Source organism: Urocitellus parryii, chromosome X (assembly GCF_045843805.1).
Source record: "Urocitellus parryii isolate mUroPar1 chromosome X, mUroPar1.hap1, whole genome shotgun sequence".
In the NCBI taxonomy this organism is placed as follows: Eukaryota; Metazoa; Chordata; class Mammalia; order Rodentia; family Sciuridae; genus Urocitellus; species Urocitellus parryii.
This window is the reverse complement of record NC_135547.1, coordinates 58,850,299-58,994,477: the sequence shown is the minus strand read 5'-3', so window position 1 is coordinate 58,994,477 and position 144,179 is coordinate 58,850,299. Positions and strand designations below refer to the sequence as shown.

The following is a 144,179-nucleotide window of genomic DNA, read 5'->3' as shown; positions in this document are numbered from 1 at the left end:
GGGTAGTTTATCTATCTTTTGTGCCTTTCCTATGCCAGTGAAGGTGTGGTCCTCACTGTTGTTGGTCTGTTAGGGTATTTGGAGGATTATTTTGTTTTGGGTTTTCTAGGGGGTATTAGGATGAATAGAGCCTCTAGTTGTGTTTCAGGAGAGACGATTTCTTTGTTTACCATCACAACTCTCACATTTAAACATCAGGAAGATTCATTTTTGCCCAGTAGACATCTATACAAAACAGAGAAGATGAATAGGTTAGCCTCAACTTTTTCTGCAAGGAAGAAAAACAAGGATAAAATAGATTGGGTCACAAGCTTTGACTTTCACCCACCTTGGTAACTGGAAAGAGGGTGTTGAGACCTGCTCTGATATTACTGAGCCAAACTTTGCTAGGTAGACAAGAATAGTTAGGACATTTCAGGTAAAGAGAAAATATATATGAAAGCACAAAGCTCAAAGAACATGGCTTGCCAAAGGACTGTAAAAACTAGTTAAGTATGACTAAATTAAGATAGGGCTTGGGCTGGGGAAGGGGAGAAGATGGCAAGATACAAAGCATTGAAAAGTATAAGTATCAGAGACCCTGGAGGCATTGGAATCTCGTGCTAAGGATCATTTTAAAAATTTCAATAGGAAACTGGCATGATCAGATTTATGTTCTAGAAATATCAACCTAATGAGTGGCTTTCAATTTAAAAAAAAAACAGTACTAAATACCTACTACACACTAGGTTCTGTGTTAGACCCAAGGGCATAGAGAAGGCTCTGAAATTCCTTTCAAGTTGCTCACAGACTAACAGGTGAGATAGCTAATTCAACATAAATGCAACAGGGTGATGAGTACAATGAAGGATGATTTGGAAGGGAGAAAGGCTGGAAGCTTGAGTTTAGTAGGGGGGCAGTTGCCACATTCATCTGTTGAGGACCTGAAGTAGGGCAATTTGTAGTGAGGGTAGAAAAATGGGTAATTAGTCCTGTCTTGGAAGAATGGGCCTTCTCCCCCTAGTGGATCTCCTTCACATTGCCATTTCCTTTTATCTTTGCTTCCTAGCTTGATTACTTGCTTAGTCACTAAAGTCAATAAACTGGGAGGTGGTCTAGTTAATTCCCATTGCTGTTTTTACCAGTCCACAACCTTACTGTTGACTCTCTGACCAAGTTTACCAAAAGTACTACTTCAAATATTTCTACTGTTCCTAAACTCAAAAAAAGTACTACTTCAAATATTTCTACTGTTCCTAAACTTCTACTGTTCCTAAACCTACCTCAGCAAATAACCTTCCTTCTTGCTTTACTGAAAAGGTAGATGCTATCCCTGAAATCTTCTCTACTTCAGAATTTCTTAAGTCTTCCCTTTACATCATCTCCAGACAAAATAAAATCTTTTTTTTTTCCTTCCTGAGATAAACGTCTCTACCTAATAACTTTGCAACATTCTCTCCTTATCTCCTCTGGGAACTTCTTTATACAATCCTCTCCCCCCTCTGCCCCCCTCACTTTTTAAAAAATTTTCGATCTTTTCATTATCTCTGAGTCTTTTCCTGTTGCCTACAATCACATTAGGAACAGGAAGTTTGCTAACTCCTATGAATTTGGGAAGTGGGAAGAATGTTTCCCCACTAGACAAAGTCCCCCCCAGCACCACGCTACACATGTCATACATGCATCCAGGTCAAAACCATGTTACTGACAAGCTGGAGAAAGTATGGAGGGAAGCAACATCATCACAGCAAAGAATTCTCAAGTTTCCGCTGAGATTAAGAAGTAAAATATATGACTAAAATACAGAGGATAATAATAATACAGCTTTATCAGTTATTATTTGCAACGTGTCTTCTGTCATATTCTTTTATTTATGTAGCAGAGATTGCTTCCAATGAATGGAAATTCCATGTAGTAAATTTTAAAGGGTTGGTAGAGTAACAGAAAAGTTAAATGCCTCAGGACAAGCAAGATTAGTACTAATTGGGATGGGAGAATGAGTCACAGGGACAGGTTTCCACCAAGCATGTATGACATAAATGAAGGAAGTAGGTAGTTGAGAGATAAGGTGAAGGAACATGTTAGAGATGTAGGGCACAATGTCAAAAGGCCAAAAAGCCATAATATACGAGGGTTGAAGAATTAGTGTCATCCCGGTCAATGCTCTGAACACTCTCTGCTGCTTTTGTTAAACATCCCAAAATTCAGAACTCATTTTACACTCTTGGTTACCTCCCACCCTCTTCTTCAAGCTTCTGCTAAACCAGATCCAGCAGCTGGGGTGTTATATAACAAAATATTATGCTCTATTTATGTTTTCAGATATATTTCATTTAGACCAAAATCATCCAAGCACAAAGTGGTACAGTGGAAAGAGCAATGAATTAGGAGTCAAAGGACAAAGGTTCTACTCCCAATTTCGCTACAAAATTGCTGTTAACCTTTTTTGAGTCTTGGTTATTTTCCTTCACCAAAAAGGGGATATTTGCTCTGTTTACTTCATTTGATTAGGTTGAGAATCAAATGGGATAATGGGTGTGAATATATATTGAATACATTAAAATCATAAAGTGCTCTTCAAACATAAGAGATTATTATTTCCATTGCTTCAAGGTCCTGGCGGTTTCCCTCTCTACAGAGGACATAAAGACCTAGAATAGATTGTAGTAGCTAAGGAAGCCGTGTCAGGAATATAATTAGCTCCCTGTTTCCATGCTGGATCAGATACCATAGTTCTTTAACTAGACATACCAACAACACAGTTCAGACTATTATTTACCATCCTTCACATTATTCTTATTCCAACCCAGACGGCTAGACATATGCATACTCCCATGAGCTTCCAGGATAAGATATACAACTCAATAAGAACGACTGGTTTTCTAGACTAAACAGAACTACTATTGTTTCATTAGGTTTAGGTTGCTGAAGCAAGGTAAGCAATTCTTACTTGTTACTTGCATTGAGAGGGGAAGGGGAATTAACATTCTTGGGGATCATACCCTGTGCCAAACACAGTATTAAGATACTTGACATCTATGACCTCCATAGTGCTCAACGTGAGGTAGGGGTTATTATTTCCAACTTTACAGACAAGAAAACTGCAGCTCAGAGAAGTTAAACAATATGCACAGGTTTAGAAAGCCAATAAGAAATGCAAGCTGGGATTCAATCCCAAATCCCTCTGATTTCCAAACTGACACTCTTCCCACTTCTCTCCTACTTCTAAGCAGGCCCACAATATTAAAAATAGGACACATCCTAGAACTTACAACTTCATAATTCTTGGCACACTCAAAAGCATTTATTGGGGGCTGGGGATGTGACTCAAGCGGTAGCACGCTCGCCTGGCATGCGTGCAGCCTGGGTACGATCCTCAGCACCACATGCAAACAAAGATGTCGTGTCCGCCGAAAACTAAAAAATAAATATAAAAAAATCCCCCCCCTCTCTACACACACACACACACACACACACACACACACACACACACACACATATATATATATAATTTTTTAAAAAAGCATTTATTGGTATAACATCTGACAAATACCTTGACCATCAACTGGTAGAGGCCCCTTTTATGTATGCCTTAAAAAATCCTGAATTTGCTTTGGAATCTAAAGCAAGCCTGGCCCTAAAAGATAAGATCTGTCCATATTTTACATTTCATAGTGAACTCTATATATCTCACAAAAGAAAGGCAAGATATTTGCCTGGAAGAGGCAAAAATGACAACTTCAAGGTGAGGACCTGTCAGTGATAAAAGATGCCTCATATAGTTGCCTGGCCAATAACTAATCAAATTCAGATTGGCCCCTTCTTAGACTCAATGTTAAATTCAATCTTATAGGAGTAGATAGAGACAATAGGTACATACTTTGGTATGATTTGAGGAAGACTGAAATGCTATCACTAATCAAAATTACTTCTCCCACTGGCCCTGTCACATTGCCTGCAATTCCCTATTAATCACTTCCTTCATGTTAAAACATCTGTCAAAATGTAAGTGCTATCTTCAGTTGTTACACATTATACTCATTAGTTTGTCACTTTCATTCTAATCACCAGAGAGGTATGAGACACAGGGAAAATGATTTTGAAGGGGAAGGTAAAAAGAAAGATCCAGGGGCTGGGGTTGTGGTTCAGTGGTAGAGCACTTTTCTAGCACATGTGAGGCACCAAGTTCAATCCTCAGCACCACATTAAAAACTAACTAAATAAAATAAAGGTATTGTGTCCATCTACAACTAAAAAAGTTTTTTTAATTTTAATTTTAAAAGAAAGATCCAATGTGATATACGATGTGCAGCTAGAGTTTAACAGGGCTAGGTTAAGACATTTAAAAACCCCAAGCACAAAGAGATAATGGTACAAACTTTCAACACCCATATATAATTTGAAATCAAAATAATACTAACCTGTAAATTAAGCATGAGAGTTAAAAACTAAACTTTTCCATAGTTACTACTGCAATCCTTTTTTTTATTGACAAACAATTAATTCTTTAAAAATACATCATTCTACATGCTCTATGTGTGTAATATGAATTGTAATGCATTCTGCTGTCATATATGACGGATTAGAATTTTAAAAAGTACACAATTCAATGGCTTTTAGTATATTCAGGGTTATGCCACCATCACTATAACCAATTTTTGAAAATTTTCATCACACCCTCCCAAAACTCCATACTTATTAGTCACTCCCTATTTCCTTTCACTCTGTTCCCAGCTCTAGGCAACTGCTAATCTACATCTGTCTCTATAGAATTTCCTATTCCAGACATATGCAAATGTAATCATCAATATGCAATCATTTGCATCTATATTCTTTCACTTAGCATGTTAATAAAGTTCTTCCATGTTGTACCACGTATCAGAATTTCACTTCTTTTTATGACTGAATAATATTCCATTGCATGTATATGCTACATTTTATTTATCCATTCATCAGTTGATGGGCTTTTGGGTTGTTTCTACCTTCTGGTTATCATGAATATTGCTGCTATGAGCATTTACATACAAGTTTTTGCATGGACATATTTCACTTCTTCTCCTTCTCCTTTTTTTTTTCCCAATACTGAGGACTGGGGATTGAACCCAGGCCCTGGCACATACTAGACACACACTCTACCACTGAGCTACATCCCCAGCAATTTTTCTTTTTTTAAAAAAAGTTTAGTTTTTGCTTTTGTTTCTATTATTATTTTTCTCAACCATTTTTTATATTCTTTTTAAATATTTATTTATTTTTTAGTTGTAGTTGGACACAATACCTCCATTTTATTAACTTATTTCTATGTGGTGCTAAGGATCGAACCCAGGGCCTCCCGTGTGTTAGGCAAGTGCTGTACCACTGAGCCACAACCCCAGCCCCATTTTTTATATTCTGTTTTGAGACAGAGTCACACTAAATTGCCCAGGCTGGCTTTGAACCTCCAACCTCCCAACTCAGCTTCCCAAGGAGCTGGGATTATAGGTGTGTGCCACTATGCTGGGTTATGTTTTTACTTCTTTTATGTGTATACCTAGGAATACAATTTTGAGTTTTATTGTTACTCTATGTTTAACTTTTTGAGGAAGTGATAGACTGTTTATCAAAGTGGCTACCCATTTTTACATTCCCACTAGCAATGTACAAGGGTTTCAATTTCTCTACATCCTTTGCAATAATTATTATTGTGTGGGTTTTTTAAAGTATAGGCATCCTAGAGAGTGTAAAGTGGTATTGAGCCAATCCTTGTTTTGAGATATCAAATACCTAATTATTTTAAAAAGAAAAAAAAACTTTAATGCTTCTGTTTAGCTGGTTTCCTGAGCATGTGCTTGATCGGCCATTATTAGGCCATATAGCACTAGGACCAGTTGAATTGCTTAGGTTCCTGCAGTTGAACAGCACCTAAGGAGGGGTAGTCTGTAAGTCATAGTTGGCCACAATAAGATGTTAAATTTTTTTAATGAAATGATGGGCATGTAGACTATAGTTGGTCATGTCTTTGCCTGACAATATAAAAAGTTCTAAGCTACAACTTAATTCACCACTGGTTTATAAATTATAAAAATCTAGACAGACTTTTGCTTCATTCTTGTGCTGCTTCTGGCTCAGTACTTGCTTCCAATGAAAATTAGGGGAAAATGAGAATACAAGAAGTATTATAAATAAGGCAATGGAAATACAGAGTGATCTTAGGGCAAAGCAGACAATTCTTCCAAAGTACAGTGCTAAGTAACTCAAAATGTTACAAAGTAGCCCAGCTCTTCATCCCTCCTACCCAGCTAGAGCATTAAACCAGAGTTTTCTAAGAAATAGTTGTAAGAGCATGGAACAAGTCTAAGAGGTATATTTATCCTTTTCTCATTACATTGATGATTCATAGTTCCCATCCACTGGCTGACTCTTTCAGGCCTTGCCTCACTACTTTTGGTCTTATATCAGTTTATAGGACTATACTAAAAAATGGCTATAAAGCGCTTTGTAATTTGAAACTACACTATCAGTAATAATCTCTCATTGCAACTTTCTTACCAAAAACAAACATATATTACTTCAGCAGTTCTCATTGCCCCCTCTTCAAACTACCGTTTTACCTTTATCATTCCCATTATACCTCTTTGTATCAATACACTCCAACTTCTGGAGTTAATACTTATAATCAACTAAGTCTTCAGAGAGACTTTGTAGTCTTAGAACCACTTTGATTCAGTATTTTGTTTTGGAAATAAGAAGCAAATCCAGGGAGATTACTCCTCTGTTAGTGAGCTTCACATTACTATAATAAAATACCTAAGATAACTTATAAAGATAAAAGGATTTTTGGCTCATAACTCTGGAGTTTCCAGTATAAGTTTGAGTGGCCCCATTGCTTTGTACCTCTAACAAGGCAGCAGATGATGGCAGGTCTGTGGCAGAACAAACAGTTTAAATCATGATTTAGGAAGCAGACAAAAATCGCCCAGGCTGGCTTTGAACTTCCAAACTCCCAACTCAGAAACAGGAAGAAACCAGGGTCCTATGGTCTTCTTCAAAGGCACACCTCCAATGAACTAAGGACCTGTCACTATGTCACACCTCCCAAAGTTTCCACCACCTTCATTAGTACCACCCTAGAAACCAAGCCTTTAACACATGGGCCTTTGGGAGACATTCAGCATTCAAACTATAGAAGCTTCCATTTCTTAAATGGAGATACTGAGGCACATAGAGATTAATTGAACCAATAAATTTAAAAGGAAATCACATTATCACACTAAACTTCTATGAGTCTTCCCCATCTTACCCTCGTCCCTAACCATGAGGAAGCTACAGTTACTAATGATGTAAGTTTGGGGTCTTAAATCTTTCTCCTAAGAGTAGCTAAGATTAAGAAGGATGCCAGAGCACAGCTAACTCATATTCAACAGACCAGAGAAGTTAATTTCACTTTTGAACTGCTCTCTACTTTCCTGAAGTAGGACTCGATTGTGCTTGAAAATGTCAAGCACAATCTAATTGCCCTCAATCATCTGTCTAAACTCTCCTCAAAGCAGTGGACCCAAAACACGTGATTCCACCTGAGGGAGGCCTTAGAAAAGTACTTTGGAAGTTAGAGACCTCTAATAATTTACTTATTCAAATATTTATTGAATGCTTAATTTCAATACTTCAGAGTGGTACTGGCATAGTTGTTACCAGAACAAGATCTAAAGACCTACTCTCTGCTTATTGATTTTAGTTCTTCTCTCAGTAAACAAAAAATATAATTATTCATGCCAGAGGGTAGGTAGGAAGATAAAATGAGATCTACATGTGAAGGGCCTAGCACACTGCCTGACACATGGTAATAATTTAATAAGTGTTAGCTATTATTATTGTTCATGCTGAATCAGAGCAAACCTGTCAGGGATCAATGGACAATAGACAATGGATAATGGAGTAAAATTTTAGAACTTCAGTTAGTTTCATGAGCCCATTGCTAGAAGTGTTCTGAGGAAGAAGTACATGCTGAGAAGAGTGGTGGAGGAGGTGTCATGATTGGAGGCACTCAAGCAGAAATGACACCTAAATTCCATAAAATGACTTGCTGCAGCACTGAAGTTTCAGAAGAATATTAACACAAAAGAAGACATTGTTGCACATCAATATATTCTTCTATAGGATAAATGATTCCTGCTCACACATCCCAGCCCCTAGCATCCCTGTTTTCCATCACAGGATATAAAGTACAATGCAGACCTAGGGCAATGATTCTTGGATGCAAAGCCTCGAACCAAATTATCCCAAATTTCCTCCAGTAATATTTTACTTGGAAGTAGTTCTAAGCATTGAGGGTCCCCCAACTGACCCCAAGAGAAGGCAAAATTTTGGCAGAGAGAAAAGCTGATTGATGAGCATAATGAGGAAAGAATTAATTTAGAACTAACTTGAGGGGGTTGGGAGACTTCCAGGACAAGGTTCAAAAGAAATATAGGTAGAGATGACATAATTCTTTTCTTTCTTTCCTTTCTTCCTCCTCCCTCCCTTTCTTCCTCCTCCACTTCTCCTCCTCCTCCTCCTCCTCCTCCTCCTCCTCCTCTTCCTTCTCCTTCTTCTTTTTTTTAAACCGGAGATTGAACCCAGGGGCACTTAACTACTGAGCAACATCCCCAGCCCTTTTTTAATATATCTTTTTTTTTAATTTAGAGGCAGGATCTCACTAAGTTGCTTAGGGCCTCACTAAGTTTCTAAGACTGGCTTTGAATTCGAAATCCTCCTGCCTCAGCCTCCCAAGCCACAGAATAATGGAATTCTATTTTTATTATACTAATAGCTGTCAAGTAGAAATCTTTTACCCCATTCCTGGCTTTCATGTTTATTGAAAGTCTACCCTGTGTACAGTAGTGACAAGCATTGCAAGGGAGACAAAAGAAACAAGAAATGAGCTTCCTACTTCCAAACTGTAATTAAACTGAAGTGGGAAAAATATTCTGTATTTTCTGCCTGTAACTTAATTTCAGATTGGAGAATACAATGGTAACAGCTGCACTAATTGCTTTTATTTTATATACAGCCCTTAGAGTTAGGGCCTTTTGAACTCAATTCACAAACTGACATAAAACCATGTGTGGGCACTTCTGTTTGTTATAGGATTGCAGCCAGAACTGCATAAAATTCTATGTTTATGTTCTCTGCTACACTAGTCCCTCATTGGGCTGGCATTCCATAGTCTTTAAACAATAACCATGCTGGGGAGATAGCTCAGTGGTAGAACATTTGCTTAGCATATGTGAGGCCTTGGGTATAATACCACACACACACACACACACACACACACACACGTGCGCACATACATTAAACAACAAAAAAAGTAACCCAGTGAAATATCTCTGAGCCTTCCAAGGAAGGGCTGGAGGACCGCTAGGGCATACATCTTGTGGGTTAACATCATGAGGCATTCCTGTGCCAGCTCTGCTATTTTCTCTCAAGTCCCTTTGCCATTTGGAGGCCCTGTTTTTGTTTTCCACTCCCCATGGACTGATTCTCAGAAACAGTGGGCTGGTAAACAACCATTTGTGAGCAATCTAATTGTTAGGGAAGCAGGGCAATGGCAGACTGAGCAAAATGAACCTTATGCAGCAAAGGAACTACCAACCTACGCATTGGTACACTCTCCAGATTCCTCCGTCAGAGTTCCTTGTACCTCCCACTTAGGGTAAGAAGGCTCACAGTGAGGGGGAAGTACCAGGCAGAGGAAAGAAATTTTCTATGATTACTTTTCTCTTCTGCAAGACAAGTTCAAAAAGTTCTACTTTGCAACTCTTGGGAGGGTCAGGCACAGTTCTGCCTGAAAGTAAAGAGATGGCCTCTTCCAGCCCTGTGAATCTTGGTTACACTCCCTGACTCTCACAGAGAGAAGCAGGTTTAGACCAACTCAGAAAATCTTTTCTGTTCAAACCTACCAGGGCCCAAGCTAGCCAAAAGGTCTATTTATTGAAAGCTTGAGACTACTGCTATCACTAATTTTTTAACCACTATTTCCTTTTTGGAGGGAAATTCAGCCTGATAGCACATGGACTGAGAAATTTATTCTGACCTCAAGGAAAGAGTATCTGTGAAACTTCCAAGAGGGGCTGATATTTAAGTTGTCACCAGGTACAGAAAAAACATTTCAGGCTGAGCGAGTGATAAGCAAGAACAGAGGTATTCAAGTGCATTGTTCTCATATTCAAGTTCAAGAAAGTAAACAGCGGGGGGGGGGGGGCTACAATGGAGGCAGTAGGAGCAAGGAATAAGGTAGGATGGGGAAGATTGTGAAGGGCATTGAATGCCAATGTTGAGGGAGTTGGGTTACTTCTTTAGGCCATGGGGCATTCTAAGAAGATGAAACAATTCAATCCACATTTACAACATGAGCTCAGGTAAGGAAGTTTGGTTGGTATAGGTAAGAAGGCTATTTAGGAGGCTCTAGCAAATGTCTAGATAAAAAATATGAGAACTACATCTGGAGTAGTGGTTACAGGGATCAAAAGATAGCAGATTTGAACATTAAGAAACAGTGGTAATTTGGCAAGCAACTGGCTCCCCCCAAAAGAAAAATAAGATCCTCATTCATAGTGTTTGCTGATTTCTATGGTATAAATAGTCTCCTGTGGCTGATTTCAAGCTACCAACAGGACATTGCTGAGTGTAGAGTTGGGAGTCATGTGCTCAATCAGCTCTCTTGAGCCAGTATGAGCCAGATGCAGCATAGCACTATAAAATGGCCAATTAGACATGGAGGGAAAAGAGAAAAATCAAAGATGATGGACATGTCTAATATGGATAACTCTTTAGATGTTAAGGGGATGGAGAGAGGGAATCAAGGAGGAAGAACAGATTTATTTGTTTGCCTGGGTGAGGGAATACTAAGAGGTAAAAGGCACACCATGAGGAAGTTATGACCTTGATTTTTGGACATATCAAGTTGGTAGCATTAACCCTAGAATTCAATTTTCAGTGAACCCCTGCTTTGTAATGATAACTCACATTAATGGAATACTTACATTGTGCTAAGTACATTATGTATTTTTAGTCCTTTCAGCTTCACAATCTAATGTGTTGAACAAATAGTAGACATATATTAGGTGCTCAACAAATGTCTATTAAATGAATTAATGGATTAGGTATTGTTGGTTACTTTGTTTTGCAAATAAGTCAAAAAGGGCATACATTACACAAGATCACATAGCTGTGACTCTAATTCAAATCTTTGTAGTTTCAAAATCACTCTGCTGTACTATAAATATGTACCATGGAGATAAATTATGATAGGGATTTTTCTTCCTTTATCTTTCTAACCCTATTCTATTCATAGTACCTACACAGTGTTATGGATTGAATATCTGTAACATCCCTGAATTCATATGTTGAATCCCTACCCTCCAATGTGCCATATTTGAAAACAGAACCTTTGTTGAGGTGGTTAGAGCTAGATGAGGTCATAAGGGCAGGGTATTAATCCAATGGGATTAGTGTCCTTGTAAGAAGAGGAAGAGAGATCAGACTTCTCCTTCTCTACTTACACATGGAGGGAAGGCCATATGAAAACACAGTGAGAAAGCAACTGTCTACAAGCCAGGAAAAGAGCCCTCACCAGGAACTAAATTAGTCAGTATCTTCATCTTGGACTTCTCAACCTCCATAACTGTGAGAAAATAATTTTTGTTGTTTAGGTTACTTTGTCTGTGGCACTTTGTTATGGCAGACTGAGCACACTGATACAACTAATACAGGACCATTCAGTATTTGTTGAATGAATGAGGACCATTCCTAATTGGAATTACTGTTTTTTAGGAATAAGACCTAGTAGAACATAAGGTAGAAGTAAGAACAAAAAGAACCTCTGCATAAAGGATCTTTGGGGGTAGATTTTTCTCTAGTGGAAGCTTTTATCTATGGGACTAGTGAGAAGTTTCTGCTAGGGTTTACAACAATATCACTAGTCAAGCACCTGAAATAACTTGTCCTAAGGATCATCATGTTCTTCTTCTTTCATCCGCGATTTACTTGTGGCATTAGGAATACAATAGGAGAGTTTTAAAAGTCTCACTTATTCAACAAATATGTATAGAGTACCAACTGTGTTATACAATATAGCCATTATCTCATTTATTTTTTACCACAGCCCAGGTAGTAGTTCGTGTTACTTCCATTTTTCAAATGGAGAAATTGAGGCTGGTTATCTTATAAGTGATATCACATCTTGAAGTGCTCTTTTTATACATTTATTTATTTATTTGTTTTTATGTGGTGCTGAGGATCAAACACAGTGCCTTGCACGTGCAAGGCAAGTGCTCTACCACTGAGCTACAACCCCAGCCCATTGAAGTGCCTATCTTTTAACAATGTGTTAATAAAAACAGAATAAATTATTTTCTCCCTTTCTTTACCCCTACCAACCACCAGAGTGCATCCTCTGCTCAGTAGATCTTTCCTCTACTTGGCTTCTGCTTATTTCCACATGCAGATACTCAGCAGAGAGCTTTATATGCATTCTTTTTTCATTCCCATGGCAACTCTAAGCATCTAGCACAGTGTCTAGCACATATTATTCAGAAAATACTTTTTGAAAGGATGGCCATGGGATAATATAGTAAGTGACACTTATTTAGTATTCAGCAGTTCAAAATCCATTCTACATTCTTTACATGTTTTACTTCATGTAATTTTTACAACACTATGGGGTAGTAACTATTATTATCCACATTTTAAAGACTTTACTGATTAGGTCTTTCTGGATGTTTTACAGGCACCCCAAACTGAACATTCTTAAAAACTGAGTTCCTTTTTGAAAAGAAAGGTCGGTAGGCTATCTCATGAAAATCAAAGAGAGATCAATACAGTAGAGGAAAGGGGTTAGGGGAGGGAGGAGTAGAGGAAGAGAGGAAACACTGAAAAATGATATTGGACAAATTGCTTTCTTATATCATGTGCATATACAAATATGTAACAATGAATTCCATCATTATGCATAATTATAATGCATCAATAAAAGTATGACAAAATGAGTTCACCATAGCTTACTTCTATACAACCATTCTTCTTTCATAATCTGCTCCTCTGAGTATGATTAGTATATGATAAGTATGTCTACTTATAATTGACCCTAATTCTGGAAAAAAAAAAAGTCATCGTTGTTTGAGGGAACTGGACCACCCCTATTTCATTAGTTCTTGTGGAAATCAATCACAGTACCTCCACCTCCCTGCCATAGTAGTGGGTATGTGACCTAAGCAAGGTCAGATTGTCTTAAAGAAGGTGAATCTCAAGTGTATATGAAAATGGAAGTTGGCTAGGGCTTGGTTGTCCAATAACATCACACTAAGAGACATTCCCCAATATCTGGCTGCAGAAAAATAAACTTCCAATAAATTTCATTGTTTGTTTAAGCCAGCTGGAATATTTTTGCTGCTTGCAACCAATGTACTCTGATTAAACTAAACTCAGTGAATGTTACTGTTTTATTTACCCACTAGCTTAGGTTAGAAACCTAACCTAACATGCTCCTATATAATCAGTCAGAAAGTCCAACATTCAATTTTATGTCTTAAATCTTTCTAATCTGTCACTCTATTATTTTTGTTACAGCCTTAATTCAGGCCCTCATCTTGCCTTAATTGTAGAAAAAAGCCTTTTAGTTGGTCCCCTTGCCTCCAGTGTAGTCCCTTCCAATACACTCCCTACTCACACTATAGTTCATGCTTTCTGAAAACCCAAATCTGATCATGTTACTCACTGTTTAATACCCTTCAAGTTTCCCCATATCATTTAAGATGGATTTGAATTCCTTAACTTAGCACAAAAGGAAATTTATGACTAAGCCTTTGCCCACAGTTCTCCTTCTTTTATTAAAGATAAAATAAAAGCACTATTTTTGTGTTAACATTCAATAAGTCTCTCTCCATACTCACATGCAGTACTAACAAAAAGACAGAAAATATTTTCAAAATATTCCCCCAAGTGATCTTAACCCTAAAGGGGAAACAGACTATATTTTATTCATCTTTGTAATCAGTGCCTACTCATGGTAGACACTTGATACTCAGTTCCCTTCCCTCTCTATTTCATGGTTGATAATCCCCAGTAATTCCTCAGTGGCATTATTTCATTTCATATTATTTCTTTGTTGCTCTGACACTTCTGTATAAGCTAAAATACACATTACTACCTTTTTTCCTTGGTGGTTCCCTAGTAAACCATGTTTTCCTATAATTATACCCTATGTGACCTATCCCATATCCTTCTTCCATGAATCGTGGCTGGTTCTGGGACTTTTTTCCTGTTGGAATCTGGCCATTATGCTGTGATAAGCCCAGGTCATATGGAGACAGCACATGTGAGTGCTCCAGTTGACAGCCCCATCTGGGTTCATAGCCAATAGCCAGTATCAGCCACCAATGATGTGCATGAACCATTCTGAACATCAGACTAATTGAAGCTTTAGATGACTCCAACCTCAGCCAAGAATTGCCCAGGTGAGCTTATTCAACCCACAACACTGAAATAAAAATCATTTTAGACTTGAAGTAGTTTGCTACATAACAGTAGCTAACCAGAACACTTTCCTTATTCTACCCTGAATTTTAAAAAGGAAAAAAAAAAAGATCTAACGGGAAAACTAATTCATGTTATAGAACTGAACTTCCTATCCTAAACATACCACATGATTGCCTAGTCTCACAAATTTTCCTTCCTGGGACAAGCATTCAGAGAAATTAACCAGAATGATTTAGCCCTCATCTACATCTTCTACAGTTCTAAGTTTCTCTCAATATTTATATTGTTATTTCAATATTCTCAAATGTCTGCCCTTCTATTAGTAGCTGCAGGACCCACAGGCTCCTTTCTCCCTACACTTGGTCTCCAGGAGAAAAGACCTCTTCTATTTGCAATAGAAAAACACTTAGGAGACGATCACAAGAGGTCATTTCTATTTCCTTCCCAGCCCTTCATCTTCCTTTATTTCTTAGTGGCTAATGTCTGAATTGTCAGTTTTATTTTTACTCATTATTTTTTAATGATAATATATATCAGTGGCAGAACCATTAACAAGAACCAAGTTAACTATTTTCCCCATAACACAATTCCTCCCAGTAAATACTCAGAATCCTCTTGAATAAAGATTATCACTTCAGAGAACTCTTAACTCTCAGGCAAAAAAAAAAAAAAAAAATCTTAAATCCATCAATTTCAGTCATTATTGCTTTCTATATATTATTATTTAATGGCAATAAGTTTGATAAAGAAGTAATATTAATAATGGTTAACATTCATCAAGTATCATTATATACTAAGAATTGTTCTAAATGCTTCAGATGCATTAATTCACAAAATATTCATAAAAACCCTAAGAAGAAGGTGGTATTATTACTCCTGTGTTACAGATAGGGGAACTGAGACACAGAGAGATTAAACAAAGTCATATACCTAAGTCATATACCTAGAGTGTGGAAGAGTGTGGATACTAACCTAAGCAATCTAGCTTCAGAGTGTAGAATCTTTTTTTTTTTTTTTTTTTTCAGGGGGAGGATACCGAGGATTGAACTCAGGGGCACTTGACCACTAAGCCACATCCCAAGCCCTATTTTATATTTTTATTGAGAGACAGGGTCTCACTGAGTTGCCTAGTGCCTCGCTGTTGCTGAGGCTGGCTTTGAACTTGTGATCCTCCTGCCTCAGCCTCCCCAGCTGCTGGGATTACAGGCATGTGCCATGGTGCCCAGCTCAGAGTGTAGAATCTTAACCACTACTCTATTAAGTCAAGTTTTTGTTGGACACTTCCAAACATTCAAATTTTAAAGAACAAAAGAGAGAAGGAAGAATTACACCATATCTCTTTGTGTTCTGTCTTTTCTGTGTTAGAAAATTATCATTTGTTGGTCTGGAAGGGGTAAAGCAATTATTGATTATTTTATCTGAAAATGAGTAAACCACCTATCAAGACAACATCTATACACTCTGAAATTAAATTGTAAGGACCCAAACCAATTGCCCCATTGACTCTTTGCTCTATTAATTTCCCAGGCTGTCTTCTTGCTGACATAGCTGCAGGTAAGGTCTGCCAATAGGAGACACTGGTAGGAGATGAGAAGGCAGGAAAAAGGCACGTTTCTTGCTTTTGGCTCAGTGTATGGGTTGATGGCAGGAGCCCTAGTAGTTTTCAGCCATGTCTCTAGTGGTACAAGTAGTGTATCAGTATTAGTTTCTGATCTCTGAGCATCATTTCTTCTTCTTTTGCCCCTGTCCTTCTCCTTTTAACTCTACCATTCCTTTTTTTTCCTACAATTTCTTCTAATTCCTCTTTGTATCTAGTTCTTTTTATGAAACTCCCTATTTGAAACATCAAGAATAATTTCTCTTTACCTGGATGGATCCCAAAGAACTTATGGATAATACTGAATCCCAATCAATTGCTCAGAAACAGAGACAAAGGAATAGCTTCAGAAATCTGAAAGCATTAAAGCATCATGCTGCTGTACACTTTTTATATTGTAAATAATAACATATACAGCTGGGTGTCATGGCTCATGTCTATAATCCTAGTGGCTTGGGAGGCTGAGGCTGAGGAGGCCAGCCTCAGGAACTTAGTGAAACCCCAAACATCTTAGTGAGACCCTGTCTCAAAATAAAAAAAAAAATCAAAAAGGATTAGGGATGAAGCTCAGTAGTTAAACAACCCTGTGTTCAATCCCTGGTACAAAACAACAACAAAATAACATACAGAAAAGGAAGCACACAGAAATACATAGTTCAGTGGTTTACCAAGAATTAAACAGCCATGTAACCAGCACCCAGATCATGAAACACACATTTTTATACTAGCTCCCCAAAATTCCAATCATCATTGAGTCCTTCTCATCCACAAAAGTGATCGTTAGACTTACATTTGTGAGAATTATGTCCTTATCTTTCTTTATGGCTTTACCACTTAAGCATATACCCCTGAACATTAATGGTTTGGCTTCTTAGTTTTTGAATTTTTATACACATGTAATCAAATAAGACATATTCTTGTGTGCATGGCCTTTTCATTCAACATTATGTTTGTGAGATTCATTCATTCTGATGCAATAAACTGCAATACATACGTTTTTATTGCTGCATAATATTTCATTGTGTGAACAAACATGATTTGAGGTTATTAAAAAGTAGATAACATTAAGTAAAACATCAATAAACTAGACAGCATGTTGAGGATAACCAAAAGAGCAAAAGTGTAGTTATTTACATTCAAAAAGGAGAATGCTTAGGGCAAAGATGAAAAGGAGCCACAGCCATCTTCTCCAAGATAGAGAAGAGGAACTGAACTTATTCTTTGACCTTCCAGAGGGCAGAATTAGGACCATAGGTACAGTGTATAAATAGGTATACTTCAGCCCTCTTGTCATTATATTCTTTTTCATATAATACCATAAATTTCTTTGAGAGAGAATCTGTTCAAATAGGCAGGCTATAGCAGAACTAAGTATAGACAAACTAAAATTATCAGCATGACTAATTGCTTTAGCCCAGTTTCAAACACAATAAAATACTTCTAGAAATAATCCTTAGTATTCCCCAAAACCTTGCAATTGAGAGAGACTTTTCAGCTGGTGCAAGAAGAGGCAAATCAATAAAAAGATAGACTGGGAACTGTAGTAGATACTATCTGTGTATGAATAATGACAACTAAATAATGTGGATATCATTAAGTTAGAAAATTTGGATGCCCTTTGAGTTTTACAGTAATGTTAAAAATTATTTTCTATACTAGATCATGCTGGATACTTTCTAAGAAAAAGGTGATTCTGAATCTATAAAATTAGATATGTCCCTCAGTGGACAAATGGATACAGAAAGTGCAGTATATATACACAATAGAATATTATTCAGTCAAAAAAAGGAATGAAATTCTGTCATTTGTGGCAACATAGATGCATCTGGGAGACATTATGTTAAGTGAACAAACTCAGGCACAAAACGATGAATACCAGATGTTCTCACTTATATGTGAAGACTACAAAAGTTGATTTAAAAAATGTACAGAGTAGAATAGAGGCCATTAGAGGCTAGGAAGGATGGAGGTAAGAGGAATAGAGAAAGGTTATAAAAAGGGTACCAAAATATAGCTATACAAAAGGAATAAGCTTTAGGGCTGGGGTTGTAGCTCGGCAGTAGAGCGCTCGCCTAGCACATGCGGGGCAGTGGGTTTGATCCTCAGCACCACATAAAAATAAAATAAAGGTATTGTGTCCAACTACAACAACAAACAAACAAAAAGAAATAAACTTTAGTGTTCTACAGCACATAAAGGTGACAATCATTTAAAACAATTTATTATATATTTTATAAAGAATGAGAAGAAAGAAGTTTGAAGGTTCCCAACACAAAAAGATAAATTTTTAAGATGGAAAAAATCATCACCCTGATTTGATCATTAATAATTGTATACACAATTTTCCCTGTATCCCATAAATATGCACAATTATTATATGTCAATTTAAAAATTATTTAAAGAATCTCTTGTACATTTATTTGGATCAGTTACAAACTAAAATCTCAATGAATTGAAATCCTGTAGTGTGAACCAGATGTGGATTTATCCATTTGTGGTCTTATTTGTTTTTTGTTTTTCATATTTTTATTAATGCATTTTACCACTCCTAAACTCTTAATTTTTTAAAAATTTATTTTAATAAATATATAAAAACATAAAGTTATACATATTAATGGGATATCGTGTAATGTTTTGAGTATACATTATGTAATATTCAAATCAGGTTAAACATATCAATTTCTTCAGACATTATCACCTCTCTATGGTGAAAACTTTCAAAATCCTTTCTAGCTTTTTGAAATGTTTAGTACATTATTCTTTTTTTTTTATTTATTTTTTTATTGTTGGTCATTCAAAACATTACATAGTTCTTAATACATCATATTTCACAGTTTGATTCAAGTGGGTTATGAACTCCCAATTTTACCCCGTATACAGATTGCTGTATCACATCAGTTACCCTTCCATTGATTGACATATTGCCTTTCTCTTGTCTGATGTATTCTGCTGTCTGTCCTATTCTCTACTATCCCCCCTCCCCTCCCCTCCCCTCCCCTCCCCTCCCTTCCCCTTTTCTCTCTCTACCCCTTCTACTGTAAATCATTTCTTCCATTTGTATTATCTTGTCTTACCCCTCCTTTCCTCTTATATGTCATTTTTGTATAACCCTGAGGATAGGGAAAGGGAGTGAGAAGGGAAATCGCATGGTAATGGAAGGCGATCCTCAGGGTAGTACATTATTCTTATCACTAGTTACCCTACTGTGCAAAAGCAAACCATAAATTCTTGCTCCTAGTATATTGATCAACCTTTCCCCATTCCTCCCATCCTACTCTTCCTAGTCTCTGGTAACCATCATTCTACTCTCAACTTCCATGAGATCCACTTTTTAAGATTCCACATATGAGTGAGATTATGTGGTACTTTCTGTGCCTGGCATAATGACCTCCAGTTCCATCCATGTTCTTGCAAATGACAGGATTTAATTTTTGTGATGACCAAGGAGTATTCCATTGTGTATATTACCGCATTTTTTAATCCCTTCATTAGCTGACAGACCTTTAAGTTGTTTTCATTTCTTGGCTATTATGAATAGTTCCATAATGAACATGTGGATACAGAAGTCTCTCCAACATGTTGATTTCATTTCCGTAGGATACATACCCAGTAGTGAGACTGCTGTATCATATGTGGAATAAAGTAATTTCACAGAATTTTTTTTTTTTTAGAAATTAAGTATGTTCATTACTGGGATGACCACGTTGGAAAGGCTAATGGAGTTTGGGAACTTTATATGTCTTGTTCATTATTGTGCTCTTTTTCATTTCTCTGGGAGGTTTTATGTAACATAATTTAACCAAAGATAGTATCATTAAAAAGCTATTTAGAATACAGATGGTATTACTGGCTGTAAACATTCTGCTCTCTTGAGTTGAGAGTCTTAGAACTAGTCAATATAGCAGTTAATTATGAGTATCATTTTTCATTTTATGTAATATTATAGGATTTGGATGAATTATTTCTTTATTGTCAAAGACTTTAATTTAAATGGTCTACTTACTAGCTATACCATTGCTGTTAAAATTTTAGCACATGATAATGTATTATTCATTAATAAAAAATAATCCTTGAGGTAATGTCAATGAAAATAGCACAGTAAAGACCCCCCCCCAAATTCACTCCTCCATAAAAGTAAAAAATCCTGGCAAAATTAGTCAGGATCAACATTTTCAGAACTGTAGAAATTAACCAAAAGCTTAATTAAATGGGGAACATGTATTCAAGCACAACACCTAGGGGGTTTGGGCACTTGTCTAGCATGCACAAAGCTCTGGGATCAGTCTCCAGCACTACACACATATAAAAAGACCTGAATCTCCTTAATAACAATGAGCTTTAATGTCATTTTATCTTATCTCCCACTCTCCAACTCTTTGGTAGCCTTAAAAAATTATAGCCCAGCTGGGCATGCTGGCACATGCCTGTAATCCCAACAACTTGAGAGGCAGAGGCAGGAGAATCACAAGTTCAAAGCCAGCCTCAGCAACCCTAAAACAACTTAGAGAGATCCTGTCTCAAAATTTAAAAAAGGGCTGGGGGGGAGGCTGGGGTTGGGCTCAGCAGTAGAACACTTACCTAGCACATGCGAGGCCCTGTGTTCAATCCTTAGCACCACATAAAAATAAATAAATAAAGGTATAGTGTCCAACTACAAACAAAAAATAAATATTAAAAAAGAGGGAGCTGGGGATATGGCTCAGTAGTTAAGTGACCCTGAGTTCAATCTCCAGTATAATAAGCCCATATTTCTAATAAAACAAGCACCCCAGGAGACACACAGACACACAAGAAAGCAGGAAAAGGCTGAATATCTTTGAAAGTCTCATCCCTAGACAATTGCCACTACTGTACATGTCTGGTGGTTGGTTCCCTGGAAGACACTACTTAAAAGAAAGGAAAAAAAAAAAAAAAACAACAACTGTATTTTACCTAATCCAGAATTAATGTAGTGCAAAAAGTCTCCACCAGGTGAGTATTTGTCAAAAACAAATACAGTTTTCCAAGGACTCTCCATACTGCTTTCCAGATTGGCTGCACCAATTTTAAGTCCCACCAGCAATGTATGAGGGTGTCTTTTTCCCCACATCCTCGTCAAGACTTATTGTTGTTTGTCTTCATAATGGCTGCCATTATGACAGGAGTGAGATGAAATCTCAGAATAGTTTTGATTTGCATTTCTCTAATTGCTAGAGATGATGAACATTTTTTCATATATATCTTGATTGATTGTATATCTTCTTCTGAGAAGTGTCTTTCAGCTAAACTGTGGAACCAACCTAGATGCCCTCCAGTAGATGAACGGATTTAAAAAATTGGCATATATACACAATGGAATATTACTCAGCACTAAAAGAGAATAAAATCATGGCATTTGCAAGTAAGTGGATGGAGTTGGAGAAGATAATGCTAAGTGAAGTTAGCCAATCCCCCCAAAACAAATGTCGAATGTTTTCTCTGATATAAGGTGACTGACTCATAGTGGGGTAGGGAGGGGGAGCATGGGAGGAATAGATAAACTCTAGATAGGGCAGAGGGGTGGGAGGGGAATAGAGGGGGCAGGGGATTAGCAATGATGGTGGAGTGTGATGGACATCATTATCCAAAGTACATGTCTGAAGACATGAATTGGTGTGAACATACTATACATACAGAGATATGAAAAACTGTGCTCTATATATGTAATAAGAATTGTAATGCATTCCACTGTCATGTATTTAAAAAAACAAATGTAGGCAAATGTTTTAGTTTTTCAGCTGTCTGAGGCCATGGATAACAGCTAAGGTGCATAATAGACTAATAAAAAATTTAAAGGGAACAATTTGAGAAGATATCTATAAACACTTGTAAAAGCTCCTACATATTCTGGGAATCTAGAAGGGCATATGCATGTATAGGACTATGTGTATACTCAGAGAAGACCCGAAAAAGCTAGAATCATGTCTGGATGATCTGGAGAACTTGCACAATTAGGAAGTGAAGAGTAAAGTAGTATTGTCAATGGCTTGGTTAAGTGTTGAAACTGCACTACAACATGCACACAGAAGTCACTTGGAAGAGTAGATTTATTGGTTCTAGATATTTAAGAAATTCTATCTAATCATGAGCTGACCTCTAATCTAATTGAGTAGAGACTTCAGGGGCCATACATGACAAATAATGCAGACTTTACAGAGTAATGAGGAAAAGTCACTAAAATAAACAACTAAAACAACTACAGCTATAAAAAAAAGCATAAACAACAATAAACCTTGGTGATGGGGGAGGATCTGATTTCCAGAGTTGCTACATCAGATTATTCAAAATGTCTAGTTTTATTTTTTTAATTTTTTTTTAGTTGTAGACGGACACAATACCTTTATTTTATTTTATTTTTTAATGTTTTTCTGGGAATTGAACCCAGTGTCTCACACATGCTAGGAATGTGCTCTACCACTGAGCCACAACCTCAGCCCCCAAAATGTCTAGTTTTCATCCAAAAAATGTTAATGTTTGAAATATATAGGGTCTCTTTGAGTTTATACTACTTGGAGTTCATTGAGATTTTTAGATATATAGATTTTCTTTCATCAACTCTGTGATAAAATGGGCCATTCTTTCTTCAAATGTTCTTTCAGCTCTTTTTCTCTTCTTTTTTCTAGAATTCCAGTTTTGCATATATCAGTAAGCTTGATGGTGTTCACAGGTATCTTTGGCTCTGTTTCTTTTTTTTTTCTTTCTTTATTCTCATATTAGATAATCTCAGCTGACCTTTAAATTTGTGATTTTTCTTGTACCTGCTCGAATTTGCTATTAAATCCTCTGGTGAATTTTTCATTTTGATTATTATGTTTCAACTCAAGACTTTCTGTTTGGTTCTTTTAAAATAATTTCTCTTCATTAATATTCTCTATTTAGTGAGTCATCATTTTTATACTTTAGTTTTTTAGATAAGTTTTTTTTTTAGTTCTTTGAACATATTTATGATAGCTGATTCTAAGCCTTTGTCTAATAAGCCCAATTATTTTCCTGAGACACAATTTCCTGAGAAATCCACAGATTTCTTTTTCTTGTGTATAGGCCATGCTCCCTTATTTGTTTGTAAGCTTATCATTATTCATTTGAAAGATGAAATAAAAACCTTCCAAGATAAACAAAAGTTACAAAAATTTATAGCTAGAAAACCGGCACTACAAAACATCCTTGGCAAAATATTTCATGAAAAGGAAATGAAAAACAACAATTAAAACCAGTAGAGGGATGTAGGACACTAAAGGAAAAACTAACCAAAGAGGAAAACCAAGTCAAGTTAAATAATAAAAATAAACAAATATGGCTGGAAAAAAACAATCCATGTCTCAATAGTGACCCTAAATGTTAATGGCTTAAACTCACCAATCAAAAGATGTAGGCTAGCAGATTGAATTTTTAAAAAAGATTCAACAATATGCTGCCTACAGGAGAATCATTTGATAAGAAAAGAGTACACAGAATGAAGGTGAAAGGTTGGGAAAAATCATACCACTCACATGGACTGTGGAAGCAAGCAGGAGTTTCCATACTTATATCAAATAAAGTACACTTCAAGCCAAAGTTAATCAAAAGGGATAAAGATGAAGATTACATGCTGCTCAAGGGACCTGTACACCAACAAGACATAATAATCATAAATATATATGCCCCAAACAATGGTACAGCTATGTTCATCAAACAAACTCTTCTCAAGTTCAAGAGTCAAATTGACCACAAAACAATAATCTTGAAGGACTTTAACATACTTCTTTCACCACTGGATAGATCTTCCAAACAAAAGTTGAATAAAGAAACTATAGAGCTCAATAACACAATTAATAACTTAGACTTAACTGACATATACAGAATATATCAACTGGCATCAAGTACATACACTTTCTTCTCAGCAGCACTTGGATCCTTCTCAAAAATAGATCATATACTATGCCACAGGGCAACTCTTACCAAATACAAAGGAATAGAGATACTACCATGCATTTTATCAGATCATAATGGAATGAAATTGGAAATCAATGACAAAATAAAGAATAAAAATTTCTGCATTACATGGAGACTGAACAATATGCTACTGAATGAACAATGGGTTACAAAAGGCATCAAGGAGGAGATTAAAAAATTCTAAGAGGTAAATGAGAACACAGACACAATATATCGAAATCTCTGGGACACTATGAAAGCAGTACTATAAGGAAAATTCATTGCATGGAGTTCATTCCTCAAAAGAAGAAAAAGTCAACAAATAAATGACCTACATTTATTTACACTACATCTAAAAGCCCTAGAAAAAAGAAGAACAAATCAGCAGAAAAAGCAGTAGAAGGCAAGAAATAATTAAAATTAGAGCTGAAATCAATTAAATCGAAACAAAAAAATTGAAAAAATTGACAAAACTAAAAGTTGGTTCTTTGAAAAAATAAATAAAATTGACAGACCCTTAGCCACACTAACAAAGAGAAGGAGAGAGAAAACTCAAATTACCAGCATATGTGATGAAAAAGGCAATATCACAACAGACACTACAGAAATACGGAAGATAAGTATTTTGAAACCTTATACTCTAATAAAATGGAAGACATTGAAGGCATCAATAAATTTCTTAAGTCATATGATCTGCCCAGATTGAGTCAGGAAGATATACACAACTTAAACAGACCAATATCAAGTGAGGAAATAGAAGAAGCCATCAAAAGACTACAAACCAAGAAAAGCCCAGGACTGAATGGATACACAGCCAAGTTCCACAAGACCTTTAAAGAAGAACTAATACCAATACACTTCAATTTATATCAGGAAATAGAAAAAGAGGGAGCGCTTCCAAACTCATTCTATGAGGCCAATATCACCCTGATTCCAAAACCAGACAAAGACCCTTCAAAGAAAGAAAACTTCAGACCAATATCTCTAATGAACATAGATGCAAAAATTCTCAAAAAAATCTGGCAAATCAAATACAAAAACATATCAAAAAGATTGTGCACCATGATCAAGGGGATTCATCCCAGGGATGCAAGGTTGGTTCAACATATGGAAATCAATAAATGTAATTCATCACATCAATACACTTAAAGATAAGAATCATATGATCATCTTGAAATACACAGAAAAAACATTTGAAAACATACAGCACCCCATTATGTTCAAAACACTAGAAAAACTAGGGATAACAGGAACATATCTCAACATTGTAAAGGCTATCTACACTAATCCCCAGGCCACCATCATTCCAAATGGAGAAAAATTGAAGGCATTCCCTCTAAATCTGGAACAAGACAGGGATGCCCTCTTTCACCACTTCTATTCAACATAGTTCCTGAAACACTGGCCAGAGCAATTAGATAGATGAAAGAAATTAAAGGGATAAGTTAGGAAAAATAAGATCTTAAACTAGCACTATTTGCTGATGATATGATTCTATACCTAGAAGACCCAAAAACTCCACCAGAAAACTTCTAGAACTAGAAAATGAATTCAGCAAAGTAGCAGGATATAAAATCAACACCCATAAATCAAAGGCATTTCTGTATATCAGTGACAAATCCTCTGAGAAGAAAATGAGGAAAACTACCCCATTCACAATATCCTCAAAAAAAAAAAAATAAGAGGTGAAAGATCTATACAATGAAAACTACGGAATCCTAACAAGAGAAATCAAAGAAGACCTTTGAAGATGGAAAGATCTACCTTGCTCACGGATAGGCAGAATTAATATTATCAAAAATGACCATACTACCAAAACCACTATACAGGTTTAATGCAATTCCAATTAAAATCCCAATGGCATTTTTAGAAATAGAAAAAGCAATCATGAAATTCATCTGGAAAAATAAGACACCCAGAATAGATAAAGCAATTCTAGGCAGGAAGAGTGAAGCAGGTGGTATTGCTATACCAGACTTTAAACTATACTACAGAGCAATATTAACAAAAACAGCATGGTATTGGCACCAAAAGAGGCCAGTAGACCAATGGTATAGAACAGAAGACACAGAGACTAACCCACAAAATTGCAATTATCTTGTATTAGACAAAGGTGTGAAAAACATGCACTGGAGAAAAGATAGCATCTTCAACAAATGGTGCTGGAAAAACTGGAAATCCATATGCAACAAAATGAAATTAAACCCCTATCTCTCACCATGCACAAAACTTAATTCAAAATGGATCAAGGACCTAGGAATTAAACCACACACTCTGCATCTAATATAAGAAAAAGTAGGCCCTAATCTTCATCATGTGGGATTAGGCCCCAACTTCCTTAATAAGACTCCTATAGAACAAGAATTAAAACCAAGAATCAATAAATGGGATGGAGTCAAACTAAAAAGTTTTCTCTCAGCAAAAGAAACAATCTGTAAGGTGAACAGAAAGCCTACATCCTGGAAGCAAATTTTTACCCCTCACACATCAGACAGAGCACTAATCTCTAGGGTATATAAAGAACTCCAAAAGCTAAACACCGAAAAAACAAATAACCCAATCAACAAATGGGCCAAGGACCTGAACAGACACATCTCAGAAGAGGTTATACAATCAATCAACAAATATATGAAAAATGCTCATCATCTCTAGCAATTAGAGAAATGCAAGTCAAAACTACTCTAAGATATCATCTCACTCCAGTCAGAATGGCAGCTACTACGAATACAAACAACAATAAGTGTTGGCAAGGATCTGGCGGGGGTGGGGGAAGGTACACTCATACACTGCTAGTGGGACTGCAAATTTGGCACAGACAATAGGGAAGCAGTATGGAGATTCCTTGGAAATCTGGGAATGGAACCACCATTTGACCCAGCTATTCCTTTCCTTGGACTATACCCAAAGGACTTAAAAACAGCATACTACAGGGATACAGCCACATCAATGTTTATAGCATCAGAATTCACAATAGCTAAACTATGGAGCCAACCTTGATGCCCTTCAGTGGATGAATGGATAAAAAAATGTGGCATATAAACACAATGGAATTTTATCAGCATTAAAAAAGAACAAAATCATGGCATTTGCAGGTAAATGAATGGCATTGGGAAAGATAATGCTAAGTGAAGTCAGCCAATCCCAAAAAACAAATGCAGAATGTTTTCTCTGATATAAGGAAGTTGACTCCTTGTTGGGTAGAGAGGGAGAGCAGGGGAGGATTAGATTAATTCTAGATAGGGAAGAGGGGTGGGAGTGAAAGGGAAGGGGCAGGGGATTAACAAGGATGGTGGAATGTGATGGACATCATTATACAAAGTACATGTATGAAAACTTGAATTGGGTGTCAACATACTTTATATACAGAGATATGAAAAACTGTGTTATATATGTGTATTAAGAATTGTAATGCTAAAAAAACCCAAAGTACATGTATAAAGGCATAAACTGGCGTGAACATACTTTACATACAGACACGAAAAATTGTGCTCTATATGTGTAATAAGAATTGTAATGCATTCCACTGTTGTCATATATTTTAAAAAAATAAAATCAATAAAAAGATAGTTCAGAATTACAAACTAAAAGGAGACTTCAGAGCAAATAAAGACATGAATAAACCCTACTCTTGTACTCTTTTAAAAAATATTGGTGCATTATAATTATACATAATAATGTGCTTCTGTATTCCATATCTGTACATGCACATAACTTGACCCAGCTCACTTCCAGTAACTTCCCTTTCTCACCCCTCCTCTGCTTTCTTTACCTATTATTATTATTACTACTATTGTTTTGATTAGTGTGCTATATGCATATGTGGGATTCACTGTAGTATATTCATACACTGACGTAGCATAATTTAGCAGTTTGTTCCCCAGTACTACCTCATGTCCCTTCCTCTCTCTATTGGTCTCCCTTCTACTTTTGTGAGATTCTCTTTTCCATTCCTTCTTTTCTGTCTCTAGCTTCCACATATGGGAGAAAACATTTGATCCTTTTCCAGTCATCTTTTTAAAAATTTCCTCTATGTGAGAGAAAAGATGTGATGCTTGTCTTTCTGTGTATACATACCATATTTTCTTTATCTAGTTATCTGTTGACAGGCACCTAAACTGATTCCATATTTTGTTTATTGTGAATAGTATGATGATAAACATGGGTACGCAAGTGTCCCTTTTGTATGCTCATTTGTATGCTGACTTCATTTCCTTTGGATATATACCCAGGAGTGGTATAGCTGACTTATATAGTAGCTTTTAGTTTTTTTAAGGACCCTCCAAACTATTTTCCATTGTGGTTGTACTTATATTCCCAAACAACAGTGTATGAAGATTGCTTTTTCTCCACATCTTTGCTAGCATTTTTTTGCAGTACTATTCTAACCAAAAGAGATGGAATCCCAATGTAGCTTTGATTTGCATTTTTCTGTTGGCTGAAGACATTGAACATTTTTTTCATATATTTACTGGCTATTTGTCCTTCTTTTGGGAAGTTTCTATTCAGGTTATTTTACTAGTATTTTTATTAGATTGCTTTATTAAAAGTTTTTTTCTTACTTCTTCATGTATTCTGGACATGAATTCTCTGTCAGATAAATAGGTGGTACATGTTTTCTCCAATTCTGTAGGTTGTCTCTTCCCTCTGTTGATTATTTCCTTAGCCATGAATAAGCTTTTTAATGATGCAACCCCATATGTCAATTCATTTGTTTCCTGAACTATTGTCACCTACCAGGAAATTGTTGTTCATGCCAATATCTTCAAGTGTTTCCTCTATGACTTCTTTTAGTGGTTTCAAAGTTTTACGTCTTACATTAAGTTCTTTGATTTAGTTGATTTTTGTACAGGGTTAGAGACAGGGATCTGGTTTCAATCTTTTTCATGTGGATATCCAGGTTTCCCAGCAACATCTATTGAAGGGGCTATCCTTTCTCCAATGTAAGTTTTTGGTACTTTTGTTAAGAATTAGTTGGCTAAAGATATGTGAATTTATTTCTGAGTTCTGTATTCTGTTCCATTGGTCTACATGATAATTTTCATGCCATACCATGCTGTTGTGTTATTCTGGCTCTGTATTATGTTTTAAAGTCAGTTATTTTGAAACCTTAGCACCTCTCTTTTTGTTCAGGATGGCTTTGGCTATTCAGTGCTTCCATACAAATTTTAGGATTTTTTTCTAGTTCTGTGAAGAATGCCATCAGTATTTTGATGACAAGGGCATTGAATCTATAGATTACTTTGAGAGGTATGGCCATTTTAATAATATTGTTTCTCCCAATGTAAGAAAATGGGTAGTCTTTCCACCTTCTCGTGTCTTCTTCAATTTCTTTCTTCAGTATTTTGTAATTTTCACTGTAGAGGTTTTTCACATCCTTAGTTAGGTTTATTCCTAGGTATTTTCTAAATGCTACAGTGAGTAGGATTAAATTCCTGATTTCTTTCTCAGCAGATTCATTATTGGGGTGCTGAAAAGCTACTGATTTTGGATGTTGATTTTGTATCCTGATACTGTACTGAATTTATGTATAGGTTCTAAATGTCATTTAGTGGAGTCTTTTGGATTTTCTAGTATAAAATTTAATCATCAGCAAAGAGAGATAGTTTGACTTCCTCCTTTCTTATTTATACACCTTTTCTTTCTCTTGCCAAATTGCTCTGGCTGATATTTCTAGTACTACATCAAATAAGTGGTAAGAGTGGACACCCTTTTCTTATTCCTAATCTTAGAGGAAATGCTTTCATTTTTTTCCCTATTTAGTATGGTTTTGGCTAGGTTTGTCATATATAGCCTTTATTTTGGAGGTATGATACTTTTATATCTGATTTATTCAGGGCTTTTATCATGAAAGCATGTTCAATTTTATCAAAATCTTTTTCTGCATCTGTTGAGATGATCATGTAATTTTTACCCTTGATTCTATTCATGTGCTGTATTATGCTTATTTATTTGTTATATTGAACCATCATGACATCCCAGGAATGAAATCAATTTTTAAGTATTTTGGAGGGGAGAGTGGTATCTTTATTCTTTATTTATTTTTTATGTGGTGCTGAGGATTGAACCCAGTGCCTCACATGTGCAAGACAAGTACTCTACCACTGAGCTCAGCCCCAGCCCTGAATGAAACCAACTTGATCATGGTGTGTGACCTCTGCAATGTGATGTTAAATCTAATTTATTAGTATTATTTTGCATATGTTTGCATCTATAATCACCCAAAATCTTGGTCTATTTCTCTGTGTTATGTCCTTATCAGGTTTTGGCAAGAGTAATGTTAGCTTTGTAGAAAGAGTCTGGAAGGGTTCCTTCTCTTACTATTTTATGGAATGGTTTGAAGAGTATTGGTGTTAGTTTTTTCTTGAAAATCTAATGAAATTCAGCAATAACTCCATCTAATCCTTGGCAGTTGTTGGATGGAATATTCTGTAGATGTATACTGTGTATATTTGATCTATAGTGTAAGTTAACTCTGATGCTTCTTTATTGAATTTTTGGCTGGATAATCTACTGGTAAGAGTGGGGTATTGAAGTCACCCACTAATATTGTGGGTGGCCTCTCTATGTCTAGTAATGTTTGTTTTATAAACTTTGGTGTTTTGATGTTTGGTACATATATAATTGCTATATTCTTGGTGAATTGTTCCCTTGATCAATATATAGTGACCTTTGTGTCTTTACATTGTTTTAAACACTGTTTTGTTGGATAAGTATAAATACTCCTGCTTGCTTTTTTCATTCATCCTTTCACTTGCAGTCTGTATGTCTTTGCAGGTGAGGTGAGGTTTCTTGTAGAAGCCATATTGTTGGGTCTTGTTTTTCAATACATTTCTCCAATCTGTGTTTTAATTGGAAAATTAAGACCATTTACATTCAGGGTTATTGCTGAAAGATAGTCACTTGTTTCTGTCATTTTATTGTTTGTTTTAAATAATCTATATAAACTTATTCCTCTCATATTCATCTTAGAAGTTTGATAGTACACTATATAGAGTATTTGATTCTTTCCTATGCTCTCATAATTATGCTTACATTTTTTCCTTTTCTGGTTATGGGATTCCCTTAAGCATCCTTTGTAATACTGGCCTAGTAGTCATGAATTCCCTTAGTTTATGTTTATCTTGGAAGTTTTTTTTTTTTTTTCTACATTGGTTTTAAAAGATAACTATGCTGGACATAGCAATCTTGATTGGTAGTTGTTGTTTCTTCAGGAACATATTATTCCATGCCCTTTTGGCCTTTAGAGTTTCTTCTATGAAATCTGCTAAGTCTAATGTGTTTGATCTGAAATATGTGGCATTTGTCTCTTGCAGATTTTAATATTATTTCTTTGTCCTGTACTCTCAGCAACTTAACTATAATATGTCACCGAGAGGCTCTTTACTGGTCATGTCTATTTGGGGTTCCAAATGCCTCTTGTACCTGACTGCCCTTGTCTTTCCCAAGATTTTGAATTTTTTTCTATTATTTCATTAAATAAGTTTTCTATGCCTGCAGTCTATAGCTCTTCTTCCTCATTTATTGTAATTATCCATAAATTTTGTATTTTAATGGTGTCCCAAAGATCTTGTATACTATGTTCATTCTTATTTTTTTATTATAGTCTGAATGTGATTATTTCATCAGGCTTTTCTTCAAGATCTAATATTTTTTCTTCCAATTGATTTAGTCTGTTGGTGAGGCCTTCAACTGAGTTTTGATATGAAATTTTCATTTCCAAGATTTCTCTTTGGTTCTTTTCCAAAATCTCTCTTTTTCGAGTTCATCATTCATATCCTGCATTACTGTGCTTAATTCAATTGTTTTTCTGTATTTATGTTGGACTTGAGGTTTTAAGAAAATCATGAGTTTTTAAAAATATTTTTTAATTATAGGTGGACACAATATATTTTATGTGGTGCTTAGGATCAAACCCAATGCCTCACACATGCTAGGCAAGCCACAACTTCTGAGCCACAACCCCAGCCCTCTTTTGAGTTCTTTACCCAGCATTTTATATAACTCAATACCTTTGAGTTATATAAATCTGTAATCTGTTACTACAGAATTAGTATATATTTATTTATATAAATTGTAATCTGTTACTACAGAATTATGAACTTCAGGAAGTGTCATATTGCCTTGTTTCTTCATATTGTTAATGCTCCTATGCTGACATTTTAGCATCTGTTGAGATGGATATCTCCTGCACTTTTTGTGAAGGCCTTATTATAAAAGTGCCTTTCTTTCAATAGTGTGATTTGACTGTTTTTTGTAGTGTTCAGTTTAATTCCAATTTTATTTTGCAGTTTAACCTTGCTGTGGCTTCTTTGGCTGCAATTCGTGGGTTTTGACATGAGTATTGTGTCAGAGCCTGAGGGATCCACTTTATTTCTGGGTTTTGCAATAGTGGATCTCTCTGGTAATTAAGGCTGGCATGGTGTATACAGTAAAGCATGTGGGGGACATACTTGGTGGTTATGCCTATAGTGGGAGTGGAAGTCCTTATTAGATGGTGGGGATTACCATGGGCACTATTGATATTTGGCTCTGTTACTTGAAAATGATACTGATATTGGCTGTTCCAGTTGTGGTGAAGGGCCTGAAGTTTTTAATCCCCTGCTTAGACACTAGTGCAGTTCCTGGTATTTCTTGTAGAGAGATGAGGGCCAGGATCAGAGCTCTCCCTCTGTGGCACTCACATCCAATGTTGTCAACGAGGAGCTGTCTGACAGGGTGTGGAAGTGACCAATACTAAGGACCTTTGTATGTGTGGTGTTCTCAACAGTTGTGTTATTTCTCTTTGCTATTACTGAGGGGAGTGATAGTCTAGAAGCAGGGTTGTCAGACCCCCTAGCTGTGCCCCACCCCAATTCTTTAAAATGAACTATCTGCCAAGGTTCAGGCAGGACTAGGTTGTGGCTGGAGCTACATCAATTCCTCTCAGCTGAGCCTGGAGTGTAGCTCAGTAGCAGACTACCCACCCAATGGGTACAAACCCTGGGCTTGATCCCTAGAACTACAAAAAAAAAATAATAAAACAAAAACAGTAAAGCAATAACAACAGAATAAATAAAAAGAATAAAATAAAAAGTGATAGAAAGTAAAAAAATAAAACAAAAACAAAAGGGTAAGAAAATATAGAATTAAGATTAGCAAAGGGGGCTGGGGTTGTGGCTCAGTGGTAGAGCGCTCGCCTAGCATGCGCAAGGCCCTGGGTTCGATTCTCAGCACCACATAAAAATAAATAAATAAAATAAAGGTATTGTGTCTAACCAAAAATCTTAAAAAGAAGATTAGCAAAGGAAAATTAAAATTAAAAAAAGCAAAGAGGTTGAAGTAAAGTAAAATGAAAAAAAATAGAAAAAATAAAACAAGGAGAAACAAAAATAAATAGAGTGAAGGCTAAGGGTTATTCTCCCCCCATGTCTTAACCTTAAACTCTGCCAGGTGACTGGCAGGAGTGATTTGTGGCTGAAGTTATTTTGGAGTTCCTCTCGGATGCTTTGCACATTGGAAGGAGCTAGTATGGGATGCAAAACTCACTAGGCAACAGTTCTGAGTAGTCCTTTGTGCTGCTCCAGTAGGATCAACACCTTGGCTGCTGCATGTTAATAAGCCAGTTCAGAATGTAGATTTAGTTACCTAAGATTTCCTCTGCAGCTTTCTGGGCTGCATACTCTGAGGGTGAGGCAGACACTGGCACTGTGGCAATTCGGAATCAGCACAGAATGCTGAGCTCAATAAGTGAATTTTCTTTCCCAAAGCTTCCTGAGCTGTGTACTCTGAGGGCAGGACTAATGCTGAGGTGCGCCTTTCTACCACAAGAGTCCATGGGGGAGGTGGCGGGGCTGGGGTTGTACTCAGTGGTAGAGGGCTTGCCTGGCACATGTGAGGTCCTGGGTTCGATCCTCAACACCACATAAAAATAAATAAAACAAAGGTATTATATCCATCTAGAACTAAAAATTTAAAGAGTTCATGGGGCTGCAAAGTTTTGTGTGGATCCTGACTGTCTTTGACATTGCTGTTTATTCACATATTTGTTTGGTAATTTGGCTGGACTAATTCTGTGAAGTCTGCTCTCCCACTGTGTGCAGCCTTTAATGTCCTTGCTTCCCCCGCCCCTTGTTTTTACCTTTAAATCTGGCTTTCAAAAGGTTATTCTCAGGTTAGTACAGTTTAGCAGTAGGTCACTGATTGATCAGAAGTTATGTTAAGCCCTCTGAGCCACTAAGGTTTTCATTCTTTACTATTTGTTCTGTGTAGCTTGGAGACTGCTTTCATACTTCAGGGAGTTAACAAGGTTTTCACATTTAGTCAGGAACTAATCACAAAACAGTTTCCTCTTCACTTGCTCCTGAGAGAATGCAACTGAGGTATACACACATTCTTCCATATCACCAGATATGGCCATGAGTTTAGCAGGGTTTCCTTTGCTTTTTCTCTGATGTTCCTATTAACTTCTGGTCTTCTTCTTGGTACCATGGCTTACTGTTAGTCTTTACCTGTTTATTCTATGGCTTTAAGTAATTCCCTGGAGGCATAAGTTCCTCCACAATCAAAACAGACAGGCCCCTCAGGCAGGGGCAGGTTCTTTCCAGTCATTGAGGGTTTCTTTCAATCTTGCATTGGCAGAACCTCTATATTTATGAAGCAGTATCTGGGGGAGATGGGAACTATCACTTTGCTGCTATGCACACTAGAATACATATTCTACAATAGCTCATCTGCAACATGGAATTGAGTGGGGAAATGGGCATAGCCTCTAGCTCAGATGTTATGGTTTCCTACTATTGTTAATGAGTTCTGCAAATTTTGAATACAGTTCTTTGGTCACTCCCCAGAGAACCTGAATAATCGCCTTTGCTAATTCTGATCAATTAAAACAAATATTTCTCTGGGGAGAAGTTCCAGTGAGCTCTTTGCATGTCATCCAGAGATCCTCCACATTACAATTTTCAACTGATTATGCAGAAACTGTTGATCAAGTTTTGGAATTTAACCTAGTCTACAAAGCTGATTATAAAAAGAAAAAATGATTCATTTCTAATTTTACAATGCTGGAATTAATGGCTAATAAAAAATTGCATACTACATTCTTCCTCATTGTTCCAGGTAACAAAAAAGTTGCCTACATATAAGGGTCAAGGTACAGAACACAAAAAATTAAATCTTGTTCAATTTCATAGGTAAAATTGAGTCATTGTATCCAGGACTGGAATACTCATGAATATCTAGGATGTTAATCTATTAAATAAGTGCTCATTCAACCACACCTTTTGCCCTTCATCCAGAAAGGCTCAGGTAACCTATTCACACATAAAGATAAATGATAGAAAATGAAAAATGATAGAAAATGAGCTACTACCTTCTGGGATAGTCTTCAAATACATTTACATGAATCACACTTCAAAGGCAGGAAAAAGTTCTAGATCTTTTTTCCCCTATTTTAATAATATTTTAGTTTTTAAAATCATTTTCTATATCAAAGCTTGGAAAGATAAGACATTCAAATATAAATCTCACCAAAGGGGAAATCAGGAGGCAAAATAGTTAACCAACTTTTCCAAGGTCATACATTCATTAATGACATAAACCAGAAGCAACAAAGGACTTTGGCATCTACAATCCAGTTCTGTGTACCAAATCTAGATAGATACGCTAATGTTCTTTCTGATGAGCTAAATAAATTTGTGTTCCTGTTACATACTTAAAAGTAGACTTTAATTTACATGTATTACTATGTCTCTTAGAAAGACATCTTTTTCTGAGTATTATAAAAATAAAACATTTGTCATTTGGGCCAATGATACACTCCATTAAATGCTATTGCCCATCTTTAGTAGAATTTTTACTTAACTAAAATACAGGCTCTCTATATTAGAAATTCCAGTAATTTAAAAAAAGGAGGGCTGGGGATATGGCTCAAGCGGTGGCGCGCTCGCCTGACATGCGTGCGGCCCGGGTTTGATCCTCAGCACCACATACAAACAAAGATCATGTGTCCGCCGAAAACTAAACAATAAATATTAAAAAATTCTCTCTCTCTTTAAAAAAAAAGGAATGGTAGTACCAACTGAAAAGACGTCTTAAAAATATAATACTAATTTTAGAGAATAATGTTTTTTAATAAACTATTCTCCTATGTTAATAAAAGTTATAACAGGCACCATAAACTTAGCTACTTCTTTTTCCCAGATCAAAAGAAAGGAAAAGCTATAATACATAGGAAAATAAGATGTTAGAAATCATTGCTGTGTACACATATGAATATACCACAGTGAATTTCATACTTATGTATATCTATAAAGCTCCTATTTAAAAAAAAATATAAATGAATAGAAGGAAGACCAGTACAGGAAGGAGAAAAGGGTGAGAGAGGAATGAAGGGAAGGTGGAAATACTGGGGACTAAAGTAGACCCAAATATATTTCATACATGTATGATTATGTCAAAATGATTCCCAATATTATATGTAACTATAACACACTAAGGAAAATATAAAAAACTGTAGATGTTGGATTTTAAAACAAGAATTGGAAATAAAATGGAACATGCTCTGGATTCAATCTCCAATACTGAAAAAAAAAAACCTCTAATATTAACTTTAGTGTTGAAAATTTATAAAGCCAACAATTTTACACAAACATTGGGTAAAGAAAGTATTCTTTATGTACAATTGCAATAAAACCAAAATTTCCATTTTCTTCAGATATCTTTTGTACTGACGCAAAATAACAAGTCTTATTTAAATCCATTTTTTGCCATGAAGAGTTTTCAAAACAGACTTTTGAAATAGCTAGACTTAGCTTATTTACACAGCTATATATCTAATCTTGAATGGATCTAAAATTGACCAAGAGAAATATGAGCAAAAAAAGAACCCACTGAGCCTGGAGGGGTGGTGTATGCCTGTGAGCCCAGCAGCTCCAGAGGCTGAGACAGGAGGATCATGAGTTCAAAGATAGCCTCAGCAAAAGCAAGGCACTAAGCAACTCAGAGAAACCTTGTCTCTAAATTAAAAACAAAATAGGGCTGGGGATGTAGCTCAGTGGTCAAGTGCCCCTGAGTTCAATCCCCAGTACCAAAAAAAAAAAAAAAAAAACAAAAAACAAAAAAACACACCCTTGGATCATTAGTGAACAAAAGAACAAACCCAAGAAAAAATTTTTTCCTCCTGGAACATAAATTTAATTTTAGAAATTTTCTTCAATGACTTGAAGATTGTTAGAAGTTAAATTTAATGGAATAAAAAGAAACCAAATCCCTTCTCATAATTGAAAGTTCTACATAATTTTAAGGACCAAAACAACATATTCTGCAAATAAGATGGAAAGTTATTTGGAGTACTAACTTTGAAATGAAGAGAAATCTCTAAATGAGAAAGGCTGCCCTTTGGGGAAGCCATCACATTTATGGCAGCTAAAGCTTCTTTTTCTAAGGTATACAGGTAATATTCCACACTGGCAAAAATTCTTCTATTTGGAAATTGAATTTTTATTATTTGATTTAAAATATTTAATTGACACATAATCATACATATTTATGGGGTACAGTGTGATATTTCAATAAATACATACAAACAAGTATAATGATCAGGATAACTGGCATATATATTACATCTCAAATATATATCATTTCTTCGTATTAGGGAACATTCAGAATTCTCTTTAGGAGCCATTTTGAAATATGCAATTCATTGTTGTCAAACACAGTTACCCTACAGTGCTATATAAAACATTAGTTCCCCCTCCCTTCTGCACCCCTACACCTGTAAACCATCCTCTCTCCAAACTTCACTCCCCAACTCTTCCCAGCCTCTGCTAATCACTATTCTACTCTCTCTTATGAGATCAACTTTTTGAGCTTCTACATGTACATGAGAACATATAGAAACATTCCCACCTTTTTGAAACCCTTTTGTTACCTGGCTTCCAGCATACCAATCTCCTGATTTTTCCTCTAGTTCATTGCAGTCTTTTATTTGTTATTATTCCTATTTTTTACTTCTTAATGTTAGAATACTCCAGGGTTAGGTCCTTTGCCATTTTCTCTTTTTCAGCTGAATTAAGTGATTTCATCTAATGCCATGGTTATTCCCTAATGACTGCCAGATTAATTTTCAAGCCCTAAATTATACTCTGAAATCCAATTGTCTATTCGTCATCTACAAACCAACATGGACAAAATAGAGCTCAATTCCATGCTTCTCCAAACCTGTTCTTCCTCCAGTATGCCTGATCTCTATCTTAGAATTCACCCAGTCGTTTAGGTTGAAAAAAGATCTAGGAGTCATCCTTTACTCTTCTCTTTCTTCTTCCTAATATCCAAGCCATCAGTAAATCCTAACTTCCTTTACCTTCAAAATAGAGACTGAATCCAACATCTAACCACTTCTCCATCATCTCTAAGGCTACCCCAAGACTCTTGCTTGGAATACTGTAATAACCTAACTGGTCTCTCTGCTTTCCACCTCAATCCTCTTCAGTCTAACTTTCACAATGTAGCTTCATATTTCATACACATAAGCCAAATTATGCCACTCCTCTTCTCCATCTCACTAATGGCCTCCATTTACATATCCATACCAGGCTAAATGGACCTTTCATAAAGGTCTTATCACTCTTTTCTCTTAATCATTACATTATAACATCACCAGCCTCTGCTTGTCCTTAAATATGTAAGTTAACATATTAGGGCCTTTTCACTTGCGTTTACCTCTGTGAAGAATGGTCTTTCTCAGTCACATGGCTCATATGCTTATGAGGCTCTCTACCTATATCACCTCTTCAGATAGATCTTTCCTAACTACCTTATATATAGAAGCAACCACCTCCACATTTTGTCCCTATTCCCTGCCTTTTCTTCTTAGCACCTGATATTATACATTGCTTATATTGCTATTGTTTGTCTTCTTCATTAGAATGTAAACCCCATAAAGCAGGTACTTTGTATGGGATACAGCTGTATAACCTGCATACCAAAGAATACCTGGCACATAGTAAGGAACTCAATACCTATTTTTTCAGGGATACTGGGGATTGAACTCAGGGACACTAGACCACTGAGCCACATCCCCAGCCCTTTTGGTATTTTATTTAGAGACAGGGTCTCACTGAGTTGCTTACTGCCTCGCTTTTGCTGAGGCTGTCTTTGAACTCGCAATTCTCCTGCCTCAGCCTCTCAAGCTGCTAAGATTACAGGCATGCACTACTGCGCCCTGCTCAATACATAATTCAATTTATGAATGAATGAATGGGATTTCTACAATCCAACAGTATAATTTTCATTTTAATGAATACAAAAAAAAAATGAATGATAAAAATGTGCCCTTAAAAACAAAGGTAAATTCAGCTTCATTCCTCTCAAATGATAAGAATTTTATTAAGAGTAGGAGAGTTATTTAGTAGCACTGAAGCAAATGTTTACATTTTCAACAAGACAATTAAGCTGATATGAAATCATAAAAAGCTTCAGAATTACTTCTGAAAGTAAAGCTACAGTTAATTTATTACGGCCTGAATATTTAAAAAGTAGATATATACATACACATATACACACAAATAAAATAGTTTCATGAAACCATATCAGCATAAACAGAAATGTCTTGATTATCCCCCCTCCCCATCCTTTCCCCTTCCTTCCCTCAACAGATTCCTACCAGTGAAGGCCCAGGAGGCCTTCAGCTACTCAGGGCTCTTAAGAGTCATAGGTGTTGTATCCTATTAATTTGGTGCTGCTGCTTTTGTTCAAGTAAGAAAAAATGGCAATATCCATAGAGGTTTCACAGAGGCAGCAGGGTATTCTGCATGAGTATGTCTATGGATTATCTACCACTATGTATGATCTGCTCTCTTCTATCAATGCAGCTCATAGTATACAAAAATGTGAAAAATCCCACCACAAAGCAAATGTGTCTCTTCACGTATAATTTGATGGAAGACAGAGCATGATGAAGAAGTCATTTTTACCAGTAAGCTAAAAATCTAAATCACAAAATGTTAGCTGCACCAAGGCCCTCCTGAGCCATGGACAGAAGGCCACTCTGAGTACTCCTTGAAAATGGCAGTCCATTAATGAAATGGTTAGGGAAACACAAGTTGAGCTACTTGTCCTCTCTAGCATTGAGGAAGGAATTTAGTCCAGCAAGTTCGGTGTGTATGTAAACATTCATTTAATATTTACCATGGTGGTTTATCAGGGGACAGCTCTGATCATGGGACAGAAGAATGATGAATATTACTTCCTATGAAAAGTTTCAAGCCTTGTAACCCCTCTGAAAATAAATATTCCAAATACCAGTTCCATTTCTTCCCCTGCAGGCAGAAAAAAAGAAAAAGTACTTATGAAATACATATGCTTATTTTCTACTTCCTCTTCTTTCCCTAGGAAAAGTTCACAGCATCCTAGATACACATAAGAGTTAGCTCAGAAGAAGGGCCAAGTTCATAACAGGAGCTGAGTCACTAAGTAACATTCAAACCAGAAAGTTCCCAAAGTCTAAGGGCTAAACATCCCTTTCATTATATTGGCAAAAACAATCTGTTCAACTAAACAAAATACTATGAAAATTGCCACCATTTCCATACTCTAAAAATTTAACAACTAAAATAGATAACACAGGAGCAGACATTATTACACTATTGCCTATAATACATAAATAAACAGAAGGAGTTTCTATAATAATCAAACAATTGTACAGAGTTTTGTTAAATTAATCTCATTACAGGTACAGTTTGTATACATACAACTATACTACTAAATGAGACAATGCATGATCACAACAGCAAGTATTAAACAATGAAGAGTTATATCCTAGAGAAGAATAAAGAAGGTATGTGTCAATAAATCCATATAAATCACAGGAATGAATTCAGAATGCAAACATTTCACTTTGACTTTGTAGAGGCACCAGACTTAAGATTTGGAAAACAGTAAAGGTATACAATCTCTTGACGACATTAAGCTACATGAAATCTCTGACCATAATAAAAGTAAATTTATTTACCTGAATAGAGCCCATGTTTATTGTCCTTTCTTCCAGGTTTTCCTTTAAAAAAAGTGGGGAGACATGGGGATGAAAATATTTAGTTAGGAAAAACACTAGAAAATCAAGATGGTTCTTCACTCTCTGATTCATTTTACTAAGTCCTATTCCAACCATCATTCTTGGATTCCTTTTGAATATATACCCACCTCAACCCTCCATATTTCCCTTTTCCTAGAAGCAAATAGAAAGGAAACAAAATCACAGTAGAAAAAGTGAACACCATTTTGCCAATCTATGGCCTCATTTTTTCATTCTGTACTTAGCCATTAGACTAAAGATGCAGGGTGTTAGAAAAAAGTTTTCTCAGGAATTTGCTGAATGCTAAGCATTATGCTGAATCCACATGAATGAAGTAATGTATAGGTATACCCTACTGAAACCTCCCTCCATTTCATAGACCCTAAGTCTCTCCCCATCAATCATTATTTGAGCAATGTTCACCTTGCACCAATGATTATATGTACAGACTTTTTTCTTGTCTTTATTCCCTAACCAATATGTAAGTATCATAAGTATTCTAGAGATGATCAATTTAACCATGGTTCAACTTAAGATCTTTTGAGTTTATAATGGGTTTATTGGCACAGCATATGTATATAGGAGGATGTGTCCAGGTTATATACAAATTCCCACATCATTTTATATTAAGGACTTCAGCACCTATGACTTTTTTTTTTTTTATCTGAAAAGAGCCTTCCTGGAACCAATCCCCCAAGGATACCAAGAGTAAATTTTAAAAGTTAATAACATGTGTGGTTCATTTCTTCCCTTCTCCCTCCTCCCAAATTATTTAGGTTTTGAGGGTTAAAACGTGCTCCAACACTGACTCCAGACTCCCCCTACCAAACTGCTAACATTCATTCTACACAGTCTGATTCTAGAATTCTGCCTGTGCATGCTTGAATAGCAAATGACAACTATATCATGATTATTAGCTAACTGACAATGATCACAAGATGTATCCTGATCTCTGAAAAGTCAGAAAGTTAAAAAAAGTGTTTTTGAAATTGATGAAATATAGTACAGGCTGATGAACTCCATATTATATTTTTCTAGTTTCAATCTTTCTCCTGAGATCCAAGCCTCTATTTCAAACTGTCCACTTAACATTTTTTTGATGTCTTAACAGGCATTTCAAACTCTAAAGAGAACTCAATTCTAAACTTATCCTCCCTGTCCAAATGAAATAACCTCTCCATTAATGCATCAGTATTCCTCTCTTTAACAAATGGAACCACCATTGACTCAATGGTTCAAGTCAAAAACCCCAAAAGTCCTTTTCTAATTCCCACCTCCAATCAAGCCACCATCAAAAGTCCTGCCTGTTCTACTGCTACAATATACTGCCATATCAGTCAATTTATATCCATCTCCACCACCACCACTTGCATAAAAATTACGATTAATATCTTTTCTCTCAACTCTAGCATTAGCCTCCTCCTGGGTATCCCTGCACCCACTCAGGCCTCCTCTTTTAATTCATCCACCACAAAGAAGCCAGGGATCTTATTAAACATCAACTCAAACCATATGGCAGCCCTGCTTAAATTTCTTTCCATTGTCTCCCACTGCATTCTTAAGACCTGGAAGGCAGATGGCTCTCAAGTCTCTTCAAGCTTGCTTCATTCCATTCTCCTTCTTGTTCCTTAAGTGCTAAGCCACACTGGTCTCAGTTTCTTTGAAATCTTTGAGCTGTTCTAAGTTCCAATGCCTGGAATGCTCATTCTGTACCTATTTCCAAATGCTCATTCTCATCTCTCAGAAGAAATGTCAGCTCTAATGTCACTTTACCCAAAAAGGCCTTCGTTGATCACCCATCTCTTGACATCTCCCTAGCCCTTCTCACTTCATCCTGTTTATTTCCTTTGCAATATTTATCAAACTTTAAAATTATCATGTTTACTAATTTTATTACTGTTAATCATTTGCCTTCTTTAGGAGTAAAATCCACATGGGAAGGGGTGTATTTGTCTTTTTCAGTATTATATTCCAGTGCTGGAAGCACAAGGGGCACCAAATAAATATTAGTTGAATGAATAAACAAACAAGGAAACAACTAGTTACTAATTCAAAGGAAATTTATGATTTAAAAACAGCTTTGCCAGGTACAGTGATGCATGCCTCTAATTGCAGGTAATTGGGAGATTGAGGCAAGAAGATCACGAGTTTAGGACCAGCCTAGACAACTTAGCAAAACCTTGTCTTAAAAATAAATACATAAATACATACATATATACATAACATAACATAAAGTTAGTTGGGGATGTAGCTCAGCAGGAGAATGCCCCTGGGTTTAATCCCTAGTACCCCCCAACACCACACACGCAAAGCTTCAGAATTCCCTGAAATGTAGGCTGTATACATTTTCTGAGAACTAATTAGCCAAAGTACATTTTATTAAATTATCTCTAAAGAACATGGCTAATAAGAAACACTTATTGGGGCTGGAGATGTGGCTCAGCGGTAGCGCGCTCGCCTGGCATGCGTGCGGCCCGGGTTCGATCCTCAGCACCACATACCAACAAAGATGTTGTGTCCGCCGAGAACTAAAAAATAAATATTAAAAATTCTCTCTCTCTCTCTCTCTCTCTCTCTCTCTCTCTCTCTCTCTCTCTCTCTCACTCTCTCTTAAAAAAAAAAAAACAAAGAAACACTTATAATGGAATAATTCAGTAAAAATGGTTGTCAGACTTAAATCATACTGCCATGGTATCAGAGGTTGTATATACCACCTCAAAGGTAAGTAATAAGTAATCACATAGTAATCAGTTACTTGGTGATTGGAAATCAAAAGGCATTCTTTTAAAGAAAAGTTAATGTATTAATTTTAAAGCCTAGTATTTCTGAACCATATGGAAACAACATTAACTACAGAAATGACAGTTTCACATTTTGCCAAATATATTACTCTATGCTGCCAAAATTTAAACTTCCAAAACTAATCTTCCTTAAACATTTAGAAAATGGTTTTGATTTAGCTGGGTGTGGTGTTGCACACCTGTAATCCCAGTAGTTCGGGAGGCTGAGGCAAGAGGATCACTAGTTCAAAGCCAGTCTCGACAATGGCAAGGCACTAAGAAACTCAGTGAGACCCTGTCTCTAAATAAAATACAAAAATGGGCTGGGGATGTGGCTCAGTGGTTGAGTGGCCCTGAGTTCAATCTCTGGTACTCCCCCCCCCCCCAAAAAAAAAGAAAATGGTTTTGATTTAAAACAGTGTATCAATTACTGATCCCCCAAAACAAGTTTGCTACCTATGTTTAAGTTGATAAATTAACTAGAGATTAAATCTTGTAACTAAGTGTCTTTCTCTTTCTGTTCCACCTCCCCCTTAGAGGAAAAAAACACACTGATTTATGAAGATCAGTTATGCTTTATCTATGATTCATTATACGCTTTTCCAATTAAGAATTATAGGAAATGCATATGTTGACTGAGTATGGAGAAATGAAAACCCATTCATTGCTTGTGTGAATAGAAATTGGTCTAACTTCTACTAAAAGCAATTTGATGAAAACCAAAAAATTTAAAAACTGTTCCCTTTGAAAGCAATTCTTCTTTAAGTAATTTTATCTAGCAAACACACTAGCACATGTGTAAAACAATATATATAATTCAAGAGTACTGGTTAGAATAAATAAGATTGTAAACAACTTAGATATTCAATAAGGGATCACTTTAACATACACTAGATTCATACAAGGGAATACTATGCATACACCGCAAAGGAATATGGCAGTCTTTTATGTACTAATAAGAAACAAAAGCCAAACTATTAAAAAATCAAGAGACAAGGCTGGGGATATAGCTCAGTTGGTAGAGTGCTTGCCTCACATCATGCACAAGGCCTTGGATTCAATCCCAGCACAATATAAATATAAATATAAATATATATATCTATCTCAAGAGACAAAACAGTTAAGTATAGTAAATAGTGTTGAAAAAGATAATTTACACAGAAATGTACACCATGTATCTGATAAAGAATATTTAAGAGTGGTAGTTTCTGGGGAGGGAAAACTAAGTAACCAGAGGATAAAATAGGGAAGATTATTTAAGAACCAATTTGTGTTCTGTGTCTATGGATTTACCTATTCTGGATGATTTTTTTTTTTAAAAAATGTCAATAGTTATTGATGGAACTTTATGAATGTATTTGTTTTTATATGTGGTGCTGAGAATCGAACCCAGTGCCTCACACATGCTAGGGAAGCACTCTACCACGGAGCCACAACCCCAGCCCCATTTTTTTTTTTTTTTTTTGGTACCGACCAGGAACTGAACTCAGGAGCACTTAACCACTGAGGCACAGCTCTTTTTTCTATTTTATTTAGAGATAGGGTCTCACTGAGTTTCTTAGGGCCTTGCTAAGTTGCTGAGGCTGTCTTTGAACTCACAATTCTCCTGCCTCAGCCTCAGGAACCGTTGGGATTATAGGCATGCACCAACATGCCTGACTATTCTGGATTTTTCATAAATAATGAAACAGCATGTGATCATTTGTGTCTAGCTTTTCACTTGGCATAATGTTTTCAAAATTCATTCACATTGTGGCGTGTATCAGTATTTCATTCCTTTTTTACATGAATAATTTCCATTGAATGACTAATCCATAATTTATCCATTCATGAGCTGATGAACTGTTGGGTATTTTCTTGTTTTGGCTATTGTATTAATAATATTATGAACCTAAGTGTACATACATTTGTTTCAGCACCATTTTCAACTTGAGTATATACCTGGGAATGGTATTATGGGGTCAGATGACAAATTCTGTTTACTTTTTGAGGAATTTCAAAATATTCCCTAGTTATTTTGAAGCAAATCCAAAATGTATCATTTTATGGACACTTCCCTTAAAATTATATACCTTTATTAACTAAATTTGACTTTTCTGTATGTGCAGTTACAACCTCCTCAAAAAACAATTTTAAACATTTACCAAGTCAAAATCACTTAATAGAAATAGGATTTTAAGTTCATTAAACAATATCTATTAAAGTAAGAGAGTATGCAGCATGAAACTGATTACAAGCATACACTCAAGAACTACCAAATCATCTAATAAAATAGCCTTATCAGACGATGATTACAGATAAGATGCTGGAGACAGACTATGGAGAGAAAACCTTCAAAGTAGGGTGCGGTGGTTGACTTTGGCACTACTAACATTTTACACTGAAAAATTCTTTGTTGTAGGGGAATGTCCTGTAATTATCCCTAGTCTCACCCACTTGATGCCAGTATGTTCCCTTTCTCATTTAAGACAACCAAAAATGTTCCCAGACATTGCCAAATGCAGGTTCCCTCATCTGTGAACTACTGCTTTAAAGAATTGGGAAACAATAACTAATAATCAAAATTTTCATAAAATATTCTTGAATTATAACATAAATCAATCAATAGATAATAACAACCATTATCCAAGCAATACTATATGCCAAAGATGATTAGATTCACATGCACCATGAAATTTACTTTTTTATAACAACTCAATCAAGGTAGCTATTATCATTCCCATTTAACAGACAAGGTAAATTAAGCCCAAAGAATTTAAAGAACTTGTCCAAGGTCACACAATTTCTAAACAATAACACCAGGGAATGAGTAAAGCAATAATTTCTAATTTCTTAATGAGAACATTTACTTTCATTTTCAGTAATCATAGACTAGGTTGTTCCCAGGATACCGAGGACAATTAAAAGAGGGACAATTTTTTTAAATCCTAAAAGTATCAAAATGAAGATAAATTTTTCTTTAGAGAAAGTATTTCAGATAATATATAAAGAAGGAATGATAAAATATTACCACTTCAACACTGATGAACTAAATCTGGGCAATGATCATCAATGCCCACTATATAATAAGAGAGAGACAATCAGGGGGCTGGGGTTGTAGCTCCGCGGAACAGTGCTTGCCTAGCACATGTGAGGCACTGGGTTCGATTGTCAGCACCACATTAAAAAAAAATAATAAAATAAACAAAATAAAGGTGTTGTGTCCATCTACAATAAAAAATATTTTTTAAAAAGATAATCAGCTATATTAAGTTCCTTCTAATGGAATAAATAATACTATCTATTAAATAATACTACCTATAAAATGTCCTTGTCAAGTTAAAAAATTATTAAAATTTTAAAAGATCCCAAATCTGATCAAAACCGTAGATCTAACTACCAATTTATAGAAAATAGCAGGAACACAAGAACATGTGAAGGGTTACACAAGGATACAAACAGCAAAATCCAGACTATAGAAAGCTCTATATAGAAACCTGTAAATCTATTCCCTAAAAAAATTGGCAGTTGGCAAAAATTGTCTTTAAAAACTCAGCACTCCTTAGAGCTGGGGTTGTAGCTCAGTGGTAGAGCATTTGCCTAGCACATTTGAGGCACTAGGTTCGATCCTTAGCACCACATAAAAATAATATTTTTTTAAGAGAGAGGAGAAAGAGAGGGAGAGAGAGAGAGAGGGATGGAGAGAGGGAGGGAGAGGGAAGGAGAGAGGGAGGGAGGGAGGGAGGGAGGGAGGAAGGGTGGGTGGGAGGGAGGGAGAGAGAGAGAGGGAGGGAGGGAGAGGGAGGGAGGGAGGGAGGGAGAGAGAGGGAGGGAGGGAGAGAGAGGAGAGAGAATTTTTTAATATTTACTTATTAGTTTTCGGTGGACACAACATCTTTGTTTGTATGTAGTGCTGAGGATCGAACCCGGGCTGCACGCATGCCAGGCGAGCTCGCTACCGCTTAAACCACATCCCCAGCCCTAAAAATAATCTTTTAAAATAAAATAATAAAATAAAGGCATCGTGTCCATCTACAACTAAAATAAAACAAAAATAAAAACAAAACAAAACCTTAGCACTCCTGTACTAGTGACTCAGGAAGCTGAGGCAGGAAGACTGCAAATTAGAGGCCAGCCTTAGCAGTTTAGCAAGACCGTGTCTCAAAAAATAAAAAGGACTGGAGATACAACTCAGTGGCAAAGATCTCCAAGGGTTCAAATCCCCCCGCCCAAAAAAAGAGTAAAATGAGAAAACATTTTGAGATCAATTTGCACCTATAAAAACATATATTTAAAAAGGTAGAATATAAAAAAGAAATAGGATATAAGAATAAACCTATAATAAGAGATTGGATTAGTTAGTAACTTTTAAACCTTCTACTGAAAAAAGGCCCATGATCAGATGGCTTCACTACCTAATATTTAAATAATTAATGCCAACCCTTTACCAAGTTTTCCAAAATGTGAAAGAGAAAAATACATTTCTTAACTCATACTATGAGGCCAATATTAACCTGCAACCAAAATCAGTCAGAAATCATAAGGAAAAACCAATATAGATACAAAACCCTTCACAAAGTACTAAAAAAATCTAGTAACATATAAAATTAATTGTTATCTATGACAAAGTGGAATTTATTCCAGGAGTGCAGAGTTAAACATCTGAACATCAATTAATGTAATATACTATTTCAAAAAATAAAGGACAGAACCATAGGATCAAGTTTGTAGCATTACACAAAATCCAACACTCGGGCTGGGGCTGTAGTTCAGTGGCAGAGTGCTTGCCTAGCATGTATGAGGCACTGGGTTTGATCCTTAGCACCACATAAAAATAAACAAATAAAATAAAGGCATTCTGTCCATTTATAACTACAAAATTTTTAAAAAAAAATCCAACACTCATGCATGATGAAAACATTCAACAAACTAGTAGAAGAAGGAAAATCCTCAACCTCATAATCCAGAGAAAGCTTTATCATGCTGTAACAAAGTGATCAAGTAGCCATTTTTGCCACTTTTCTTCAAAATATACCTAAAGTTCTAGGTTTGACAATTAGGCAAGACAAAGAAGAAGCACTGATATTTGAAAGGAAGAAATAAAACTATCCCTTTTTGCAGATGACATAATTCTAGATACAGAAAATTCTAGGGAATCACCTGAAAAATTATAGTTAATAAAGAAGTTCAATAAAGTTGCAGTATATGCAGTCAATATACAAAATTAAATTGCATTTCTTTATCCTTTTTTTTGTGGTGCTGGGGATTGAAGCCAGCGCCCTGTGCATGCGAGGCAAGCACTCTACCAACTGAGCTATATCCCCAGCCCCCTTAAATCACATTTTTATAGTACAATGAGTAATCAAAATGAAATTAAAAAAACAATTCCATTTGCAATAACATCAGAAAATACTTAGAAATAAATTTAACAAAAGTACAAAACCTACACTCATTGCATAAAACATTGTTGAAAAAATTAAAGAGGAGCTATTTAATTTTTATTAAATAGAAAGATATCTGGAGGGGCTGGGGATGTGGCTCAAGAGGTAGCACGCTTGCCTGGCATGCGTGTGGCCCGAGTTCGATCCTCAGCACCACATACAAACACAGATGTTGTGCCCGCCAAAAACTAAAAACAAATAAATATTTTAAAATTCTCTCTCTCTCTCTCTCTCTCTCTCTCTCTCTCTCTCTCTCTCTCTCACACACACACACACACACACACACACACACACACACACTCTCTCTCTCTAAAAAAAAAGAAAGATATCTGGTGGTCATGTGTTAGATGGCTTAATATTGTTAAGATGGCAGTACTACATAAATTATGTACAGATCTGAGGCATTACCTATTAGAATAATACTTGGATTCTTTGTAGAAAATGGCAAACTGATAATAAAATTGAAATGGAATTTCATGACCTTGAGTTAGGCAGTTATTTCTTAACTTTGAAACAAAAGCACAAGCAATAAAAGTTAAAAAAAATTAAAAACTAGACTTCAAAATGAAAAACTTTGGTGTTCAAAAGACACAAACAAAAAAGTGAAAAGACAATTCACAGAATAGATAAAAACTTATTGCCAGTGTATATTTAGATAGGGATTTACTTCTAGAATATAGAAAGAACTCTCACAAACCAGTAACAAAATACAAATAACCCAATTTAAAATGAGCAAAAGAGTCTGAATATTCATCCAAAGAAAATATACAAATGGCCAATAAGCACAAGAAAGGATGCTGAATATCAACAGATATCATGGTAATGCAAATCAATACCATAATGCATATTACTTCACATCCTTTAAGATACCTAGAATAAAAAATACAGATAACAAGTGTTGGGAAAGATGCAGAAAAATTGAAACTTCACACATTGCTCATTACTGTTTACACTAAGATATCTACTGATTGATTGCCTCCCTGACAAAATTGCACCCAGATATGTCTTATTAATTACAGTGCCTGGTTCATTGTATGCATATATTAAACATTTGTTCAATGAATTATCTTCCCTACTCAGTACATTTTTTTTTGTCATTTTGTTAGATTTCTTCATGTTCCAGCCTGTTGAGGAAATTTGGAAACTAGATTCTTTCAGAGTATTTGCAATCCCACCCTGTTGTGTCATCCATGAATTTGAAATGTACACTATATGAATCCTCTTTGAGTCACTGATAATGTTGAAAATGACAAAGCTGAGGATAAAGTAATGAGAAGGCACCCTTCCCTCTGCCCACATTATTATCAATCCAATAAATCAGCATGTTTCTGCAAAGACTCTATATTATCTGGCCTACATTTTCCATAGGATTATATGAGAACTTTCACTTCTATGAAACCTCTTACTTAGCACCACCTTTACCCAAGGAGAACTAATCATTTCCTTATCTTTCTCACAACTACCTTTTCTCACTTCACCTCACTATGCTATATTAATTTGTTTACTAGTCTGTCTTCACTATAAGCCTAAGCTCTCTTGCAAGACAGAGACTTATTTAAGTTAAGTGAATCCCTAAAGCCTACCACAATGCCCAAAATTTAATCGATACTAGAAAAAATACTGAACATGTATTACAATTCAGACACACTAAATTTGTGGCATTTCCTATTTTTGACATTATAGTATCACTATGTAAAATCTAAGTCTTTTAAACGCCCTTACCTGCAGCAAAAAGGAGGCAGCATAGCTTAATAGAGAAGGGTGACAGACTAAATTTAAACTGTTTTTATATTCCATTATTCCAGCACTTTGTAGGATTTGGAGGTCAATATATGTTCCTTTCTCAAAGGGTTTGGATGTCCACAGACAACCAACCATGGTTGTCAAATACTGATTAAATTGTTGATAGGTCTTGCTGCTGAAATTGAACTCTGATTTTGCCTAAAGAGTCAAAGAAAGAAATAAAATTGTCATTATTATCTATTCTTCCTTTCCGTCTTATTCTGAACAGGTCAGTTTTTAAACAACAGTGATTTAACACAGAGATTTATCACTCATACCTTTTGTACCAACTCATTTTTCTTTGCTGCACTCAAATTTTTATGATACCTAATGGTAAAAACAAATAGAATGAAATGTTTAACATGCCTTTAGATACAATGCTTTTGAAATACAAATAAATAAAACCTTACATTTTAAATGCAAATGTATGTAAGTCTATACAAATATTCAGTTGTCTGGCTGATGATTTAATCATTTTATGACACATTCTACTCAAAGAATTTTAAAAAATAGAGATTCAAAACTGAGTTGTACATTTAAGATGTGCATTTGACTATATGTAAAATGTATCTTATTTAAAAAAAAGACAAAACAATGACAGACATGCTTTTTTAAAAATATATATTTTTTAGTTTTAGGTGGAAATAATACCTTTATATTATTTTATTTACTTATTTATTTTTATATGGTGCTGAAGATTGAACCCAGTGTCTCACACATGCTAGACAAGTGCTCTACCACTGAGCCACAATCCCAGCCCAACAGACATGATTTTAATGTTTCACTATTAAAAATTAATAAAGGTGGGCTGGGGTTGTGGCTCAGAGGTGGGGCACTCTCCTGGCATTCATGAGGCACTGGGTTAAATTCTCAGCACCACACAAATATAAAATATAAAATATTGTATCCACCTAAACCTAAAAAATGTTTTTTTAAAAAGAAAAAATTAATAAAGGCTCAGTGCTATAGCTCAGTGGTAAAGCACTTGTGTGAGGCATGTTTGAGGCACTGGGTTCAATTCTCAGCACCACATAAAAATAAAGATATCGTGTGTCCATCTACAACTAAAAAAAAAATTTTAAAGTTAATAAAGGCTCAAAAGCACTCAGCCACTGACACAAAATGTATTTTCATCATATAAAAAAAAGTCACAACAGAAAAGAGAAAATTAAGAAATATTTTCTTTGCCTGAGAACAATGATCTAATTAGTTTTAAAATATTTTAACCTTGACACAGTTCTACAAGGTAAGCCAAAAAGGGTCTACACTTATGATTGAAAAAAGTAACTTCAGTCCATAAGTGAAAGAAAAGAGGAGATCAAAAATTATAATTAGAAGCCAGGAGCAGTGGCACACACCTGCAATCCCAGCTGGTTGGGAGGCTGAGACAGGAGGATTGTGAGTTCAAATCCACCCTCAGCAACATCAAGGTGCTAAGCAACTCAGTGAGACCCTGTCTCTAAATAAAATACAAAACAGGGCTAGGAATGTGGCTCAGTGGTTGAATGCCTCTGAGTTCAATCCCTGGTAATCCCCACAGAAAAGAAATAATACTTAAGAGTTTCACATAATAGCAATAGCTCCTCTTGGCTCCCAGAAAATCTACATATACTTAAATCAGTTACCAACACAAAAATTGGAATTAACAAAGCTGAGTGCAACTATACCTTGTACAACACATCCTTAACTATGATTTTTTTAAAAAAAATTCCATATCCCTTGTAATGGGGGATTTACAGAAAACACAGCTATCTTATCCCCATATTGGAATTTTGTATCCAAAAGAAAGTCATGTTTCCTATTTTGCACGCCTTGGCAGAAAATGAATAGGAATACTTATTGTGTTATACTTGAAAGATAAGACAAAATTATGATGTAGTAAGCATTAAATGGTAAAAAGGCTTGTACCTGTGCATAATATAACAGAGCTGGTTCAATATACTGGTATCCAGGCTGAGGAGTGCAGAGTGGAAGATCCCAGGAGGAAATAATACCACTAATGGAAGGTTATAATTTACATATATGTCACATACCTTTTGGGGAAAATGATAACATCAGCACATAGATTATTTGCCAGAAATCAGCCAAGTTGTTCCAAAGAATTATCAAAATAAATAATAAAAACATCAGGTTTAGACATGCCTGATTCCTAAACAGAATAGGTAGCCATAAGTCTGCTGAAAATAAACTTCATCAAATATCAACCTTGCAATGGAAAATTATTTCTAGAACATCATTATTAAAGGATTTAATTTTTTTCTGGGGGGAAGTCTTTGAGTTTGGGAACAGGGTAGACAAAGGAGCATTTCTTTCTCCTTAAGTCCCATGAATACTTATTTATCATATTAGTCAGCGGTTGACCTGGAAAATGAAGGAAAGCATGCTTCTAAGCAAACACATAATACAAGACAATGAGGTATTAATGAAGGAAGAAAGCCAGAAATGTGAGATTATAATGGGTGCTTCATGGTAATAGTTCTATAGTATTTAGTTCTATCTAAATACTATAAAACCATTAAGAGTACTAGTATCATAAAGGCACTAAGTACCAGAATAATATAGGTGGTTGAAAGGTAGGAGATCTGAAAAAACAAAATGATATCTTGGTTTTTGCAAGAGGTTGGTGATATACAGTGGATAAACAAAAAGTGATGCTAGAAACAGACTTCTGTCTAAGGCCAGTATTATTATAGGTCAGTGTATATTAAAGTGGTAGGTAACTAGATCAAAAATAAAACACATTTGTTTTTATACTTTATTTTATGAAAGTCATTTACTCAGATGAAAATACAATAATCAACGTTAAGATGTTCAGTTATCTTAACCATGCTAATAAGTTCATAGCACACCTTGATGGTTGTCCATGAAATTTAAATAATGGGCTAGAACACTTAACAGCTATCACAAAATCTAAACTGGAAAAATGGAATGTGTGCTACCTTCTCATAGAAATCCAAAATGAAGTGCAACAAGAAAGTACTGTTACTCTCCAATCGCATTGCAGTAGTGGACAGCCATCCTACATATTCAATCAGTTTAGATACAGAGTCCATGGATCCACCCAAAGTTGTCTCTCTGCAATAAAGAAATGCATAACATTCAGATACAGAACAGAGAAAGTGTTCACAATTTCCAAGCTAAAAGAAGATAACATATAGCAAGAAGCTGATAGGATACAAAATGAGGACTATCAGTACTCCAATGTATAATTCCCTTTAGAAAATCACAGGGATGAGAGCTGGGGTTCTTGCTCAGGCCCTGGGATAGTTCCTCAGCACCACATAAAAATAAATAAATAAAGGTATTGTGTCAAACTAAAAAATAAATATTTTTTTAAAAATCACAGAGATGAATCATAAAACTACACTTAGCCCTCTAAGGAACCATTAAGATCAATTCATAGAACACCCTCAATAACCAGACTCTACTAGTAATTATGAGAGGTGGGGAGGATTAAGTTCTAGATAGATTTTAAATAATATTACCAATGTGTAGGGATCCTAATAGGATATTTCTAGAAATTGGGGGAACGAGTTCATGACAAAGCAACATGAAAAATTCAGAATAAAATCAGAAAATAAACAAAATGATAAAGCAAGCCAGGAAAAAAAAATAATGAGGACTAATTAATCTCAACCAAATCATAAGTGGTTTAAAAGGATAAACATTAAAATGACTTTGGGAATCATTTCTTATGCCAGTACCATTGCAAAACAATGAGTAAAACTTAATACATAAATCAAAACCCAGTTTTGCCTGAATTCTTCAGCTGAAGATGTTAAAATATTTTCACTTGACCCAGACATGGTAGCATACACCTGTAATCCCAGAGACTCAGAAGGCTGAGGCAGAAAGATCACCAGTTCAAAGCCAATCTCAGCAACTTAGCAAGGCTCTAAGCTAGTTAGCTAGACTCTCTCTTAAAAAACAAAACAAAACTGGAAATGTGACTCAATGGTTAAGCACCCTGGGTTTAACCCCCAGTACCTATATGTATATATATTTCCCACTGAAATTCAATCTAATCCTAATATTAAAATAACAAAATTTTTGGCATCTTTCCTTCTTTTAGTAAAAAGCAGATCTGGGTAGTTTATATTCTTCCCAAATCAATCTCTTTAAATCACACTGGGCATAATTAGTTCAACCTATCCATTTCTCAGACTTTGTTTCAATCTGCTGTTAAGTAGATTAGGAAAAGACTTGCAATGTGAATGCATAGCTTTACCCTCCTATCCATGTAGTCAACAATGTTTAAGAACAGAAAAAAAAAAAAAACTTTGTGTGTGTGTGTGTGTGTGTACGCGAGTGTGTATGTGTGTGTGTATATACATACATACATATATATAGTCTCAAGCTTGAGAGATGATGATTCTACCACTTCCACTGTGATGGTTCAGTGTCAGAACAAGGAAGGAAGGATTAGGAGACTATTCAAATAGTTGGCATCCATACAATCAGCTGGCTACCTGCAAAGCTGAGTAACTATGGTTTTTGAGAGCACTTGGCAAGTGTGTCTGAAATAATTTGAAATGATATTGATTGCTCAGAATATCTTTAAAAAAATTTTTTTAGAAGTTCTGGGGATTGAACCCAGGTCCTCACACAAGTTGGGCCAGTACTCTACCACTGAACAGCCTCTTCTGAAATGTCTTACTACAGGGCACTATTGGCATTTTGGATGAAACAATTCACTATTCAGGACTGCCTCCTACTCCCTCACAATTTCAGCATTTTTTTAATATTTAATTTTTAGTTGTAGTTGGACACAATACCTTTATTTTTATGTGGTGCTGAGGATCAAACCCAGGGCCTCACATGTGCTAGGTGAGTGCTCTACCGCTGAGCCACAACCCCAGCCCAGCAATTTCAGCATATTTAGCATCCCTAGCTGCTGCCTACTAAAAGACAATAGCACCCTCTTCCCAGTCACTGTGACAATTAGAAATGTCCTTGGAGAACCACTACTGAAAAATGTTTCCTATCATTCTCTAGTTGTGGTCTAGAACTACAATTTACTTCCTTTTCGACAGTTACATGACATATGATAATATGATAGAACTACAGCATTGCATTCATATCTCTAAAAGGAATTATTGAGAACTAAAGAGCTAAACCATACAATACCAAATATTATAATGAGAAAAGTTATACACACACACACACACACATATATATATATATATATATATATATATATTCATTTATTTGTTTGAAATTTTAGAAAGCACTCCTCCTTTGTAGATGTTCTCCCTGAATTTATAACACTAATAAAGAAAGATCCTAGGATTCTTGAAAAGAAAATATAGAAATTGTAAGGTACCTATTTCAGGGGTGTCTCAGGGGTGTCTGAGACTTACATTGCAAGTTGGCCAAAGGTTATAGACACAAACTACTCTTAATAGAATTTCTTCATAATAGTGAATCTCAAACCTTAGTTTACACAAGAATTATGTAAGTATTAAAAAAAAAAGATTACTGGGCCAGCCACCTCCAGAGTTTTACCCAGTATATCTAGGGCAGAGACTGAAAATTTTAATCTCTAACAAGTTCCCAGATGATGCTGACACTACTGGTCCAGAGACCACATTATTGAGAAACACAGCATTACAAAACATTTTCACTATCCACTAATAATCCATTTTAATCTAAAAACAATCAGGTATATATGTAAACATTACAATAATGGATATGATTAATTAAAAACAAATTTTCATGCTACCCTCAAGAAGGTTCTATCCTCTATTCCTCTAAAAAAAATGAGAACACTATAGGGATAAGGATATAAGGAAAATGGGCCTGAGCTTATATTTTAATCAGTTATATGCAACTGAATCAAAGGGGAATTTGAACACCAGTTACATATTTGAACATATTAAGAACTATTAGCCAGGCACAGTGGGGCATACTTGTAATCCCGGCAACTCGGGGGGTATGAGGCAGGGGGATCACAAATTCGAAGTCTGCCTCAGTAACTTAGTGAGGCCTTAAGCAACTTAGCAAGACCCTGTCTCCAAGAAAAAAAAGGGGGAGCTGGGGATGTGGTTAAGCACACCTGGGTTCAACCCCTGGTACCTCCCCCCCAAAAATATTAAGAACTATTAATTTTTTTAGATATCATAATGGTACCATTATTCTACAGTTGAGATGGTATCTGAGTTTTACTTTAAAAGTAAAAGGGAGGATGTGGAGAAAAAAGAACACTTTATAGTCATACATGATAGTATAATCTATTTTGACATAATAATAAAAAGGAACACTTTTACATTGTTGGTGGGATTGTAAATTAGTATGAGCACTATGGGAATCAGTATGAAGGTTCCTCAAAAGACTAGGCATGGAATTACCATATAATCAACGTATATCACTCCTCAGTATTTATCCTGAGGGATTACAGTCATCAAACTACAATGATACATGCATACCCATGTTTAGAGCAGCACAATTCACAACAACCAAATTAGGGAACCAGCCTAGGTGTCTATCAATGGCTGAATGGATAAAGAAAATGTGGTATATATACACAATGGAATTTTATTCACCCATAAAGAAACATGAAATTATGTCATTTGTGGGAAAATGGATGGAACTAGAGACCATCATGTTAAGTGAAATATGTCAAACTTAGAAGGTCAAGGTAGTGTATTTTCTCTCCTATGTGGAACCTAGAGAGGGAAAAGGAAAGGAAAGGTGGGAGTGGATTTCCTAAAAATCAAAGGGAAACCAATAGAGGGAAAGGAACAAGAGAAGGTAGGTGGAGAAGAAAGAGTGCTGGGGAGTGATAGTCGACAAATTTTATCATTATATTGTGTGCATGTACAAATATGAAACAACAAATCTCATCATCATGTACAACTATAATGCACCAATAAAAAAATGTGGGGAGTCAGGCACAGTGGCATACACCTGTAATCCCAGTGGCTTGAGAGGCTGAGGCAGGAGAATCATGAGTTCAAAGCCAGCCTCAATAACTTAGGGAGGCTCTCAGCAACTTAGAGAGACCCTGTCTCTAAATTAAAAATACAAAAAAGGGCTGGGGATGTGGCTTAGTGGTTAAACACCCCTGGGTTCAATCCCTAGTACTATCCCCCCTCACCCCTGCCAAATGTAGGTGGAAAGTAAACAGGAAGTAAAAGAAGCCAGATGCAAAAGGCCACATTTTGCATGGTTCCATTCATATGAAATTGTCAGGAGCCACTCTGGGAACACACGTGCTTAAGTCCTGAGCAAGAGATACTGAACAATTATTGCATCCCACAATAACGTAGGCTTTACCTCTGCTCAGGCTTGGCTCCAGAAGCAGGCATTTCCTGGTGGGGTTAAGTTACACTCACCTGTTCCTTTGTAATCCTGCCCCTTGCCCTCAATAAAAGTCAACTCCAGAACATGCACTCCCTCTCTCTTGTCAGCATCTCATGTCAGCCTCTTGTTCTCCTTGTGGGAGCCTGAGGGCGGGAGCCAGGGAAGCTATCCTGAAGCTTACAAAAAGGTATTCCATGTCTGGATGATATTTTGTGTCACCCCAAAATTCACATGAGTGACTTTGGTTCAGTTGCCTGCGCTGGACGGGGGCAGCAGATTGGCACCAAACGAGAGGCACTCATTGTGAGTTTGGCAGGTTGACTTTGGTTAAGCGCACTTAGAAAATAGAAAACATATTGCAGATGGAGAGTAAAGAATGCTAATCTTGACAGGGGACACTAATCATAACATGGGGAATTCAAAGTCTTCAGAGAGAGAAATCTACTTCATGATCCTAGAGACGTTAATTAATCGTAGGGGAAAAACAGATCAAGAGAGCCCAGCTCACTAAATTCCTACAAATAGTCAATGATGTCTGTCCATCGTTTTTCTGAGGAAAAATTGCCTAATTTACATACTTGGGAGAGGCTAGGTAGAAAGCTGTTTAAAGGTTGCCTCTCCGCTAAACTACCCAGAGGTAAAATAGAGAATATTCAGAAAGTCTGGACTGCCTTACGAATGTGTCTTTTCGTGGACCGAGAAGAGGACCACTGGTCCTCCAAGGAATTGTTGGAAGGGCTGCAGAATGCAATTAGGACCTTTGAACATGACAGCCTTGTGCCGTTCCAAGACGAATTTCTCTGTCTGTGCCTGGGCTTAAGGGTGGAGTCAAGACACGCCCAGTCTGTAGCTTGTAAACCTCAGACAGAAAGGCTTGGGGCAAGGCCTAAGACTATTCAAATTACAGCAGATGGGGCAAAGAGTGATTCACAAGCATGTCAGTGAAACTGGTTGGTAGGGGTAGGTGCTATAGAGGAATCCAGCCTGGATTGAGCATCAGGAAGGCAAATCCAAGATGGAAGGGAGGAAACCACAAGGGAAAATTCCGGAGAGGCCAAGCTGCAAAGTTCAGAGGATTCCCAGCCTGATGAAGAAAGTGAGCTGGGAATGGGTTTTAGTAATCTGTGGTTGGGTGGTCCTGCTTCCACCATCTGAACACAGCCACTCCCCTTCAGGAGAAAGAGGTTCAGCCACTCCGACATGGCTGTGGCCAAACTCTCACTGCTCCAACGTGGCTTTAAGGGTGCATTGGGGGAAGGAGAAGACATTACAGGTTTATAGCTTTTTCCAGTTTTTCAGCAGGTAGACAAGCAAAACCAGTGTGTTTGAATGCACACTGTGGTTCCTTTTAAAACTATGAAGGAGCTGAAAAATGCTTGTTGCACTTATGCTCCAAGTTCACCTTTTGTTCAGAGCTTGATTGAATCAATCTGTAGTAAGCCATCACCACCTCATGACTGGATTACGTTAGTCAAAGCATATCTATCCAGAGGTGATTTATTATTATGGAGATCAAACTGGACGGATTTCTGCACTGAACAAGCTGATAGGAATCACAGACATGGTACTGACAATCCTATAGAGATGTTAACTGGAATGGGACCATTTGCAGATTTAGAATAGTTAAATTATGATTTACCAATTTATGATCAGATTAGTACGTGTGCTAGGAGAGCCTGGAGAGAACTACCAAACAAAGATGAAAAAATTTTAGATTTCAGTCAGATCCAGCAAGGACCAGAGGAGAAATTCTTGGATTTTGTAGTTTGCCTTTACCAGGTAGCTAATAGGACCATTGGTGACTTAAATGCATCTGAGGTTTTGGTCAAACAATTAGCTTTTGAAAATGCCAAAAGTCTGCCAGGAAATTATCCAACCCCATCGGAAAAAAGAAACTCTTTCTGAATTTATTTGCCTTTTCTCTGATGTGGGTCCGGTGCAATCACAAGGTTTGACTATCACTGCGGCTTTAAAGCAAGTTTTACATCCTCAGTCTAGGAAATGACACTCTCAGAGGCAATGTTTTAACTGTGGTAAGACTGGGCACATGGCTAGGGACTGTGGGTCGTCATGCAGCCAGGGAGATCCACCTGGTTCCCGCTGGCGCCATTGAAGAGGTGACCATGTGGTGTGGAGAGGCTCTGGCAGGCATTGCAGAGGTGGCCAGCTGCCATTTGTGGCTCCACTTCCATCTTTACTGCCAGGGAAACTGGACATGGGGCCTGCCCCAGCCCCACCAAACAGTAGGGGCACTGCAGTTTACACTAAAAGAGGAGCCTTGGGCTCACAGTCAGACATCATCAAGCCTAGCCTAGCTGGCCCAGCATTACTATGCTTCCGGGAAGCTTCCACCCCAGGGGCCGAGAGCTTGGGACTCTGAGTAGCCATGGGACTAATTTTAACTCCTGAAATGGGCCCACAACAAATTCCTACAGGGATTAATGGGCCTCTGCCACAAAATACCATAGGCCTAGTGTTAGGATGAAGCAATTTAAGTCAAAGAGGAATTCAAATATTGCTGGGTGTTATTGATCCAAATTTTGAAGGAGATTGTTGAGAGCCACAGTTTAGTGGGAATGAGGCCTGGCATTTTGCTGGAGGGAATGGTTGAAAGGTGACCCTGCTCTGGGATAGGGCAGATCCTGCTGGGATTAGGGTGGATCCTGCTGCCTCAGGCGCCAGCTACTTTTTGAGTTCTCGTGGGGGTTCTGAGAGAATCGGCACACGGAGCCTGGTGGAGGGAGTGTGTTCCCAGAAAGTGTGTGTAGAGTGCCGGTGAGAGTTCGGGAATAAAGGGTGGCTGTTTGAACCTACAAGGCTTTGTGGCGGCTCGGTTATTTGTGCCCAGACAGACTGCAGCAAGAAATCAGGGTTACTGTTCAATCAATTGATTATTCAGCTTTCTCCAAGGGATGTGATAGCACAATTAATATTCTTGCCTTGTCACTCCTCCAATGGCCCAGGTGAAAACCCAAGTTTCAGGTCCCTGGACCAGGTGTATTAGGCTCAATTGGTTAGACAGGAGCGCCCTCTATTGAATCTTAAAATCAACCATAAAAATTTCAGAGGTGTGTTTGATGCAGGAGCAGACAAGTCAGTTATTTCTAGCAGGTACTGGCCAAAGAATGGCCTTTACATATTGCACCTGCCAGCTTAGATGGGATTGGTCAAATTTCTCAACCTGAACAAAGTGCTCAATATCTTTGGTGAAAGGATAAAGATGGTAATTGTGGAGTCTTTAAACCTTATGTCCTAGACACCTTGCCAGTAAATTTATGGGGTCAAGACATTCTAAGCAGCTTGAGCTTGTTATTAATAACTCCAAACTCCATTGTGTCATTTCAGGGACTTAATCAAAAATTTATTTCTCCTAGGAAATTTGAAGGGAATTCACATGAAGGGTATGTACCTATAAACTAGTCTCCCCAGAGAAGACTAGTTAATTCATCCAGCCAAAACTTTTGGCAGGGGCACTGACTTTCTTCCCAGTCCCCCCCCCCAAAAAAAAACATCAGAAAAGATTAACTGACTTACAGAAGAGCAATCTGGGTTTGTCAGTGGCCCTTAACAAGGGAGAAACTTAAAAGAGCCAATATGTTGGTCCTGGAACAGCTTCAGACTGACCATATAGAACCTATTTTTAGTCCAATTTTTGTAATTAAGAAAAAGTGTGGTAAATGGAGGTTGTTGCAAGATCTCAGGACAATTAATCGTGTTACCAATCCCACAGGAGCTTTACAACCACAGCTTCCTTCTCTTACAGGCATTCCTTTAGATTATCATCTAATGATAGATCTAAAAGATTGTTTTTTCACTATCCAGATGATTGTAAAAACATTTGCTTTTAATGTTCCAGCAATAAATTTTAAAGAACTAGTTAAGAGATATTGCTGGAAAGTATTATCTCAGGGTATATGTAATAGTTCAACTCTTTGTCAAAATTTTGTGGCACAAGCTATCACGCCAATAAGGGAAAAATTCCCTGATGCATACATTATTCATTTAATGGATGATATACTTTTAGCTCATGCTAGTCCAGATATACTTTTAAAAGTTTTTGCTCAATTAGAAAATTCACTTACTGCAATGCGTTTGTGCATAGCACCTGAAAAGGTGCAAAAACATCTCCTTTTCGGTATCTAGGTAATATAAAAGAAGGATGCACAATTCGTCCTCAAAACTTACAAGAGTCAAAGGATTACACACCCTTAATGATTTTCAAAAATTATTAGGTGATATTAATTGGCTGAGACCATATTTAAAACTAACAGATTTGAGTCTTTTGTTTCAGATTTTACAGGGGGACTGTTCTCCGACTTCTCCTTGTTAGCTCTCAACAGAAGCAAGAACGGCCTTAAAGAAGGTTGAATTTGCTATTAAAAGTGCTCATCTTACAGAATTAACCCACAGGAGCCTACATATTTATTAATATTTCCCACTGCTTATGCTCCTACAGGAGTGATATGGCAATCATTGGGAGATATTGAATGGATCCACTTAGTTCATTCTCTTCAAAAGTCATTAACTCCTTTTCATGATTTTGTTGCTAAGTTGGTTATTAAAGGCAGAACTCAAGTTTTACAGCTGGTTGGATCATAACCTAATATTATTTTTATCCCTTATTCTACTCAACAAAATGATTGGCTTTTCCAAACTTCTAATACTTGGCAAGTAGCTTTTGCTAATTTTCCTGGTCAGATAGGAAGTCACTATCCTCATGATAAAATTATTCAATTTGCCTTAGTAACTACATTTATTTTTCCAAAATTGTGCATGCTCAACCAATAGATGGAGCACTATCCATGTTCACTGATGGGTCAAGTTCAGGTAAAGCAGGTTTATATAGCCATGCTCAGACAGAGGTAATCCTGCACAACGTGCAGAACTTCAGGCTTTCACGTGTGCTTTAAATCATTTTGCAAATGAGTCAATTAATATTTAATTCTGATAGTTTACATGCAGTTAGAGTTACAAAAAATATTGAAACTTCACCTATTGGGTACACACCATCACAAGAGTTATTCAATTTGTTTCATACCTTGCAGAAGACAGTTCAAACACATCAACATGCATGTTTTATAGGCCATACACAGACCCACACTAATCCCCCAGGGCCGTTAACATCAGGTAATGATAAGATTGATAAACTGGTTGCTGTTTGTCAGCAACTGTCTTTGTATGACTGTGCACAGGCTTCACGTTCATTACATTGTCAAAATGCTTCTAGTTTGCATAAAAAAATTTATTATTACTAGAGAGCAAGTGCGTCAAATTGTACATCAATGCCCACAATGTGTTGTACACATTCCATCTTTACCATCTGGGGTAGATCCCCACAGGTTATGACCAAATCAGTTATGGCAAATGGATGTAACTCACATTCCCCAATTTGGCAAATAATGTTATGTACATTTAATTGTAGATACTTATTACAGATTTATCTTTGCCACAGACATGCAAAAGGAAATACACAACATTTTATTTCTCACTGCCTAGCTGCCTTTGCAGTATTAGGATGTCCTTTACAGATTAAAACTGACAATGCACCAGCTTATACTAGCTCTTCTTTTCAGCAGTTCCACCAACAGTTTCGTATTGACCATAAAACAGGTATTCCTTACAACCCTCAGAGTCAAGCCATTGTAGAACGAGCTCATTTATCTATTAAACTGTAATTACAAAAATGGAAAGGGAGAAATAGGACCCCTCCCAAAATAACCTTAACCATGCCTTGTTTGTTTTAAATTTTCTAAATTGTGACTCAGAAGGTCACATTGCAGCTGAGAGACACACATCTTCCACAGTAACAGATTCTTTAAGCCAAGTTTGGTGGAAAGATTTACAAACAGGTCAATGGAAAGGACCAAATCCAGTGATGATATGGGGTAGAGGTCATGCTTGTATTTTCCCAGAAGGTGCATTTTATCCTACTTGGGTACCTGAATGTGCCATCAGACATGGAGGACCTAGAGCGAAGGTTCAAATGACTGAGGATCGATCCAGAGATGACTCCTTACAAGAAGAGGAAGGATGAGGGGGAAAAAAAAAAAGATGACCCAGAGAGACCCAACGGTGAAGCTACCCTCATGGAAGTTGTTGAAAAATCTGACGTTACAGGCTGAGCAGATGATCCAGTAGCAAGGAAGGACTAAGTCTCCAGCTATGAGCTTAAAGCAATGCTAGCTGTATTGAGCTGCCAGGTAACTGGGACACAGGGAGAAACGTATCTACATACTTTCCAGATCCACCTTTAGTACATCCAATGGTATGGACTAGAGAATCCATCCCACTATTTACTAATGACTCACATATGATGGGAGGTTTTACAGACACCCATAGTATTCCCATCCAGATGACTGGATTTAATTATTCTGGCTGCAGTGGTCAGTTACCTACATGTTGGTCCCCCAATAAATATGCTGGCTGTCTAAAAGTGTCCTTTGAGGAAAACAGCAGTTGGGGGGCCTAGACCAGCTAATCATACTGGCCTCAAGTACTCAAAGCCATATTAGAACAGTTATTAAAAGGGATTCTCTCATAACAAGCCAGTCATTTCAGCAGAATGTTCATTAATACCTCACTGTCCTAACTGTTCTGCAGTAGAAATTGGCACATTCCCTAAATGGATGGATTGTATAAATACCTTCCTAATACAGCATAAATTGTCTAGAAATAGTGGGTATATTTTAGACTGGTCTCCGAGGACTGACAAAAAACAATTATATAAGGGTGCTGCCATGACCCCTGGAGGATTTGTTAGTAACATCTTGACCTTCAGCAAAGGTGGCATTCAGAAAGATGGCTGGAATCTGACTGCAGCCTCAGAATATTTACATTTTACTGACAAACCTTTACCTGACTTTGTAGGCAGAAATTGTAGTAAGGAAGGTTCGTATTATGGCCTGTGAGCCTGTGTTCAATCTCCTTATGTTTTAATTACTAGAGATGTGAAAGTCAAAAGAAAAGACGACATATATCTTGTAGCCTGTAAAAAATGTAATTTAACTAATTGTATCACCAGATACAATACAGAGAAGGGAACACTGATACTTCACCAGCCCTCTTTTGTTGTATTGCCAGCTAATATCTCAGAGTCATGGTATGCTGATCCTGGTTTTCAAGTGTTACAACAAATACATGCCCAGCTGACTAGACCTAAGTGAGCTCTTGGACTTATAATACTTGGAGTGGCTGCCTTAATTTCATTTATTGCTTCCACGGTCATAGCTTCAGTGGCCAAAATATTCAGCATGCAGATTTTCTTAATAATTTGGCTTAGAACACTTCCAAAGCTCTTTATAATAAGATAAATATTGAGGAAAGGATTGAAACTAAGCTAAATGCCTTAGAAGCTACTGTCATAAATATTGATAATGAGCTTTCAGCTTTAAGGTTCAAGGAAAGACTCAAATGTCATACTGATTATAAATATGCGTGTGTTACCGCTGCCAAATACAGTGCTTCCCAATGGAATTGGGAAATGGTTAAAAACCATTTATTAGGTATTTGGCAGAACAATAATAACAACTTGGATCTTTTGGACTTACATCATCATAACCAAGATATACAAAAAAAGTAAGATTAATTTTTCAGATCCTACCTCTTTACCTGATCAAATACTTCAAGAGTTGAATGGTTTTAACCGCAGAAACATACTAAAACATTCTACATGGTATATTATTGGACTGTTCTCTTTGCTATTAATCCTCTCTTGCAGTCATAGGATGTTGTGCCTTCAGAACAAGAATTCTAGATAGCGACTCATCACATACTTTTTCAAAGAAAGAAGGGGGAATATGTCAGGAGCTGCTCTGGAAATATGCCCTTAAGTCCTGAGCAAGAGATACTGAACAATTATTGCACCCCACAATAACTTGGGCTTTACCTCTGCTTGGATAATTAGGCATGGCTCCAGGAGTAGACGTTACCTGGTGGGACTGAGTTACACTCACCTGTTCCTTTGTAATCCTACCCTTTGTCCCTTTTTTCAGATAGGATGTTCTAAGAAACAGCATCCCCCAATAAAAGCCAACTCCAGAACGTGCACTCCCTATCTCTCATCAGCCTCTCATGACTTTCTCTTGTCCCCTTGTGGGAGCCTGAGGCTGGGAGCCAGGGAAGCCATCCTGAAACTTATAAAAAGTTATTCCGTGTCTGCATGGTAGGCTGGATGGGAGCAGCATGAAATGCTCAAAAAAGGTAAATTAATTGATAAAAAAGTAGATTAGTTGTTGCCAGGGCACAACAGGGGAATGTCTGCTAATAGGTATAGCATTTCTTTGGGGGAATAATGAACACATTCTGAAATTAGATGTACAACTTTGTGAATATACTAAACCCCAAGAAATTGTGTACTCATAAGGATAAACTTTATGCTATGTGTATTAATTATATCTCAAAAAACCCTGATATTTTACAAAAATGATCCAGGAAGTAGAAGGATTTATAGATTAAAAAAAGGTTAATCATAAGTTAACTTTTGAAGGTGGATGATGAGTACCTAGAGATAACAATGCACTATTTTCTCTTCTTTTAATTATGTTTGCAACTTCCTATAATATAAAGTTTTTAAATGCTATAAAATAATGTGGCTGATAATAGAATAATATGATTATGTATTTCCTTGAAATCCAGTCTTTTACTTCCACTTTTAGGGTAAAGCACACATTTAATGGAAATTTGGGCTCTTTAACCCAAAAGTCAAGATAAATTAATACACCTAACCAAATTACACCAGAGAAATGTAAAAATCAAAATTGTACGGCAAAAATTACCTCAAAATATTTCTACTCATCATCAAAATTGGCTTTACATATATAAGAATACATTTTATAAAGTGAGTTAGGCTGAATGGAAGTCAAAGTTGCAATGCTAATCTCAGCTCTCCAGTGTTTTGCTAAGTAACTCATACCAAGTGCTTTGAGGCTAAAGGGCTGCTTTCTGACATATAATAGGAACCTGGAGAATTAACTTCTCTTTTTGTGGGGAAGAAAAGTGAAAAGTAACAAAAAAAGTATTTCAGAAAAGTACTACCAAGCATTTATAAGAAACCATAAGGTTTCATGACACACTATTAAACTTCATATGCAAACATTTTTATATAGATTATCTTTTCTGGAGGACTGTAAGATAACTCACAGAAGACTACTCGTCAGAGGTTTCATGCGAATGTCCACAGAAAGCCACAACAGCCAGTTCTGCAGTAGCTCTTTCAGACTCTGAAGAACACTACACTGCGGAGGCAAAACAAAACAAAACAAAATTCATTCAAGATATCATTCAGACATAACAATGTTCAGAACAGAGGGTAGAGGCAGAAGGGACCATAGAGATGACTGTCTTAGAACTCAATAGGTGCTGCTCCAACATGGTAATTCTCCAGGTGACAGATGACCTCAAACACAAGTTTATTTTGCCATTTTCTCTACAAGAAACTCACCTCAACAGGACTGGCCTAAAACAAGACTTTTTTCTCTAAATTATATTCATTTATAACAAACATTATATCATCAAATAAAAACATCCTTTCCAGGAGTGGTAGAGCATGCCTGTAATTCCAGCTACATGGGAGACTGAGGCAGAAGGAGCTCAAGTTCAAGGCCTGCCTAGGCAACTTAATGAGACCCTATCTCAAAATAAAAAGGGGCTAGCGAGAGGATGTGAAAAAAAAGGGACAATTTTACACTGTTGGTGGGACTGAAAAATAGTACAACCACTATGGAAATAAATATGAAGGTTCCTCAAAAGATTAGACATGGAGGGCTGGGGATATAGCTCAGTTGGTAGAGTGCTTGCCTCACATGCACAAGGTACTGGGTTCAATCCTCAGCACCACATACACACACACACACACAAAAAAAAAAAAAAAAAAAAAAAAAAAGACTAGACATGGAACTACCATATGACCCAGCTATACCACTCCTTGGAATTTATCCTGAAGAAGTAAAGTCATCTTACTTCAGCAATACATGCATATCCATGTTTATAGCAGCACAGTTCACAACAATCAAATAACCAAATTAGGAAACCAGCCTAGGTGTCTATCAATGGATAAAGAAAATATAGTATATATACACAATGAAATTTTATTCATCCATAAAGAAACATGAAAATTATGTCATTTGTGGGAAAATGGATGGAACTAGAGACCATCATGTTAAGTGAAATATGTCTAACTCAGAAGGTCAAGGGTTATATTTTCTCTCCTATGTGGAACCTAGAGGGGAAAAAGGAAAAGAAAGGTGGGAGTGGATCTCCTAAAAATCAGAGAGAGATCAGAAGAGGCAAATGAACAGGGGTGGTGGGTAGAGAGGGAAGAGTAAGTATTGGGGAGTGATAGTGGACAAATTATATTGTTATAATGTGTGCATGTACAAAGATGTAACAACAAATGTCATTATTGTGTACAACTATAATGCACCAATTAAAAATGTGGGGGAGGGGCTGAGGTTGTGGCTCAGCGGTGAAGCGCTTGCCTAGCATGTACGAGGCCCTGAGTTCATTCCTCAGCACCACATAAAAATAAAAAAATAAAGGTATTGTGTCCAAGAATAACTAAAAAGTATTTTAAAACATGTGGGGGAAAGGGGCTGGGATAAGCCAGGCACATTGGTGCATGCCTTTAATCCCAGAGGCCCAGGAGGATAAGACAGCAGGATTCCGAGTTCAAAGACAACCTCAACAACTTAGCAAGGCCCTAAGCAACTCAGTGAGACCCTGTCTCTAAATAAATAAAATTTTAAAAAGGGTGGGGATGTGGTTCAGTAGTTAAGTGCCACTGAGTTCACTCCCCAGTACCAAAAAAAAAAAAAAAAAAGGGGGTGAGGGCTAGGATATAAAGTAGAATGATATTATGTAATTTGCTGATAAATGGATGGAACTGGAAAACATTATGCTGAGTGAAATACGCCAGATTCAGAAAGTCAAAGTTCAAATGTGTCTCTTACATGTGGAAGCTAGAGAAAAATAAGAAATTTTAAAAGAGGGGATGGGTGATCTTTTGAAAACAGAAGGGAGAACAAGGGAAGAGAGGAAAGGAATGAAAGGGAGGGAGGAGGGATAAGAAAGGGGAATGAGAGCAGAATGAAATTAACCAAACTATGCCACATACAAGAACGAACATATTACAATGAATTCCACTTTTTTGTATAAATATAATACACCAACTTAAAAATTAATTTAGAGTTCTGGGGAGTGATAATGGCCAAATTATACTGTTACACTATGTGTATGTATGAATATGTAAAACAACTCCCAACATTATGTACAGCTATAATGTACCAATAAATAATGTAGAAAAATTATTTTAAAAACCTAAATAAAATTAAAAGGGGTGGGGATATAGTTCAGTGGTAGAGAGCCCCTGAGTTTAATCCCCAGTGGACACATGGGAACCAAACAAACAAAAACAAAAACAAAAAATTATCATTATTGTCCCCTCTTAGAGATCCTCTGAAGTTGCTACAGATGAGTTTCCCACCCCTTGTATCTTGTGATCCACAACTACAAGTTACTTTCTTAATATTTATTTTTTATTTATAGGCAAACACAATATCTTTTTTTTTATTTTTATGTGGTGCTGAGGATTGAACCCATTGCCTCACACATGGTAGGTTAGTGGTCTACCTCTGAGCCACAACCCCCGACCACAAGTTACTTTCTTTTTGAAGGTCATAAAATTTATCTTCTCTGACTTTGAAAATCAAATAATTCTAATCTTTCCTTTCTCAGGCTTTGCCTTGATTTCCCAGGATTGCCTTCACATATAAAAAGTAGGAGTCATAATAGAAATTCACCCAGGTATTAATGATTATAAACTATAGAATCTATAAATCTAAAACCTTTCTTAAATATCTTTAATAAAGAATAATAAATAATAAACAATATTTCCAGCAATAGGGTGCATACTACTACTTCACAGAACAGTTCAATTACTTTTTTTCCCTAGAAATTGACACTTCAGTCCAGCATGGTGGCCCACACCTATAATCCCAACAACTTGGAAGGCTGAATCAGGAGTATCACAAGTTTGAAGGCAGCAATTTAGTGAGACCCTGTCTCAAAAAAAAAAAAAAAAAAAAAAAAAAAAAAGGGCTGAGGATAGAGCTCAGTAGTAAAGCATCCCTGGGTTTAATCCCCAGTACCCACCCCTACATACATACATACATACACACACACACACACAGACACACACACACACACATAAAGAATAAAAAAAAAAAGAAACTGATACTTCATATTCATATTAAAAATATGTCCAAGTTGAAAGCAACCTGGGTCATCTAAAACAATACTGACTTAGAAAATCCCTCTGCCAGGGAATTTTATAATTTGAAAAAAATCAATATTACAATGCTAAATATACAAATCAAAAAGGTTTACTTCCACACCCACCTACTCTACCCCCACAACAAAGGAAGGTTTTCATGTTTATGGAAGGGGACATGGTTTAAAAAAAAAAGGTAAGAAGATGTGTATGTAGAATCTTTTCTACATACACATCCCTAGTAGACAAATGTTAAACCTCTGCTTGACCTCCTCCACTGTTAGGAAATACATACTACCTGTGAAAATCCTTTATTCCTTTTTAAGTCTGCTCTACCTGTAATAAGATGCTGTCTTCTAAGCCAGGCATATACTTGTAATCCCAGCAACTCAGGAGGCTGAGGCAGGAGGATGGCAAGTTCAAGGCCAGTCTCTGCAACTTAGTAAGGCCCTAAGCTACTTAGCAAGACCCTATCTCAAAATAAAAAAATAAAAAGGGGTAGGATGTAGCTCAGTGGTAAAGCACCCCTGGGTCCAATCCCCAGTACCTAAATAAGTAAATAAATACTGCCCTCTAGCTAACTCTGCCTCTTATACAGAGAACTTCCATGTAAAGATCCTTTAAAAACCTGAAAGGAACCAAAAGATCTTACTCTGTTTTTCTTCCAGGCAAAATCTCCCTAGTTCCTTTACTATCTCAGGATAAAAAGTTTGAAGTTATTTTGTATCCTTCATGCTTTATTTCCAGTCACCAAATCCTATCAATTTTCCTTCAAAATGTCCAACTTATTCATTTCCTTCCCAATTCCACTATAATTACCCTATACCAGTCCTTCACATCTCTATTCTCCTAGCTAGTCTCCCATATTCTAGTCTCTCCCAAACCCTAATTCTTTCTCCATGGCTGCTAGACCCTTGTATTTGAAGCACTCTATCAAGTGCACATTGCAGTGTTTAATGCTTTAGCAAAGGAACAGCAGTATGTATATGTCACATGAAGATGCTCAAGACAGCTATCTATTCCTACAACAGAAACTGAATAGAAATAATAATGGAGAAATGACTAAACAGATTGTAGTACTATGACTATGGTGCCACTATTAGAAATATTATGAAGACTATGTGGAAATATGGAATTGTTATGCAATGATAACTTTGTATTTGGTTTTTAAAATTTATGTCCATTGTCTAAAACTGTATAGAAAATGATAAATCAATAAGAACAAAAATTGAACAATTAACATTCCAAAGCAAAGACATCATGGTTATGGAGGGTTTATGGGGCTTTTCCTATGCAAAATTCTACAATGAAAAAAAAAGTTTTTTTATGACAGACACAATCAATCAGGCACAAACAAAATGTACTAGAATGTTAAAATACTTTTATAGATTTTAAAATATTATTCATTTATTAAACTAAGGTGGTAGTCAAACCATACAATAATAAGGCAATAATAAGTTACTATAAAGCCTCTGAAACTAATTGAATTTCTAGCTAATTCTACCCTATTTCATGTTTCTATTATTCTTAGTCACCTCCTAAAATATATTCTCCTTTGGATATTTATCCTTATATTTCTCTGTGCTTCATGTCCCCTTTTATTAATCCTACCCTTCTAAAATCTCTCAGTTGCAATACCCTAAACTTTTATTCAATGTTAACCTACACCCACACATTCATATTCTAAAAGTATGCTTCTCTTTTCACCATAATTATATTCTGATTCTGGCTTAGTGGTTAAGAACTTCTGGGTTCAATCCCTGATACCAAAAACAAAACAAAATAAAAATCAAATAGACCTTCTATTTAATCAGGTGACACAAGGGAAAAATTTCTCCTTGTTTCAGAATGTTTACAAATATTTTATCAGTTACAGAACCTCTTAAGTCAAACATCTACCAACAGATGAATTAAAGACCCCCATTTTAGATTGCATTTTGCTAGTTTTTCTCATGTCTTTGACTATTCTTTGGTTTTCAAAACACAAAATTGTCTATCTCCAACATTATTTCCAAACAATTATTTCTCCTTCCTTGTGTAAAAAACCCTTTCTCCTTTGATGCTCACATTATCCAACTACACTACCATTTACATTTTTGTTTGTTTGTTTTAGCAGTGCTGAGGATAAAACCCAGGGCCTTATGCATGGTAGGAAAGTGTTATATCACTGAGCTATACCCACATCCCCACTTTATTTCCCCAAATCTCTACTATCTATCTCCTGGAAACTCATCCACATTCATTGAGGACCTCAACACTCTGCTTTGTATCCTGCCATTGACAACTCAGTTATGTCAGTGTCCCCCCAAAGATAATCCACTCAACACTTCAGCTTTATTTTCTTGACCTTAAATCAAACAGCCTTCACTTTCACTTACCTTACCTACTTCTACAGCCACACACTAGATTCTGTCATAACCTAAATTGAACCACCACTGAAATCTACTACTTTTGTGTTGTAACTTTCTATTTTTCCTGCTTTCCTATTTTTCCTCACACCCTCAACTCCAACTAACTATACTCTTACTATTCAACTTCACATTCAATCCTTTGATTACTTCATTTTATTTTCTATTTTCAAGCTTAACCTTCACTTATCCTTATTTCTCTATACAGAACAGACCATACTGTCAATCATACTGTCAATCATTCTCAATTCTCTTGCACTCCATTCAATCATCAAAACTCCAAATTCATTCAATTTTTTTATATTTATTTTTCAGTTGTAGTTGCACACAATACCTTTATTCATTTATTTTTTTTTATGTGGTGCTGAGGATCGAACCCAGCCTAGCACATGCTAGGCTCTACCACTGAGCCACAACCCAGCCCCAGATTCATTCAATTTTAATACATATTTTCTCTTCTACATTATTAAGCTGAAGAAAATTACAAAACTATACGTGTTAGTGCCACTCCAAATTTATGTTCTCCAACTTCAGCAGGACCCTTAATGAAGCTCAATAATTCTTTATTTGTCTTTGATCAGTGCATGTTCTTGCTCCCCTCCCCATCTGTGTAGGCTGTCCTACCTAGAAAACCACCCCAAGTACTTCTTCTTTTTTTTTTTAAAGAGAGAGACAGACAGACAGAGAGTCAGAGAGAGAGAGAGAATGAATTTTAATATTTATTTTTTAGTTTTCGGCGGACACAATATCTTTGTTTGTATGTGGTGCTGAGGATTGAACCCGGGCCGCACGCATGCCAGGCTAGCGCGCTACCTCTTGAGCCACATCCCCAGCCCCCCAAGTCCTTCTTCTTAATTCTTTCCTATGTAACATGCTTCCTATTTTGAAAACTTCAACAGTCTTAGGCACAAATTATTTTATTTTCTTGCCCTTTCTTCCAACTCTACAAATATACCTACATATCTACCTAACCATATGTCCTTCCCCATACAGTTTTAGAAGATAAGTGGTGCTTCCCATTTCTCACCATCCATTCAAGCAAACCCCTCTATCTAGTTCCCAACCCTTGTTTAAGTTTTTATTTAGAGACAGGTTCTCACTGAGTTGCTTAGTACCTCACTAAGTTGCTAAGGCTGGCTTTGAACTTGCAATTCTCCTTCCTCATCCCCCCAAGCAAGCCACAGGGATTATAGGTGTGTATCACCATGCCTGGCTCCTCTACCTAGCCTTAATTCAATACTTTCATGTTTCTTCCGGAACCTTATATCATTAACTATCCCCTATCTTTCCTCAATTTTCAGCCTGTCCCTGTGTTTAACTAGCTCTTTCGGCTCTATTTATAAACACTCAGGTTTCTGTCTCTCATTCTGGGGGAAACAAACAAGCAAATACAACTTCCTTTCAAAGTCCCAATAAAAATATCTCTTTCTGAACCTCTTCTTTTTAGGTAAATTTGAAGCATGCTCTGTAACCAGTGTCTTCACTTTTTTTTTCTACAATGCTGGGGATCAGCCCAGGGCTTCGCACATACTAGGCAAACACTCTACCACTAAATTATATCCCCAGCTGTCTTAACTTTTTCACTTTGTATTCACCCTTCAAATCTCACAACCTGGCTTCTGGATCCACACTGTATTAAAATTAGTCACAAAGTTAGCCAAAATCTCGGTATTGTTAATTCCAAAAGAAAAAAAGAAGTGGCATCTTTCCTGGAATATTTGGCAATATTCCTTCACTCCTTCATGATATCCTGTATTCCCTTTGTTTCCTTGCATTATTCTTCTCCTAGTTCTTTTCATACCTCTGTTAATTCCTTAAGGTAGCTTTACAGACTCTCCTCATTTTTAGCTTCAGAATTAAATACTGAATATTCCCTTGAGTTCTATCCTTGAAGACTGTCTGTTTTCCGTTCCATCTTCCCTCCCCTATCCCACCTCTCACTTTCATAGAAATACATGTATGTATGCATAAATGTGTATGTGCATTTTTGGTTTAACCATAAGAAACTGCTAATTGTCGACCATCTTTGACCTACATTTGGCAGTTGTGTATGGTTCAACCCAATGTTTATAGATAAATAGCTCTTCAGTGGAATAAGATAAAAATATAGAGCTGGGGCTATAGCTCAGTGGTAGAGTGCTTGCCTAGCATGTGTGAGGTAGTGGGTTTGATCCTCAACATGGCAAAATATAAATAAATGAAATAAGTGTATTGTGTCCATCTATAACTATACACACACACACACACACACACACACACACACACATAATAAAAATAAACAGAAAAACCCAAATACAAGATTAAGAGAAAATTACAAAAAATAAACTACAAAATGGAGCCTCTGAAAATTTATTAGCTGGAAGAATTGGTGTGTATTTTCATATGAATGATAACACTGATCAGGTAGTAAAAGTTATAAGCAATATAAATAAATCATATACACTGGGTTGGAAGGTGGTGGAATAGAGGTGGCTACATTGTTAGATGCACCATGGCATGACACCAAAGTAGCAGGCATACAGTTTTTCAGTGAGGTGGGTGAAAGAGGGATTTCACTTAAGTGCTTAGGGACGCCGAAATTTCAGTACAGGAAACAAAGAAGAAAGCCTACTACCTGCAGCCGCTGTAACATACTCACCACAGACAAAGGGAGGGGAAGTAAAGGAAGCCACATTCCAAGCTGTCTTGTGCGGATAAACCTGAGATCAAAAACACTGCCTACTGGGCTTGGGCTGTGGCTCAGTGGTAGAGCACCTGCCTCTCATGTGTGAAGCGCTGGGTTCAATACTCAGCACCACATATAAATAAATAAATATTGTGTCCATCTACAACTAATGCCTACGCTTATCTGACCCAAGAAACTGCACTATGTGCAGGTTCTTGAAAAGTGCACTCAGGTGCTTAAATAAGTGAGCTCTGTGTCTCAATTGGTCATGGAGAGCTGACATGGGAGCCATTTTAGGAGAGTATGCTCCCAAGGCATCTGTGGGACTCGGGAGATAAGAACACACACAAACACACACACACACACACACACACACACACACACACACACACAAATATCCTGCAGGTGCCTATCGAGGGACCTAGGCAGTACCTGGCTGAACATGAGAAATGGCATTGGAGTAGACTAAACTCAGAGGGATTCTAGTCAGAAGGGCCAAGGGGAGTCTTCATGTCTGGTGGCTCACATGAGGGAACAGGGGTGAATACACTCAGGGACTAGTCCCCAGAAGGCTGTGCTCCTTGGGCAGCAGTGAGAAGAGGACTGGCCCATGTTTAGCTTTCTTAGGAAGAAACCAGCATAAGTGATCTGCTAAAGTCTAACCTTAGGAATGGAACAATCCTGTCTTTCCAAAAAAGGTACCATTCAACAAAGCCAAATTAGACCTGAAGCCCTGAGGAATGGAACCAGCTGTCCATGAATTGAGACCACTGAAACTGTGAGCCCTCAAATTAACTCTTCCTCCTCTACAGCTATGCTAGTTGGGTCATTTTGTCACAGCAGTGACGAAATAGCTGACTAATACATATATCAAACAGCTTCAGTATTAGGCCACTTCAACAGGTAATTCAGAGAGCAACACAAAAACAGGAAGAGGTTAACATCCCCCACCCCTTGTTCTATCAATACATAGCTCAAAAAAATGGAAAGAAAGACTATTCAACGTAGACAAGGACCACCTATTCTGGTCAAATATTTTGACCAACTCAGTGGAGAAGCTCTCTTCAATCTTCACCAAGATTTTGGAAAAAAAAAAAAATATATATATATATATTTTAATTTTTCTTCCTACTCCTTCCATGTGTGTGTATGTATGTGTATATACATGTGTGGATGTGTGTGTGTGCGTGCATGCAAGCATGTGAATTCTGGCTGTCCTGTTTCAGGGACATATATGCATACACTTATTTGTCTTTCTTTTCTCTCACATTCAGCATTTTAAAAAATGTAATTATCTTTTCCTAGCATTGTTGTGTGAAGGTTTGGGTTCTTTAAACTGATATTATATGATTTTCATGTGTTTATTTCTCTTGTTTCTCTATCTTCTCCTGCTAAAGGCCAAATTCTATTGTTTTCCATTGTTCTCTCCCAATACCTTGCTTCTATTTTTTTTCCCCTCACTCTGTATAAAGATCACATGACATACTCTTCTGTATCCTGTTCACTTTCTGAAACTGTAGTCTTTTCTAACTTCCTAACAAAGTTCCTGTATTTTTACTCTTGTTCAGAACTAAATGGTTTATATAACTCCTGCCCCCACAATAAATGCTAACATCATCATTACTACTGTGGATGATCTAGCCTGCTATTTGCTTTAAAGGCAGACTAGTTCATGGTTATTGTTTTCACTGCCGATAATTGCTGAATCCACCCTTCCTTCTTTATTGGTGGCAATTAACATTAAAGATGGCATTGTAGGATCTGGGTATTTACTTTAACACTGTTTACTATTTGCTGTTTGCAACAATTGATACTACTGTTTATTTTTTCCCCATTCTGTGAGGTGCAGGAATCTACAGGGACACTAAAAGTTCACAGGTTAGAGATTCTGCTGCTGAGCTAAATATTCCCCTGACATTATACCAACTCAAAAAAAGGACAAGACAAAAGGCCCAAGCCATCAACAAAGACTCAAGGAGGAACAACCAGAGTGGGAACTCGGGTCCCACCCATTGGCTTCTACCCATACATTGAAAACAGAGAGAAGAGGAACAATGGTTTTCTTGAGAAGCACTGATGTGACATTTGAGTGATAAACTAAATAGTTGCTTTCTTCATGGAACATAAAACTATTGACAAACTAAACAAAAACAAACAAACAAAAAGTCCCAGAACAAATAAAATAACTACACACAATAAAAGAGGTAGATCTCTGAAAACATGAGAAAAGAGGCAAACAAAATCTATAAACCCCCAACAAAGGATCCCACTGAGAATAAGGTGGACAAATACCCAGAGAAAGACTATAAAAACTGATCCTCATAGGAAGGAATTAAGAGAGCAATTACAGGCCAGGTGTGGTGGTACATGCCTATAATCCCAGAAGTTCAGGAGGCTTATGAGTTCAAATCCAGTCTCAGCAATGGCAGCACGCTTAGCAACTCAGTGAGACCCTGTCTCTAAAAAAATACAAAATAGGGCTGGGGATGTGGCTCAGTGGTTGAGTGCCCCCAAGTTCAATCCCTGGTACCAAAAAAAAAAAAAAAAACCCACAAAGAGAGAGAGAGAGAGACAGCAATTACAGTAGATAAAAGACCACATCAATAAACAAACAAAATAGTGAAAAGAAACCAAGCAGAACTCCTAGAATGAAAGACACAATCAAACAAATTAAAAGCTCACTCAAAGACATTACTAACAGATTAGACTGCAAAGGAAATAGAACCTCAGCTGTCAAAGACAGAACTTTAGGCACTGAAGACAGGCTATATGAACTGAAGTACACAGAAGGCAGTAAAAGGGAAAAAATTACAGAAAATATAAGAACTCTGGGACAACTTTAAAAGATCAAACCTGAGACTCACTCAGCTAAAAGAGAACAAGGAGATACAAACTAAAGGCATAAAGAACATATTTCAATGAGATAGTTACAAAAAAAAAAAAAAAAACTTCTCCCATAACCAGAAATGAGATAGACATTCACATACAGGAAGCCTGAAAGACCCCAAATAGATGTAGTCAAATAAGAAGCTCGCCAAGACATGTCATAATCAAAATGCCTAACAGAAAATAAGGAAAAGGGCCAATGCTGCAACTACTATCACTGGGCCACCTACCACTGTTGCCTCATCTACCAATTGCAGCCACCTTAGGACACTTCAACCACCACCATAGCCACCTCAACGTGGTAGCCTCCACCTTGGGGACACTTATCTGCCACAGCACTGCCCGCCACAGCACTGCATCTCTGAATGGGGTCACCCACTGTCACCACATGGCCCTTCCTCACTGCCCCATTTCTGAAAGCAATCGCCTCCATCTTGGGACACTTCTGCCACATGGTGGGTTACCTCTGCCACTACCATTGCCATCTCAAGCTGCAACAGCCTCCATCTTGGGACACCAGCCAGGGCCTAGAAGCCCAACATCAAGGTATCTACAGGTTTGCCACCACCATTGCCACCAACATATAGGGGCATGTCCACTTCAATCTAGTAACACCAGCCAGCGCCTGAAAGACCATCATCAAAGTACCTGCAGTTGTGCTAATAGCCACCATCTTGCTGCAGAGGCAGGAGAGAGCCTTGCAAGGGGTTGGTAGATTGGAAGAGGGTGTGACAGCATCTAGCTTTTGGCTTTCATCTTGCCCAGCCTTTCATCTTGCCCACCCAACCAGTCTAGCACCCATCAGGATTCCACAGCTAACAAGAGCCGGCACTTACTGGGAACCAACACCAGTCCAGTCCCTGACTCCCAATCTGGCATCCACTGATCCCCTGGCCCCACCAGTTTGGCAATCAATAGGGCCCTCCAGCTCCCCAATCCCTAGTCTCCCAACCTCTCCCTAGCCACCAACCTGGCCCAACACTTGCAGCAATGTGACTGGCCCAGAGCTCTCAATGCCTGGTCTTGATCTGCCCAATACAGAACAGCTCTTCACAACAGACACACAGGTACTCAGCCATTAGGACCTCTAGAGAGAAAGATACCTAACTGGGAAGTCAGGGCAGGAGTGTGAGAGATACAGTTTAGAGACTAAATTAGACACAGGAATTTTAGGGCCCACAAGCAACATAAGGGGCTAAGATCAGGCTCCTACACACAAGTGGACCCCAAAGGAGATTCCCAGGGTGCAGTCTTCCAATGGAGACTGGCAATTGCTATACCCTGCCTCAAAGAGTTCCGCCTCCAAGATTAATCCACCCACCCAGTAACCCTCACATTCCTGAAGATGGAGATACCATCAAATTCCAGACAACCCCATCTATGAGATGAGAAGGGAAGCAGAGAAGATACTGAACTTCAATAGAAACAATTGTTTGATTTTCCTTAGATTTTTTTTTCTTTTTCTGGTTTTCACATCCACACCATTTTTTAAATCAAGTACTTTTCATACATCAGGATACTGAGGACAGAGATGTCTGAATGGTATATTACAGTTTTGTTGTATATTCTTTAATTTTTACTTTTTTTCTTTTTATTCTTAATTTTTTTCTTATTTTATTTATTTATGTTTTTACTCTTTCTCTATATTTTCCTGTCACTTATTGGTTCCCCAGATTCTCTTCTTCTCTTTTTCTCCTGCAAACAGCAAACTTCTATTGATTCCTCCCTCCCTTTTCCTACAATCTAATACTTCTATTTTCTCCTCCAACCTCATAAACATCATATCCTACAACAGCCCTGTTCTCTTCATCTACCATTAGAAATTGTAGAACCTTTTGCAAACATATTGTTTAGGCTGTAGACAATACTTGAGCACAATATTTCTGTTTATTGAAACAAAACTGTAAATGTCTGAATAGGAACTATTTGGTTTAATGCTACATATTGTTTGCATTGAGTGCTGTTAATATTGATCTCCCCCTGAAAGACAAAGTTTTGGAAACCTACAGGGTGGAAACTATAATACCTTGGATCTGCACTGCTAGAGGGGAAGACACAAGAACATGAAACAGGGGAAGAAAGTGCCCCAAACAAACCAAGATGGTATAATAATAGACTCTATTGAAATGACAGTAGAAGGGGTTGGGGTTGTGGCTCAACGGTAGAGCGCTCGCCTGGCACGTGCGCTCGCCTGGCACGTGCGAGGCACTGAGTTCGCTCCTCAACACCACATAAAATAAATAAATAAAATAAAGGTATTGTGTCCAACTACAACTAAAAAAATTATTAAAAAAAAAGAAATGACAGTAGAAGAAATGTCAGAGAAGGACTTCAGAATGTACATAGTTAAACTGATCTGCAAAGTAAAGGATGATATAAGAGGAAAAATACAGATAGCAAAAGATCATTTCAATGATGATATATAATCAACAAATATATGAAAAAATGCTCAACATCTCTAGCATTTAGAGAAATGCAAATCAAAACTACTCTAAGATTTCATCTCACACCAGTCAGAATGGCACTTATCAAGAATACAAACAACAATAAGTGTTTGCAAGGATGTGGGGAAAAAGGTACACTCATATATTGCTGGTGGGACTGCAAATTGGTGCAGCCAATATGGAAAGCAGTATGGAGATTCCTTGGAAAAATGGGAATGGAACCACCATTTGACCCAGCTATCTCACTCCTCATTTACACCCAAAGGACTTAAAAACAGCATACTACAGTGATGCAGCCCCATCAATGTTTATAGCAGCACAATTCTCAATAGCTAAATTGTGGAACCAACCTAGATGCCCTTCAGTAGATGAATGGATAAAGAAAATGTGGTATATATACACAATGATATATTACTCAGCATTAAAAGAGAATAAAATCATGGCATTTGAAGGTAAATGGATGGAGTTGGAGAATATTATGCTAAGTGAAGTTAGTCAATCCCAAAATAACAAAGGCCAAATGTTTTCTCTGATATGTGGATGCTGACCCATAATGGGGATGGGTGGGGAGCATAGGAGGAATGGAGGAACTTTAGATAGGGCAAAGAGGAGAGAGGGGAAGGGAGGGGACATGGGGGTAGGAAAGATGATGTAATGAAATGGACATCATTACCCTAAGTACTTGTATGAAGACATGTACTTGGTGTGACTCGTGAACAACCAGAGACATGAAAAATTGTGCTCTATATGTGTACTATAAATTTAAATGTATTCTGTTGTATTGAACAACAAATTAGAATAAGTTTAAAATTTAAAAAATTCTGGAAAATCACATACAAAAACATATTTTTTAAAAAGTGCACCACAATCAAGTGGGGTTCATCCCAAGGATGTAAAGGTGGTTCAACAGATGGAAATCAATCAACGTAATTCATCACATGAATAGAATTAAAGACAAGAATCATATGATCAGGGCTGGGGTTGTGGCTCAGTGGTAGAGCACTCGCCTAGCGCTCGTGAGGCCCTGGGTTTGATCCTCAGCACCACATGAAAATAAATGAGTAAATTAAGGTATTGTGTCCAACTACAACAACAACAACAAAAAAAATCATATGATCATTTCAACAGATGTAGAAAAAGCACTTGACAAAATACAGCACCCCCTCAAGTTCAAAACTCTAGAAAATCTAGGGAAAGTAGGAACATAACTCAACATTGTAAAAGCTATCTACGCTAAGCCCAAGAGCAACATCATTCTAAATGGAGAAAAATTGAAAGCATTCCCTCTAAAAACTGGAAAAAGAAAGGGATGTCCTCTTTCACCACTTCTATTCAACATAGTTATGGAAACTCCAGCCAAAGCAATTAGACAGATGAAAGAAATCAAAGTGATATAAACAGGAAAAAAATTCAAACTATCACTACTTGCCCACAACATGATTCTATACCTAGAGGATCCAAAAAATATTCCACCATAAAACTTCTAGAACTAAAAAATGATTTCAGCAAAATAGCAGGATGTAAAATCAACACCCATAAATAAAATGCATTTCTACACATCAGTGAATTTTCTGAAAGAGAAATTTAAAAACTACCCCATTCACAATAGCCTCAAAAAAAACCCCACAAAACACTTGAGAATCAATCTAACAAAAGAGGTAAAAAAAAATCTCTGCAATAAAAACTACAGAACACTAAAGAAAAAAATTAAAGAAGCCCTTAGAAGATGGAAAGATCTCTCATGTTCTCAGATAGACAGAGCTAATATTGTCAAAATGGCCATACTACCAAGAGCGTTATACAGATTTAATGCAATTCCTATTAAAATCCCAATGACATTTCTCATAGAAATAGAAAAAGCAGTCATGAAAAACATCTTGAAAAATAAGAGACCCAGAATAGCTAAAACAATCCTTAGCAAGAAGAGTGAACCAAGTGATATCACTATACCAGACCTTAAACTATACTACAAGAGCAATAGTAACAAAAACAGCATGGTACTGACACCAAAACAGACTTGTAGACCAATGGTACAGAATAGAGGACACAGAGACAAACCCACATAACTTCAGTTATCTTATATTAGACAAAGGCACCAAAAACATACATTAGAGGAAACATAGCCTCTTCAACAAATGATGCTAGGAAAATTGGAAATCCACATGCAAAACAAAATGAAATTAAACCCCTATCCCTCACCATACACAAAACTAACTTACAGTGGATCAAGGACCTAGGAATTAGACCAGAGATCCTGCACCTAATAGAGGAAAAAGTAGGCCCCAAACTTTACCATGTCTGCTTAGGATCTGACTTCCTTAGCATGACTCCTAAAAACATAAGAAATAAAATCAAGAATCAATAAATGGTATGGATTCAAACTGAAAAGCTTCTTCTATGTAAAGGAAACAATCAATAACATGGAGAACCTACAAAATGGGAGAAAATCTTTACCACATGCACATTAGATAAAGCATGAATCTCCAGAATATATAAAGAATTTGAAAAATTTAACACCAAAAAAAAAAAAAACCCAATCAATAAATGGGCTAAGGAATTGGACACTTCACAGAAGATGGAGAATCAATTAACAAATATATGAAAAAATGTGCAACATCTCTAGATGTTGAGAGCCACAGCCGAAGTGGCCCCAGCAAACTTCCAGCTGATTGGCTCACAGCGGCCCCAGCAAACTTCCAGCTGATTGGCTCCTCTGCGGTGATGCTCATTGGGCTGTTTCCCTGCTCTTTCAGACCATGGAGCTGCTCATTGGGGGGGGACTTTTGGCTCGGCCCATGCAACCCAGCCAATCGGCCTCAAGAGCAGGAGGAGTGGTGGTTGAGAGGCTCCCTGGAAGCCGGTGGTGGCAGTTGGGCTCTGAGGGAATTCCTGAAGAGTGTGGTGCTGCGTGTGTTCTAAAAATAAAGTTCGTTTCTGCTTGACAAGTGGCTCGTGAATTGTGCCCAGCCAGACTGTGGCATCTAGCAATTAGAGAAATGCAAATCAAAGCTACTCTAAGATTTCCTCTCACTCTAGTCAGAATGGTAATTATCAAGAATACAAACATCAAGTGTTTGCAAGGATATGGGGGAAAAGGTAGACTCGAACATTGCTGGTGGGACTACAAATTGATGCAACCAATCTGGAAAGCAGTATGAAGATTCCTTAGAACACTTGGAATGGAACCACCATTTGACCCAGCTATCCCACCCCTTGGTCTATATCCAAAGGACTTAAAATCAGCATAATTCACAATAGCAGGTAAATTCACTATGGAACCAACCTAGATGATCTTCAACAGATGAATGGATAAAAAAAATGTCATATATAGACAATGAAATATTACTCAGACTTAAAGAAGAATGAAATTATGACATTTCCAGGTAAATGGATGAAGCTGGAGAATATCATGCTAGGCGAAATAAGCCAATCCCAAAAAACCAAAGGCCAAATGTTTTCTCTGATATGCAGACACTGATCCATAATGGGGCGGGGGTGGCTAGGGAAGGTTGGAGGAACTTTGGTTTGGGCAGAGGGGAGGGAGAGAAGGGAGGGGATGTGGGGTGTAAAGGGTGGTAGAATGAGATGAACATTATTATCCTATGTACATGTATGATTGCACAAACAGTGTGACTCTGCATCGTGTACAACCAGATAAATGAGAATTTGTGCTCCATTTGTGTACAATGAGTTGAAATGCATTCTGCTATCATGCATAACTAATTAGAACAAATTTTTAAAAAAAACCTGACAGCCAAAGTTACTACACCCAGCAAAAGTCAATTTTAAATTCAAGGAGGAAATAACTTTCTTCAACAAGAATAAATTTAAAAAATTCATGAGGACCATATCAGCATTAAAAGGATACTCAAAGATAAATTGTATACAGAGGAACTAAAAAATAATTCCCAAAGTCCACAAAGACGTTCAATAGAAGAATAATTCAGTAAATGAGAATCAAGACAGGATAAAATATAGCAAAAAAATAAATGGAGAAAAACACAAACATATGCATTCTAACACTGAATGTTAATGGTCTCAATTCTCCAATTAAAAGACACAGATTAACAGAATGGATCACAAAACAAGATCTGACTATATGCTGTTTACAAGAGACTCATAGGCAAAGACATTGACGTGCTGAAGAAGGTAAAAAGCGAGTAGAAAAACTATTCCAGGCATCTGGTCCAACAAATCAAGGAGTAGTAGCTATTCTCATATCAAACAAAGCAGATTTCAAGCAAAAATTAATCAGAAGAGAGAAAGGCCACTATGTCCTAGTAAAGGGAAATCCAATAAGAAGATATAACCATAGTAAACATTTATGCCTCAAATGTCAACAAACCCAATTACATGAAAAAATATTCCATGACATTAAATTCCACATAGACCCCGACACAATAATACTGGGGAATTTCTATACACTCTTATCACAAAAAGACATCTCATCAAAACAAAAAAAAATCAATAAATATATTTCCAACCTAAACACTATAAATCAAATGGACCTAATAGACATCTTCAGAATATTCCACCCCAAAACTGCTTAATTTACCTTTTTTTCAGCTGTACATGGGACATTTTCCAAAATATATCATACTCTAGGCCACAAAGCAAATCTTAGCAAATATAAAAAATTGATCTAATCCCATGTATCCTATCACATCATAATGTAATGAAGCTAGAAATCAACAGCAAGACAAATAATAGAAACTATACAAACACATGGAGATTAAACAAAATTTTCTTAAATGAAGAATGGATCTAAGAAATGAGAATAGAAATCAAGAAATTCTTAGAGACAAACACAAAAATCTCTGGAACAGCATGAAAACTGTCCTAAGAGAATTCATAGACACTACTGAGTGTCTACATTAAAAAATTTGCAAGAGTCCAAGTAAATAAGCTTATGTTCCACCTTAAGGTCTTAGAAAAAGAACAACTGGGGCTGGGATTGTGGCTCAGTGGTAGACCGCTCGCCTAGCACGTGGAAGACCGCTCACCTAGCATGCGGAAGACCCTGGATTCGATCCTCAGCACCATAGAAAAATAAATAAATAAAATAAAGGTATTTTGTCCATCTACAACTAAAAAATAAATATTTTTTTAAAAATAAAGAAAAAGAAAAAGAACAAACCAACCCCCAAACCAGAAGACAAGAAATAATTAGGATCAGAGCCAAAAATCAATGAAATTGAGAATAATACAAATGATCAATGTAACAGTTAGTTCTTTGAAAAAAATAAAATTGACAAGCCTTTAGCCAAACTAACCAAAAGAAAGAGTAAGAAGCAAATAATAGGATCAAGGATGAAAATGGACCTATCACTGCAGAACCCTCTGAAATCCAGAGAATTATCAGAATCTATTTTGAAAATGGATGAAAATGGAGTATAATGTCATGCTAAGTGAAATAAGCCAAACTTAGAAGCTTAAAGGTCAAATGTTTTATCTCATATGCAGAAGCTAGAGTAAAATAAAGGAAAAGGGAAGGGAAGGATAAAATGATACAAAATAACAGATGAGAGAAAAGAAGTCTACTAGAGTAGAGTAAGGAGAATGAAAGGGGAGGGAGGACAGGAGGGAAAAGTGGGAGGGTCATGAATCAAAATTGATTTCTATGCATGTATGAATTTGTCAGGATGAATCCATCTATTATATATAACCATAAAACTCTAATTTAAAAAAAACATCAAATTTTAAGAAATAATGTATGATTCATTTATGACAAATGCTAATCAGAAGACATATTTTTCCTATAACATTAAGTGATTTAAATGAAAATAAGTTGTAAAAGAAACACTACTTATGTTATCACTTTTTTGGAAGTGAAATAACCATTCTTTAAGAAAGTGCCTCAACTCATCCAGGAAGAGCTCTTGAAAGTCACAGTGGTCTTTTTGGAGACCACCCCAAAAATAGTAACACATTTAATTTTATCAAATAAGATTTGAAGAATTTTATTAGCAGAAAATGACTAAATTATAAATACACAATATGAATGTCCCAAGGAGTTTGTTTGCTTTGGTCACTATATGCTGTTTACATATTCCCAGTGTTAAGAAGAGTGCCTAGTATATAGTGGTAACATGGCTTCCTGGCTGCTAACCTGCAAAGCCGTCCTACTTGTCCCTGCCAAGAAGTGGCAGCAGAGCAGGAAAGTGGAGTGGCAGCCCAGGTTGGTTGGAGTGTGGGTGGCAAGCACAGCCTGTAGCTACATGGAGCCCACCGTGCAAGCATGATGGTCCTAAGGTGCTGAAAGCCGAGGCACACCAACCTGTCATGCTTTGGCAGACAGGCCTGGGCATGGTTCAGACACCTGCTGCCAGAAGCCCACTCCACACGGTACTGCAGCCTCAAATCTACAAGCATAGATCATCCCACAACTTTAACTTCCTCCATCCTAACGTCCAGCGAGAAAATGGAAGTGGGGCAAACCTGAATGGAATTTGGGACTTGAGAGTTTCTAATTAGCATAAGTTTGGATCAATAGTAGTGATCTAAGTGTTATATAAACCTCTAGACTAGCACATTCAGATGGAGAAAACCTGCTATTTGGTCCCCTCTTGCACTACAAGAGTTCTGTTCCTATTTCTATTCTTCACTAAATCCTACTCTTACACTCACTCATCCTGGTCTGTGGATTTCATTCTTCAAATTCATGAGACAAGAACCCAGAAAGAAGAAACTAATGGTGAGCTGCTGGGGTCTGCTGAAACACTGGAGAGCATAACCCACCATTAATAGCTGCAATATTTTTCCACTGCAGAGGCCTGCAACCTTACACAGACCCCACCCGCCATCAGAAGGATTCGAGTTTCATCTTAAAAATTCGGTTTCAGTGGATACTCAATGAATATTTGTGAAATGAATTAAGCATTATCTACAAAAACACAAACTACAACAATCAAACTAAGTACAGTTGAGTACTTCCCAGTTTGTTTTTATTAATATACATTTGCAGGATAAGAATATGGCTCAGTGGTAGAGCACTTGCCTAGCATGTGTGAGGCCCTAGGTTCAATCCCCAGTTCTAATGATGATGAAGATGATGATAATGATGATGATGATGATAATAATAGTACACATTTGCCACATTCATTTACTTTGTCATTTGCTACAAATGGAAACAATCCAGGAAAAATATATAAGACAAAACATTAAAAGCAGAAAATTCTGTTAACTTTGAATTGAGTAATTTAATACTTCAAAGTCCAGATTCAAGAGAATCACTCAAAAAAATCAGTGCTATAATATCAATTTAGAATTGTGTACTACTGGTAATAAACAATACCTCTTACTGAGATTAAGCAGGACATTTTTTTTTTACCTTGAAATAAATGGTTGATGTAAAGAAGAGCTGGGCTAGATGATCAAAAAGAAGTGGCTTCACCTCTAGGAATTAAAAAAAAAAGCATATTAAAGATCCTTTAAATTCATATTACATTGAATTAAATGACTCCAAGTTTTCATGATACGTACCTGAAAAACTACTAAAAGGAATCCAGCTCACAAGCTGAAGGAACTGTGACCGACAACAGAGGCCATCCCAGAGAGGAAGGCTCTTATAGAGGAATGCTTCACAGGAATAAAACCCCTCCTAAAATACAAGTCGATAGCAAACCTTACATGGAACTCTTAATCATAATTACTCTCTAGGAAACCAGCTTATTTTTGTTTTGTGCTATGGTTGTTTCACTTTAAGACAAATTTTTTTGTCATCAATATAATAAAGGTCAGACTTGGGATATACTACATTTGGTAGAGTCCTTGCCTTGCATGCATAAGGCCATGAGTTCAACCCCTAGGACCACACACACACATAAAATAAAATAAAATAAATTTTTAAAAAATTATATATATATATATATTTATAATATAAAAGTCTTAAGCACCATAAGTGCTAATAAAAAGGATGAGGTGATTAGTATTTAGATATATTACCATCTTTATCAATAGTTTTCAAGCACTATAAAATGTTATAAATTAGAAAGAAGGTAAAAACTCAAATAATGGAATATTTAAATTTATTTTTAGGTATTGATGGACTTTTGGGTTGGGGATATAACTCAGTTGGTAGAGTGGTTGCCTTGCATGCACAAGGTCCTGGGTTCAATCCCCAGCACCACCACCAAAAAAAAAAAAAAAAAAGATATTGATGGACTTTTATTTTATTCATTTACTTTTTATATGCAGTGCTAATAATCGAACCCAGTGCCTTACACATGCTAGGCAAGCACTCTACCACTGAGCTACTATTCCAGTCCCAAATAATGTAATATTTTTAAGGATAAATGAAATTTATTATTTGAGTATATACAATATAACTTGAATAGTCAATAAAATGTATACAATGTTATATAATAGGGTAAGAATTTCATTAGGGACCATAGACCAAATCCAAATTCTGAGTAGCCCCATCTGGAAAAGCCCAAGAGTCTAGGATGCTTACATTTCCACCAAAATAAAGACCCAGCATTTCCCTTTTTTCATTTGAGGCTTAAGTATTGGCATTCACGAGGACTCTATCCCAAACCTTATTTTCATGACATGAAATCTCTGGGGAATCTCATCCATATGAAAGTCAAAATGCCACCTTTATCATGAGGAGTCCTAAATTTTTATCTTTAGCCCTAATCTCATTTCTGAGCTCTTGACTTAATCTAACTGCCTACTGGATATGACCTCTTAGATATCCCAAGGCATCTCTTAAATCAAACTCATCTTTTCTTCTGAGCCTGCTCATCCTATGTTCCTTTTCTCAATGAAGACCATCCAACTTTCCCAGCAGGAAAACCAAAACTCAACCTAGATTGCTCTTTTTATCCTACCATAGTTCATACCCAATTTCAAACTAAATGGTTTCATACCCTAAGATTTACTGAACAAACTTTGAGCATCTCTTTCAAATTAGGTACCAAGTAGAACATTAGAAAAAGTTAGACATGGTTATTGCCTTCTGGGAGCTCATAATATGTGGGAAAATGGATACTAAAAATGCCATGACAGAGGTAAGAACAAGGAGAAATGGGGCATGTAAAACAAGTAGCTAATCCAGACTTGGATGATGTATGAAGGCTTTGGGATGGCAATGATATCTATAACACAGCTTACAATACAAGTCAGAGTTACCCAAGCTAAATAGACCATTTTCTGTAACATATTTGATACTCAAAAAATGTTTACTGCTATCAAGAACATAAGTAGTGACCCTATGTGATTCACTTTATCAGCTAATTCAATTAGTTGTATGCATTCAATGATATCTTCAGTTTTCTCTTGAATCATAGATAGCCTTTCCCTTTTATTTGAATAATGTAAATTCTTTCTTCAAATCCAACAGAGCAAAGATAAACATCAGTCCACCTCAGCTCTATTTACAGTGAATTTCATATTGAGCAAATGTTGCTTACAAAAGATGTCAGGTATTAAAGAAAAGTTTTTGATGGAAATCTAAATAAATTTTAGTAAAGAATGGTGGAGTGTGCAGAAAACAAGTGGAATCTTACCTGTAGGAAGCACTGTGCCCTGATGATAGTGTCCAGGAAATTGGTAAAGTCTTTTCCATGTTCAAAATTATTCACCTTATACCAAATACATTCTAGATCACAAATAGTGAACATAAGCATATGGTTGCATAATAATAAAAACCATACAAAATATAATTATCACTACTCTGAAGTGACAAATAAATGACACATTTAAAAAGTTGTCTCGGGGCTGGGGATGTGGCTCAAGCGGTAGCGCGCTCGCCTAGCATGCGTGCAGCCTGGGTTTGATCCTCAGCACCACATACAAACAAAGATGTTGTGTCCGCCGAGAACTAAAAAATAAATATTAAAAATTCTCTCTCTCTTTCTCCCACTCTCTCTTTAAAAAAAATTTTTAAAAAAATAAAAATAAAAAGTTGTCTCACATTCTAGACAACTCACACTATATAGACTGTAACAGGAATGTGGAGGTGATAATAAAATGCTCCTCAAAAACATGGCTGCTTAGGGGAAGGCTTATTATGAAAAAAAAAAAAAACAGTAAAAATCCATATATAATGAATGTGATTAGCTTTATGTCACATAGTAATCCAAGAAACTATTAATGTACAGATTAAAAGTTTGAGAATACACTAAACTTAAATTAGGGTTCACTGGATATAATCTACATGTGGTAACAATTAACTATTTGGACATCTAATATATTACATCATGTCCTTTCTAAAGAAAGCCTCTGAGTAGAAGAATTAGCCTGGAACTGACTAAAACTGACTTTAAATACTTAAAGAGTCAGAAGTTGCTTATCCTGGAAAGAAACACAGTCATTCTGGTAAACAGAAAGACTATCTCTAGAAAAATATTTCCTTTTGGAGGAATGAAATGATCAGGTTCTACTATGTCCTAGATGAAAGACTTCTCACTGCCCTTTCCTTTAATCCTATAATTAAGAAATCTTTTAATGACAAACCTGTCTTCCATATACGCTGGTGGCAAAAAAGGGATATTCTAGTTGTCAGATATGAACATTGTGGTTATCAGAAAGAATCTTTTCTATTGTAAAATAATAATTTGACATTCTAGATTATACATTAGTGTCCTCTGGTTTGTTAGTTTTATTAACCTAATATTCTCACTAGGGGCTGGGGATGTGGCTCAAGCGGTAGCGTGCTCGCCTGGCATGCATGCGGCCCAGGTTCGATCCTCAGCACCACATACAAAGATGTTGTATCCGCGGATAACTAAAAAATAAATATTAAAAATTCTCTCTCTCTCTCTCCCTCTCTCTTTAAAAAATAAAAATAAAAAAATAATATTCTCACTAATGGCAAGTTTCTGGGTATGCAAGGAAAAGGAGGCCTTGGATTGTGATGGGCATCAAAGTAGAGGCAATCAGCGAGTTCTGGTAGCCATCCAGCAGGATTTCTTTAACACCCCTACTTTCTTATTGACTTGAAATTACAACAGAAGTATTTATGGTTTGAATATATGATTACCAGAGAAACGATTACAGCCTATGAAGTCTCTTCTTGTCTAGAATTTGGCACCCTTATAAAAGAAACTCATTTGAAAACTATCTTGTTCTGTTCTTATTTATTTAATGTTTTTAAGTGTTAATTCTTACCTTCTTGTAATGTTTGACTCAACCAGTGATAGAGCCTCAATAAAATTGACTCATCTCTGACACAGTTAATATAGTGAAGTAGCAGAGAGTTGTTCAGCACTGAGCCTATCTGAGAAGGCAGCTATAAAGATAAAACAGCTAGTCAGCAGTTAGTATATAAAAAGTGGGTCATGGCAACAAGGAAATCATCATATATGGAATACACAACAAAAATAAAAGCCATGAAAGTCAAATAGAAAATGCAGATAAACATACCTCTAAGCAATGAATGTTTTGTAAGAGTTGAGGGAAGTTTTGAAGCTGTTCTAGTGGAAAGGATCTATTGTGACTGAGACAATCAGAAAGACTCATCTCTTTTTTTCCACATTCTTTAGTATAGCTACCAGAATTTAGCACAGGTATAACTGAGTGAGAATTCAATTTCTAAAGGAAAAAGATAATAGAACAATCTATCAATGAACTAAACAGACTATAAATTACAAGTATAAAATCGGTTGTTAAAGTGTTTTAATTAAAGCAGTCTGAATGTAGTTTCCATAGTATCCTGCATAAATAAAATGGATTTAAATTTAAATCTATATAATCTCCTCCAATATATGATTGGTTATTATTTGGATTTTATAAAAGAAAGGCACACAAGTCATTTGGGGTACAGATACTTACTCTTTTTAGAGGACGGACATTAGCTGAACCCAACACCAGTTTTAGAGGTTCTGGAAAAGGTTGCTGGTTTCTTAGCCTCATAGCAAGTAGAGCTGAATTCCACATATTCTCTGAATTCTTAAAATAGATCTATAATTTTGGGTGTAAAGTACAATGAAATGGGTACTGGTAAGTTGGAGAAACATAAAACTATAAAATTCTTCATTAACTGAAAGCATATTAATTATGATTTTGTTCCCACACAAATCCATTTAATGTTTTCCTAATCAAGAATCTATTAAATGCACCAAATGGAATAACACAAAATCCCTAATAAAACTTTCCCCTAATAGTACTATAACACTAGATATCTAAACAGTAAGCAATAAATATTTTAGTCCAAATCTGTAAACTTCTAAAAATAATATATTTCAATTTCCATATGACTTATTTCTCCATAATCCCTTACCTTCTTCCTTACAGGCAGAGATACAGAAATCAAAGTAGGAACAAAGAACTTATATAGTGACAACAAAGCCTGGAGATGAGGCTGCATTCCCTGAAATAAAATAAGAATTTTCCATTTTCAATTTTGTGGCCAGTAAGAAATTGAGGAAACAAGTACCAAGAAGAAGAAAAAATTAATAATAAAATTAGATTAAACAGATATTCAGATTGCAATTTTACTATGATATAACTATAGAAAGATGCTACAGAAAATAAAGGAATAAGTAACCACGTATTTGAATCAACCATCATAAAACAAACTTCTCCAACCTGAGAACTTCTATTTTATGACCTTTCTGCCTGTTCTACTTCTTCCTTGTTATTTTTCTCTCCTCTTCCTATATTTTATCTTCTTCCCTCCCTTGCCTGTCATACTTGCTAGTATAACATGGCTTATTCTCACTGGTAACATATTCAGGACTTAGTTTACTCATCTATGATTCAGACATCAAGGAGATGGGTTCTAAAAGGGAAGCCAAGGAAACAGAAGAAATATTAATATAATGCCTGATTATCATAAATCCTGGAAAACTAACTAGAAAAATCTCAAAATTGGTTTGCAAGTGTCAAGCAACTTAATATTACAAAAACAAAAAAAGTCTTAACAAACACACTAACTTTACAATGAAAGAAATCATTACTGCTAGATACCAGATATCCAGAGAAATCATACCACTAAAATGAATCCAGAAAGGTAACCACATTGTTTTAGTACATTAAAATTTATTTTAATACTGTACAAAGGCAGCAAATAGGCATTAGAAATACAGCACGGAGGGCTGGAGATGTGGCTCAGCGGTAGCGCGCTCGACTGGCATGCGTGCGGCCCCGGGTTCGATCCTCAGCACCACATACCAACAAAGATGTTGTGTCCGCCGAGAACTAAAAAATAAATATTAAAATTTCTCTCTCTCTGTCTCTCCTCTCTCACTCTCTCTTTAAAAAAAAAAAAAAAAGAAATACAGCACGGAAGCGTGTCACTTAATGATGGGGGTATATTATGAGAAGTGCATTGTTAGGTGATTTTGTCATCGGAACATCACAGAATGTACTTACACAAACCCTAAATGGTACAGTCTACTACATACAGGCTATATGATACATACCATTATATGTGCAGCTTATTGTTGAAGAAAATGTTATGAGGCATACAATTATTCCTATTTTATAAAAGCCTCATAAAATTAAGTTTATTTAAAGTCTTTTGTGTTTGTGTGTGTGGTACTGTGGATTGAACCCAAGGGTACTCTACCAGGCCTTTTTATTTTTTATTCTGAGACAGGTTTTCACTAAGTTGCCCAGGAGGGTCTCAAATTTGCAATCCTGCTACCTTTAGCCTCTTGAGTAACTGGGATTAGTGGTATGCACCACCATGCCTGGCAAAAAATTGCTTTTTAAAAATCTTTTATTTTTTTATTTAACACAAATTAATTGGGTTCAGTGTGATATTTCCATATATGCGTACAGCTTGCACTGGTCAAATCCAACCTCCCTTTATCCAACCTCTAAAATCCCTCTATTAATTTCTTTCCTTTTTTTTCTTGATACTAGGGATTGAACCCAGGGACACTTAATCACATCCCCAGCACCACCCCCCCTTTTAAAATTTTATTTAGAGACAGGGTCTCACTGAATTGCTTAGGGCCTAAGTTGCTGAGTCTCGCTTTGAACCTGTGATCCTCCTGCTCAGCCTCCCGAGCCACTAGGATTACAGGCATGCACCACCACACCCAGGAATGCAGAGATATTTTAATTAAACTTATATTTGTTTATTAAAAAGTTAACATTTAAGGGGTTGGGGATGTAGCTCAGTGGTAGAGCACTTACCTAGCACAAGCAAGGCCCTGGGTTCAATCCTCAGTACCACATAAAAATAAATAAATAAATAAATAAATAGAGGTATTGTGTCCAACTACAAATATATATGTGTATATATACATATATACATACACACATATATATATATTTTAAAAAATTAACATTTAAAAAGTAGGAGACTTTCAATTCAATATGGCATACTGAACATATGTGATTAACCCTAAGGTCCCACCAAAGCGCCATTAAGAACACAGTAAAGGAATGAAAAAGGCATAAAGCACAAGTTCAAGGAGAACAAGAGAAGAGGCAACAGTACAGGAGAGACCTGAACAAGATTTTGGAACCTAAAATAAAGATGGGCAAATAGTAAAAAGTTAGCAGAACAGATAATATAAAATTAAGGCACCAACACAAAAAGCCTCAAAGGAAGCTGATTAATATTTGTGAACTTCCAGAAAGGCTCAAGATTTTGAAGGACTAGATACCTCTGAAAAGTAGAGTTTCAAGAGGACAGAAAATAGTATCACTTGAAAGCCTACAAAAGAAGCAGTTAGTCTGGGCACAATGGCACACACCTGTAATCCCAGCGGCTCAGGAGGCTGAGACAGGAGGACTGTGAATTCAAAGACAGCCTCGGCAATGGCAAAGCACTAAGCAACTCAATGAGACCCTGTCTCTAAATAAAATACAAAAAGGGCTGGGGATGTGACTCAGTGGTTGAGTGCCCCTGAGTTCAATCCCAGGTACCAAAAAACAAAAAAAAAGAAGCAGAAGTTAGAATCCAAATTCCTTCACCATTCCGGTAAAACATTAGTGTTTCACTCCCTGAAGATGAAGCAGGACTTATATTCCAGCATATCTAAGGGAGAATACCAAGACCAACCACTCTTTGCTCCTTCCTACTGCTTAGGTCCCAAGTGCCAACAGCCAGGTTTATACCCCTATGATGGTTAATTTTATGTATCAATTTGGCTGGTTCATGAGATGCCCAGGTATTTTTGGGCGTTTCTGAGGGTGTTCTGAATGAAATTAACATTTAACTAGGAAAACTTTAAAGCAGATTGTCTTCTATAATGTAGATGGATCTTGTAATGATCAGTTGAAGGCCTGAAGAGAACAAGAAGACCAATCTCCCTGAGACACAGAAACTTTTCCAGCAGACTACTTTCAGATTTCTTTTGAACCATCAACTCTTCTGAGTTCTATAGCCGACTGTCTTTGAACTCACTGCAAACACCTGCTCTCCTGAGTCTCCAGCCTGCTGGCCTACCATATCCTACTGATTTTGGACATGCAATCCTCCATAACCATAGGAGTCAATTCCTTATAACACACCCCCACCCACACACACCCCACCCCCACCCCACACATACCCTATTGGTTCTCTTTCTCTGGAGAACCCTAGAACCCCCAAGCAGGAAACAGGATAATATCTCTCTGGGAAAATTGGCACAATCATCAGGGAGGCTCCCCCATGAGACATCAAGATGCTACAATGAAAAAGTCCTGCTCATGCACAGAAGTTTTCAATCACCATTTTAGTGCTACTATTAAATATAAACAAATAAGCTTTACCAAGTATTTGAGAAAAACCCACTATGATGAAAGTCAGACCAAATAAGAACTATGAGGAGGGCTGGGGTTGTGGCACAGTGGTAGAGTGCTCGCCTGGCATGTGCGAGGACCTGGGTTCAATCCTCAGCACCACATAAAAATAAATAAAGATATTTGTGTCCAACTATAACTAAAAAACAATTTAAAAAAAAGAACTACAAGGAAACAGAAACAGAGCTGACATCAGATATAGTGGTGCACACCTATAATTCCAACTGCTTGGGAAGCTGAGGCAGGAAGATCACCATTTGAAGACAGCCTCAACATCTTAGTGAGACCCCATCTCAAAATAAAATTAAAAAGCACAGAGGACATCACCTAGTGGTAGTGTCCCTGATCTTAACAGGGGGGAAAAAGAAAGAAAACTGGAAACAGGGGGGAAAAAAAGCACATCCCAAAGTGCATACACAAAGAATCATGCCTTGGTTGAGGGAAAATCCCAGAAACTACCCTCATCAACCCTTACGATGAAATCTAATACCCCTTCTTATTCCAAAGATCACTTTCAACACAGCCCAGTATATGTGGGAGAATAACATGCCTGCTCTACTTCCCACCATTAATGCCTATCATCAGAAAGGCAATTACTGTTTTTGTTTCCTTTCATATATTGGGAGATATGGGGCATGGATGGGAATAGACAGGATACAAGTCTTGGCTGGTATCAGAAATTCACGTTAATTATTTGCTCATGTAACCTGTTACTATTACAAGCAGGGTAGGTTACACATGAGAATATATATGTCTTCTCAATTTGATATTTGGACTTGCCCAAGTTAATAAAAAAACTAAAACAATGTTATAAATACATCTTCATAAATGGGTATTATTCAATAATGGAAATAATTTAGCAGTGTACTAGATTAAATATTAATAATGAAACCATACATTTAATATCTGGGGTCAAAATTTTTAGACAATCATCTACTAAATCTTTTTTTTTTGGGGGGGGCGGGGGTGAGGGCACTAACTGAGGATTGAACTGGGGGGCATTTGACCACTGAGCCACATCCCCAACCTTAGTTTGTATTTTATTTAGAGACATGGTCTCACTGAGTTGCTTAGTGCTCTCATCATAACTGAGGCTGGCTTTTTTTTTTAGATATTGATGGACCTTTATTTTATTCATTTATTTACATGTGGTGCTCAGAATCAAACCAAGTGCCTCACACATACTAGGCAAGTACTCTACCACTGAGCCACAACCCCAGCCCACTGAGGCTGGCTTTGACCTCATGATCTTCCTGTCTCAGGCTCCTGAGCCACTGGGATTACAGACATGCACCACCACGCCCAGCTACTAAATCATTTTTTACCTTGAATATACACTGTGTTTCAGTTATACAAATCAACAAGAACTTACACTATGGTAAGAATTTTCTTATTCCATTGAAATATTTTGCTGTAGCATGGGAAAATATACGTTTTTTTCACAATTTCTACCAATATGAAATAAAATTCAACTTGGATAAAAATATTATCATTAATAGCCTAACAGAACTAAGAGAAGATATTGTACCCATGGAACCAAAACAGGAGGCTATAAAACGAGATCAATCATTGAACTGTATGTACTATAAGGAAACCTCATATTGGAGAAACATAGGTGTATTCTGTGTGTTTTTCACTCAATGTGAATGCCTTTAGATAGGCCATAACAACTTCAATTAGGCATGAACACTACTCCAAGGCTTCAGAGATCTCTGTTACTGGACAGGTATAGTGGAAATAACAATGCAACAGAGCTATAAGGACAAGAGATAATGGTTAGAAAATATATTACAGTTTAAGTATCTAGTAGAAAATGCCTTGAAATGGTTTTCTAGAAATATCCACAAAAATTATAAATTCACTTTGGCTACTCCCTAATACTTAGTATTCTAGCCCTAACAACCCACTTCCATAAAAGTATGTTTTGTTGTTTGACATCTACATATCTTTATCTTTACTCCCTCTAGCAAATGTATCCTTCTCTCCATTCTTTGCCTATTTAAATCCTATTCATCCCATTAAATTTCATTCAACCATCACCTCTCCTCCTTGATCCCAGTCTGATTCTGCTTCTTGCTTGCTTTATTTATTTGTTTGTTTATTGTGATGTTGGGAAATCAAACCCAGGGCTTCATGCATGCTAGGCAAGCACTCTACTACTAAGCTATACCCCCAGCCCTAACTGTGATTTTTTTGGTTGACTGAGCTCCCTAGAAAATAAGTTCTTTTAAGATAATGACGTTTGAGGGCTGGGGATGTGGCTCAAGCGGTAGCGAGCTCGCCTGGCATGCGTGCGGCCCGGGTTCGATCCTCAGCACCACATACAAACAAAGATGTTGTGTCTACCAAAAACTAAAAAATAAATATTAAAAAATTCTCTCTCTAAAAAAAAATTGTCATTTAAAAAAAAAAAAGATGGGCTGGGGATGTGGCTCAAGCGGTAGCGCGCTCGCCTGGCATGCGTGCGGCCCGGGTTCGATCCTCAGCACCACATACCAACAAAGATGTTGTGTCCACCGAGAACTATAAAATAAATATTAAAAATTCTCTCTCTCTCTCTCTCTCCTCTCTCACTCTCTCTTTAAAAAAAAAAAAAAAAAAGATAATGACGTTTGATTTTGTATCTCCAAAGCTTACTTCAGTATGTGGCTCATAGTATAAACTGGCTAGTCTCAGGTTTTTTTAGTACTCACGATTTTAGCTTGAAGATCAAGCAGCTTTCTCACACGAAATGGTTTGACTAGAAAAGGTAAAGAAAAGAAGTTTTATGCATTTGGTTCAAAAAAAGAAGAAAAAGATTATGCCTAACCACTATGTAGTTCATATAATTTCATGTTAAAACACATCAAAAATATAAACACCCAGTTCAGTAAAGCCATTAAGCAGATGATCTTAGATAAAAGTACTACAACGCAATTTTTGCCAAATGAATCCTGTCATATAACCAATAGTAATAGTTATTTTAATTTTATAAATGCCAAAACAAATGCTAATTCCATACAGTGAATGTAATGAAACTAGAATGAAAATACTCACCATTTTCTTTTTTGGTAAGTAAATATAACAAATGGCAGACATAAGGGCACTGTTAAAACAGAAAAAAATAAAAGAAATGACAATACATCTTGAAAAAAGCAGCAACATACTGTCAAGTGTCAATTTTATATTGATTAGGTAAAAGACTTCAGAACTTCACTGAACAATAGTTTTTCAACACTTCTTGTTCATTCTATAAAATGAGCATCCCTTATCTAAAATGCTTGAAATCAGAAATGATTAGGATTTCTTCCTTCTTCAGATTTTGGAATATTCACATATATGCAATGAAATATCTTGGGAATGGTACCCAAGTCTAAATACAAAATTGTTTCATATATACCTTATACACATACTTTGAAGGTTTTTATATACTAGGGATTTAACCTAGGGGCACTTTACCACTGAGCTATATAGCCCCAGCTCTTTTTATTTATTTATTTATTTATTTTATTTTGAGACAGGGTCTTGCTAAGTTGCTCAGGGTCTAAAATTATTAAGGTTGGCTTCAAACTTACAATCTTCCTGCTTCAGCCTCTCAAACTGCTGGGATTACAAACATTAACCACTACACCCAGCTTGAAAGTAATTTTATACAATATATTTGTGTGCCTGTGTTTTAATACAACCTGTCACATGAGATCAGGCATGGATTTCTCTACTTTTGGCATCATGTCCATGATCAAAAAGCTTTAGACTTTTGGAATATTTTGGATTTCAGATTAGGTATATTCAATCTATACATAATAGCAATGAAAACAAGTTTTAACTGGCATCTCATTAGGTCACGTTTAGTTATTTTTGGAATGCAAAAATCCTGAGGACAATTTGAAAAGCCGAAAAGAATTGTCCATCATCTTTCTACCTAACAAAACTTTATATGTTTCTTTAAGTATCAGTCCATATTTATTAAGATATAAACTTTTTATCTTGATTTCCCACCTAAAAGCATTTTCTCACATATAAAAAAAAGTCTTAAAAAATTATCATTTTTCAATGTCTCATGTTCCAGCGAGTAGACATACCTTTTTTTTTTTTTTTTGGGGGGGTGCTGTGGTTCAAACCTACATCCTTGCACATAGAGTAAAAACTGTATCACTGAGCTAGAACTCCAGCCCAGCCCAAGTATACTATAATTTAATTAACAGCCTAGTCCTCAGTTTGGCAAGTAGCACCCACTCAGTAATTTGTTAATTAAGTTACTGAATGGCCAATTCCCCTATGATAGTCTATTGAGCATCCATCTGATGAGGTCTTATTCTAGATTGGGGTCAGCAAACTCTGTCTACCTGGGTTTTTTTTTGTTTTTTATTTCTTTATTTATTTTTTAGTTGTAGATGGACATGATGCCTTTATATTGTTTGTTTATTTATTTATTTGGGGGGGGGTGTGCCAGGGACTAAACTCAGGGGCACTCCACTGATGAGCCACATCCCCAGCCCTATTTTGTATTTTATTTAGAGAAACAGTCTCACTGAGTTGTTCAGTGCCTTGCTATTGCTGAGGCTGGCTTTGAACTCGCAATTCTCCTGTCTCAGCCTTCCAAGCAGCTGGGATTATAGGCATGTGCCACTGCACCAGGTTGTTTGTTTATTTTTACGGAGTGCTGAGAATTGGACTCAGTGCCTCACACATGCTAGGCAAGCGCTCTACCACTGAGCCATAACCCCAGCCTGTAGTCTACCTGTTTTTGTAAATAAAGTTTTGCTGGAACACAGCCACTCCCAATCATTTATGTACTGTCTATAGCTGCTTTCACACTATACCAGCAGAGCTGAGTAGTTGTGACATATAGTATCATCTGCAAGCCTAAAATATTTAGTACCTGGTCCTTTAAGAAAAACGTTTGCCAACACTTGCTCTACATGATAGGAAAAGTCAAAAGTGAATTATTTAATGGAACTAGAGAAAGCAATAAAACAAATACTTTCTTTAAACAAATTTGCATTTTGGTAGTCATGACTCTAAACTTTGAAGTTCAGCATATTCCATGTTGCCTTTTCTGTGGGTAGAAATTGATGAAGAATTTAGACATACTTTTAAGCATGGATTTAGAGTTCAGTAAAAAATTCATTACCTCACATCCCAGGGATATGAACCATTAGCAACACTATTCATGAGTGTCATGCAATCACTGGTCATGGGCTCCAGCACTTTAAAAAATCTGACCTTAATCATGTCTTCAAAGAAAAAATTCATGTGCAGCTAATATTTTACAGTCACCTTGCTGCAAATATTTAACTACCACATCTGAGTCACTACAGAGTAAGACTCGCACCAAATTATATGAAAATGACTTTTCTAAAATATTACTTTTAAAAGTTTAGGCCTGTTTCTCCTGTTTCTTGATCTTGGTAATATTTTTTTTAATATTTTGTTTTAGTTGTAGTTGGACACAATACCTTTATTTTATTTTTTAATTTTTTTTAATATTTATTTTTTAGTTTTCAGTGGACACAACATCTTTGTTTGTATGTGGTGCTGAGGATCGAACCCGGGCCGCACGCATGCCAGGCAAGTGCGCTACCGCTTGAGCCACATCCCCAGCCCGATCTTGGTAATATTTACACAAAAGCATTCAGTTAGTGAAAATTAACCAAGCTGATCATCAATTTTCTGCATTATAGTATACTTTATTAAATATTTTTCTTTAAAAGATAGAAGAATGGATCAGGGTTGTGGCTCAGTGGTAGAGCACTTGCCTAGCATGTGTGAGGCACTGGGTTCAATCTCCGGCACCACATAAAAATAAAAACAAAAACAAATAAAATAAAGGTATTGTGTTCATCTACAACTAAAAAGAAAAAATTTTAAAAAAAGATAGAAGAAAAATAAGTTGGCTCCCTTCCCTCTTGCCAAAGTGAAAAAGAAATACTCTAGTTAGTATAAGAAAAAGTACTCAAAGAGATTGCATTTCATTTGACATTTATAAACAGTTGTATTCACTCATGAAATATTTATTAACTATTGAATAAACAGACAAAAAGTTCTGTTCTCATGAACTTTACATACTATATGCCATGAATTGAGTTATAAAAGGCACAAATTAAGGCTGGGGTTATATAACTCAGTGGTAGAGTACTTCTAGTATACAAGAGGCTCTGGGTCAGCAAATCACATTAGCCTCACAGTTTATTAACCTTCTTAATGCCAATAATCTGATTATTATTCATAGAAATATTGTATATTAGATACTCTCAATGTCGGTAATTGCTTTCTTGAAAACTTAGCAATTTTTTAAAATCATATTCAGCTGTATAAGCATATTTCTGAGCTGACATGAAAGCAAAGAATTTGCAGCTCCTAAAGACAAAGACAAAATATGGGAATACTAAATACTGAATGAGCTCTTTCATCAAGATTTTCTGCCAAACCTTAGAAACCTTGAACTTCTGGGTTTAATAGCTACAAAGTGTGTGTGGCAGGAAGGGGTATGTTGCAGGAGATAAAAGTGGGATCTATCAGAAAATTGGAACCCACAAAAGTTATACACTAATATATGGTTGTAGAATAAAAACAAACTCCACTGTGTGGACAATAACAACAAATAAACTTTCCTGTCTTGATCCTGGGACTGGGTGAAAATAAAACTACTTTCAAAACTGTAACCACTAGCCAGCCCTATGTAGGTCTACAATTTGAATTAACACTACCTGTTATGACCTGGAAATACTCAAGTAAAGAGTTAGTTGCAACTCCTAAGCAAATTATAGATTTGATAAGGGACTTGTATCTAAAAAAAAAAAAAAAAAGGAAGAATCGTTACAACCCAACAATAAAAGACAAACCACTCTGTTAAAAATAGAAAAAAAAATTTTGTTTTGTACCAGGGATTGAGCCCAAGGCAACCTACCCCTGAGCCACATCCCCAGCAGTTTTTGTTGTTGTTGTTTATTTGCTGGGATTTTTTTATTTTTATTTTTGAGACAGGGTCTCCTTAAATGCCTCAGCTTCCTGAGCCTCTAGGATTACAAACTTACAGCACCACACCCAGCAGAAAAAGTGTGTGTGTGTGTGTGTGTGTGTGTGTGTAAAATAAATTTTTACATGTATTTTATATGTTTTACACACACACACACACACACACATATTTTTTTTTCCCTTTTTGGTACCAAGCATTGAACTCAGGGGCTATTAATTAACCACTGAGCCACATCCCATCCCCAGGCATTTTTTATATTTTATTTAAAGATAAGCAGGGTGTGGCGGCACACACCTGTAATCACAGCACTTTAGGAGGCTTGAGGAAGGAGGATGGCAAGTTCAAAGCCAGCCTCAGCAACTTATCAAGGCCTAAGCCACTTGGCAAGACCATGTCTCTAAATAAAATATAAAAAGGGCTTGGGACGTGGCTCAACGGTTAAACACTTCAGGTTCAATTCCTGCTACCAAAAAATAAAAATGAAAAAAAAAATAGAGACAGAGTCTCACTAAGTTGCTTAGAGCCTTGCTAAATGGCTGAGGCCAGCTTTGAACTCCTAATCTTCCTGCCTCAGTCTCCAGAGCCAAGCTGCTGGGATTACAGTGTGCCCAGCAGGAAAAGCATCTTAATAGACCTATTTTCAGGGGAGATATACAAATACAAAAATAAGCACATGAAAAGATGTTCAAGACAAATAGTCATCAGGGAAATGTAAATCAAAACAATGAGCCAGGCACAGTGGCCTGGAATCCCAGTGATTCAGGAGGTTGGGGAAGGAGGATTCAAACTTTAAGGCCAATTAAGCAAGGCCTAATTTAGCAAGCAATTTAGCAAGGCCTTGTCTCAGAATAAAAATAAAAAGGGCTAGGGATGTAACTCAGTAGTAAAGCAGCCCTAGTTTCAATCCCCAGGACTGAGAAAACAAAACACCAAAAAAATAAATAAATAACAGTGAAATATCATTCTATGCCCACTATATCAGAAAGTCACATAAATAACAAGTGTTGGTGAAGATGGGAAGAACTCAAAACCCTGTTATACATTGTTGATGGGAATGAAAAATCATTCAGCCACTATGCAAAACAGTGTGATGATTCCTTAAAAAGCTAAACAAAGGGGCTGGAGTTGTGGCTCAGGAATAGAGCACTCACCTAGCACGTTCAAGGCCCTGGGTTCAATACTCTGTACCACATAAAAATAAATAAATAAAATAAAGGTATTGTGTCTAACTACAACTAAAAAATCTTATTAAAAAAAGTTAGCTAGGGTTTTGGCTCAGCAGTAGAGCACTTGCCTAGCACATACAAGGTGCTGGGTTTAATCCTCAGCACCACATAAAAATAAATAAATAAATAAATTAATATAAATATGAAAATTTTAAAAATAAGTAAATAAAAATTTAAACAGAAATACGATTTGATACAGTAATTTTGATTCTCTATATAAACCCAAAATAAGTGAAAATAGAAACTTGAACAGCTAGTCAGCCTTCTATCTCCCAGTTTCTACATCTGCAGATTCAACCAACTATGGATCAAAATATTCAAGTAAAAATAACAACTGCATCTGGGGCAGGGGGAAGAATACAAATTCACTGGATTAGACAAAAGGGAATGAAGGGAAGGGAGGGAGGACAGTAGAATGAATTGATCATAACTTTCTTTTTTTTTTTTTAAAGAGAGAGTGAGAGAGGGGAGAGAGAGAGAGAGAGAGAGAGAGAGAGAGAGAGAGAGAGGATTTTTAATATTTATTTTTTAGTTCTCGGTGGACACAACATCTTTGTTGGTATGTGGTGCTGAGGATCGAACCCGGGCCGCACGCATGCCAGGCGAGCGCGCTACCGCTTGAGCCACATCCCCAGCCCTGATCATAACTTTCCTATGTTCACATATGAATATATGACCAGCGAAACTCTACATCATGTACAACCACAATAGAATCCTATTAGAATAAGTTATATTCCATGTATATATGTCAAAATACACTCCACTCTACTATCATGTATATTTAAAAAGAATAAAAATACAAAATTAAAAAATTAAAAACTGTGTCTGTATTGAAAATGTACAAGCTTTTTGCTTGACTTTATTTCCTAAGTGATACAGTATAAGAAATATTTAAATAAAATTTACATTGCATTAGGTATTAAACATAGTCTAGAGGTTATTTAAAATACAGAGGAGGATATGCATTGGTTATCTGCAAATACTACATCATTTTATATAAGGGACTTGAACATCCATGGATTTTGGTATCCATGAGGGGTCTTAGAAACAATTCCCCACAAATACTAAGGGATAGTTTATTATTTAACATGCTTACTGCAGCATCATTCACAATAGCCAAAAGGTAAAAACAACCTAAATGCCCATCAAGAAACAAATGGATAAGCAAACACGTGGTATATGCATAGAAGAGAATGCTATTAAGCCATAAAAAGGAATATAGTTCCATTACATGCTATAACATGGATAAACTTTGAAGATATTATGCTAAGTGAAAGAAGTCAGACACAAAAGGATAATACCACATGATTCCTCTTATATGAGGTACTTAGAATAGGCAAACTCATAGAAACAGAAAGTAGACTAGAGGTTATCAGGAGCAAAGGAGTAGCAGGAATGGGAAGTTATTGCTTAATGCACAGAGTTTCTGTTTGAGGTATTAAAAATTTTTGGAAATAGTGGTAATGGCTGCATGACATTGTGAATGTAATTCATGCTGCTGAATTATACACAAAAATCTTTTTTTAAAATTTTTAGTTGTAGATGGACACAATACCTTTATTTTATTTATTTATATGTGGTGCTGAAGATGGAACCCAGAGCCTCTCACATGCAAGGCAATTGCTGTACCACTGAGCCACAACCCTAGCTCCCACAAAAATCATTAAAATAGAGAATTTTATGGGCTGGGGATATAGCTCAGTTGATAGGATGCTTGCCTTGCAAACACAAGGCCCTGGGTTTGATCCTCAGCACCACAAAAGGAAAAAAAAAGAACTAAAATAGTGAATTTTATGATATAAAAAAGCACAATAGATTTTTTTAAAAGAAGCACTAGATAGGCTACAACATGAAGCTTACAAACATTTTGCTAAGAAGCCACTCCCAAAAGACCACATATTATAAGATTCCATTTATATGAAATTTCAGAATAGGTGAATCTATAAAGACAGAAAATACATTAGAGATTTCTTAGAGCTAGGGGAAATTAGACATGAGGAGGATGATAATAAAAGGGTACGGGGTTTCTTCCTTGGGGCGGGGGGTACCAGGGAGTGAACCCAGGAGCACTTAACCACTGAGCCACAACCCCAAACCTTTATGTTTTTGTTTTTGGTTGTTTTGGTTTGTTTGTTTGTTTGTGGTGCTGAGTATTGAACTCAGAGCCTTGTGCATATAAGGCAAGCACTCTACCAACTGAGATATATCCCCAGCCCCTTATGTTTTATTTTTGAGACAGGGTGTCGCTAAGTTGCTTAGGGCCTGGCTAAGTTGCTGAGGCTGGCTTTGAACTTGCTATCCTCCTGTCTTAGCCTCCCAAACTGCTAGGATTACAGGCATGTGTCACCATATTTGGCTTGGGTTTTCTTTTTGAGATGATGAAAATATTCTAAAACTGAGTAGGCTAATGATTGCACTTACTGTGACTACATTAAAAACCAGTAAAACACTTGGGAATCAACTTAATGAAAGAGGTGAAAGACCTCTACAACGAAAACTACAGAACTCTAAAGAAAGAAATTAAAGACTTTAGAAGATGGAAAGATCTATCTTGCTCTTGGATAGGCAGAATTAATATTATCAAAATGGCCATACTATCAAAAGCACTATACAGATTTAATGCAATTCCAATAAAATCCCTATGACATTCCTCATACAAATAGAAAAAGCAGTCATGAAATTCATCTGGAAAAATAAGAGACCCAGAATAGCTAAAGCAATCCTTAGCAAAGAAGAGTAAAGCAGGTGTCATCACTATACCAGACCTTAAACTATACTACAGAGCAATAGTAACAAAAACAGCATGGTATTGGCACCCAAAAAGACTTTTGACTAATGGTACAGAACAGAGGACACAGAGACAAACCCAAATAACTTCAGTTATCTTATATTAGACAAAGGCGTCAAAAACATACATTGGAGAAAACATAGCCTCTTCAACAAATGATCTTGAAAAACTGGAAATCCATATGCAACAAAATGAAATTAAACCCCTATTCCTCACCATGCAAAAAACTCAACTCAAAGTGGATCAAAGACCTAGGAATTAAACCAGAGACACTGTACCTATTAGAAGAAAAAGTAGGCCCAAATCTTCATAATGTCAGATTAGGCCCAAACTTCCTTAATAAGACTCCTATAGTGCAAGAAATAAAATGAAGAATCAATAAATGGGATGGATCCAAACTAAAAAGCTTCTTCTCAGCAAAAGAAACAATCAGTGAGGTGAATAGAGAGACTACATTTTGGGAGCTAATTTTTATCACATGCACAACTGATAGAGCACTAATATCTAGGATATATAAAGAACTCAAAAATCTCAACACCTAAAACACAAATAACCTAATCAATAAATGGACCACGGGACTAAACAGACGCTTCTCAAAAGGTGATATACAATCAATCAACAAACATATGAAAAAATGTTCAACATCTCTAGCAATTAGAGAGATGCAAATCAAAGTACTCTAAGATTTCATCTCACTCCAGTCAGAATGGCAGCTATTAAGAAGACAAACAACAATAAGTGTTGGCAAGGATGTGGAGAAAAAATCACACTCATACATTGCTGGTGGGACTGCAAATTGGTGCAGCCAATATGGAAAGCAGTATGGAGAATACTTGGAATACTGGGAATGGAACCACCATTTTACCCAGCTAACCCACTCCTCCGTCTATATCCAAAGGACTTAAAAACAGCATACTACAGGGACACAGCTTCATCAATGTTTATAGCAGTACAATTCACAATAGTTAAACCAACCTAGATGCCATTCAGTAGACGAATAGATAAAGAAATTCCACACAATGGAATTTTATTCAGCATTAAAAGAGAATAAAATCATGGCATTTGCAGGTAAATGGATGGAGTTCAAGAATATAATGCTAAGTGAAGTTAGCCAGTCCCAAAAAAACAAACTGCCGGATGTTTCCTCTGATTTAAGGATGCTGATTCATAATGGGGTTGGGGGTCATTGGAGGATTAGATGAACTCTAAAAAAGGGCAAAGGGAGAGAAGGGAAGGGAGGGGAATGGGGGCAGGAAATATGGTGGAATGAGACGGACATCAATACCCTAAGCACATGTATGAAGACACAAATGGTGTGACTCTACTTTGTGCACAACCAGAGACATGAAATATTGTGCTCTATATGTGTAATATGAATTTTAATGCATTCTGCTGTCATATATAATAAACTAAAGAAAAAACAAGGAAAAAATAAAGACTTTTTTAGACAGAGCATTTATAATCAACAGATTTTCATTGAAATAATGGTCTACAGTATATTAAGTATACTGTTAAGACAAAAAAATTGCAAATGATCTCATATTAAAGGTCTAAGAGGGGCTGGGGTTGTGGCTCAGTGGTAGAGCACTTGCCTAGCATGTATAAAGTGCTGGGTTCAATCCTCAGCACCACATAAAAATAAATAATTTTTTTTTAAAAAAAAAAAGGTCTAAGATACAAAAAGCAAATGATGAGCAAAGACACTGGTAAATACGGCCAAGGTTGTGGCTCAGTGGTAGACCGTTTGCCTAGCATGCGTGAGGCACTAGGTTTGATCCCTGGCACCACATAAAAACAAATAAAATAAAAGTATTCTGTCCATCTATAATTAAAAAGCTTTCTTTTAAAATGATACTAGTAAATATGAAGGTAGGGCTGGGGCTATAGCTCAGTGGTAGAGCATTTGCCTACCATGTGTGAGGCACTGGGTTCGATCATCAGCATCACATAAAAATAAACAAAGGTACATCTACAACTAAAATAATATTTAAAAAATAAAAACATATGAAGGTAAATGAAAATAAACTCAATTGTAAAGATAATAATAATGTCTGCTTTATGTGCATACAGGAGGATGGAGAAGAAATACCAAACAATAACATATAACTTTGAGGGATGTGATCAGAGTTAAAGCACTCTAGGTTCCTTGAATTATACAAGATAAAGATACCAGTTATCCTTACACTTTAGGTAAGTATTCTAAAATTAGTACAAAAACACCAAAGAGCACAGATTATGTAAACCCAACAAAAATAAAGGGAAAACCACAATCATTCCAAAAGAAAGTAGACAAAAAGAAAAGAGATAGAGAAGAATTGGGGGAGAGTGGTTAGAAAACCTAAAATAAAATATTTGAGTTTATTTCTACCAAAGCAATAATCAATATTCAAGTAAAAAGAAATAAAATAAATAAAAATAAAAATCATCAAACAAGGGCACAGTGGTGCATGCCTGTAATCCCAGTAGTTGGGGAGGCTGAGGCAGGAGGATCTTGAGTTCAAGGACAGCCTCAGCAACTCAGCAAGGCCCTGTCTCTAAATAAAATATAAAAAGAGGGCTGGGGATGTGGCTCAGAGGTTAAGTGCCCCTGGGTTCAATCTCTAGAACCCACAAAAAAAAAAAGAAATAAAAAGAAAAAAAAGAGCAAAACTAAAATCCAGGGTCTGGAGTATATAGCTCAGCAGTAGAATGCTTGTCTAACATGCACAATGCCCTGGGTTAAATCCCCAGCACCACACACACACAGAGTTGTATGCAATTTTAAAAAGAGACATCTGAGATGTAAGGGTAGAAAAGGATTTTTTTTTTAAATCAAGACTGCAGCTGGGCTCAGTGGTGTATGCCTGTAATCCCATCTCCTTGTTTGGTTGAGATAGGAGAATCACAAGTTTGAGGCCAGCCTAGGCAACTTTGCAAGACCCTGTCTCAAAACAAAAAATAAACTGGGTACAGTGGCTCATGCCTGTAATCCCAGTGTTTTGGGAGGCTGAGACAGGAGGATTCCAAGTTCAAGGCCAGTCTCAGCAATTTAACAAGGCTCTAAGCAACTTAGCAAGAGACCCTGTCTTAAAATAAAAAATAAAATGGCTGGGGAATGTGGCTCAATGGCAAAGCATCTCTTGATTCAATCTCCAGTACCATAAACAAACAAACAAATAAATAATAAAAGGGTTCAATGGATAAAGAAAATGTGGTATATATACACAATGGAGTTTTACTCAGGGATAAAGAAAAATGAAATTATGACCTTTGCTGGTAAATAAAAGAAACTGAAGAACATTATGCTAAGTGAAATAATCCAGACCCAAAAAGTCAATGGGTCTGGATTATTTCACTTAGCATAATGTTCTTCTCTCATAACTGGGAGCTAGACCAAAATATGGATAAAGAAAGAAGAAAGGGTACATTTCATGAAAATAGAAGATCAGTGGAGTAGAGAAAGGGGATTGGGGGGCGGGAGGAGGGACAGGAAAAGAAACAGTGGAATGAATCTAACCAAACTTTCCTACATACATATGTGCATAGACCACAGTGAATTTGATATTATGTATATCCACAATACAGTAATTTTAAAAAACTATAAATAAATAGAAGATCAGTAGAGTATAGGAAAGGGAACAGGGGGAGGGAGGACAGCAGAGAAAGGGAAATACTGGAGACTGAATTGGAGTCAACTATATTTCATGCTTATATAAATATGTCAAAATGAACCCCAATATTATGTATAACTATAATGAACTTTAAAAAAAAGAACCACAAATTGAAAAAAAAAAAAAAACATGCCGAGGATGTAATTCAGCAGTAAAGTGCCTCTGGGTTCAATCCCCAGTATGTAAAAACAAATTTTAAAACATTAAAAAATGGAAATATAGACAGGTGCAGTGGTACACACCCATAATCGCAGAAGCTTTGGAGGCTGAGGCAGGAGGATCACAAGTTCAAGGCCAGCCTCAGCAACTTAGCAAGGCCCTGAGCAACTTAGCAAGACCCTGTCTCAAAATAAATAATAAAAAAGGGCTGGAGATTGTGGCTCAGGAGTTAAGCACCCCTGGGTTAAATTCCTGGTACCAAAAAAAAAAAAAAAAAGATGGAAATATACTAAGCAGCTACTAACCAAAATAAAGGCAGGGTAGCAATGCCAATATAAGACACACAATTGAACTAAGATGAAAAACATTTTAATAGCAAAGGGTTATTCCATGATATAAAGTTTGATTGAATTATGATTGTGGCCAGGTGTGATAGCACAAGCCTATAATCCCAGAAACTAAGGAGGTTGATGCAGGAGGATCACAGCCTCAGCCACATAGTGAGACGTTTTCTTAAAATAAAAAGGGCTGGGGATGTGACTCAGTGGTTAAGCACTGCTGGGTTCAAACCCTAGTACCAGAAAAAAAAAAAATATATATATATACATACATACACACATACACACACACATATATATATATATATATATATATATATACACATACATATATACATATATATACATACATATATATGTTCTCTATATATTTTTAGTGTATTATTAGGTATATGCACAATTATATATATACACACATATACATACATATACATACATATATGTGTGTGTGTATATATATATATATATATAATTGTGCATATATCTAATAATACACACAAAATATATACAGAACAAAAATTGAGAAAATTTTAAAGGAAGATTGACAAATCTGCCTTCATAGCTGATTTTCAACATACCTCTCAGTAATTGACGGATGGGCAGCAACAACAAAAAAATCCATAAGGATATAGAAAATATCTACTCTAATAACGTTCATTTCCTCACTGTACTTCAGCAAATCACCTGACAGTCTCTCAGAACCTTGCCATTACATTGAATCATTCCCTCCTGAAATCTTAAACTTCAGTGCTATAACTTATTATCAGTCCACTTTTTAATCTCAATGTTTCTTGAATGTCATCACGGCATCCTGAATCTAAGCTGTATGTGCTCCAGATCTACACTCTTTTGTCTTCACTTTCTTCCCTTTTCACTCCATGGTCCAGAAGTTTAATCACTCTCTTGTACCTTTGTCATAACTCTGGAGAAACCACTCGTTTGGGTATTTTTTCTTTTTTTTGTACTAAGGATTGAACCCAGAGCTTAACCTGTAAGCCACATTTCCAGTTTTTTTTTTTTTTTTTTTTTTTTTTTTTTTTTTATTTTGAGATAGGGTCTCACTAAATTATTTAGGGCCTCACTAAGTTGCCAAGGCTGGCCTTGAACTTGTGATCCTCCTGCCTCACTGAGATTACAGACATGTACCACCCCACCTGTCCCTCTTGCATATTTGTAAGGTCCCAAATTCATGTTCTCTAATTTCATCTGGACCTTCCAAACTGTCTATAGTCAACTTTCATTCTCATTTCCATAAACAGCTCTAGTCAGCCTCTATCTGCAGCCTCTATCTTACATCAGCAGATTCAACCAACTACAGATAAAAAATACTTAGAAAAAAATGGGTTTGTACTGAACATGTTTTTCTAGTCATCATTCCTTAAAATACACATCTTGAACTTTGCTTGAAATATTCCCATTATATCAAATATTTTTTCCTCTCATCAAATCCCAAATTCTATTCTACCTTCAAGGCCCAGCTCAAACACCTACATACTTTATGAAGTTTTTTGTAATCCCTCTGATTTACAGTGTTCTATTCCTTCTTGGAAGTACTATCCTCACACTACCATACATTGTCTTTGATAATTTCACCCTCAAGTTATTTAACCTCATATGCTTTCCTTAATTCCCCAATTAAACTTTAAATTCTTGGAGTACAGAAACTTTATGCTAAAGCCTGAATCTTCTACTTTTGCCTAGTACAATACAAGAACACAACAGAAACAACTTTTTTTTTTTTGGGGGGGGGGGGCATAGTACAGGGATTGATTCCAGGACCTTGTGAATGCTAAGCAAGCACTCTACCAGTGAGCTACAATCTCATCCCTTTGGCCCTTTTTTATTTTTGAGACAGGGTCCCACTAAGTTGTCCAAGTTGTCCTTGAACTTGCTATCCTCCTGCCCCAACCTCCCAAGTAGCTGGGATTACAAGAGCATACTACCATGCCTGGATGAAACATGATCTTTTTTTTTTTTTTTTTTTTTTTGGTGGTGGTGGGGATTGAACTCAGTGCTTCACACATGCTAGGCAAGCACTTTACCACTGAGCCACATCCCCGGCCCCCTGAAACATGAATTTTTAAAAATGAAATTAGTGAATGAATTCCTTTCTTATAGGAAAAATTCAGCTAGATGTGTCACTCACTACTAATGATCCTTGAAAGTCTTCCAGGTGGACAGTAGATTGATTTCTTAGAGCTATTAATGTTTTTAATGGGAATAATTATGTCATTTAATCATAATCAGTCCATTGGCAACTCATGAAAAGTAATCCTCTCCTTATCATTAATTGTGATGAAATTTTTGCAGTGTTAATCAAGAAAATGTAGAATAAGTGACCTAATGGAGTTTGCTTAAGTGGTTTAAGAGAGAAAAAAATGGTAATCACTGCTGTAGATCAGCAAAGAAACTGCAATGTGGAATCAACTCAATCTGTAATATTTTTATTTCCTTAAAAGATGATATAGACCAAATATGGCAATAATTAATCTGAGAGAAAGTGAAGTGCTGTTATGTTATTCTCTATAATTCCTGTATATTTGATATATTTTAAATAAATACAGAAAAACACATTGTAGCACCCTGAAGCATATATGGTGCATCAATTCACATCCATGTACTATTTGATTGATGCTAGACGCATCTAGTGATTACTTACCAGTGCATCATCTTGCAATGAAGCAAAAAAGAAGCCATAAAGCAAGTTAATTTGCTCCTTATTATCAATGAAGTCAAACATTGCAACCAGCCATCGATAAAAAAGTACCTATCGAGAGACAAAAAGCTTATCTTTAGAAAAATACAACTAACGGGCATAGAAGAGCTTAATTTCCCCCTCAGGGCTGTTTTAGACGCTTCTATCACAAAATACAATAATAGATTTTATTTCTCAGTAAAAATTTCTGTTCGAACAGAGTCCTCGTATCAAGCTATACTGTTCCAAAACTACAGGCTTTACACAAAAGACCACGTCCATTACTTCATAAGTGGCTCTTCCTTGCTAGCCCTTAAGTGGTTCTGAAGGACTTACCATCAAAGTGTTTAAAAAGATTACCTTGGTGCTACCAGAACACTTGCCAACACAGAGCCAGGAGACTGCCTTAACCACAGAATGTTCTGATATTAGAGTTGCTGGAATCAGGCACTTCAGTATCCGCGTATTTATAGCATTCCCTGGACAACAAACTTGAAATTAAACTATGTTTTAGTATCTCAGTTGTTTACTTACTATTATTCACTATTGGTCATACGAATAATACTTTACCTTGAAGACAATAAAAACCAACACACTATATAACATTTAGTACCTCTTATCATCATTATAAAACACTAGTAAAAACAAAATTGTACTTTCAGATCCTGAAATAAAATATGAAGCAAATTATTTGGCCCACATATTTCTATTTTAAAGGGGAGGATGAACACAAGGTTTTTTTTTTGAAGTGATGAAAATATTTGGGAATTACCCAGTGGTAACACTGAACTTTCAAATGCACAAATTTTATGGTATGTAAATTATATCTAAAAAAAGTCTTTAATCAGGGCTGGGGTTGTGGCTCAGTGGTAGAGCGCTTGCCTAGCATGCATGAGGCATGGGGTTCAATCCCCAGCATCCCATAAAATAAACAAAGTTAAAAATCCATTGGCAATTAAACTAAAAAATATTTTTAAAAAAGTCTTTAATCACAGGGAAATATCAATTTTTTCTTATTTTTAATGGCAAAATAGACTGGTTTCAGACTAGTAGACATGTTGCATGAGATGCTACAGTTAAGAATAAATAAATAAATTTGTAGCCTCCACTGCCCCATAAAACGGGGAAGGATAGCAGAATGAAACAGATCTTCTTGGAATTAGCTGGAGGTGATATTATTTTATCCTACTCTAATCTTTCCATCTTGCCTTCTGGTCTCCATGGTATTCTCTCATCTGGTAACAGAAATGATTACAGACACTGGCTTTGTATATTCTTTATTCTAACTTCTATGCAATAAGCTTCAATAATTAAAATATGTCACCAATTTCTACCCCATCACCCTGTGGAGAAGAAATAAAGCAGTGATGTCAAGTTAAAAAAAAAATCACAAGAATAAAAATCCCTGCTTTCCACTCTGAGGTTTCTTGTTTTTATATTTTTTTTCCTCTCCCACTCCTGTTCACTAACCTTTTTAAATTTTTAAAGAGTCTCACCATTAACACCTTACACATGTACCAAATCAAAGAAGGAACTCAATACTACCTTTATTTTTACTTCCAGTGACTTTTTAATTAATTTCTCAGGATCTAAAGTCCCTTTGCACCTAATTATAATGATATTTCTAGTATAATTGTCCCCTAAATATGCATCTAAATATGCATTTCAATTTCCCAAAAGAGCTATATATAAAGATCTAGTACAGATGGGGAGGTATCATAGAACTAACTAAAAGGGAAAAGGAATTAAGGAGGTCATATTCAACCTCGATAAATTCCAGCCCAACAAAAAAAATGAAAACAACAGAGAGGCAGAGTGTTTCACTTTAAATTGTTATGTACAAGTTTCCAGAGCCTGAGACATGCCTTTTGAAACACAATGGCATATAACATGAAAACTCCCTAACCATTAATATCACTAAAGATAATTCCAAAATAGAAAAAATGTACATTCTATACATCTTTTAATGGGATAAGTGAGTGGTAAAATTGATCTTGATAGACACTAATCAACATGGACTCCTGGAAAGGTATTAGAACCAAACAATTTGAAACTATTACCTACAAGAATAAAAGTCAGTTTTATTAGGTCTAACTTAATTTTCTAAGAAAACACACAGAACTAATCAGGTTAAAGAGGAAAAACAAATACTTGAGTCACAGATTGAATTTAGTTAGTACAGTGTTGTTACTTTAAAACACACACACACACACACACACACACACACACACACACACACACACATACACACACACTTGTAAATTGGATGCTCCAGTATACACAAAGAAAGCTAATACACAGGGTCCAGAAATACTTAGTATTAAAAGAATTCAGTATTGATGAATGTATTAGTTTTTTTTTTTTTAAGTAGGAAAAAAAGCATTAGCCATATAGTACAGTATAAGTGCAACAGGAGATCTAATTTCCCCAGTTTGGGCTCTGACATTAAGAAAGGGATTGTAGCTCAGTGGTAGAGCGCTTGCCTCGCATGCATGAGGCACTGAGTTCAATTTTTCAGCACCACATAAAAATACATAAGTAAAATAAAGATTTTGTGTCCATTTACAATTAAAAAAAAAACTTAGAAAAAAAAGAAAGTCTTGCCAGGTGCAGTGGCACATGCCTATAACCTCAGCAGCTTGAGAGGCTAAGGCAAGAAGATAGCAGTTCACAGCCAGCCTCAGCAAAAGCCAGGTGCTAAGTAACTCAGTGAGACCCTGTCTCTAAATAAAATACAAAATAGGGCTGGGGATGTGGCTCAGTGGTGGAGTGCCCCTGAGATCAACCCCCGGTACCAAAAGAAATAAAAAAGGAAAGTCTCTAATTATTCTAGGAATATTTCCTCCTCTTTAAAATGGGTATGTTTAGGGACTAAAATACCTTGCAATTCTGAATTTAGATGAGTGAAGGTTAAAAGAAATCTTTTCAAGTAAAAATAATATTGACCAGGTGTTATTTCTAAGAACCCCTCCTACCCAATCCACCAATCAATAACCTGAGAACAGAAAAAGAAACATTTACACAAAAGAAAAAGCATTTTGACTTTTAAGGTCACAGGCACTAGAATGAAAGCAGTGCAAATAGAAACTTGTCCTAGATAAGTAAACCTAAAAGCAATGAAATAGACTAAGTGATCTCTAAAATTCCTTGCAGAAACATTATTTAAAATATTTTCAAAAAATAAAATAAAATATTATCTATGCTTAATCAAAAAAAGAAAAAAAACTAAAAACGATTCCATGTTTGGTGACAAGATTCCACGTTTAATTTGTAAAGAGGTGATAATTGGTCATTTCAGCAATATGCAAACAGAAATTTTTGGCTCATAAAGTACTCTGAACACAAGAAAGGCTATTTTATAATCTTACCAGATTAATCTTAAGAGAATAGCAAAATAAAGAACTGCCACTGATTCCAATGAACAATCTAATTCAAAGTCTGAAAGGCAAAACCAATAGCAAACACATGACAAATGTATCCACTTGACATACCAAATTTGCCACTGAGTGCTGCATTTAATAGAATGTCAATTGCGTCTGGAGCTAACCCATTCTTCCAAGCCATATTCTCCACAGTTTTCAAGTGTTTTTCCAAGATTTTATCTTTACTTCGTGAAGTTTTAATAGGACCTTAAGAAAAGAATACTATTAAATAAGAAGCCCTTTAAATTTTTTTCGGTCCTTAACCCCAACAATTACAACTCGGCATGCACTAAAGGAATGACTTTACCAAAAAAAAAAAAAAAAAAAAAAATTCCCACCCTTGAAAGCCTTTAAAAGTCTAAAATATTTAACAGCAACAGTACTTTCAGTGAGAAAAACTGAATCATGTTCTGGCATCCTTGCTATAAATTAACTAAAAGCACTCAACTTAGACTATAGTCTCTTTAAACACTAGGACAATGGTTCTCAAAATTTACTATATATTGGAATCACCTAGGAAGCCTTTAAGAAGCCCTAATGCAGGTTGGGGATATAGATCAGTTGGTAAAGTGCTTCCCTCCCATGCATAAGGCCATGGGTTCAATCCCCAGTCCCACAAAAAATAAAAGAAGTCCTAATGCCAGGTTACATCTTACACCAATAAAATCAGAATGTCTAAGGGCTAGAGTTGTGGCTCAGTGGTAGAACACTTGCCTGGCATGTGTGAGGCCCTGGGTTTGATCCTCAGCAGTGCATATAAACAAAGTAAAAGATCCATTGACAACTAAAAAATATTTTTAAAAAATCAGAATGTCTAAGTGTAGATGCTAGGCATCAGTATATTTTAAATTTCTCAGGTGATCATGATGTACAGCAGTTTGGGAACCACTCCACTGGGAAAGATGTTTCATTATGTGTCCATAATAATACCTAGCACACTGATGTATAGTAAATGTTCAACAAATGTAAATAAACAAAAGCATAAATGAGAAAAAAAACATGTTTTCCTTTAAAAAAATCTTAAGAAAAAAATAAGTATTTTTATCAAAATAGGACTTTCATAAGGAAATGATCTGTCTTTACCTTTTTCAAAGTATTCCAATGTTATTTGCAGAGCATCTTCAGCTTGATCATCACCATGTTCACAATCTTCCACAGTGTTGTTTTGTTTCAAGATGCTCTTTGAGTTGCTTGGTTTTGCTTTCCAAGCTGAGAGTTTGGTCTGACAACTATTACTAACTTGTGAAGTTCTATTTTGTGCCTGGGAATTCTTGACTCTCTTTTGAGGTGACATTATTGCATATGTTCTATACAGAAACAAGTGTCAAGTTATCATTAGTCAGCCAAACAACACTTTTTTCCCCAAAAAGACAGGGGTCACATCTACCTATATTCCCACATTTAGTACTTAGTACCTGGCACATAAACGGTATTCAATAAATAAGTTGACAATAATCTAGAAAATAAAACCTACAGGTTAACTTTTTCAAAAAGCTTACCTTGATCTAAAGAGAAACTAACAACTGAAGAAGGTAACATTTATCAGCTGTGAAATTTAAGTGCCCTCTTAGAATGGCTATATCATATAAGCAAGTCCAAAACTAATAAACCTCATGTACTCTACTTTCTCCACTCCTATTTTCTGTATTCCTCCTTGATTTTGCTTTTAATCATTATGTTCCCTACTTTGTCAGTGCTCAGTTAAAACTGCATAGTTAAAAAGCCAAACTGGGAGGCAGACTAAACATTCTCAAGACAGAAACATTCTCCATTTATTAATGCATGTATTCAGTAAATAATTACTGAACACTGTCTATATGCCAAGCATAATTCTACCTACCAGGGATAAAACAATCAAGGTCACTACATTCATGAAACTTACACTGGAGTGAGAGGCTGGGGAAAATTAAGAATCAACCAATAACAAATAATAACGAATATACAGGGATGTGATAGAAATAGCATGGGGTGGGAATCTATTGAAATAAGTGTTCAGAGAAAACCCTTCTGAGGTTACCTTTAAGCTGATATTTGGGTGTCAAGAAACCTAACATGACCAATAAAAATTAAAAAAAAAAAAAGAAAGAAAGAAACCTACCATGTAAACCTCTAGTGAAAGAATAGTTTATACGGAGAGAAAAGGAAAACATACTAAGACCTTAAAGCAAGAAAGTGTTTTGTATGTTAATGAAACGGCAGCAACACCAGTATGGTGAGAGTGAACGAGGCAAAGGGTGGTGAGAGTCAGAAAGGCAGCCAGGGAGTATACTGGGTCTTGTAGGCCAGCGATAAGGAGTTTGGATTTTCCCACAGGGAGAGGAGGACGGAGGTGGTTAGAGGAGGGAGCGATATCCAATTTGTGTTTTAAGATCATTTTATCTGCAGTATGGAGACTAAAATGTTAGGGGTCAAAGAGCAGCAAGACCACTTAAAGGATCTTGGAGAAGTCCAGAAGATGATGGAAAAAGACTGGATTCAGTATATGTTGTGAAGGTAGATTGGACAGGCTGTGACAAAAGAATGAGATGTAAGAAAAAGAGGAAAACCAAGAATGAATTCTAAAATTTTGACTTCGAATAGGGAAAAGTAAGAGAATGATTGTAATGACACTCAATCTCACCTACCTAGAACAGATGCCAAAACAGTAGAGTAACAAATATGTCCAATCCAGTGGAACTGTCCAACTTGGAGTTGTTTCCTAGAGTCCTAAGAAAGAAAGCAGGGAAGCAGCTTCTGACCCCATGGAGTGAACCGTTCCAGTGCTTGCCAAGGATCACTCACTCTCACAACCTGCCAAAGCAGAGAGCCAAATTGTCAAAGTCAACACCCATTAGGCAAATTCCTGAGCTGGAAGAAAACTCTATCCCAGTTATCCTTCACAGCGCAGTACCGCCCTCAGAGGTTGAAATATTCCCCTCGCTCTCAGAGGTCCCATTTCCTACGGTGTTTAAAAGTTCCTCACCTGAAACACTCGTCAGCCCCCAAGCTCCGGAGTCTGAAAGCCGCCTTCTGGATTCAAAGGCGCGGGCCGCGCCCCGCGCATGCGCTTCCGCGGAGATCCGGCGGCGACTGGGCAGAGTGACGTGCTCTGCTGGAGCCTGATTGGTTGGAATGCAGCTCTATGGAGGGAGTCGGCGCGCGCAGACAATGACGCTGACCCAATTACCCAGAGCGGTTTGCCCCACCTACCTAAGCCGGGGGAGCGCAGCGAGTGGGCCATTGCTGCTGGAGTTAGCTCATTGGCTGGTGTTCTCACTTTTCTAATAATGTTCGCGTTCGTCATTTTGCGTAGAACCGGTAACTGGTGTCAAGATTGTTAAATTTAACATGATCGATTGTAGTGTTTATTTTGCCCAGATTGACCCCAAATATCAATTTGAATCTGTAGGAAAATGTGAAACCGCAAACTTCACTGTAAAGGCGGCTTCTCCCATGCTGAGATTTAAAGTTTTCAGGCGCTCTCCTCCTGAAGCTAGGGGGCTGAGAGGAAAAAACGACGTTCTGCCCTCCTTTTACCTAGGATAGGTATGGATAACCTCCTACGTTTTCTGGAAACTTGTATCCTAAACCAGATGTTGAACCACCTTCAAGGTTGCAGACTGTGGGCTGTAGCAAGTATATGCCTAACCTTGAAGAATCCATTGACCTTAAACTCGCTAAAATATTAACAATGGCTTAGTCTGAGACCTGATTTAATTTCTTTTTAAACTAGGAATAAGAGAACTATAAACCTGGTGTGGTGGTGCATAACGGTTAGGCCAGCAACTGGGGAAGCTAAGGCAGGAAAATGGCAAGTTTGAGTCCAGTCTCAGCAACTAAACCAGACCCTATCTTAAAAAAAAAAAAAAAAAAGACTAGAGCGATGGTCCACGCCTGTAGCCTGTACACCTAGCGACTGCTGAAGCTGAGGCAGGAGGATCAGAAGTTAGAGGCCAACCTGGGAAATTTAGCGGAAGCCCTGAGAAACTTAGGGACACCCAGTCTCAAAATAAAAAAATAAAGAGCTGGGGATATAGCTCAGTGGCAAAGCACCCCTAGGTTTGATCCCTGGTATGGAAAATAAATAGATGCTTTTTTTTTTTGAAGTCTGGGGTTGCCAGATGTGGTGGTGCACACCTGTAATCCTATGAACTAGGGAGCCTGAGGCAGGAGAATTGCAAGTTGAAGGCCAGCCTCAGCAATTTAATGAGACCCTGTCTCAAAATAAAAAATAAAGGAGGTTGGGGGTGTAACTTAGTGATTAAGTGCCCCTGGGTTTAATCCCCACTATCAAAAAAGGGGGTCTGGGGTTGTAGCCCAGTGGTAAAGTGCACCTGGATGCTGAGAGCCACAGCCAAGTTGGAATGGCCCCTGGCATTTTGCCAGAAGTAATGGTTGAGAGGCAGCTATTAAGATGATGATAATTAAGTTAAGCTGTCTATAATTGCTGTGACTGGATGATGCTGGATTGAAACTGGCTGTGTATGCAATTGTATACAGACCCCTGCTGTCCGCCTCAGGTGCCCCCTACTTTGGAGTTCTCCAGGGGATTCCTGGGGAGTTCTCATTGGTTGGTGAAGTTCTGGTGGAGGGAGTTCCAGTTGGTGTGTGGTGTGTCCCGGAGAAGGCCACTGCATGGGTGGCGTTTGGGGGAGTTTGGAAATAAAGTTTGTTCCTGCTTGAGTGGCTCCTGATTTGTGCCTAGCCAGACTTCGGCACCTGGGTTCAATCCCCAATGCCTTTATATAAATAAATAAATAAGCCAGTCATGGCACGCCTGCCTGTAATCAAAGCCAGCCTCAGCAACTTAGCTGAGGCCCTAAGCAACTCAGTGAGACTCTGTTTCTAAATAAAATATAAAAAGGGTTGAGGATATGGCTCAGTGGTTAAGTGCCCCTAGGTTCAATTCCTGGTACAAAAAATAAATAAATGAAAATTTTTTTTAAAACTAGAGGAAAGCTATAAATGTAATGGTACTCCCTGATTTGAGGCCAAAACATAATGTAGGTGGAAAATTTGCAATCTTAGAGAAAAATGAATAATCAAAGGTTAAGATAATGTATTTGAAATGACTACTTATGTCTGGGAGCGGTGGTGCATGCCTGTAATCCCATCGGTAGGGAGGCTGAGGCAGGAGATGGCAAGTTCAAAGCCAGCCTCAACAACAGCAAGGCACTAAGCAACTCACTGAGACCCTGTCTCTTAAATAAAATATAAAAAGGGCTGGGGATGGGGCTCAGTACTCAAGTGCCCTTGAGTTCAATCCCTGCCCCTCCATAAAAGGAAAAAAAGAAATGACTATTTACCACATCTTATTTTTATGTGGTTTTCAGAGTAGTTTGACAAACTCTTATTTAGTCATGCATGAAAATAGAGACTGTGCAATTTTTCTATGATAGCTACTCTTTAGTAAAACTGAAATTTTGTCATTTTTCATGCATTTAATCATTTCATAGCCTCAAATAAAGGTACATTGGAAGAGATTTTAAGATTTTGACACCTATTTATTTATTTGCAATATTGGGGATTGAATCCAGGGGTACTCTCCCACTAAGCTACATCCCAACCCTTTTTACTTTTTATTTTGAGGTAAAGTCTTGCTAAGTTACCCAGGCTACTTGAACTTTCAATCCTCCTGACTCATCCTCCTGAATCACTGGAATTACAGGTGTGCACCACCATGCCCAGCAACCTTTTTCCTTTTATTTTTTTAAGCCCATGAAACTTGTGCCCTAAGCAATGAAATAACTTGCCTAACATGACAAATTTTGGGCACTGCAAAACTTAGACCTCTCTATGGACATGTACATAGTGAGACAGTACTTCATATTTATTTAATAAACCTTCAATTTTCTCTGAAATAATTTACCTTCCCTAGGCATCAACTAATAAAGAATTCCCAAACCTGGAAATTGTATTGAGATCCTAACTACAACTTTCTGTCTTACATGCATTCAAAAAAAAAGTGAGGGACCAGGTACTTAGGAGGCTGAAGCAGGAGAATCCCAAGTTTGAAACCAGGTTGGGCAACTTAGCAAGATCCAGTCTGAAAATAAAATAGAAAAGGCTGGGGGTGTAACTCAGTAGTAGAGTGCTTGCCTAGCATGTGCAAGGCCCTGGGTTGAATCCCCAGTACTGCCAAAAAAAAAAAAAAAAAAAGTTGCGAGGGAACTTATAAGGAATTAGCAAACTGGCCTTGGCAACTTCATTAGTGTATTAAGTGATCATACTTATACTTTCTCTTTCTTCTCCTCCTTCATTCAGACCAAAAACAACAACAACAAAAAAGCCTGAATCCTTTTAAATACCCTTTCTTTTCATATGTTCAGTATTTATCCAGACAATTTCCTCCAAATTTCAAAAAAAATTTTATTTTGAAAGAATGAGAGAAATAAGACAGAGGTATCAATTACCAAGAACAATGACACTGAAGAAAATACAATAGGTACTCTCCCCACACACAACCCCCCACCCCTTTTCCCATCCCTGGCACAATAATACTAAAACCATCAAAGCACATTTAACAAGGAGAAACAGCAGTATGTGATGAAGGAAGCAAATTTCCATACTGCTCAATCCAACTAACCCATGTCAAATGTCCTTCCCCCAGCTAAACTCCACCTACTGGAATGATAAAGAAGTGTAGGGAAGACAACTCTGGGGGTGATTTGAACTCTGCTTACACTGGCAAAGTTCAGTGAAGAATCAATAGGGGTAGTAAATCTGTTTGGCAGGGAAACAGGATGCAGCTTCTCTGTCAATTTTCAGAGACAGTTTCAGAGAATAGCTAATGTTTGAGATTCCGATTTCTAACAAGACCAATGCCTGCTCCCTCAACCACAACAGTGGAGCAGCTGCCAAATCCTGGTTAGCTACTAAGAATAGTGGAAGTGAGGCAGCTGTGAGCTTAAGAAAATCCGAAGAAGATGTCTAGTAACAAGATTACTGTTTCAGTTTTTAAATGTTAGTAAAAGAACTTAGTAGGTTGGGCTTGAACAAAAGCAAGGTGAAACCTCCTATTTTATCACTTGAAGAATAGACCATCAATTGACTGCATGTATCCTTTGTTTAAATTAAACTCAATATGAAGTATTTAAAACTTAACTATTGAAGCAAAGGCTAATTAATTAATTTTACACATAACTCAGTGTTTCAAATTAAAGGAATTTTTCCCTAAAGTGGTGAGTTTAAGTTTTCAGCTTTATCTAGAGAACATACCATCCCCACCAGGGAACAGGTCACTTGTTTTATACCAAAAATGGAATTCTCTTTTTAGGAAATTTGTTTTATTCTATCTTTACTGGAATCAATTTATAAAGGGAAGGATACCTGTGCAGGATTAGTTCAAGATCAGAGCCTTCTCCACATGTGGGTGTGTGTACACACACAGTAGTTCAATACATTTCCCCACACATAATCTCACAGTCACATGCTTGCTGGAGTCCATCTCACAAATACACTTCAATAGTAGCCTTATACATGTACATGCAGCAAGATGTGAGCATTGCCCCAGAGTGATTACAGGTGGTGCACAAATGTCAATGTGGGGAGGTCATTTTAGAGTACAATGTACACAAGCCAATTAACTTGCAGATTATATTTTCCATTTTCCCCAAGATAAATAAATCAAATGAAAAATACACACTGACATCTTCCTGGGTGTCATGGAGGCAACTGCCTGGAAGGTCCACTTTTTGCACTTCCACTTTCCTATGACACCTTCACTTTGCCCTGAGGGGCCTTTTCATATAAGGAGGGTTGATCCTCAGCATTCTCAGGCAAGGGCTTCTTCTCAGAAGACCGATCTTCAGGCTTGCGGGCAATCAGCAGGCGGCAAGTGAGCAGAATTCCAAACACCAGAGCATGGGCATAGCGTTTGAGAGGATCACCAACCAGCTGGTGAAAGAAGAGCACAGCCAACACCAACAAGAGTAGGAAGAAGTTGGCCACATCTTTGGGACGCCCAGGCACAAGGGTCATGACAATGCCGCAGGCTACTTCAAGGGCACCGATGCTTTTTCGGAGGAGAATGGAATTGATGCCCATTTTCTTCAGCAGAGGGAGAGCTCGAACATAGCTCTTGTAAGCACGTTTCTAGAATGGGAATGTCATAAGAAAAACACTGTGTTAACCATGACTAACATTCAAATGAAGAAAAACAAACAGGGGCCTCCTTCCCTGTTATGGCAGTTACACACCAGCCAAGGGAATCCCATTTTTCACTTTGTCCCCTAAATAAAAGCCTTATAATTAAGAAAAAAGCAAGCAATCTGTTATGTTCCCTGTGATTTAAAACTTAGTAATAGTACTACTATGGTGTAAATATTTTTGTCCTCCCCAAATTCATGTTGAAATCCTAAACCACAAGATCATGGTATTAGTACATAAAGCCTTTGGGATTTAATAAGGCTGTGGGGTGAAGTCCTTATAAATGGGATAATGCCTTTATAAAAGAGGTCCCAGAGAGTGCTCTCTTGCCCCTTATACCATGTAAGGACACAGCTAGAAGTCACCAAAATGAATGTCCTCAACAGACACCAAATCTGCTGGCACCTTGACCTTGGACTTCCCTGACTCTAGAACCATGAGAAATAAGTTTCTGTTGTTTATGGTATTTTGTTATAGTAGTTTCAATGGACTAAGACATGCACGAAATGTCATAAAGCAAAGAATTTGGCTTCATAATTTTAAAAAGTTGTCAATTATAAATTATAACCATTGAGTTGAGGATGTAGCTTAGTAGTAGAGTGCTTGCCAGTACAAGGTACTGGATTCAATTCCTACCGCTGCTAAAAAGAAATCATAAGTCGGTTGGGGTTGTGGCTCAGTGGTAGAGCACTTGCCTAGTATGTATAAGGCACTGAGTTCAATTCTCAACACTGCATATAAATAAATTAAAATAAACTTAATCTTTTAAAGGGGAGCTCATTTATATTTTAAAAAAAGAAATTATAAGCATTAAGGATTTAAAAGAAAATTCACTGGGCCAATAAAAATTGGTATGTGTTAGCCACATCCACATTTCCTAGGGTCTGCCTTATACAAACCCAGATGCACATGAATGAATACCAAAAAATAAAACAAGGCAAGGCATGGTATGATAAAGCTTCTTTAAGTTGTACTTTCCTAGGGCTGGGGTTGTGGCTCAGTGGTAGCGCTTTTGCTTAGCATTTTGCAATGCCCTGGGTTTGATCCTCAGCACCACATAAAAAGAAATAAGTAAAATAAAAAAATATATTAAAAAGTTGTACTTCCCTAATTTGGCATTTATGATACTTCCAAAAAGAACTGAACTGGATTTTACATTTGTGGAATCTATAAAAATTGCTGTGCAAATAGAGAAATAAAAATGTATGTAAATATTAGCTCCTTATATATCTTAATATAATAAGACAAAAATCATTCCACTGTTCATTGAAATAAACTTTAGACATTTACGAGATAATACTTTTGTTAGCTTAATTCAAATACTTATTGAACACCTACTTTGGTATGTGCATTGAAAATACAGAGAGAACTAAGGCAGGATCAGGAAGCTCTCAGTCTAGTGGGGGGTGGATATGTAAATGACATTATTATAGCAGCATGTTTAATTGTATATAATAGATGTCTGTACAAGGTCCAATGGCAACCCAAAAGGAAACGTTATAGGACAGAAGAAGGAGTCACTAGATATATTACAAAATAATAGAATTATATAGATTTTAGGGTAATAGGTCATTCATAGTTTTCACTATTCAGATTGGCATAATCCTCATTTGGGAGTATATTGATGACATTTTTATCAAGTGTCTTACTAGTTTGGTCCACTGCTTTATTTTTCATTAAAAAAATCTATTCACTGACCCAGTATTTATTGTCTCCCTGTGCTAGGCACTGTATTAAGTATTCTGGATACAGACATCAATCATTCAAAGAGCACTGCCATCCTGAAGCTTAAAGTTTACAAGGGAAAAAGTAGATATGTAAAAGCATAAATGGAATAAAATGTTGTGAGTGCTGAATAAAATTATGTATTGGGTACAGAGGAAGCACATCAGAGAGTGGTCAAATCTCCCTAGATGATGACAGAAAATTGAGAGTTAAATCTTCAAAGAAGAGTAGGCATTTGCAAGATCAATACAGGAAGGGCTTTGCTGACAGAGAAAGCTGGATGAGAAAAGGCCCCTAAAGCACAAAATAGACTGGTTTGTTGCAAACACTTCCTGAGTTTAGCATAGATTGGGGGAGGAAAGGAAGAGAGGTGAGATGTAAAACAGAAGAAATAGATATGAATTGGGTCATGAAGAATGGTGTCTGGCTGGGCAGGGTGGCACACGCCTGTAATCCCAGCGGTTCGGAAGGCTGAGACAGTAGGATGGCAAGTTCAAAGCCAGCCTCAGCAATAGTGAGGCACTAAGCAACTCAGTGAGACCCTGTCTCTAAATAAAATACAAAATAGGGCTGGGGATGTGGCTCAGTGGCCGAGTGCCTCTGAGTTCAGTCCCTGGTACCAAAAACAAAAACAAAAAAGAATGGTGTTTGTTTTTGTGTTATGGAGCTTTAGACTTTGTCCTATAAGCCAGGGGGAGTAATGTAATCAATTTGCTTTATTAAGGAAGGTTCTTCTGGAAATAGAATGAAGGATGGATTGGGAGAGAGATACTTGGAAACAAAGAGATCAGGTAGAGACCTGGACTAGCATTGAAGATAGAAAAAAAAATAAGTTAAGAATACTTTGAGGGGCTGGGGATGTGGCTCAAGCAGTAGCGCGCTCACCTGGCATGCGTGCGACCCGGGTTCGATCCTCAGCACCACATATCAACAAAGATGTGTCCACCGAGAACTATAAAATAAATATTAAAAATTCTCTCTCTCTCTCTCTCTCTCTCTCTCTCTCTCTCTCTCTCTCTCCTCTCTCACTCTCTCTTTTTAAAAAAAAAGAATACTTTGATATACCCAAAGGACTTAAAATCAGTGTACTATAGTGATATAGCCACACCAATGTTTATAGCAGCTGAATTCACAATAGCTAAACTGTGGAACCAATCTAGATGCCCATCAATAGATGAATTGATAAAGAAACTGTGGAATATTACTCAGCATTAAAAGAGAATAAAATTGTGGCATTTTCAGGTGAATGGATGGAATTGGAGAATATTATGCTTAGCGAAATAAGCCAGTCCCTAAAAACTAAAGGTCAAATGTTTTCACTGATTAGTGGATACTGATCTACAATGGTGGTGGTGGTGGTGGTGGGGGAAGAATGGAGGATCTTTGGATTGGGCAAAAGGAAGATTGGGGAAAGGTTATAAGGATAGGAAAGATGGTGGAATGAGATGGACATCATTACCCTAGGTACATGGATGGTTACACGAATAGTATGTCTTTACACTGTGTACAACCAGAATTGAAATGTTGTGCTCCATTTGTGCATGATGAATTGAAATGCATTCTGCTGTCATGTACAACTAAGTAGAACAGATTTTTTTAAAAGATTTTTAAAAGAATACTTTGAAAGCATAATCAACAGAACTTGGCGTCTTATTGGTTGTAGCCACTGAAGAAAAGAGTCAAGAAAGATTCTGAGGTCTTTGGTGTGGATGCCTGGGTAAACAGGTGTTACCATTTTCCAAACATGAGAAAATATTGGGAGAGATGGGAGTAGGAGGACTAAGAGAAACTTGATTTGGGGTTTTTGAATCAAGATACCTTTAAAAGCACCCAAGTGGAGATGATTTGTAGGCAGCTCAATTAGAGAAGTCTGGGCTAATGATCAAGCATGGATAGTCATCAGTATGCCCAAGGAGGGTATATACAATTCTGTGACAGACATTTAAGATATGGGAAGGAAAAGAGAGTCCACAAAGCACACAGAACAAAGTTATGGTCAAAAAAGTGAGAGGAAAATCAGGAGAGAGAATCTCAGGCACCAAGAGGAGTTTGTTGTTGTTGTTGTTTTTGTACCAGGTATTGGACTCAGGGGTGCTTAACCAGTGAGCCATATTCCCGGCCCTTTTTTATATTTCATTTTGAGACAGGGTTTCACACTGAGTTGCTAAGAGCCTCACTAAATTGCTTAGACTGGCTTTGAACTCATAATCCTTCTGCCTCAACCTCCCAAATCACTGGGATTACAGACATGTACCACTGCACCCGGCCCCAAAAGGAGTTTTAAGAAGGGCTGGGGTTGTGACTCAGTGGCAAGAGTGCTTGCCTAGCATGAGTGAGGCACTGGGTTCAATTCTCAGTACCTCATATAAATAAATAAAACAAATGTTCATTAACAACTAAAAAAAAATTAAAAGAAGAGACTAATGGGTTTGTGGGTGTAACTCAGTGATAGAGCATGTGCGTGAGTTTCTTTTAATCCCCAGTGTGCATGTGAATGCCCTCTACACTCACACACAAAAGGCAGCAGATGGGCTGGGGATATAGCTCAGTTGGTAGAGTACTTGCCTTGCATGCACAAGGCCCTGGGTTCAATCCTCAGCCCTGGGGGGAGGGGGGCAAAAAAGCACCAGATGTCATACAATTACAATCAGCCCTTCATACCTACAGGTTCCACCTCTATGGATTCAACCAACTGCAAATAAAAAGTGTTTTTAAAAATTAAATCTGGCTGGGCATGGTAGTGCATTCCTGTAATCTCAGCAGCTTGGGAGGCTAAGACAGGAAGATCGGAAGTTGAAGGCCAGGCTCAAAATAATTTAGTGAGATCCTAAGCAACTCAGTCTCTAAATAAAATAATAAAATATTTTTAAAAGGATGGGGATGTGGCTCAGTGGTTTAGTGCCTCTGGGTTCAATCCCCAGCACACACACAAAAAAAGACTGATGGCTTAGTGGGGGGAAAAAAAGCATGAGAATAGACCCAAGTAAACTTGACTTCCAATTTCAATTGCACCACTTTCTTTTTTATTTGTTCTTTTTAGATATACATGACAGCAAAGTGTATTTTGACATATTATACAACATGGAGTGTAACTTATTCTAATTGGGTGTGCCACTTTCTTTTCTTTTTCTTTTGGTCCCAGGAATTGAACCTAGGGCTATTTAACCACTAAGCCACATCCCCAGCTTTTTTTATTTTTTATTTTGACACAGTGTCTCATTAAGTTGCTTAGGGCCTTGCTAAGTTGCTGAGCCTGACCTTGAACTTGTGGTCCTCCTGCCTCAGCCTTCTTGCTGGGATTACAGGCATGTGCCACTGCTCTTGGCTCAACTCTGCCACTTTCTAGTGGGATGTTCATGAGTAACTTATTTGACCTCTATGTCTCATTTTCCTCACCAGGTTGGGGACAAAGGCAAAGAAAGTAAGTCTACTTGCCTTGGTGAAAAATTTAAGGGGTTATCAAAAACACTCATTAATCAAGATAAATAATATCTGTAATGAATAAGATATAAAAATTTTAAATAGATAAAAATGTGGTATATATACATAATGGAATATTACTCAGCAATAAAAAAGAATAAAATCATGGCATTTGCAGGTTAATGGATGGAGTTAGAGAAGATAATGCTAAGTGAAGTTAGCCAATCCCAAAAAACCAAATGCTGAATGTTTTCTTTGATATAAGGAGGCTGATTCATAGTGGGATAGGGAGCGGGTGGTAGCATGAGAGGAATAGATGAACTCTAGATAGGGCCAAGGGGTTGAAGGGGAAGGGAGGGGGCATGGGGTTATTAATGATGGTGGAATGTGATGATCATTATTATCCAAAGTACAGGTATAGAAGACACAAATGGGTGTGAATATACTTTGTATACAGAGGTATGAAAAATTGTGCTCTATATGTGTAATAAGAATTGTAATGCATTCCACTGTCATATATAAATAGAAATAAATAAATAAATATTTTTTTAAAAAATAAATAAAGGTAGGCTCTGACTCTTAACTTACCTGACTTAACTTACTTGCCTCACTTAACTATCCCTAATCTCCTATCAGAGACCATCCCTATTTAAAATTTAAACTCATCTTGATCCCTACCTGATCCTGAGCACACAAAGAAATACAAAATGTTAGTTGTTCTTCCCCTCTCTTTCTCTCTCTTTTTTTTTTTTTTTTTTTTGTACCAGGGATTGACCCCAAGGGTGTTTAACCACTGAGCCCCAGCCCGTTTTATATTTTGAGACATGGTCTTGCTAAGTTGCTTAGGGCCTCACTAATTTGCTGAGTCTGGTTTTTAATTTGTGATTCTCTTACCTTAGCCTCCTGAGTTGCTGGGATTACAGGCGTGCACCACTATATATCCAGCTCTCTCTTTTCTTTATTAGATTAAATCAGGGATTTTTCAGAGAGAAATGAGGAAAGAGATTGACCAGTAGGTAAAATCTAGGCTGAGTACAGCCAAGCCCATGTGGAGCAGAACTGAGCCGAGGGTCAGAGGTGATGGTTAGAGGCTTACCCCTTTCCTCTGTTAGCCTGAATACACCACCTGCCTATGACCTCCTCCTCTGCAGGCAGCTGATGGTAGCAAGGAGACATTGGGAAAAGAAATATAGATCAAACAGACCTTCTCAACACTTTGTGTGAGTGTGTGTGTGTGTGTGTGTGTGTGTGTTGCTTAGGATCAAACCCAGGGCCTTGAGCATGCAAGGCAAGCACTCTACCAATTGAGCTATATTCCCAGCTCCTTAACACTTTTTAATTTTTTTATATTTATTTTTTAGTTGTAGTTGAACACAATACCTTTATTTTTTTTAAATTTATTTTTATGTGGTACTGAGGATTGAACCCAGGGCCTCACACGTGCTAGGCAAGCGCTCTACATACGGCTGAGCCACAACCACAGCCCAACACTTTTTTTGATGTGTTTTTTTTACTTGTTCTAATCAGTTATACATGATAGCAGAATGCATTTTGATCCATTGTACACAAATGGAGCACAACTTTTCATTTCTCTGGTTGTACATGATGTAGAGTCGCACCACATGTGCAGTCATACATGTACCTAGGGTATCTTTAACATTTTTTAAAATATGTATTTTAGTTATAGGTGGACACAATACCTTTATTTTATTTATTTGTATGTGGTGCTGAGGATGGAACACAGTGCCTCACACATGCTAGGCGAGCGCTGTACCGCTGAGCCACAACCCAGCCCCTTAACACTTTTAAGTAAGGGCCATTTCTAATTAGCAACATAAAGTTTCTCAAGGGGCAACTTCTAAATCCTAAGTGTAAGCTTCTTATTGATGAATACAGGAAGCAAGATGGGTTTTTCCAGTTAGTTCTGAGCTAAGACTTCCAAATGCTGGCTGAATGGCTTCTGGGAACTCTCTCTTTCTGGCTAGTGTTAACCACTTATTTAAGAATAGATCCTTGCCAAGCATTATGGCCTATGCCTATGATCCCAGAAGCTCAGGAGGCTGAGGCAGGAGGATCACAAGTTCGAGGCCAGCCTCAGCTACTTAGTGAGGTTCTAAGCAACTTAGCAAGACCCTGGGTCAAAATAAAAAATAAAAAGGGCTGGGGATGTGGCTCAGTGGTTTAAGAAGTGTTCCTGGGTTCAATCCCAGGTACCAAAAAATAGATTCTTATCTATAATGTAGTGCAATCTATAGCCTGGGTCCAAATTTCAGATGTTAAAATCAAGTACCTATGAATTCCAAGATCTTTTTTCTCTCAAGATCTTTTTTGTCTCAATTTGGTATAACTCTATATTCCTTTTTTTAAATATTTATTTTTAGTTTTAGGTGGACACAATATCTTCATTTTATTTTTATGTGGTGCTGATAATTGAACCCAGTGTCTCATGCATGGTAGGTGAGCACTCTACCACTGAGCCACAACCCCAGCCTCCCCACCTTTTTTTTTCTTTTTTTTTTTTTTTAGCTAACTTTTCTTTTTGGGGGGTACTTGGGATTGATCCCAGGGGCACTTAACCACTGAGCCACATCCCCAGCCCTTTTTTTTAATATTTTATTTTGTGACAGGGTCTTACTAAGTTGCTTAGGGCCTCAGGAAGTTACTGATTGATCCTGGATTTAAACTTGCAATCCTCCTGCCTCAGCCCCCCAAATTTCTAGGATTATAGGCATACACCACCCTAACCAGCCGTTTAGCCAACCTGTTAAACTGCAGCTGTGGATATTATTTTTTAAATATTTTTTTATTTTTTAGTTGTAGTTGGACAGAATACCTTTATTTCACTTACTTATTTTTATGTGGTGCTGAGGATCGAATCCAGGGTCCCACACGTGTGAGGCGAGTGCTCTACCACTGAGCTACAACCCCAGCCCATGTGGATATTTTTATGCACCTGTTGCCTCTTTCTTTCCTCTTTTTCTAAAAGAGAAAACTGTATGTAAATAAGTCATTTATCAAGTCTTTAGTTTAAAGCTGAGTAGGTATAGATAAGATCTATTTTGTAGAACTCCAAAGAGGTAATGTGTAGTTTGTTAGAGATGGAACTGAATTTGAATGGCTTTTTTTTTTTTTTTTCTTTTTGGTACCAGGGATTGAACCCATGGGTGTTTAACCACTGGGCCACATCTCCAGCCCTTTTTTATTTATTTATTTTTTATTTTGCGACAGGGTCTTTGTGAGTTGCTTAGGGCCTTGCTGATTGCTGAGGCTGGCTTTGAACTTGTGATCCTCCTGCCTCAGACTCTAGAGCCAGCCAGTGGGATTACAAGTGTGTAACACTGTGTTTGACTCTTGGCTGGCTCTTGACATTGTAGGAAGTTATTTATTCTTTCTCTTGTGGAATAACATAGAGACATCAAAAGAATCCTACTATTCCAAGCCCCATTATTATAGCTTGGTCCAGGCCACCTCATTTCTAACAATAGAATGGTCACAGTCTTGAGTCTATGGTGACTAGGTCTTTAAAGACTTTAATTGTATTGATAGTAAGAATAAAGAGAGTTGACCCATTCGTTTTCCAAAAGGGTCTTGCAATTCACTTTATTAGGTCCGTTTCTTTCCACTGAATTGAAGCAGACCCTGAAACCATAGTTTCCCTATAAGGGAAAGAATCAGGAAAGAGAAGGGTTTAGTCGATGTTTCTAATCCCCCAGTCAAAGGCAATCATGCAGCAATATCCTTGGACCAGTTTTTTTTTTTCCCCCAGGGGGCAGGAGGTGGGGTGTACCAGGGATTGAACCCAGGGGCACTTTACTACTGAGCTACATGCCAAGCCCTTTTTATTTTTTATGTTGAGACAGGGTCTTGCTAAATTGCCCAAGCTGGTTTTGAACTTACAATCTTCCTGCCTCAGTCTCCTGAGTCGCTGGGATTACAGGCCTGTGCCATTATGCCCAGCTCACCAGTATTCTTAAAAATGATCTAAATTCCAATTTTGGTTTTACCCCTAATTGCTTGGAAAAAAATACCATGTATTTTATTACCTCAGTTTCCCTTTTTTAATTGAAATGAGCATTTGGGGGATTTAGTTAAAGAATCACAGTGTACACATTTTATCATTAATGAACCACCCAACTAGAAATCCATATATTTGCAAGTCATGGTAATTTCAATAATAATAGTGATGAATCAAGCAGGTCCATTCTTGTGGTATGAGGACATATGATTCAGACATGAGCCAAAAGTATAAGGAGCCTTTCCTTAGTCATACCCCTTTTTCCCTTTTGTCATTTATTCCTCACCCCAGGGGCCATGATCTCAAATTAATGGCATTAAACCTTGAAAAGCTGAAAACTGTCAAATAACATTCATCTTTGATTATAATTAATAACAGACCTAAGCCAGCTAACACGACAAAATGGGGGAAAAGGGCAAGTGATTTGATCCACTTTAGGTCACTTATGCCAATTAGGTGAAAGAAAAAAATAGTTGGGCAAATAAACTGTATAATATACTTATATAAAATTCAAAAAATAGGTAAAACTAACTTATGTCATTAGAAGTCAGGATAGTAATTACCCTTGGGAGAGAAGTAACTGGAATCATCCGTGAGGGGCGTAGGGAGGGTGCTACTCAGTGCTTGCTCTTTTTTTTTAAATGGTACTGGGGATTGAACCCAGGGATTTTTACCATTGAAGTACATCCCCATTCCTTTTTATTTTTGAGACAGGTTCTTACTAAGTTGCTGAGGGTCTGGATAAGTTACTGAGACTGGCCTACAATTTGTGATCCTCTTGACTCAGCCTCCTGAATTTCTGGGATTATAGGCATGTGCCATGGCGCCAGGGTCAATATTATTTCTTGTCTTTGATGTCTGGGTACATGGGAGTATCCTGAAAATTCCTTGCGCGTGTCTTGGTATAAATGTTATACTTCAATAAAATTTACAGGGGAACAACAGTATGAGAGCAGAAGAGGGCACTCACAAAAAATACATTTTGTCTAAAAATCTCGATCTGGTTGCTATCTTAGACCATAAAGCCGACATAAGTGCTGCGAAATTTACTGACTCATGTATGATTTTCCTGAATTTCTGTTAAAAAAATCACCTGTGACATATATTGTTGTTTAAATGTAATAAAAAGCTCATCACCTGTTCCATTGCCAAATATCCCAAATATCCATATGAATGATAAACACTTTTAGAGCAATTCTACTTTCTATTGTCATTTAGTGCCCACCTTAAGAGGAAGCTGAAAAGCTTGGTCCTACTAACCATAGGGGATCCTTTCTACATTACATCTTAGGATAGAAAAGTCTGGTTTCAGGCTGGGGTTGTGGTTCAGTGGTAGAGTGCTTGCCTAGCACATGTGATCCTCAGCACCACATAAAAATGAAGTAAAGATATTGTGTTCACCTACAACTATATATATATATATATATATATATATATATATATACACACACACACACACACACACACACACACACATACACATATATATTACAAAAAGAGAAGTCTGGCTTCTACTGTCAAAGGTCACTGTGAAACAAACTAAACTGTTGGCCAGGCTACACATCTACAAGCTCTCTGACATAAACTCCATTGTGTAGATTAACTTGTGATGGCTAGCTGTGATAACTAAGTACAATCACTTCTTATCTCAGGGTCTCAGTTTCCTCTCTAAGGAAATAAACATTTGGTACAGAGAGCAGACTAAGCACCAGTGAATGACTACCTTATTATATTAAACATTAAATATGATTAATGTTCATTAAATATGAACATTAAATAAGCTGCCTGAACATTTTGGGTGTGTATCCCCAGGGTTCACAAATGGGAGGACAGATAACTAAATAACTAAATCAACCAAATCAACAAACCTCTACTATGAGGAGATTCAAAAAATCTAAGATGTGTCCCATTATCCTCAGGGCCAAAATTTTTTTGTTTCATTTTGACAGAATTTTGGTGTTTTGTTATCATTCCACATTTGGCTCCCTGTGCTGACAGGATAAAAGCACTGCTACAAAAAGCTGAATATCAAACTTAATTCAAATTAACCATTCATGTGTTAATCACTGCACAGGAAACTGCCTAGCAGCACCTGTAAGTACTGTCTTCCAATTCAAGTAAACTAATGAAGGCATTTAGTTAAAGGAATAGCAAATCATGTTGGATTCACGTAGGATTTAGAGTACTCTATAATACTTGCTTATTCTGGAGGAGGTATGAGACAACACATGCCAAATGGGCTATTCAGAGATGCATCTGCAAGTTCCACATGGGATCCACTGTGCATTACCCAGCAGCAAGTAGATTTTTTAGTACTAGCTGGTCATATAATTTTGTTTACCAGGGCACACAAAAATAGCATCTTTTTCTTCTAAATGCTTGATTTCAGTCCCTTAAACAGACCATTCAATTAGCTAGAAATCCACTGCATAAAATATAATAAATTATCATCATCACCTCATGCAGAGCATTTCTTTCTCTTTCTTTCTTTCTTTCTTTTTCTTTCTTTCTTTCTTTCTTTCTTTCTTTCTTTCTTTCTTTCTTTCTTTCTTTCTTTCTTTCTTTCTTTTTCTTTCTTCTTTCTCTCTTTCTCTCTTTCTCTCTTTCTTTCTTTCCTGAGAATCAAACCCAGGTTCTCATGCATGCTGGGCAAGGGCCCTACCACTGAGTTACATCACTAGCCCTCTCTCAGCATTTCTTGAACATCTACTACAGCAAACACTGTATAAGATACTTTCTTTTTAAAAATATTTTTAGATGTATAGACCTTTATTTTATTCATTTCCTTATATATGGTGCTGTGAATCGAATCCAGTGCCTCACACATACTAGGCAAGTGCTCTACAATTGAGCCACAGCCTCAGCCCCTGTATAAAATACTTTCATAAGCAATCTCTGTTCATATTTACAACCTTTTGAGATATTTATTATTATACGCATTTTGTAAATAAGGAAACTTAAACACCAAAATGCCAGGACACAAACCCAAGCCTGTATGAATCCAAAGCCTGCATTCTTGGGCTGGGAATGTAGCTTAGTGGTAGAGTATTTGCCTTTCATGTGTAAGGCCTTAGGTGTGATCTCCAGTACTTAAAACAACAACAACCACACACACACACACAAAAAAAAAAAAACTGTACTTTTTCCTCTAATCTTTTCTGGCCTCTCCAGTCAAGATGGGGGGGGGGTCATAATCATTTATCTATTCTGTTTTTAGCAGTGATTCTCCATGGAGGAAATAACACCTAAGCATAACACTAATGGTGTTAGAACAAGAAAAAAATTGGCAGAGAAGTAAAAACAAAACATCTAAATTTGAAAAATTGGTTCTAAAGTAAAAATAAAACAAAATCCAAAAATATAGATTGAGGAGTTGAACTGGTACAAAAAAAAGGGAGGCAGAACGTACCAGTTATTTTCAAGAATCAGTTGTAGGTTCTGGCATGCAAAAAAAAAAAAATCCAATAATTTTAAACACCAATGACCCCTCCACTGGGAGTATTGGCTCGTGAACTTGGTTTCTAATCTCTGCTCCAACAACAGCTTACCCTATGACCTTGGATAAGTCATTAAACTTGCTGTGCTTCAGTTTATCCATCAGTAAAATAAGAATAGCTAATAAAATGAATCTATCTCACAGAGCTGTTTTAAAAAACAAATCATCTTAAAAGCAATAATAGCTACAACAGCATTTTAAGATCTTATGAGAAATGCCACTGCAGTCAATACATGACTAACCCCATCAATGCAGAGGAATCACTCATAAATGGAAAACAGAAAATTCCAGATAATCATCCAATCTGATCTAGGCTTGGGGTTCTTAGGGACTATTGACCTCTTCTAAAAAACAATAAATAGCTCCTGAACTGCATAATCAAGAGAAAATCAAAGAAATCTGAGGGGGGGGTGACCAATTAAGGTCTTTTTTTTTTGGTGTGTGTGTGTGTGTGTGTGTGTGTGTGTGTGTAGTGCTAGTGATTGAACCCAGGGCTTTGTGCATGTGAGGTAAGCACTCTACCAACTGAGCTATATCCCCAGCCCTACAATGACTCTCTTATTCATCATCCATTATATGTGTGTATGTGTATATATACACATATATATACATATACAAAAAATATGTATACACATATGTGTATATATATACATACAAAAAACTGTACTTTTGTGTGTATATATATGTACACATACACACACACTTCTATATATATATATATACACAGATACACATATATATGTGTATATGTGTGTATGTATATCTACATACAAACACACATTGAGTGCCTTCTTTGTACTAGAATTAAATCTCCCCTTTTCCTATGGGCTTAAGAATAAAGCTGGGCCAAGCCTAGGCACTATGCAGTGGGTCTATCCCAGAGAGCCATCTCTATCCCGATGCTCAGTACAGGAAAGGACCCTGAAAAAGGGCAGTCTCAAAATCCCCTTCAAAGCTTCATACCACAGTGACATCTACCTCCCAGTTAGATGTAGTCTTTCCATTCCTTCCAGATGCTCATGAGCACAGAAGCATAGATGTGAATACACACACACACACACACACACACACACATACACACACAGTGGTTCCACTCTACTATTTTAGATTATAATTATTTAAATATGTTCCCACATATGACATGAAATCTTCATGTTTGTTTCTTCTTTCTTTCATTAGATTGCAATAGACAGCTCTACTCCCTAGGAACAAGCCTACTGTAAACCCATGTGTGGCTGGTCCTCCTCATGAGCTCCTGCCAAGCTGGTAGGAAGCTTCCCGGTGACTCCATCTTAGTTGGATTGTCTGCAGAGCCTAACACTGTACTTAGGGCACAGCTTTGGTGGCCTTTAAAGCAGCTGAGCAAGGTATGGAGATCAAGATTTATACTGAAGAAGGGTACAACTTCCCTAAGACAGGGAAAGCCTTAAAATACTATGGTGCACACACACAAATACATAAATATATGTACATATGAAGAGTAAAGCAAGAACACATTCATTTATTTATAATATAACATTAAACTACTGTAACCAAGACAAAAATATAGTGACATTTCCCCTGCACCTTCTCCATCTGCCCCAATCTTTTCAAACCCTTTGGTGGCTTCTGTTACCTCACCCCCCCCACACACACCAGACTGCCTTAGATACTCATTTTGACCTGATTTCAATTCCATCTGGTCAAACATGCTGGGAGGAGGGGAGGGGGGAAAGGAGAAGGATATTAGGATTTGCCACTGGGGCTAGACTTAAGCCCTGAGTTCCAGCCACCCTCCCCCACCCCAGGTTGATCCTGTGGTTAAGAAGAAATGGAAAGCTCTAGCTCAAACCCTGAGACAGAAACCAGAGCTGCCTGCAAACATTTTCTGAGCATCTATAATTTGCCAGTGTCCATCCATTTGCAGCTCACGTTGAGGGGCCCTGGAAAGCTCTGCATTGGGCTCCAGGAGAGTGATTAATTCATCTCAACGTGTGAAGCTATTTCTCTCAGCATCAGCCCTAACAGGGAGTCCCTCTTGCCTCTTTTCTGTCTCCCTTCTGTTCCTCCCCTAAGCTCATTTCCTTCTTGACCTTGAGAGCCCAGTAATGTGCTCCCTCCCATTACTGGCAGTCTGGCAAAGGCTTGGAGAAGCAGGTGCCCTTCATCTGGGGCGGGGAAACGAAGAGGTAAAGTGACAGGGGGAGAGGCAACCGATGAAAGTGCTGGAAACATTCTTGCTACCTCCTAGCACTCCACAACATAAAAGCAAGTCCTCATCACACCCAACTGAGGAAAGCAGCCCAGCCCCCAGGTTGCAGAGATGTTTTGGCCAGTCACCTTCGGTGATTCCAACTCTGCAGAGGGGAAAACCTGCAGAGGGCCTGGCCCCAGGCATCCATTGGAGGAAAGGTGGGATTATGGACTGTTTTGCAGGAGAGAAAAGGCAGACTTTGCAGATTAGCCTACATTAAAAAACAAAATAAAATATCTAGCTCTCTCTTAGGAGAAGGGCAGAAGCAGGAGCTCAATGACCTTTATTTGGGCCAAGACTGCTTTGTCTTAAGGATCCAGATACGTGCAGGGGAGCTAGAGGAATACTATCAGCTCTGTGCCTGGGGTGAAGAATACCTACCTAGCCAGCCCCTACAAATTGCTCCTTTTAGTAACCCATTCTTCCCAGCTCTCCCCCTCTTCCTTCTTTGTTCCTCCCTAAAATAAATAAACTCTCTGGCTTCTTAAACTCTTAGCTCGGAGGTTAGGAATCAGACTTGCAGACTGGTGCCCTGGACTTTGGGTGTGTGCTGGAAAGAGGGAAGGACTCCTGCCAATGACAGGTGTTACACCGGGCTCAGCCTTCTGGTTTACTTGGGGTTGGGGGGTACTCGCTGGTCAGCCCCTCCCCCCACTGATATTCAGTGATTCCAAAACAGTTGCTCCCAGTATAGCCCACGAATGAAATCGCTCTTGTCCAACTGCTCCTCCCGAGCTGCAAAGTTGTTGGGGAGAAAGGAAGATCTAGGGTGGGGGTAGAGGTTAAGGGGATGGGACTAGAGACGGAGAAAGAAGGGGAGAGGTACCAGAAATCCCATGGGGGTGCGCTCCTCATCGCCGGTTTGCCTCACTTACCATCTCACTGTAGGCATCCTTGCTGAGCCTGGGGGTCAACTTGATAGTCCCCATGAAAACAAAGAAGAGTCCCAGGGCCACTGAGAGGGCCACGATAGTTACGGTTCTGGGGGATGCCATAAGGTCACCAAAGCAGGTCCCAACTAATCCTTCTGCTTTGCGCACCCGTCGGTCTAAGGCGCAGGCAGTTAGCACAGGGAGAGCTAGAGGGACGCTGCGGAGGCAGCAGGCAGCCAGAATGACAAAGAGAGAGGAGGGAGCTCGAGAGAAAAATTGAGAGATCGAGATTCAACCACTCTCACTACAACAATCGCTGGGTCCTAATGCCCTACGCTTGCACCTCACAGGCCAAAAAGATAGTCTGGAAATTAAAGGAAGCCCTAAACTGAGGCGGGGAGTTCAAGTTTTTAATGGAGAGAAAGTAGCTTTATGCCTCAAATTCTGTCATTGAACATCCCCTGGAATGAAGAATTAAGGAAGACTTCCTACCAGGCCACTTTTCCTTTCCCGTCCCACCATTCTCCTTTAGTTATTCACCCCCTTTTTCTACCGCTGTCTTTCTCTTCTTTTCCCTTAATCAAAACGTTAGTCCTCAAAGAGTCACTGGTGTCTGAAGTGGGTAACACTGGACAATAAAAGTGCAAAGTTGTCAGGCTTGACTGCAGCCAAATGAAGGCTTTATCTCTTCCTCAAAATCCTTTAATGATTCCCATTGCTCAACGATTAACTCCAGTTTTTAATTGGATATTCAAAACACTCCACATTTTGACCCCTGTCACTTTGAAGATGTATCTTTCAATACCTCCCAATTGCCATGTGCCACCCCACATCTCTCTATTCATGGTCCCATACTACTTGCCCCTTCCCACCACTCCTCCCTTTGATCACTCCCCTTCCTCATCATTCTTCATTCACATTCCACATTTTCTTAAGTGTCACCTCCTCCATTAAGTCTTCCATGATCCACTCAGATGGATATGATTTCTTCCCCTTTCAATTTTCTATTACAAAACAAAACAGTATTTATTGACTGTTCAGCATGTGTGAGGCACTGTCCTTTACTTGTATTGATTCATTTAACCTTTACAGTAACATTGTGAGCTAGGTATGTATGAGTCCCGGTTTTATGGATAGAGGCATTGAGCACCAGGGAAGTTAGGTAACTTGCCCAAGAATATATAGCTAGTAAGTGTGGAGCCAGGGTTCAAACCTAGTCAGTCATTTCTGGAGTCCAGGCTCTTACCCATTGCTCTGAGGCCTCTCCTATAATATTTTGCACCATTAGTATGGCATTTACAATTTACCTGATATTGCTTAGCACTGTAGTCTCTCTCTCTCTCTCTCTCTCTCTCTCTCTCTCTCTCTCTCTCTCTCTCTCTCACACACACACACACACACACACACAGTGTTGTCAGACCCAGAAAGTTCAGGAGTTGAATCCCATATCTGCCACTGTGTAAATCTGGATGTTACTTAACTCATCTGAGACTTCATTTCCACATTTTATCAAATGTGGATGGAAAATTGTGTGTCAAAGATTTGTTGTAAGAATTCTATGCATGCAAATTGCCTAGCATACTGTCTAAAATACAGTAATACCCCAGTAGATGTAGTTTTTTGCTTGTTTCTTCTGTATTTCTGATTCACTCTGAAATGCATTAGATTAAAAGCATTTAGCCAGCTACGGTGGCACACACCTGTAATCCCAGTGGCCCAGGAGACTGAGGCACAGGATTGTGAGTTCAAAGCCAGCCGCAGCCTCAGCAACTTACTAAGGTCCTAAGCAACTTAGCAAGACCTTGTCTCAAAATAAAAAATATATATTTTAAAAAGGGCTGGGGACGTGGCTTAATGATTAAGGGCCCCTGGATCCAATCCCTGGTACAAAAAAAAAAAAAAAAAGCATTTAAAAGGTAAAACCATTTTCCCCTATTTTGATTGGGCAAACGAGGGAGGAGGGGAGGAAAGAGAGCATGGGAATAGGAAAGATGGTGCAATGAGACATTCATCATTATCCTAGGTACATGTATGATTGCATGAATAGTGTGACTCTACTTCACGTACAACCAGAGAAGTGAAAAATTGTGTTCTATTTGTGCACAATGAATCAAAGAGCATTCTGCTGCAATGTACAACTGATTAGAAAAAATAATATTTTTTAAAATTTTAATATTTATTTTTTAGTTTTCGGTGAACACAACATTTTTATTTGTATGTAGTGCTGAGGATCGAACCCAGCGCCGCATGCATGCCAGGCGAGCGCGCTACCGCTTGAGCCACATCCCCAGCCCCAGAAAAAAATAAATTTTAAAAATTAAAAAAAAAACAATATATATCCCCCCAGCACTATATTTTTTTTGTGCAGGAG

The 144,179-nt window shown here is 37.1% G+C and overlaps 2 protein-coding genes across 2 annotated transcripts; both read right to left on the bottom strand.

Annotated features, from left to right (window-relative positions):
* Positions 1-40,142: 40,142 nt before the first annotated feature.
* Cenpi (centromere protein I) lies at positions 40,143-120,596 on the bottom strand. Its single transcript, XM_026410522.1, has 21 exons — positions 120,545-120,596; positions 119,004-119,227; positions 117,990-118,127; positions 114,859-114,977; positions 114,463-114,570; positions 99,721-99,769; positions 99,378-99,424; positions 93,224-93,313; positions 92,776-92,904; positions 92,368-92,535; positions 92,113-92,233; positions 90,510-90,601; positions 88,483-88,600; positions 88,331-88,395; positions 67,471-67,565; positions 53,970-54,105; positions 52,939-53,063; positions 51,309-51,357; positions 50,971-51,189; positions 40,989-41,030; positions 40,143-40,296 (listed from the first exon to the last, which is right to left on the bottom strand). The coding sequence occupies exons 2-21, from the start codon at positions 119,212-119,214 to the stop codon at positions 40,195-40,197; spliced, it is 2,223 nt and encodes a 740-aa protein (XP_026266307.1). The 5' UTR covers positions 119,215-119,227; positions 120,545-120,596; the 3' UTR covers positions 40,143-40,194.
* A 5,013-nt stretch (positions 120,597-125,609) lies between these two features.
* On the bottom strand, positions 125,610-141,931 carry Tmem35a (transmembrane protein 35A). The gene is made up of 2 exons (XM_026410530.2): positions 141,812-141,931; positions 125,610-125,993 (listed from the first exon to the last, which is right to left on the bottom strand). Exons 1-2 carry the CDS (start codon positions 141,929-141,931, stop codon positions 125,610-125,612), a joined length of 504 nt encoding a protein of 167 aa, XP_026266315.1.
* Positions 141,932-144,179: the final 2,248 nt, after the last annotated feature.

What these genes read in the sequence shown, in the direction of transcription:
- Tmem35a (XM_026410530.2), bottom strand. Translation starts at nt 141,931, where the DNA reads ATGGCATCCCCCAGAACCGTAACTATCGTGGCCCTCTCAGTGGCCCTG. An exon ending in AGGATGCCTACAGTGAGATG is followed by an intron (nt 125,994 to 141,811) that starts GTAAGTGAGGCA and finishes TTCCCATTCTAG; the next exon opens with AAACGTGCTTACAAGAGCTA.
- Cenpi (XM_026410522.1), bottom strand. Translation starts at nt 119,214, where the DNA reads ATGTCACCTCAAAAGAGAGTCAAGAATTCCCAGGCACAAAATAGAACT. An exon ending in ATGTCCGTCCTCTAAAAAGA is followed by an intron (nt 92,536 to 92,775) that starts GTAAGTATCTGT and finishes TTTTTCCTTTAG; the next exon opens with AAATTGAATTCTCACTCAGT. An exon ending in TTTTGGATTTCTATGAGAAG is followed by an intron (nt 53,064 to 53,969) that starts GTAGCACACATT and finishes TTTCCCCAAAAG; the next exon opens with GTATGTGACATATATGTAAA.